Here is a 127,385-nt window from a genome sequence, read left to right as displayed (position 1 = left end):
GCTGGTTAAACTGCATGATCATTAGACAGGTGCAGCTTGTGCTGGGGGCAATAAAAGGCCACTAAAATGTGCTGTTTTGTCACACAACACAATGCCACAGATGTCTCAAGATTTGAGGCAGTGTGCAATTGGCATGCTGATTGCAGGAATGTCAAACAGAGCTGTTTCCAGATAATTTCATGTTAATTTCTCTACCACCAACATAATTTTAGAGAATTTGGCAGTACATCCAACTGGTCTCACAACCGCAGACCACGTGTAACCACACCAGCCCAGGATCTTCACACCCGGCTTCTTCACCTGCGGGATTGTTTGAGGGGGGGGGGGGGGGGGGGTACTTCTGTCTGTAATAAAGCCCTTTTATGGGGATATCTAATTCTGATTGGCTGGGCCTGGCTCCGCAGTGGGTGGGCTTATATCCTGCCCAATCATGTGAAATCCATAGATAAGGGCCTAATCAAAGTTGCTGTCGGCAGCAAATGAGACTTGAAAGAAGGCGTAATCGGTAACTAATTTGTAAATTATGTGACTGTGGCTCTGTATTCAATCCATCGTAATTTAACCATATTTGTCACGAGCGTGCGGAATCGAACCGGGAGTTAGCTGATAGGCGCGAGTCAACTTGGGAATGATAACACTGGACACTTCCTACAAAAACCTGCTGTAGCAAGTGTGTAAGTATAAACATTTTTGTTATGCCATAAAAACCCAGTTCGCTAGGTTTGTTAGCTATAAGTCTAAATGTTTCAGTTTTTACGACTGATAACGTTACTCGATTTATCGATTGTGAATCAATCAGGCGATGCAAATCAGTCAGTGCCCCTTGCTTCCACATGGAGGTATGCTAACTACATACATTTGCCCTCAGGTCACCTGCCAAAGATGAGTGATGTGAACTAGCCAATAGCCATAGTTAGTAAGCAACCCAGCAAGCAATGAGGAATCGGCCCAGAAGCGGCCCTCTTCCAGGGGGCCGGAACTGATTGAATCGGGCCGGAATCGGGCGTTGGACTCGGCCTGGAATCAAAATGAATGACTGCCCAGAATCGGCCCCAGAATTATGCATACAAATTATACCCATCCACCAACAACAACAAAATTATGTCGGAGGAAACACGTACAACTGGTGACCGTGTCAGCGTGCATGCGCCTGGCCCGCCACAGGAGTCACTACAGCGCAATGGGACAAGGACATCCCAGCCGGCCAAACCATCCCCTAACTCGGACGGCGCTGGGCCAATTGTGCGTCGACTCATGGGTCTCCCAGGCGCGGCCGGCACGAGTATCGAACTAGCATACTGTATGTAGCAACATGTAGTGTCTTAGACTGCTGCACCACTCGGGAGGCTCCATCCACAAAGTTTTTAATGCTTATCAATGCACAAAGTATCAAAATACTAAAATACAACTTAAACAAGACTCTTAAAGAATTTAATTTAAATGTTTATTGTATTTTTTGATCACAGAAACAATGAGAAAATATGGAAAAATTGAAATAACGAAGCGTTAACTATATAAAGCAGCCCATGTAATCATTTGCCAGAGAGTAGCCCCAATCAGCCTGAGATCCAAGTAATACTTTTGGGCCAGATAACTCTCAAGGGAATCGGTCCGAGCCCCAAGTAATACATTTGGGCCAGATAACTCTCAAGGGAATCGGTCCGAGCCCCAAGTAATACTTTTGGGCCAGATAACTCTCAAGGGAATCGGTCCGAGCCCCAAGTAATACATTTGGGCCAGATAACTCACACCGGAATCGGCCGAGCTCAATCCCCGCATCCTAGCCATAAGTAATACTGCCTAATGCCACATGACATCGGCCGAGTCTGACTCTCAGCCGAGTGCCCCGACTCTCACCCGGAATCGGCCCAGATCCACTGTGCTAGTTGGGAAGCTTATTATCCAATCTGCATTGCACAGTTATGTTGTGAAATGTACAAATTATCTATCCACTGTCCGACTCACACACACACACACACTCTCTCTCTCTCAAGTATGCAGTAGGGCTGTATGCCTGTGACAGAGAGTTGCACAGGTTGTTGAGGCTGCCTCTCACCAAGAAGAGTTGCTCAGTGACGTTGTCTAGGCTTTCTGTGATAAAGAAGAGGTGCTCCGTAAGGTTGTCTAGGCAGTTAATGGCAACCATTGCCCAGAAGTTGAGCAAACAGGGTAGCGACTCCGAGGCCATGGGTGTACCCAACCAAATCAAACATTGTCTTCAGATTTAAAACATCATGCTACATTGACCCATTGTTTTATGCCTCTGTTCTGTTTCAATGCATTGCTGTACCTTCACACCCAGAACATGGAGGTTTACAACCATCCTAACAATGCTACTCAGAATGACTGGGAGTCTAGCACAGGCCCCAGCCCCAGCTCAACCCAGCCCCAGAAACAGACTAGAGGCAAGGGCAAGAACAGAAAGGCTCCTGAATTTTAACAGTGACTGTCACGCCCTGACCATAGAGAGTCTTTTATTCTCTATTTTGGTTAGGTCGGGATGTGACTAAGGTGGGTGATCTAGTGTGTTTATATCTATGTTGGCCTGGTATGGTTCCCAATCAGAGGCAGCTGTTTATCATTGTCTCTGATTGGGGATCATATTTAGGCAGCCATTTCCCCACTGGCTTTTGTGGGATCTTGTTTTCGTGTTGATGCCTGTGAGCGCTACAGAACGTCACATTTCGTTACTCTTTATTTTTTTGTGAGTTTCATTTAATTAACATGTGGAACTCTACGTACGCTGCGCCTTGGTCCGTTAATTCATTAGACGATTGTGACAGTGACAACACCGCAAAGGATAAGGACTTTGTTCCAGAAAATAAAGACGGAGGAGGAAAGTGAGGATGAAGATACTCAAGACGACTTAGACTTGGAGCTGAGGCACGCCAACGAAAGACCTTAGATTCAACGCATTTCCTGAGGTCTTGTGAGTACAGTTTTTTTAGCAGTAGATTGTGATACATAGAATTGCAGACAGAGAGATATTGGGAAGGGGTTTTGCCTGTCTGTATGTAGGTAGCAGGCTCTCTGTGCTAGTGATGGCTGTTTAACAGTCTGATGGCCTTGAGATGGATGTTTTTGCGTCTCTTAGTCCCAGCTTGGATGCACCTGTACTGACCTCTTCTTATGGCTGTTAGTGTGGTGAATAGGCAGTGGCTCGGGTGATTGTTGCCCTTGATGATCTTTTTGGCCTTCCTGTGACATCGGGTGCTGTAGGTGTCCTGGAGGGCAGATAGTTTACCCCCGGTGATGTGTTGTGCAGACCGCACCACCCTCTGGAGAGCCCTACGGTTGTGGGCGGTGCAGTTGCCGTACCAGGCGGTGATACAGCCCGACAGGATGCTCTCAATTGTGCATCTGTAAAAGTTTGACGGTTGTAGGTGACAAGCCACATTTCTTCAGCCTCCAGTTTGTCCGTGATGTGTACGCTGAGGAACTTAAAACTTTCCACCTTCTCCACTCCACTGCTATCCCGTCGATGTGGATAGGAGGGTGCTCCCTCTGCTGTTTCCTAGAGTCCACAATCATCTCCTTTTTGTTTTGTTGAGTGAGAGGTTATTTTCCTGACACCACACTCCGAGAGCCCTCAGCTCCTCCCTGTAGGCTGTCTCATTGTTGGTAATCAAGCCTACTACTGTTGTCGTCTGCAAACTTGATGATTGAGTTGGAGGCGTGCATGGATGAACAGGGAGTACAGGAGAGGGCTGAGCACACACCCTTGTGGGGCCCCAGTGTTGAGGATCAGCAAAGTGTAGATGTTGTTTCCTACCTTCACCACTGGGGGCGGCCCATCAGGAAGTCCAGGACCCAATTGCACAGGGTGGGGTTGAAACCCAGGGCCTCAAGCTTAATGATGAGCTTGGAGGGTACTATGGTGTTGAATGCTGAGCTATAGTCAATGAACAGCATTCTTACATAGGTATTCCTCTTGTCCAGATGGGATAGGGCAGTGTGCAGTGTGATGGCGATTGCATCGTCTGTGGACCTATTGGAGCGGTAAGTAAATTGAAGTGGGTCTAGGGTGTGTCGTGTCTTGGACTATAATTAATGTGAAGACTGTTACATTATCAAATCAATTCTCTGTGTAATTATTACTTGATTAAACTAATCATGTAAACATTAATGAATTAACTAGGAAGTCAGGGCACCACGGGAAAATGTTGTTTAAAGTTACTATTTCCTGAATTGAACTCTATTCAGATAGTTTCATAGCTTATCGATTACAGTCACTTATTCATGTATTATTACCTCATCCATCATTTACTGAATGTCACAAACTTTTGGATATCTGCACGAACCCTAGCATAAATGATGAATCAGCGATATACCAATTGGATTAATTATTTATTAACTAACTAAATAATCACACAGAAGTACATATACGCACACAGGATAGGTTATACATTGGTTACTAACATGATACAATGAAAAGTCCCTAGTGGACTAAACCGATATGACGGCTTGTTACACCAAATGAAAAGGGAGGGGCAGGTAAGAAAGAGCGGGAGAAAAGACAAAGGACTCCACTATCGTACACACAGCTAATTACTATGCTCATGGAAATGCTAATACTTTGCACATGAACAGCTGCTCATTCGAAAATAATTACAATTTACATATTTACTTGTGTCTGTCTTTGCTGTCTCTCTGTTGAAAACACTCGATCCATCCGGGGAGTAATTCGACAGGAAGTCTCTGGTTTGTCCACCAGAGATCAAAGTCTTTCGTAGTTTCTGTCTGTTATAATGGATACGTCAGGCGTACCAATGGTTGTTCGATAGGGAAATGTTTTCTAGAATGGTTCTTTCAGAGTACCTTTCGGTTGTTCGATAGGGAAGTGTTCTCCTCTCGTCCTCGGTCGAGTTTAGTAAACTATTTCACATATATACAGCTGCAGACTGTGAATGTGTAGTCTTGTAGTTTTCTTAACCAACTCCGTGCTCTCTGGACTATAGAGTAGTAGCCATGTCAACATGGACTACCATCACTGCGTTTCCTTGACTAAATGTAAATTTTGTCATGAGTGCTATTGAAGCTATGCTATTTAAGCACTCAGGGAAAAAGGGGCGTTCCCTCCTTTTTTCGTAATGTCTGGGTTCATGTGGGCGTGGCCACTGACTTGGTTAAACCTTCATATGAAAAACAATTATCTAATTTAGAAGGCTAACATCACATTACATATCATATCAGTTCCCAACATTTGGGTGTGACCCTGATCACTGTGAAATATACACATTCAGAGATACAGTTATACTGTCCTTCATGGGATCCCAAAACACAACTGATCTGACATAATTGTTCTTTAAACCACTCAAGCTGTTTGGACGAGGGGAAATGTTGTTTCATTCCCAAATATGTTGGAGTTTGACGGGAGGACTTCCTTTGTTCCACAGAGGTTTCTTTCCCTCAGTATTGCATGACAAGGAAGAGTTTCTGTAAGGTATTTACGACCGTCATAAAATGGCCAACTTCACCCCTCTTCCCCTCTGTGGTGGAGAGAGGGTTCTGTAGAGCAGACCCACTGTAACCTGATCCTGGTGGAGGTGATATGATCCTTCACTAGTCTCTCAAAGCACTTCATGATGACAGAAGTGAGTGCTATGGGGCGACAGTCATTTAGTTCAGTTACCTTTACCTTCTTGGGTACAGGAACAATGGTGGCCATCTTGAAGCATGTCGGGACAGCAGACTGGGATAGAGAGATTGAAGACCAGCCAGCTGGTCTGCGCATGCTCTGAGGAGGCGGCCAGGGATGCCGTGTGGGCCGGCAGCCTTGCGAGGGTTACCCAAGTCTTACCCACGTTGGCCATGGAGAAGGAGAGCCCACAGTCCTTGGTAGTGGGCCGTGTCGGTGGCACTGTATTATCCTCAAAGCGGGCAAAGAAGGTGTTTAGTTTGTCTGGAAGCAAAATGTCGGTGTCCATGACGTGGCTGGTTTTCCTTTTGTAGTATATGATTGACTGTAGACCCTGCCACATACGTCTCGTGTCTGAGCCGTTGAAATGCAACTCCACATTGTGCTTGTTTGATTGCCTTGCGGAGGGAATAAGTATTCTGTTTGTATTCGGCCATATTCCCAGTCGCCTTTCCATGGTTAAATGCGGTGGTTCGTGCTTTCAGGTTTGCGCGAATGCCGCCATCTATCCACGGTTTCTGGTTAGGGTAGGTTTTCATAGTCACAGTGGGTACAACATCCTATACACTTCCTTATTAAATCACTCATCGAATCAGTATATACGTCAATATTATTCTCTGAGGCTACCCGGAACATTTCCCAGTCAGCGTGTTCAAATCCATCTTGAAGCGTGGATTCCGATTGGTCAGACTAGCATTGAATAGTCCTTAGCACGGGTACACCCTGTTTGAGGTTCTGCCTATAGGAAGGGAGGAGCAAAATGGAGTCGTGGTCAGATTTGCCAAAAGAGGTTGAGGGGGGCCTTGTATGCATCGCGGAAGTTGGAGTAACAGTGGTCCAGCGTATTTCCAGCGCGAGTACTACAATCGATATACTGATAGAATTTAGGTAGCTGATAGAATTTAGGTAGCCTTGTTCTCAAATTTGCTTTGATAAATTCTAGGTCAGGTGTAGAAAAGGACTTGAGTTCCTGTATGTTAGTTACACCATGAGTCGTTAATCATGAAACATACACCCCCGCCCTTTTTCTTCCCGGAGAGATGTTTATTCCTGTCGGGGAGATGCACTGAGAATCCAGGTAGCTTTACTGACTCTGACAGTATATCCTGAGAGAGCCATGTTTCTGTGAAACAGAGTATGTTACAATCCCTGATGTCTCTCTGGAAAACAACCCTTGCCCTAATTTCGTCGACCTTGTTATCTAGGGACTGGACATTAGCGAGTAATATACTCTGAAGCGGTGGGTGGTGTGCGCGCCTCCGAAGTCTGACCAGAAGACCGCTCTGTCTTCCTCTTCTCCGGCGGCATTGTTTTGGGTCGGCCTCTGGGATCAGTTCAAATGCCCTGGGTGGTGCGGACAAATGATCCGATTCGGGAAAGTCGTCTTCTTGGTCATGGTGCTGGTAAGTTGACGTCGCTTTGATATCCAAGTTTTTGCCAGCTGTATGTAATAACGCTTAAGATTTTCTGGGCTAATAATGTAAGAAATAATACATAGAAAAACTAAATACTGCAAAGTTTCCTAAGGACTAGAAGCGAGACAGCCCTCTCTGTTGGCACCATCTTATCAATGGCCAGTCTCTGTCACGCCCTGACCTTAGAGAACCTTTGTATGTCTCTAGTTGGTTTGGTCAGGGTGTGATTTGGGGTGGGCATTCTATGTTTTGTTTTCTGTTTCTTTATTTCTATGTTTTGGCTGGGTATGGTTCTCAATCAGGGACAGCTGTCTATCGTTGTCTCTGATTGGGAATCATACATAGGTAGCCCCTTTTTGTGGGTAGTTAACATTGTTTGTGCTTCATGGTTGTTTCTTTCGTTTGTTTTGTTGGCGACATTTTAAATAAAAAGGGAAATGTACGCTCACCACGCTGCACTTTGGTCTTCTTCCAGCATCGGCCGTGACACTCTGAGACAAATGACAAGCTAAATATGGACTTTTGGCTGACTTGTCTTTTTTCTCACTCATTCAAGTCAAACCTGATACCATGGTAAGGCTGCCAATGGACTGACCAACAACATGATGGGACCCATCTGGATGAGCACCAAAACCACCAAGAAGTTGTAAGTGGCTCACCTAAATATACACTGAGTGTACAAAACATTAGAAACATCTGCTCTTTCCATGACATAGACTGACCAGGTGAATCCTCCTGAAAGCTAGGATCCCTTATTGATGTCCGCTGTTAAATCCAACCAGTGTAGATGAAGGGGAGGAGACAGGTTAAAGAAGGATTGTTAAGCATTGAGATAATTGAGACATGGATTGTGTATGTGTGCCGTTCAGATGGGGAATTGGCAAGACAAAAAGTGTACGTGCTGTTGAAAGGGGTATGGTAGTAGGTGCTAGGCGCACCAGTTACTGTCAAGAACTGTAGTGCTGCTAGGTTTTTCATGCGCAACTGTTTCCCGTGTGTATCATGTAAGTTAAACTTGGGTATTCCTTTATGGGTAGTATGATGCCTAAGACAAATTTTTACTTGCAGTCATTAGTGGCCGTTGGAATCTGTTCCTTTTTCCTTCTATTTTTCAGAATACAACAGGTTATAATGAGAACTACATGAAAAATGTCTTGCATGTAATGGACTTTAAAAAAAGGACTGGTCTTGCGATATATTTAGGTTGTTTTCTCTTTGAATCCAATGAACTGAGCAGGCTGGGCTGACATGCTTATAGCCTTGCTATGACTTTCTAAATATCATCATGCATTTAGAAGATTGTGCTGTTATTATTTCTATTAATATGATCTATTATTGTTACTATTTATTTATTTTTGACAGTTTTCCATGTTATTTGGATTAGTTCTTGTAAGCACCCTCATAGATAATTATGTTATCATTTGACTGCCCATATTTCCCTCTGGCCAACGCCAATTGGCGGCCAAGGGTTTGCCTTAGGACGCAAAGGTGTGTGTCATGAGTCAGGGAGATGGTCTGATGGTCTTAGTGACAACAGACCTAGATATGGGAGGAAGTTTAGGACAATTGGAGGTGGAATATTAGGACAATTAGAGGTTTACAAAGTTGCAGCTACAGAATGCTTAACAGTGCAAATTATTATGGCACCACTATATGGACACTTAATCATCATGGTGCTTTGTAATGCTAAGTTTACAAACATTGGTTGTGGTAAGTGTAATTGAAACGTGGGTATCATTATGGTAAGTGGGGAAATACGTATAGCCAGTTATAATTGTAATGGCTTAGCAGATCATAAAAACATATACAGTTTTACACGGCTAAAAGATGAAGAATATAATATCTATTGTTTACAGGAAACTCATTCTACAAATATAGATACGGTTGGGTGGAAAAGGGACTGGGAGAAATACAGTTGAAGTCAGAAGTTTACATACACCTTAGCCAAATACATTTAAACTCAGTTTTTCACAATTCCTGACATTCGATCCTAGTAAAAATTCCCTGTCTTAGGTCAGTTAGGATCACCACTTTTATTTTAAGAATGTGAAATGTCAGAATAATAGCAGAGAACAATTTATTTCAGCTTGTATTTCTTTCATCACATTCCTAGGGGTTCAGAAGTTTACATACACTCAATTAGTATTTGGTAGCATTGCCTTTAAATTGTTTAACTTGGGTCAAATGTTTCGGGTAGCCTTCCACAAGTTTCCCACAATAACTTGGGTGAATTTTGGCCCATTCCTCCTGACAGAGCTGGTGTAGCTGAGTCAGGTTTGTAGGCCTCCTTGCTCGCACACGCTTTTTCAATTCTGCCCACAAATGTTCTATAGGATTGAGGTCAGGGCTTTGTGATGGCCACTCCAATACCTTGACTTTATTGTCCTTAAGCCATTTTGCCACAACCTTGGAAGTATGTTTGGTGTCATTTGTGGTGGCTTATTTCTGCATTACCAAATGAGGAGAGTTACAAACTTCACATACCAGTCAGAGTTATACTTAAACTACATCTTTAATAAGAGCTTTGCAATAGCATTTCACTTTCAATGATGCGCCATCTCTAATGAACCATTGAAAGTGACAACAGAAAAGTACAAAGATCTTTTATAGCCAAGATACACCCCTCTCAACCTACATGACGAACCACAGATCTTAGGAACCGTTCACAAAGAAATACTTTTACTTGAGAGAGGAGTATCCCATAGCCAGATAGCATTCGCTATAAATTATTGTTCAGTTTGGTCCCTAAGACGAGGTTCTAATCTCTTTCCTGGTACTTCATAGCACAAAACCATTACCTCATCCAATGGCATAACTCAATTGTCAACTCCAGATACACCCATCTCAAGTAAACCCCCTCTTGACCCCACTCCTGGACAAGCTCACTGAGGGGAGTGAGCCTCTAGGTCATACACTATCCCAGGATAAATGCAACATCAGAGAGGACATACAATGGTTCCAGACACTGCCATACACCTCCCCCCAATGCCAAAGGAGGGAGTGACTTGCGCACAGACATTGGAGACAAGTAATTGGTTCCCCCTTAATCACGCCATCCCTTCACATGGTTTAACAGATACATTCACATATGAAGACAATGTTCCATCCTGTCCTCCTCCCTTTCTGATATTCTGCATAGCACCGGGGATATGTGAAAGACAAGTCTGACCTCTCCCCTCTCTGGGCCCCAAGTGACTGAGCCCCAGCTGAGGGAAGAAATGCAACTGCCAACACTAGAGTTTCCACGACACATTGCCCATTTGGAAGACCCATTTGCGACCAAGCTTTAACTTCCCGAATGATGTCTTGAGATGTTGCTTCAATATATCCACATAATTTGATTTCCTCATGATGCCATCTATTTTGTGAAGTGCACCAGTCCCTCCTGCAGCAAGGCACCTCCACATGATGCTGCTACCCCCGTGCTTCACGGTTGGGATGGTGTTCTTCGGCTTGCAAGCCTCCCCTTTTTTCCTCCAAACATAACGATGGTCATTATGGCCAAACAGTTCTATTTTTGTTTCATCAGACCAGAGGACATTTATCCAAAAAGTACGATCTTTGTCCCCATGTGCAGTTGCAAACCGTAGTCAGTTTTTTTTATGGCTTCTCCCTTGCTGAGTGGCCTTTCAGGTTATGTCGATATAGAGACTCATTTTACTGTGGATATAGATACTTTTGTACCTATTTCCTCCAGCATCTTCACAAGGTCCTTTGCTGTAGTTCTGGGATTGATTTGCAGTTTTCGCACCAAGTATGTGCATCTCTAGGAGACAGAACGCGTCTCCTTCCTGAGCGGTATGACAGCTGCGTGTTCCCATGGTGTTTAGATCACAAAGATCATGGCTACATTAGAAGTAGTGAATATATGGAGGTTGAAAAACCCTGACCTAGTGAGATATACATGGAGGAGGCTTAATCAAGCTAGCCGTCTTGATTACTTCCTAGTATCGTTCTTGCTGGCATCAAAAAATTTAAAATGTATTAATAGGAGACCGAATGCGAGTGAACCACCATCTAATTGGCCTCCATTTAACTCTTACAGAATTTCCACATGGACAGGGATATTGGAAATGTAATCAAAGCCTATTGGATGACAATTTGTTCTTAATCTTAACTAAGCCAAAGAATTCAGAATTGACTTTTTTTTGCACAACATAGGTACAGCAGATCCCCTTATTGTATGGGACACTTTTAAATGTACTTTTAGAGGCCATTCAATACAATACTCAACATTACAACAAAAGCAGTTTAGGTAAAAAGAGATTAGACTAATAAATGAAATAGAGGAAGTAACAGCGCAGGTACATTGTAATGGAAACTTATTCAGGAACGAAGTGTAATGTATTACAAAAATAAAGCGAATTGGATGGAAAATGGTAAAATGCACAACATTTTACTTAAATCTTCAACATAGAAATTCTACCAAAAAGAATTTACAGAAACTCGTTACAAATGATGGAGTTATCCATGATTCACCAAATTTATATTTTGAAAGAGGAAGCAAAATATTTTAAGCATATGTTTTCTTTTCAGTCGCCATTTCCACTGAATGATGTTAACTGTAAGGATTTATTTCATAATAATAATGTAAAATTAACAAATGTACAGAAGGATCTGTATGAAGGCCAACTTACAGAAGAGGAACTTTTTGAGGCAATAAAATATTTTCAGTCTGGAAAAACACCAGGGCTTGACGGCATACCAGTAGAAGTATATCAGATCTTTTTTGATGTACTCAAAGATCCATTATTAGCATGGTTTAATTACTCTTATTCAAATGGTAGACTTTCAGGTACTCAACAAGAAGGTCTGATTTCATTACTACTAAAACAGAACCCAAGTGGTAAGTATAAAGATCCAGTCCATTTAAAAAAAAAACTGGAGGCATCTAACACTTAAATGTTGGGATGTAAAAATCCCTGCGAAATGCATAGCACATAGAATAAAAGGTTTTACCAGATATTGTTCATCCTGATCAGACAGGTTTTTTACATGGATGATATATTGGAGATAATATACGACAACTACTTGAAACAATTGAACATTATGAAACATCGAAGATACCAGGCCTGGTCTTCATAGCAGATTTTGAAAAGGCGTTTGATAAAGTAGGACTAGAATTTATATATAAATGCCTGGATAACTTTCATTTTGGTAAATCTCTTATACACTGGGTTAAAGTTATGTATAGCAACCCCAGATGTAAAATAGTAAATAATGGTTACTTCTCAGAAAGTATTGAGCTTTTAATAAGAGAAGTAAAACAAGGCTGTCTGTTGTCTCTATATCTGTTTATTATGGCCATTGAAATGCTAGCAATTAAAATTAGATCCAACAAGAACATCAAGTGGTTAGAAATCCAGGGGATAAAAACAAGTGTGAATGTATGCTGATGACTAGTCTGCGATCTGGATCCCTGCACAGTTTCATTGAATATCTTGATCACTTTTCTAGCCTCTCTGGATTACAACCTAATTATGACAAGTGTACCATATTACGTATTGGATAGTTAAAATATACAGTGTTTACACTACCTTGTAGTTTACCAATAAAATGGGTGGATGGTGAAGTAACATACTTGGTATTCACATCTCAAAAAATATAAATGAATTTACCACAATTTCAATAGAAAATTTGCAAAAATAGATACGACTCTGCAACCATGGAGAGGTAAATACTTGTCTATTTATGGAAAAATCCCATTGATTAACTCTTTGGTCCTTTCACAGTTTACTTACTTACTAACGACACTGCCTACTCCAAATTACTAATTTTTTAAATCATATGAGCAAAAAATATTTTATTTTGTATGCTAAGCCAGATACTTAAACGTGCCTATTTATATAATGGGGGCTAAAATAATTCCATATTAAAGCTTTAAACCTCTCACTAAAAGCTTCACTCATACATAAATTATACTTAAACCCAAAATGGTAGATTATTAAGAAAGGCTCATCCTTTGTTCAAAAATTGCCTTTTTGCCTTTATACAGATTACAACTTCTCATTACCAACTAATTGAAAATGAAATTTTGTTTAATGTATCGCTTTCTTCAACAAGCCATACAAAGCTGGTTACAATTTCAGTTTTATCCTCCAGAAAATATAGAACAAATGTTATGGATAAACTAAAATATACTGATTTTAATAAAAAAAATTCTCCATAGAAAATATATTTAAACATTGTATTATATTTATTACTGATATTATGAAGAGAAACTGAGGAGTTGTCACATGCAGCTATTGAAAATATATGGGAATATCTCCTCAATCCAAATTTACAACCAACTGATTGCTTCACTACCACAAAAATGGAGGAGGCAAGTGGAAAAGGAAGAAGGTAGGGAACTTGTTTGCCTGCCATATATTAAAGATAAAAATTGACTGAAAGGAACTGGCATAAATATAAAAATATACCAGTTTCATTTGAGGACAAAAATTGACAGCTGCGCCATACAGGTTGCAAAATAAATGGAAAGAGATTTTCAATGTACTGATTCCATGGCATATGGTTTATGAACTGGTACAAAAAACTACACTTGTAGATTTTTCTGAAGAGACAATCAATAGATTTATTCTGGTATTGCCCCTATGTAGCTTGTTTCCCGGTCACAGGTTCAGGAATGGTTAAAAAATCACAACATGCACTTAAAATGAACCTTACAAATAGCAGTGTTGGGCGATTTGGACAACCATAGTCAATAAATAATATAATAATACTCGTAGGAAAGGTTTATCTTTAGCTCACAATCTGTGGATACTATACAATTAGAAAGTTTCAAAAGGTATGTAAAACATCACAGCACAATATAAAAATATATGGCACATGGAAACCAAATGAGGTTGGTCTATGGTGATAGGTGGGATGGGCTGAGAGTGGCTGAGGGTTGGGATTAAAGAGTTTATGTTTAGTAATGTATTGTTATGTGACTGCTTTATATATGTGTATGCAAAATGCATATGCAAAATGTAAACTGAGCAAAAAAAGGACCCTGTCTTTCAAAGATAATTCGTAAATCCAAATAACTTCACAGATCTAAGGTTTAAACACTGTTTCCCATGCTTGTTCAATGAACCATAAACAATTAATGAACATGCACCTGGGGAACAGTTAAGGTCACAGTTATGAAAACTTAGGACACTAAAGAGGCCTTTCTACTGACTCTGAGAAACAACAAAAGAAAGATGCTCAGGGTCCCTGCTCATCTGCATGAACGTGCCTTAGGCATGCTGCAAGGAGGCATGAGGACTGCAGATGTAGCCAGGGCAATAAATTGCAATGTCCGTACTGTGAGACGCCTAAGACAGTGCTACAGGGAGACAGGATGGACAGTTGATCGTCCTCGCAGTGGCAGACCACGTGTAAAAACACCTGCACAGGATCGTTACATCCGAACATCACACCTGCGAGACAGGTACAGGATGGCAACAACTGCCCGAGTTACACCAGGAATGCACAATCCCTCCATCAGTGCTCAGACTGTCTGCAATAGGCTGAGAGAGGCTTGACTGAGGGCTTGTAGGCCTGTTGTAAGGCAGGTCCTCACCAGACAACACCGGGCAACAACATCGTCTATGGGCACAAACCCACTGTCGCTGGACCAGACAGGACTGGCAAAAAGTGCTCTTGGTCGGATTCGAGTTTACTGTCGACGGAATGAGCGTTACACCAAGGCCTGTACTCTGGAGCGGGATCGATTTGGAGGTGCAGGGTCCGTCATGGTCTGGGGTGGTGTCACAGCATCATCGGACTGATCTTGTTGTCATTGCAGGCAGTCTCAACGCTGTGCGTTAAAGGGAAGACATCCTCCTCCCTCATGTGGTACCCTTCCTGCAGGCTCATCCTGACATGACCCTCCAGCATGACAATGCCACCAGCCATACTGCTCGTTCTGTGCATGATTTCCTGCAAGACAGGAATGTCAGTGTTCTGCCATGGCCAGCGAAGAGCCCGGATCTCAATCCCATTGAGCACGTCTGGGACCTGTTGGATCGGAGGGTGAGGGCTAGGGCCATTCCCCCAAGAAATGTCCGGGAACTTGCAGGTGCCTTGGTGGAAGAGTGGGTTAACATCTCACAGCAAGAACTGGCAAATCTGGTGCAGTCCATGAGGAGATGCAGTACTTAATGCAGCTGGTGGCCACACCAGATACTGACTGTTAATTTTGATTTTGACCCCCCCCCCCCCTTTGTTCAGGGACACAGTCACATGTCTGTGGAACTTATTCAGTTTGTCTCAGTTGTTGAATCTTGTTATGTTCATACAAATATTTACACATGTTAAGTTTGCAGAAAATAAACGCAGTTGACAGTGAGAGGACGTTTCTTTTTTTGCTGAGTTTAAATGTAAAATGTGTATGTATATGTAGCAGAAAAGCTGTAAAACAAACAAATATATATTTTTCCTCCGAAGAGGGGTTAAAGAAAAAGAATGGTTCACCACCCAAAGGACATCCAGCCAACGTGACATAACTGTGGGAAGCATTGGAGTCAACATGGGCCAGCATCCCTGTGGAATGCTTTCGACACCTTGTAGAGTCCATGCCCTGACGAATTGAGGCTGTTCTGAGGGCAAAAGGGGGTGCAACTCAATATTAGGAATGTGATCCTAATGTTTCGTACACTCTGTGTACAAGTGGGTTATATTGCTTACTGCCAGTAGGGGGTGCTCAATGTATTTACATTATTCATATACTTTGGCAATGGTTTATAATCTAGATGACTGATAGGGGGCGCTGTGTTGAAGCCTCCGTGCCTCCATCTTGGCACTCTTTCACCGTTGTAAAAAATATTTTGAAACTTATAGAAATGCATTTATTAATGCCACAATTATTCGATTAGAAATATTAACACATACTTTAATATATTATGTGAGCTAAACATAAAAACACATTTTAAATCCTTTTAAAGTATCATTTTTAGAGATGGCTAATGATACTTCCCCACTTCAGCAACAAAATCTTAAATACATGTACTTTTGTCCTTGAAACATTGAATTGAAATACTGTATAATTCCATTCATTCCTATGGAGGACTGCTCCTACTGAGGAGTGCCAATATGGCTTCAAAGCCTCTCAATGGCCAATACATAGCAACAGCAATCCAGGGTTTATATACACTGCTCAAAAAAATAAAGGGAACACTAAAATAACACATCCTAGATCTGAATGAATGAAATATTCTTATTAAATAATTTTTTCTTTACATAGTTGAATGTGCTGACAACAAAATCACACAAAAATGATCAATGGAAATCAAATTTATCAACCCATGGAGGTCTGGATTTAGAGTCACACTCAAAATTAAAGTGGAAAACCACATTACAGGCTGGTCCAACTTTGATGTAATGTCCTTAAAACAAGTCAAAATGAGGCTCAGTAGTGTGTGTGGCCTCCACGTGCCTGTATGACCTCCCTACAACGCCTGGGCATGCTCCTGATGAGGTGGCGGATGGTCTCCTGAGGGATCTCCTCCCAGACCTGGACTAAAGCATCCGCCATCTCCTGGACAGTCTGTGATGCAACGTGGCGTTGATGGATGGAGCGAGACATGATGTCCCAGATGTGCTCAATTGGATTCAGGTCTGGGGAACGGGCGGGCCAGTCCATAGCATCAATGCCTTCCTCTTGCAGGAACTGCTGACACACTCCAGCCACATGAGGTCTAGCATTGTCTTGCATTAGGAGGATCCCAGGGCCAACCGCACCAGCATATGGTCTCACAAGGGGTCTGAGGATCTCATCTCGGTACCTAATGGCAGTCAGGCTACCTCTGGCGAGCACATGGAGGGCTGTGCGGCCCCCCAAAGAAATGCCACCCCACACCATGACTGACCCACCGCCAAACCGGTCATGCTGGAGGATGTTGCAGGCAGCAGAACGTTCTCCACGGCGTCTCCAGACTCTGTCACGTCTGTCACATGTGCTCAGTGTGAACCTGCTTTCATCTGTGAAGAGCACAAAGCGCCAGTGGCGAATTTGCCAATCTTGGTGTTCTCTGGCAAATGCCAAACGTCCTGCACGGTGTTGGGCTGTAAGCACAACCCCCACCTGTGGACGTCGGGCCCTCATACCACCCTCATGGAGTCTGTTTCTGACCGTTTGAGCAGACACATGCACATTTGTGGCCTGCTGGAGGTCATTTTGCAGGGCGGTGGCAGTGCTCCTCCTGCTCCTCCTTGCACAAAGGCGGAGGTAGCGGTCCTGCTGCTGGGTTGTTGCCCTCCTACGGCCTCCTCCACGTCTCCTGATGTACTGGCCTGTCTCCTGGTAGCGCCTCCATGCTCTGGACACTACGCTGACAGACACAGCAAACCTTCTTGCCACAGCTCGCATTGATGTGCCATCCTGGGTGAGCTGCACTACCTGAGCCACTTGTGTGGGTTGTAGACTCCGTCTCATGCTACCACTAGAGTGAAAGCACCGCCAGCATTCAAAAGTGACCAAAACATCAGCCAGGAAGCATAGGAACTGAGAAGTGGTCTGTGGTCACCACCTGCAGAACCACTCCTTTATTGGGGGTGTCTTGCTAATTGCCTATAATTTCCACCTGTTGTCTATTCCATTTGCACAACAGCATGTGAAATGTATTGTCAATCAGTGTTGCTTCCTAAGTGGACAGTTTGATTTCACAGAAGTGTGATTGACTTGGAGTTACATTGTGTTGTTTAAGTGTTCCCTTTATTTTTTTGAGCAGTGTACATACTTTGTATTTGGTCCTGGCTCTTTCTGACTGTCATTTGCAGCTGTGATGAACACCGCAATGAATGGGTCTTTGCCAAGTGGATATCTTCAGAGAAGGTTTGGCATTGCTTGTCGGACAGGTAGAAATATCAATACACATTTGATTATTACATTATACTTGATCTTCTGGAGAAAAAAAAGCTGAATCTAACTCCAACGAAATGTCAAGTAACCCAAGAATACATCTAATGTTATGTGTTTCCCCTCCCAGTGAGGCTGAGAAGTACCTGCCGCAGGAGATGGTGTCTACAGCCTTCACCTTCAGAGAGACTACTCCTCTGCACAGACTGAAGAGGTAGGTCCTGTGTAGCTCAATTTGTAATAGTGTGGTGCTAGCAACATCAAGGTCTTGGTGTATCTAACTGCTGTTTACTGTCCAGGTTTGAGTGCCTTCCCGCCCACCCTGAGCTCTGGGACATGCTGTTCTATATGGGAGTTCCGGTGTGGGCCATGGACTGGTGACCCACCCCCGGTAGCACCCCTGTCAGCCAGTATGCTGCCATCTACTGCTACAGAAACCTGGACTACCAGTAAAGGTTGAACTTACCCTGATTTGGGACAACTCCAGTACAACATCCGGTAGGAACCAGACAGGTAATAGGGGATCAGTGTAATATCATTATGTCTCTTTTTCGCTCCCAGTTCTCTTGAATTACTCTCTTTCTCCATCTGCCTCTACTATATTCTTGGTCTTTCTCTCCCTTTTCTCTGGGCTATTTCCCCCCCATCTCTCTGCCTCATCCCTATTCTCTCCCCAGTCCACTACAAAGTTGGCCTTGGTAATGCCCAGGATAAAGGCTTTGTGTGGAATGTGAAGTGGTGCCCAGGGAGCTGGGAGCTGCCCACAACTAACAGGAAGGTAGGAACAGAAGCACACAGAGATGCAGGGACATGTTACCCACATCATTAATACCTGTTTGGCACTGCATGATAGAGGCAGCTAAAGCCTCAACATGACTGTGAACGAACTACAAGACACTGAGCAAAAGATGAAACAATTCACTCTTTCCTCCCTCTCCGTCAGGCCGCTCACATGCCGAGACTGTGTCTCCTGGCTGCCTCCACGTCAGAAGGTCACATCATCATCTACAGCCTGCCTCAACCAACACACTGCAGGCCCGCATGAAACACCCGCTAAAGGTTAACATGCTCATTTATCACACGATAGAACCAAAGCAACTTACAATTAACACATATATTAGTCATTTGTGACAGAATATTTACATGTAACAGATATATTAGCCATATCATTATGCCTGACTCAAACCTTATACTCTGGTGTTGTAGTTGCAATGTTTTTGCTGCTCCAGAAGGGAGCAGTATTGTCATTCAACAGCCTGAGCTTGGTCATGCAAAAAAGCTGGAAGTCTTTTTAAAATCAGTTTTCATGCTGCTCATTGAAGTCGCAATTGTAAAAAATGTTAAAGTCAAATAAATCCATATTTGCTTCGTCTTTGTGTTTCATGTAAGGGCACATCAAAATCATGCTGTTGTTGTTGTTATTATTATTATCATTATTACATCATATAGACGGGTTAGCTGAGAACATTACAAAAACGATGTACACGCTTCAATGGGGCAGAAGGTCATGTGTTGTTGTGATTCTGGATGGCCAGATAGTTACCAATAATGTCAAACTGCCATGTGGGGAATCGTAAGTGGTTCGTTTCACTTAGTTTCATCTTGTTCTTGATACCATGCTTTGTTTTGAGGTATTTTGACTGCTGTCACGTCGATGCAAAAATTTGCTGGCTAGCTAATCAATAACTGTAATGATGTATTTGAGAGGCAACAAATGCTCATTGTGCAACTTTATGTTGTCAATAAACATTGGAGACAAAATATAGTTTACATGTCAATAATCTAAGCCAACCTGTCTGTTTTGCCCCATAGTTGCGCATGCATCGGTTTTGTTGCTAAACAACCAACCCATGTATGCCTTAAGCTATTTACTACCGGAATATTTGTATGATCCATATTCCATATCCTCTCCCTTGGGATCACATGATCTGTAACCAAGGGAATAGTCACTGGGCTTTCCCCCCACTGCATTGTTCTGCTGGTGCATGGACTCTCCACACCACGAACAGTGTATCCTCACGCATCTAACACTGGGTGTCTCTGTGTGTGTGATGCCACCGCTCTTTTCTACAGTCTACTACGCACTTATGAGACTCATCAGCCTCGGGGCGGTGTAATAAAGACTTCAGTCATTGGGTTGATGACATGTTTATCTGGTCCATCCATCATTTACACTACAAAATACTTGCTGCATCCCTCAGTTTTGGCGACTTAAAATCATTGTGCTTAAAATCATATTCTAATTAGACTATTCAAAACAACAAAAGAAAATGAACCATTTCAGCAGGAAACACTCACACTACATACACTGGGACACACACACACACACACTACATACACTGGGACACACACACACAAAGGGCGGGCTTGCTCCAGGAGACAAGAGCAGCACTGCAGAGAGAGTCTGATTCATGAACTTGAAGGTTATTTTGTCCAGACTCAGGATATTCTCTTTTTAGCCTTTTTCTCTCTAACATCAGTCGTTATTATCGATCCGCCTCAAAGGTTTTAGGTCTGTAGGATCACAGCTTTAGGTGTTTGTCAGCCTTATATAGACAGCTCAGAAAGCTGCAGTCATCTTTTGACCGTGAGTTTAGAATGCTCCCTTCAGTATATCAGGTTGGGGTAAACTTTTATGGTGCGCTTTTGAGCAGTTTGTGGATGCAGCATTGCGTTATTATTTTTTCACAGCCTAAAATTCCTGACTGTTCTTTTCCTCTTTTAGTGCCCTTTCTATCCAGTTAATAGTTTTCTGCTTCATTGTACACAGTTCCTTTCACAGCAGCCTCCCCCACGCCCAGGCTCAGAGCTGGGGGATGAAACGTTTACAGTACATGCCATGGTCAGTGCCCTGGGAGGTTACATTGAGGTTTTGGACTGTTGAGAGGGAACATTGGGCTCTGTCTAGCAATCCTTCATGTCCTGCCAAGACCTTGTCTGGGAGAGCCTAGCTGGGTCACTAAGCTGAACAATGACCCCCTCCCCTTTAGATTCACAGCGGTCAGGACAGCCACACCTGAGTGACGAGTGACATTTAGGGCCCCTGGTGCTGCCTGTATGGAGGGCCAGGTGTGAGGCTAAGAGAGAGACCGGGAGAGGGAATGTAGTGAATTTACTCTACATTGAGCTAGAGAGGGGAGAAATAGGTGCTTTTAACAGACTGATAGGAAACCTGCCACAGTGGCTGGATGAAATGCAAATGAGTTAATCAAAATCCCATTCTGTAATGCCATCGCTGTAATTTACTAATGATGTGAGCCAGCCGTGTCTCTGTGCAGAAGTGAGATGGTTAAGGGTTCAGATACGTGAGTGTGCTCTCCGTCTGCTAAACTGTTTTGGGCAGATAATTATAAATAGCTTATGGTGTGCGTGAGAGTACCTGTAAAAAAACCTGGTGGGTGAAAACAAAGAACCTGTCTCCTTCTCCTTCTTGCTCAATGGAGGTAATTTAGTTTCCATTAGACAAGGATCTATAATTGAAATGACAAAGAAGATGCATCGCTACGCAGTTATTAGTGTTGGAAGGCATACATTTCAGTCTAGTACCTGACACCTTTCTCCCCCAGACCTGTCACTCACAATGGCCTAAATCAGCCTATGGGGAAGGGAGGATGCTGGGATTGGGGAGGTGTGGTGTGGAGGGGGTCGATGGTGGGGGTGCGAGGACAGTGAGACGCGACGCTTTATCGACCTGTAGGGGGGTGGGTGTAGAGGTGGACTGCTCAATGTGGAGACCAATGGAGGACCTGAAATCTCCCAGAAATTAACACTACTCTGTCAGACACCCATCCAGGGCCGTATTCCTCCTGTTAGCTATGAAGTGTCATTAGCATTTCTGCAGTATTGTACATACAGTATCCATGTCCTTTTATCTATCTGACCCCATGCTGTTATTACAGATGGACAAGTAGGGCCATGTTTTCATAGTGATTGAACAGCCCTGGGCCCTGACTTTGCACATCCATATCACAGAGCGGTCAGACACGGCCTGGGATTCTGACGGCTAGCCGATTCCATCTTAAACGACAGACTGGCTTTGGAGAGGGACTGTGATTCCTCAGCTCCATGTCTCTCTCTCCCTGTCTCAGTGATATCTGACTGCACTGACTGCAGGGTGAATAAGAGTTGATTTAGATTGTGTGTGTGTTCGCATGCCACATAGCCAAGTTTGTTTAATTACAGTCAGTAATAAATCTGTGTTCATGTATTGAGTTATAATCTTCCCATCAATAATCATAAAGCGTTAATAAAGACTATTTATGTGTTTCCCAATAGGTGGAGCCAGCCCAGCACTGATGATCTGCCAGGTAGGCTAATATCTGTTCTCTCATCCTTACACAAAAGACTACAGCTGTATGGAAAGTTGAACTGTAATCTTCAACTCTCAGCAATTGTGAGAAAGAGAAAACACTGTCCAGCCACACGCACACAATGTTTTATTTGAATCTTATGATATGCTTGTCCTGCTGATGTGTACGCATCTCATTATTATTATCCTTCCATGTGTGTCTGTAGGTACATGGTGTGATCGCCCTGAAGAGGCTCCTTCAAGGCCAACCATGATGAAAAGAATAACCAGGTCCACTCCACGGACTGGCTGCCTGTTAAACCTCACAACATCCTGGCTGCTGGCTTCTATGATGGTACTCAACAACACCGCAGCCTTCCGTACATCTGTGGCTCATTGATTGATTGTTATTAATTTAATCAAGGATTGGTAGCGATTTGGTGGGGTTACATGTAGTCTAGAAGTACTAGTCTGATTCTGTTCAAACTAAATGTGGCACTCACTTGAGTAAACATTGGATTATGAGCCCCATTCTTATAGTCAGTGTGGTTGACAGACATGTCTGGGTTTTTGTGTACATTATACATTGTTCTAATCTTTCAGCTGTAGTACATGTCCTGTTGTCTTCACCCTGCAGGTACAGTGGCCCTGTGGGACCTGTCTAGTAAGTCTGTACTGCAGCGGGTCCGTGCTCCAGACCGCTCCTTTGCCCTCTACCCCTACCACTGCTTCGTCGCCCACGACAACGCCACCAGCTTCTGCCACGCATCCAGGTAAATGGCCAATCAGAACGAAGGACTCAAGGACCTGTCTCAAACCACTAGTTGAGGCTCGGAAAGTCAGCCTAGGATCACAACCAACTGAACTGCAGTTGTAGCAATAAGCCCATATGCGGTATGACTTACATTATCAGACTGAGACCCAGGGAGGGTCATTACTGCCTGCATCGGAGCAACCAACCAGCCATTGTCATTCTGAACATGAGCCTTGTTTTCATCTCCAACAATCCAATATGGCCGTGGACCGTAAAAAGCAGTGACCTTTCGACTGTGAGAGCCACGCTGCGCCTAGCAGCTGTCTGAGTCTGCTGTAGGGCAGACACACACCTTCACGCACACACTTCATACACACACACACAGTTCATGGTGATAGCTATGCAGTTGTAATAACCACTGTCTCTCACACTGTCTCTCAGCTAAAACACACTCCCATTTGCCTTATTGGAGGATGGAAGGGGAGCGGAGAGGTGAACAGATGGTGGTGGTGAGGAATGAAGAGAGGAATGAAGAGAGGACAATGTAATTTCACTCCATTGCACTCAGTGACGTCGTGACTCGTGTAAACCTGTCCACGTGTGAGTGTGGGGTAGGGAGGGGCACTCAGCTGTCACTCCGGCCCCACTACAGATGCTCGGTCGGGGCAGACTCTAGACTAGAGGGTACGTACTTAAGGCCAGGGGCCAGACCATCCTGGTCAAATAGTCTCACGAAGGCACTAGTAGTGGAAGCCGGCCTCTCTGGAAGTTTCACCCCGATCATGGGGAGATGAATGTCTCTGAGCTCTCTTTGATCGTAACCGTACAGTTTGTTCACTGTCACATCCCATGGACTATTGGGTTGGGACCAAACAATACCACTGAGTTTATTGGCTAGTGCTCAGTGCCTGTTTTTCTCTCTCATAGCATCTTTAATTAAACACTTATTTACCCCTGTAGTAAAGTCTAAAAGAACTGTAGCCTCCCGGGCCATGCATCTCCTGTGTAACAGAGCAGATAAATCTAATTAGCTAGAAGAGTTAGAAGGCTTGGTGATCCCCATCTCACTCCTCAGTCCGCTGCATACTGAACAACCACCAGCAGCTTAAAGCACCAGGGTTATGTGTGAGGATCATCTTTATTAGAAAGCTGTAAAGATATCAGGAGTCACGGGTTAGAGTATGACATTGATAGGCCATAACAGCAGGTTATTTTCCAGTCTATGGGCTGGTGTTGTCGAGGCACTTGGGGCCCCGCTCTGGGTTGTTTGGCAAGGGGCAGGCATCCATCTTATCTGTCTGGCTGGGTTTTAATTAGGGCCGGGAAGATACCAGTTTCACGATACTCATTAGTATCGTGGCAGGGAAACAAAACACAAAGTGGATTTAACTTCTTGAAGGAAAACAGCCCTAATGTTGGAAATATACATCATTATGTTGTCATCCAGAGTCACATGTATTTATTTTCCACAATATTTGAAACACAGCTGGTGTTTAAACAAGTATGATTTGCTTCGTGTTTTCATTTTTGCCATGGAAAAAAATATTGCGACAATGGTATCGTCCCGGCCCTAGTTTTAACGAGGGTCAATAAAGAGGTACTGTACAGGACACTGGGCAGGCAGACTGGAGCGGTCCACTCCCACCTTTTCATCCTCCTTCATTTCCCTCCATCTTCTCTCCACCTTTTCTACTCTCCATCAGCTCCCTCCTGTTCTATTACTTTTTCTTTCCTCTCCTCCCCTGTCCTCTCCTTATCCCCTCATCTCTTCTCCCCTCTCCTCTGCCCATCCCTCTCTAGAGACCTCATGGTGATGGTGGGGGATGATAGGAGGGTGAAGATGTGGGACCTGAGAAGGACCTGGGAGCCCTGACAGTCCTTCAAGCTGTTCTTCTCTACTGAGGCGGCCTGGCCCCTGCACTGACCTGGGGTCTCCATCTCACTGGAGAGTACCTAGTGTACTGGCCTGGGGTCTCCATTTCTCAGGAGAGTACCTAGGCTACTGGCCTGGGGGTCTCCATTTCTCAGGAGAGTACCTAGGCTACTGGCCTGGGGGTCTCCATTTCTCAGGAGAGTACCTAGGCTACTGACCTGGGGTCTCCATCTCTCTGGAGAGTACCTAGTCTACTGGCCTGTGGTCTCCATCTCTCTGGAGAGTACCTAGTCTACTGGCCTGTGGTCTCCATCTCTCTGGAGAGTACCTAGTCTACTGGCCTGTGGTCTCCATCTCTCTGGAGAGTACCTAGTCTACTGGCCTGTGGTCTCCATCTCTCTGGAGAGTACCTAGTCTACTGGCCTGGGGTCTCCATCTCTCCGGAGAGTACCTAGTCTACTGGCCTGTGGTCTCCATCTCTCTGGAGAGTACCTAGTCTACTGGCCTGGGGTCTCCATCTCTCTGGAAAGTACCTATGCTACTGGCCTGGGGTCTCCATCTCTCAGGAGAGTACCTACAGTGCCTTGCAAAAGTATTCACCCACCTTGGCATTTTTCCTATTTTGTTACATTACAACCTGTAATTTTAATCGATTTTTATTTGGATTTCATGTAATGGACATACACAAAATAGTCCAAATTGGTGAAGTGAAATGAAAAAAATTACTTGTTTCAAAAAATGCAAAAACAAAATATACAGAAAATTGGTGTGTGCATATGTATTCACCCCCTTTGCTATGAAGCCCCTAAATAAGATCTGGTGCACCAAATTACCTTCAGAAGTTACATAATTAGTTAAATAAAGTGCACCTGTGTGCAATCTGTGTCACATGATCTCAGTATATATACACCTGTTCTGAAAGGCCCCAGAGTCTGCAACACCACTAAGCAAGGGGCACCACCAAGCAAGTGGCACCATGAAGACGAAGGAGCTCTCCAAACAGGTCAGTGACAAAGTTGTGGAGAAGTACAGATCAGGGTTGGGTTATAAAGAAATATCTGAAACTTTGAACATCCCACGGAGTACCATTAAATCCATTATTAGAAAATGGAAAGAATATGGCACCACAACAAACCTGCCAAGAGAGGGCCGCTCACGGAGGTTCACCTTCCAGCAGAACAATGACCCAAAGCATACTGCTAAAGCAAAACTCGAGTGGTTTAAGGGGAAACATTTAAATGTCTTGGAATGGCCTAGTCAAAGCCCAGGCCTCAATCCAATTCAGAATCAGTGGTATGACTTAAAGATTGCTGTACACCAGCGGAACCCATCCGACTTGAAGGAGCTGGAGCAGTTTAGCCTTGAAGAATGGGCAAAAATCCCAGTGGCTAGATGTGCCATGCTTATAGAGACATACCCCAAGAGACTTGCAGCTGAAATTGCTGCAAAAGATGGCTCTACAAAGTATTGACTTTGGGGGGTGAATGGTTATGCACACTCAAGTTTTCAGTTTTATTTCTTGTTTGTTTCATCATCAAATATTTTGCATCTTCAAAGTGGTAGGCATGTTGTAAAACCTATTTTAATTCCAGGTTATAAGGCAACAAAATAGGGAAAATGCCAAAGGGTGAATACTTTCGCAAGCCACTGTATGTCACGTGAGTCCCTCTTTCCCCTCTGAATCTAGTAATACCTTACCTTTCCATTGTCGTCTCCTATCCTCCCTCTCTTTCCCCTTCCTTGTGTCTTTTGCTTGTCATCAATACCTTGTTGTTTTCTATTGTATTATATAGTGCTTTGTTCTTGGTCTGTTTTGTCAGGGGACATGACTCATTTCTCGTTTGGCCAACATGGACTCCATTACTTTGACTCAGGGTACCTGGGCTTCAAGCCACTCTTTCTGGTGCCATAGAAAGGGACCATGTGGGGAACTGGGGCAGAAATATACAACCTATTCCACTGTAGTCTCTACCCTTATACACTTCTGTAGATTGCTTATACCTGTTCAATCCTTTCAGATCTACTGACAGGATAGGGACTAGGGGTGCGTTCAGTTCGCTTGAACGTTTGCTACTTTGAGGAAGAGTTTGTACTGAACGATATGTTTCCCAAAAACGTTCTTGTACATTCTTGAAGAGACTGAGGTGCATTTGTCTCCCGTTTAGTGGGTGTTGCAAGGTGTAGCTTGAAGCAACGAGTGACGTATGTAAAGGGCAGTGGCCATGCTGATGGCGTTCCCCTACCCACAACCCAGCCCCTCCCCGTTTTTCAACTGGTCGTTCAGTACAGCACTGTTTTTGATAAATTGAACGTACCAGAATGTAAAAACTTACTGGACGCAGCCTAGGTGTTGAGTTCATATTGGGCTGCACACCATCTGTTGACCCAACCACCTTGTGTTGACTGGTCTACCTTGGTATTTCTGCAGAGCCTGTCTATATCTGACTGGCTAAACAGCTGTGACTGCAGACATGGTGGGAGTTTGATCATGATCCTACTACCCAACCTATTCAACAACCCTTGCTACCTCAAACAATTAATTGAGCGTAGATTTGTGTGGACCTTTTCCACCCCTGCCTCACACCACACACCAATATCTCCCAAAATACACTGACTTGCACAACAATGAATACAGTATGAATGCTAATCGAAATGGGTACATGTCAGTGGAGGCTCCTTAGCGGAAGGGGAGGACCATCCTCCTCAGTGAAATGCATAAAAATAAAAATTGTGAAACATTAAAGTGATCCTTTTTAGATAAAACTATACTAAATATATTCACATGTAATCAGATAATTGATTAAAACACACTGTTTTGCAATGAAGGTCTGCAGTAGCCTCAACAGCATTCTGTAAGGTAGTGTCCGTCCTCCACTGGGTACATTGACTTCAATACAAAACCTATGAGGCTCATGGTTCTCACCCCCTTCCATAGACTTACACAGAAATTATGACAACTTCCGGAGGACATCCTCCAAACTGTCAGAGCTCTTGCAGCATGAACTGACATGTTGTCCACCCAATCAAAGGATCAGAGAATGAATCTAGTACTGAAAGCATAATCTACAGCTAGTTAGCACTGCGGTGCATAAAATGTGGTGAGTATTTAACTCGGAGAGAGTGAGAGACGATAGTTGAACAGTTTTGAACAAACTTTTTTTTTTTTTTACTTAGCTAGTGAATGCAGCTAGCTAGTTTAGCCTACTCAAACACCCGGCTCAAACAAAGGGATGCTATGTTAGCTAGGTGGCTATGGCTATCCAACACTGGAACTCTTACAAGTTAAGCTTTTTGTTTCATTCATTTATTGCCATGGGAGCCCGCCGGTGTAACTGCTAAACTGCTTGCTTACAGATTACTCAAATTTTACTCTCTACCTGTGCAGCTACTTTGTAATCTTTCATTCATAGGCTAGGTTGTAGCAACCTCATGATGGGTATAGGGAAAATTTGAGTATCACGTAGTAGCCTAAACCTAGCAATGTTATATTGAGCTGGGTGAATGGCAAATGAATAACAGAAGTACTACCTCCACTAACACAACATTGACATGGTGGGACAGAGTTAGAACAGAGGGAGTAAGGGATGGGAAAGGGGGATACCTAGTCAGTTGTACAACTGAATGCCTTCAACTGAAATGTGTCTTCCGCATTTAACCCAACCCCTCTGAATCAGAAAGGTCCGGGGGGCTGTCTTAATTGACATCCACGTCTTCGGCTCCCGGGGAACAGTGGGGTAACTGCCTTGCTCAGGGGCTAAACGATAGATTTTTAACTTGTCAGCTCGGGGATTCTATCCAGCAATGCTCTAACCACTAGGCTATCTGCAGTGAATGAAAATACTTTCTATAGGGGGGAACACTCATCGCCTGTCTTAATCTCACTCTCACAGCTGCTTTGGATCTGCTATGGTGAGTGTGCATGCTTGTGTCTGTGGGGGGGGGGGGGGGGGGGGGGGGGGGGGGGGGGGGGGGGGGGGGGTACTCCACTCAATTACTTTTAGAGAGCAAAATTTGGAGAGCACTGAGATGAGATCAGTGAGTGACTGACTGAGGTAGAGTAGCAGTGAGCGGACAGTATTTTTGCCATGCTTATTGTTAACCTTTGACCCTCTCACTTTGTGATGTCTCAGCTGTCTGTCGCTTTTTTGCAGATATCTGCACACAACTGCCTAAACTCTGCATTGTAGGGAATTGGATGTGTGTTTTTATGTGTGTCAGGACCAGCCTGCAGTCCCTGAGCAACCGATGCCACACACCAATACATGCGCCCAGTGTGTTTGTATACGCAGCGTGGCTTGCTAGGCCGACAGATTTATTAGATTAGTCTCAGACACACCTGAATGAACTGGAGGGTCCAGGGAGCATCTGCAAACGCTCTCCCTGCTCACAATGGTGGTGTTGGTTTCCACGACAACTCAGCAGTGCACCCAGCAGTGGCCCCTAGTGACAGCAGACTCCCGTGTTAGTATTTTTAGTGTTGCACCCTTCATTCATTCATTTAAAAACCATCCTTCCCCTTTTCCCTCTCCAGCGCTCCTCTCTCTAGTGCTCCTCAATCTGTTACCCTGCCTTCCGCTCCACCGACCCTGTCACTGCCCCGCACACGCACACACTCACACACACACACCACTCATGAGTCTCCCAATGCAGCATAGCCAGGGGGCCATGGCCTTCTAAGCACAACCATTACCCACGACTCACCTGGCCAGGGCCCCCTTACCTCTGGTGTGTCACCTCACTGGGACGGTAAGGGATTAATTCCCTCTTTATTCCTACTAATTTAAAGTTCCTCTCACTCAACCCTTGAGAGAACTACCCTAGCCACAATCTGTCTCCCCTGCTGTCCAGTGTGGGAAACATGCTAGGGTAAGGTTCACTATTTCACAAAGTTCAGAGGTATAGGCCAGGAAAGATGAGGCGTATTCATGCTGAGAGAGAAGAAAATTCATCTTACTTTTAGTTTATGATACAGTAGTATATAATAGCTTTTTTTTATTTTGTGATGTTTTAGCTCGTAATCAGACTCGATTGAACTCTTTCTCTTCCAGCGGACGTTTAAGAATGTCCAGAACCGAGCTCCTTTTGAAACACATGCAGACTGCAGAGACCACATGGGGACTAAGCCTGGACCTGATGCCTTTGGCTTCACTAACCAAGGTGAGTCTAATACTGCCTAATATCACAAAACCGAAAGACTCTTCCATAGTAATGTTCTTCATTGCTGGAGCAGCCAGGCTGAAAGCTGTGTGAATGTGATCTATGTGACTCAGAAGACCATCAGAAGACCCCCCCCCCCCCCCCCCCCCCCCCCCCCCCCCCCCCCCCCCCCCCCTGGTCTGCATTAGGCTCAGCTGGGATATAGGGAGGAGAGGAGGAGATACTCTCAGATGGCCAGGCAACGATAAAGATAGACACAAAGTAATGAGCTGTAAAATGAGGAAAATGTCACCCCGAGCCTCAGTGGAGAGATGGGAGGGATGAGAGGACAATAGAGTGCTATAGTCATGATGCGTGGTGTCTGGGTCGTGACAGAGTGATGGAGATGGGCGGGGCTCTCCCAAGTGACACAGGGGAGGGGGTGGGGACGCTAGTCATCAAGGCACAGTCATATCTTCAACTAGCTCGTTGTACCACTGAGCCTTTTGTCTTAGTTTAAATACAGTAATTGTCATGTGTGCTCCCTCTCCGGCCTCTAGGTCACCAGGCTGCTCGTTATGGCGCACACCTGTCACCCTCGTTACGCTTGCATCAGCGCATAATGACACTCACCTGGACTCCATCACCTCCTTGATTACCTGCTCTATATATGTCACTCCCTTTGGTTCCTTCCCCAGGCGTCATTGCTTCTGTTTCAGTTTCCTGTCTGTACGTTGTTCGTGTTTCTTGTTTTGTATTATGTTTCATTTATTTAATGATTCACTACCTGAACTTGCTTCCCGACTCCCAGCGCACACGATACAATAATGTATGCCTAGTGCTATAACAGTAATAGCAACCCATAGATTGGTCATGGAGCCAGTCACTCTAGCTTAGTGTTTGATCTTGACCATGTAGGGAAGCAGAGACTGTGGATTAAGCAAATATTCTGATTGTAATCGATCGGCTGGATAAAGAGTTGCACTGGAGCGCAACACTGTCAGGATGTATTAGCCCTCTGGCTGAACTCTGACAGTCATGCCTTCAGAGACCATGCCTTCAGAGACCATGCCTTCAGAGACCATGCCTTCAGAGACCATGCCTTCAGAGACCATGCCTTCAGAGACCATGCCTTCAGAGACCATGCCTTCAGAGAGCACAGCTGGCAATTTGGTCGCATTAACGGGATAGACTCAATCTCTACTGTCTCAAGCACTACACTGTTCTTCATTGGTACTGTATAGAGAAGTTGGATTCAGCTGCGGGACAATTTTTTTTCTTGAGCTGATGGTCGGGGGCCAAAACAACATAATTACAAATAATTTGTAGACTGCATATTGACTGCAAGAAGCCCAAACATATATCATATTTGACTAAAACATAATAATTTACAACCTTGCTTACATTTGTATACGATCACGTGTCTCTCTTATGTGTGGGAATACTTGGGTACAGATTTCTTAAATTAAAATCACTTGAAGCTGATTTTCTGGTGTTACAGTATTTTATGTCCAACAATGATAATAAAAATAAAAAAATGTTTAACTTAGAGGGCCAAATAAAACCACCGCCAGTTGGGGAAGCCTGGTATAGAGGTTGACAGGTTAACCTTAATCCCTCATCTCTGTGTACATGTTAGATATGTTTTAGTGGGTGAGGGATATTTCTAGTTGTGGATGTGTGACTGTTGAATTGAGGACAATTTCTCCTTGAAAGGACAAATATAATATGGTCATTTTTATCCAGTTGACTTAGTCGCCGGAGTAAAACCTACAGGTCTGGTGTCGCAATCATACTACTGAGCCATCTCTTAATCAACATACTGTAAATCATCATCCCAGTGTGCGTTGACTGTTCTCACCCTGTTCTTCTCTGTTGATCAGTTTCAACCCCAACCTGTGTGCCCGGAGCTGGGTGTTGTCTGGGGGCCAGGCAGACCTGCTGAAAGACCACTGCCACAGGGCCTTGAACAGTTCCCACATTAACAAGATGGTGCAGGAGACCCAGGCCCAGTTCAGCACCATGTTCAGCCTGGAAGCCACAGACAGCCAGGGGGACGCCAGCACCGTCAGACACACAACAGAGAAGCTATAGGTTCCTGGAGGTCTGCTCCTTGTAACTCCCCCTCAGTACTGAAATGTGCTCCACTCTCCACTTCCTAAAGACTAATATTAGGGCTGCATTCTAATTTGGAATTCACACACGGAACATACATGTCAAAATAAGATTTGCATGGAAGTTTGAGTTACAGGAAGGGATATCAAGGTAGGATCCAGCCCCCAAGGAATGTGATTGGCTGCTTTGTTTGGAAAGTAAGACCACAATAATTTATAATAGTATATGCCATTTAGAAGATTATTTTATCCAAAGCGACTTAGTCATGCGTGCATGCATTTTACGTATGGGTGGTCCCGGGAATTGAACCCATTACCCTGACGTTATAAGCACCATGCTCTTCCAACTGAGCTACAGAGGACCACAATTGTTTTATTTTAACTTTTTTCGAGAAGGAAAAATAAATGCTATTTTACTAGAACTTGTAAATATGTTTTTTTTATTTGTATATGATACATTGTAAACTGAGGACTCACTTGAAGGTTCTTATAGAACCCATACACTGCGTCATTGCAACGCTATAGCACTTTAGTTTTTTTCTGGTCATTCATTCTCCTGATCTTCTGCCTTTCTTGCCACTTTTCCTTTTCTATCTCACACTTTCAGGTGCACCGTTTCTGTATATCAGGTATACACCATGTTTTATATTTGTCTCTGAGCCAATGAGTTTATACTTTGTCTGAGGGTTTGGCTGTCAATCTAATTTTATTTCAAAAATATTTTCTGTCCTTTCTAAATCTCGGAGCTCTTTTTCCTCCTATTCCCATTTTCCCTCTAGTGTAGTACCAGGGACCTAGGTCAAGGCCTCCGAGAGTTAGTGATTGTAATGAAAGTCTGTAGTTAAGCCTGTAGTTACCTTTGTAGTGAGTACCTGTAATGAACGCCTAATGTGTGTAATCATGGGCTATCTGCAGTGATCCTTCCCTGTCTGATTTGAATGTAGCCACTATTTGACTTCTACCCCATTTGAGAGTTGTTGATGGTGGGAAAGGGTCCAGGGAGGAATGGACTTTGAGGTAATAAAGCAGCAGAAAAAGACTATCAGCAGCACTGCCTTATATCAACCTGGACTCAGGGGTAGACGATTTCTACATTGGCCTCTTGACCCGATTTCCACTAGATAACACAGCCACAAAGTCAAAACAGCTTTCCCATTTTGACAACAAATGCTGCTCCGGCGGGAGAAATCAATAGGCGAATATCACAGCTGAACACAACACTGGAGAGTGAGTAATACTGTGAAACACTATCATTCCACTATTAATACAGATATATTATGGACATTTTCACAAATTGCAATGCATTTTTTGATATAATCATGTGTAGCACCTTTAAGTAACCTTCTGTCTAATGCAACCATACCTAACATATCCTACTAATTGAGCGTCTCAGGTTTACCTTTACTATGTTACGTCTAGCATATGAGACCAGCCTGCATGTATATGCTGCTGCATATCAGTGGTGAAGCATGATCTTTTCTCAGCAGATTGAATTGAAACTCAATGTTCTACTTTATGTCCATTATTCAGCACGGAAGACAAAAACATTGACACTGATCAACCAAATGGACATTGGTGATCGGGGTGAGAAATAGGGTTGGAAACATGTTTATTTCAACATTACAAAGAAATACTCTTATAAACAATGACAACACTGCCATGTGGTTTTCAAACAGCAAGGCTCAGTGCAACATCAGTTTCGTAGATGCACTTTCTCGACTTCACTTCCGTCTGCAGTCGGTTGCTTCAGTCTTACCACTCGAACAAGCCCAATGACATGCCTACTCTTAAAATGGCAGTTTCTACACTGTTGGATTACCTCATGGAGCAAACATTTATTTCATTTAGGGCTCTATTCAATCTGTAATCCTGAAGCGTTACAGATTCCGCGATAGAAATGTAAGGGTCTTTTTCGATTAATCCGAAGTAGCTTTTACCTTGAATGCAGTCTCCGCTAAAGCAGGAACATTGCCTTTAAATTTCAACCACACTGTGAAGCTGAACTTCCGCGATGCGGATTGAATAGAGACCTTAGTGACAGTTCCACCTGAAACTAGTGATGGGAGTTGAGAAGACAATGGTAACTTCCAAGTTGAGAATTAAGGAAGTATCACCCAAAACATTTTAGTTGAAAATTTGCTGCCGGTGCTTTACACTAGCTAAGGTGTAATGATAGTATGAAAGCATTCACATCAGTGGAGGCTCCTCAGAGGAGGACCATCCTCATTGAATTTAATATAACCCTAAATAGTGAAACATTAAAGTTATCCTTTTTAGATAAAATTATACTAAATATATTCACATCACCAAATAATTGATTAAAACATTGTTTTGCAATGAAGATCTACAGTAGCCACAGAAGCACTCTGTCGGGTAGCACCATGGTGTAGTTAGCCTCTGTCCTCCTCTGGGTACATTGACTTCAATACAAAAGAGGCTCATGGTTACTGGTTACAATACTAAGAGGCTCATTGTTCTCACTGTCTTCCATATATGTACACAGTAATTATAACTTCCATACGTCCTCCAACCTATCAGAGCTCTTTCAGCATGAACTGACATGTTGTCTAGTACTGAAAGCATAGGCTACAGCTAGCTAGTACTGTAGGGCGTAACATGTGGTGAGTTATTGACTCAAAGAGAGAGAGAAAGACAATAGTTGAACAAATTAATTCCTTCTGAATTTAAGGAGAAGCATGAGGGATAGAGCTAGCTATATTTGGTTGTATTATTATTTACTTTCACTTAGCTAACAAACACAGCTAGCTAGTTTAGTCTACTGAAACACCCAGCTCAAACAGAGAGGGATGCTATGTTAGCTAGCTGGCTATAGCTAGGTAAGCTTTTGGTTTTATTCATTTATTGCCACTGGGGCCTGCTAAACTGCTTTCTGACTGTACACTGTACTGCATGATTGTAGCGGGTTTACTAATGTGTTAGTTATAGTAGTTCTGGTTGACTATGACATGACAACGATGTGTAGCGGTTAGCGGTCATGATATGAAGTTTGGCTTGGAAAAGTTTTTTCGCCTGGTCACGGACAGCTGATGTGTTGTGCACTGAAGTCCACAAACGAAGAGGTGAGAGGAGGAGAGCACGTAGATCGTTGCAAGGAATTATATATACAATAAGCAAAGTGATCATGCTGCTTTTATGTGGCTACTATGAAAGTCAACTGTTTGCGTGTGATCAGGGGTGTATTCATTCCACCGACATGGTTAAAAAACATTTCTTAAACGGAAGCAAACGGGCATAAACATTGTCCAATAGATACTCTAATTTTCAACTGATGGACTAATGATTACACCCTAGAGAGGCTAGATGCAGGCCAGAGTGTTCAAGGCGGTATTGAATGTGTAACTGTCTGTCACCTTGATTAAATCAAATCAAATTGTATTTGTCACATGCGCCGAATACAACCGGTATATAGACCTTAAAGTGAAATGCTTATTTACAAGCCCTTAACCAACAATGAAACATAAGTGATAAGTAAAAAAATAGATAATTTTTTAAATTTTTATAAAAGTAACAAATAATTAAACAGCAGCAGTAAAATAACAATAGCGAGGCTATATTACAGGGGGTACCGGTACAGATTACTCAAAATTCCCTCGACCTGTGCACCTACTTTGTAAACCTTCATTCATAGGCTAGGTTTTAGCAACCTCATGATGGATATAGGGAAAATTTGAGAATTATGTAGTAACCTAAACCTATCGATGTTAAATTGAGCTGGGTGAATGTAATATGAATGACAGTCATCCAATATGCTATAATAGAACTAAGGCCATGCTCACAGTTTTTTTTTAATCAACCTCCCTCATCTTAAACGGCACCGAATGCCACTGAGTCACATATCACCATTACTACGGCCATGTTCGAGAGGATCAAAACCACAATGTATCATGAGTAAATTCTGACTTACTGATCTACAAATAATGAGTCGTTATTTATGATGCAAGGTGATTTGTAGATCAGTCAGTCGGCAGTCGCCTGCAGTCGCTTTGATGCTCTCGAACACGGCCAAAGTGTAGGTAGGTGAGGAAGTGATAGCCTACTCTGGGCTTGTTCGACATTGCAACCGACAGTGCAGGCGACTGACAATAACGACTCATTACTATTTGCAGATCAGTCAGTCAGTCACAATTTACCCATGATACATCACTGATTCGATGCTCTCAAACAAAGCCGTAGTAATGGTGACATGTGAATATTTCCTGCTGCTGCTCTGTACGGTAAACTACAGTAATCTCAGGATGTAATTACTTGTCCTGATTGTGACTGAAGATTTATGACTGCATTATCTGGAATCACACTAATGAAGAATATTATTGTCCTGTAAATTTTACAGCTCTGAAAATAATGAAATAATTCATAGCCACCAGTTATCTGCACACTTTTATTTAAGTTTTACAAAAATCTCACCAAACATAAATAAAATATCAAACAGCGACCAGTCGTTTTAATATAATTTCACCAAACATTTACACACAGGACTTCAGACTGATTTTATACTATAAATCAAATATATTTACACTTTTACACAAAATCGTACACAGGAAATACTGATATTTGGCATATTTGCAATTTTCATACAATACAAGACAGCATTCTGAAACATTACACTTAGTTGGTGAACAAATAATAACGTTATATTTTTTGAATTTGAGTAGACTTGCCTGGGTGAAAGATGCTTTGTAACCACTTTCTGGTCCAAAAGTAATACATTGGCAGTTGGTTCCTGTTGTTTTGACTGCGTCTTTACAGTTGGAGCTTTCTTTGTTCCATTTCCATATGGTTTACAAATGAAAATAAATATTTACATTTTATATTTTCCTTTTATCAAAAGTGATCAAAATAGATTTGCGGATAGTTCAGTGACATTTAGAAGCGTAATCCCTACCAAATAGTCATATGGGCAGTCGTATGAAGATATCCTTATTACACAATCTGAATGAAAAAACACTCATGCAAGTGTTCAGTGAAGAATGTGTGTCCATTTGTTAATTTTCAGTGCATGTTACAATATTGACACTTAGCTGCAGGCATCGAAGTACAACAAGAATGGCGAGTGCCTTTTATATTTCATAGTTTCAGCGTGTCACAGGTTGGACTTTTTTGTACATTTTCTGAAGAGATGCATCCTTACTTATTTGCTGGTTTGTTTTTATGAAGCTGACAGGTGTGCGCGCATGCATGTGGTGGGAGTGTATAGGTATGGAGTAGAAAGCTGACTGACTGACCCTCTTTGGAATGTAGGCAGTGTGGAGGCACTGGAACTATAAACAAAAACCCTGTGCAAAGCTCCATGGCATGTAGGCCTATGACAGCGTGGGAGTGGGTGAGGACTGTGTATGGGTACACTTTTTGAGAATGTGGATAGTTGAGAGTATAGAGGTCGGATTCGTTCATTTGACCTCTCTCTTGTGTCATCCCAAAACAGTGCAAGAAAATGTCCAGGCTATGATGTCAACGAAACTGCATAACTGGAGGGGTAATTTAACGACACGGTTTCAACACATTCCAATGTAGCCTACCTCCAGTGAGTTTCAAATGAGGAATATAGCACGGTCTGAGTATCAGCCAGTCTATTTGCTATATCTGCTCAGGGCATATCCTGGAGCGTAGATGAACACAGCCCACAATGCTAAAACTAAATCGACCAACTCCTTTTGTAAATTGGTCTGTCTTAAGGATTCCTCCTCTGAGTGAGATGAGTGAGCTTGTAGGATGCTTTCTCACACTGACATAATCAATTTTGTAATTTGAACCAAAACTCTTTTCCATTGTAAACAATATAAATGCTACCATTTGGCAGACACCCTCAACTGAAGCACAGATAAAGGCCTGGGAAAGACAGAAATCTCATTGGTTTCAGGGTTCTTACGTCAATATCAATGTACTACTCCAAAGAACTGAGACAAGCTATTACACTGTGCTGTTGCCCTAATGCACCATGCCAATGAGGGATTGCTAAAGCCAAATGGCTAAGTCTAAAAATGCATGACATCAGCACAGACTGGTGAAGTAATGGCATACAGTACTAGAAATATGTGCTGATACATTCAGAATATTTTCCTATTTAACATGTCTCCCTCCCTGAGATGCAGTTTCTTGGTATGAAAACCCATTTTCTGGAATATCAATAGCTCCTGAATGGATGGTATTTATATTGAAATATTTGGCATGATATGGTGCACATGCACACAGTATGTCCTGTAAGCCTGATGATGGATCAGAAAATGTTTTTTTGTTCTCATGGTGATGGTGCACAGTGTTTACATTCCTAGCTTACATTGACAATTACAGTGCCTTCAAAAAGTATTCACACCCCTTGACTTTTTCCAGATTTTGTTGTTACAGCCTGGATTTCAAATGGATGTCACGACTTCCGCCGAAGTTGGTGCCTCTCCTTGTTCGGGCGGCGTTCGGCGGTCGTCGTCACCGGCTTTCTAGCTGCCACTGATCCACGTTTCTTTTTCCATTTGTTATGTCTTGATTGTACACATCTGGTTCCCATTACGTTATTATTATTTCCCTATTTAACCCTCTGGTTCTCATTATGTTTTGTGCGTGATTGTTCTTTGTCTAGTGTTATCAGTCTTCTGGTGCGTTTTCCCTGTGTGGAATTTATGGTTGATTATTTTCTGAGTAAAGTACGTTATTTTACTCAGTTCTGTGTCCTGCGCCTGACTCCGTATTCACTTCGGCATACTGATACATGACAGAATCACGCAACACCAATGGAGTCAGCAGGTGCACCCAGTCCTCCGGTACCAGTAGAGGAACGAGTCCAGCAGCATGCAACGATGCTCCAACATCTCGGCACCATAATGGATCGCGTGCTGCTCACCATGGAGCAATTGGAGAGAGGGGGTTTGTCTACACCCCCATCAACTTCACCCCAACCAACACCACAACCCACACCGCTGTCCACCCCTCAGTCACCTGGACCCAGTGGGATTCGGCTTTCGCTCCCGAGCGCATATGATGGGATGGCTGCCGGGTGCCAGGGGTTCCTGCTTCAGTTGGAGCTCTACCTGGCGACCGTCCACCCGGCGTGTCCGCCCTCATCTCCTGTCTGTCGGGGAAAGCGCTTGAGTGGGCCAACGCTGAATGGGGAAATATAGACGCAGCGTTGGTCCGCTATGAGGATTTCACCCGCCGCTTCCGGGCGGTCTTCGATCATCCACCGGAGGGGAGAGCGGCGGGGGAACGCTTGTTCCATCTCAGACAGGGGATGAGGAGCGCACAGGAATTCGCACTGGACTTCAGGACCCTGGCTGCCAGCGCGGGATGGAATGAGAGGGCCCTGATTGACCATTACCGATGTAGTCTACGTGAATACGTTCGTTGGGAGCTGGCCTGCAGGGACACCACCCTTACCCTCGACCAGCTGGTGGATTTATCCATCCATAACCTGTTGGCCACCCGCGGACGTCCGGATCGGGGTCCGTCCATTCCATCTCCCAGCACCTCCGATCCTACACCTATGGAGCTCGGAGGTGCTGCTCTAAAGGTGACCGGAGGAGGGGCTGTTTCCTGCACTACCTGTGGCCGCAGAGGACACACTGCTGGTCGGTGCTGGAGAGGTTCCCCAGGAAGTAGAGACGGCAGGCAGGGCACTGGTGGATCATCCCAGGTGAGTAGGCACCCAACTCACCCAGAGCTTCCTGTTGCGCACATGTATCTATCTATAGAATTTCCTGATTTTTCCCCGCATAAGGCGCTATTAGATTCAGGCGCAGCTGGGAACTTTATTGACCGTTCGTTTGCTCGTAGATTAGGGAACCCTATTGTTCCTGTTGATGTGCCCTTCCCTGTACATTCCTTAGTCGTCCTTTAGGGTCGGGTCTAATTAGGGAGGTCACAGCTCCACTATGTATGATAAGGCAGGAGGGAGGGCTCCTGTGCTTCTGATCGATTCTCCTGCGATTCCTGTGGTGTTGGGGTTTCCCTGGTTGGCCCATCATGACCCCACTATTTCGTGGCAACAGAGGGCTCTCAAGGGATGGTCACGTCAGTGTTCAGGGAGGTGTATAGGTGTTTCCTTAGGTGCAACTACGGTGGAGAGTCCAAACCAGGTCTCCACCATGCACATCCCCCCCCCTGAATATGCCGATTTGGCTCTCGCCTTCTGTAAAAAGGCGACACAACTACCACCCAATCGACGGGGGGATTGTGCGATAAATCTCCTGGTAGACGCAGCACTTCCCAGGAATCGCGTGTATCCTCTGTCACAGGAGGAGACAGCAGCTATGGAAACATATGTCACCGAATCTCTGGGACAGGGATACATTCGGCCTTCCACTTCACCTGCCTCCTCGAGTTTCTTTTTTGTGAAGAAGGATGGAGGTTTACGCCCATGCATTGACTAAAGAAGTTTAAATCAGATCACGGTGAAGTATAGTTACCCTCTGCCTCTCATAGCCAGTGTGACCGAGTCATTGCATGGGGCGCGCTTCTTCACCAAATTGGATCTCAGGAGTGCTTACAACCTGGTACGTATCCGGGAGGGGGATGAGTGGAAGACGGCATTTAGTACCACCTCTGGACACTGAGTACCTCGTCATGTCGTACGGGTTGATGAATGCTACATCCGTCTTCCAATCCTTTGTAGACGAGATTTTCAGGGACCTGCACGGGCAGGGTGTAGTGGTGTATATAGATGACATTCTAATATACTCCACTACATGCGCCGAGCATGTGTCTCTGGTGTGCAAGGTGCTTGGTCGACTGTTGGAGCATGACCTTTACGTTAAGGCTGAGAAATGTCTGTTCTTCCAACAGTCCGTTTCCTGCGTGGAATTTATGGTTGATTATTTTCTGAGTAAAGTACATTATTTTACTCAGTTCTGTGTCCTGCGCCTGACTCCGTACTCACCTCGGCATACTGATACATGACAATGGATTAAATTAAGATTTTGTTACTGGCCTACACAATACCCCATGTCAAAGTGGAATTATTATGTTTTTTGAATTTTTTACAAATACATAAATAATTTGGCACAAGTTGCATGGACTCACTATGTGCAATAGGTGTTTAACATTATTTTTTAATGACTCCCTCATCTCTTTCCCACACATACAGATAATTGTAAGGCCCCTCAGTCAATCAGTGAATTTTAAACACAGATTCAACCACAAAGACCAGGTAGGTTTTCCAATGCCAAAAAAAGACAGACATCCCTTTGAGCATGGTGAAGTCATTAATTACACTTTGGATGGTGTATCAATACACCGAGTCACTACAAAGATACAGGCGTCCTTCCTAACTCACTTGCCGGAGAGGAAGGAATTCTCAGGGATTTCACCATGAGGCGAATGGTGACTTAAAACAGTTTTAGATAGGAGAAACTGAGGATGGATCAACAACATTGTAGTAACTCCACAATACTAACCTAATTCACAGAGAGAAAAGGAAGCCTGTACAAAATAAAAAATATTTCCAAACATGCATTCTGTTCGCAACAAGGCATTAAAGTAATACTGCAAAGAAATGTGGCAAAGCAATTACTAACTTTTTGTCCTGAATACAAGGTGTTACGTTTGGGGCAAATCCAATACAACACATTACTGAGCACCACTCTACATATTTTCAAGCATAGTGGTGGCTATGGGTATGCTTGTAATCGTTAGGGACTGGGGGGGTTTTCAGAATAAAACGTAATGGAGCTAAATACAGGCAAAATCCTAGAACCCTGGTTCAGTCTGCTTTTCACCCGACACTGGGAGATAAATTCACCTTTCAACAGGACAAAACCCTAAAACACAAGGCCAAATCTACACCGGAGTTGCTTACCAAGAAGACACTGAATGTTCCTGAGTGGCCAAGTTAGATTTAAGTCAAAACTACGACAAGCCTTAAATGGTTGGGTAGCAATGATAAACAACCATTTTGACAGAGCTTGGAATAAATGGACAAATGTTGCACAATCCAGGTCTGCTGTAATCTTTGTCAAAGGTGCTTCTACAAAGTATTGACTCAGTGGTGTGAATACTTATGTAAATGAGATTTCTGTATTTAATTTAATACATTTGCAACAATTTCTAAAAACATGTTTTCACTTTGTCATTATGGGGTATTGTGTAAATGGGAGAGATATTTATTCCATATTGAATTCAGAATGTGACAACAATGTGGAATAATTCAAGGGGTATGAATACTTTCTGAAGGCACTGTATGCTTTTGTATGTATACAGTACCCACTTCCTTTCAAAATGACAGCTCTCTCCTGTCGCCATGGTAGTTGTGAGTCTGTTAGTCACAGGAGGTTGGTGGCACCTTAATTGGGGAGGACGGGCTCATGTTAATGGCTAGAGCGGAATAAGTGGACTGGTATCAAATACATCAAACATGGTTTCCATGTGTTTGATGCCATGCCATTTGCTCCGTTCCAGACATTATTATGAGCCGTCCTCTCCTCAGCAGCCTCCACTGCTGTTAGTCCATGGGATCCTGGCAGTGTGTGCAGTAGGCCATGTCATCAGAGTAGGGCTCCACCTGGATGGTGGTTCTGTAGAAACCAAACTTGGTTTGGAGGATCTCTGTAGCCTCCTTAAGGACACTCTGGGGATCGGCATTCTCCTCTGGGAAACAACAATGGCCATAACAGATGTCAACAATCGTGCTTTTTGGGCTGTAATGTCTAATAGTTTAGTTGCTTGTGTCAACTGGTTTCTGTTGGCCACTACTGGCAACGTGTGAATCAACATGGTTGATTGTGCACGCACAATCTAAATGAAGTGATGTCATGTGTCAGACTAAGGGAGGCTGGATCTCACCGATGGCCACATGGACGGAGACCAGGGTCTGTCCCGCGGTCAAGGCCCACAGGCGCAGGTTGTGCATAGCCTTCACCATCTTCAGAGACAGCAACACCTCCTTCACTGAGTTGAACTCTATTCCCTTAGGAGCCCCTGTAGAATGAGAATGAGAATGAGAGGGTTAGCCCATTAATAGTTCAGTCAAAAAAGCTAATGGAACTCGAGGCAATGCTTTATTGTGCATTTTTTTTATAAATAAATGAAATTACAAACTGAGAAATGTCTGGATAAACTATTTTATTGTTCGAATTCACCTTGGCTCACTTCAGAGCAGGAGAAACAGAAAAGGCTGTCGAGTTGAGTTTACCTTCCATGAGTATCCTGAAAACATCCCTGAGTATGGTGATGGTGGTCCCAAGGACAAACACAGAGAAGAGGAAGGTACAAATGGGATCTGCTACTTTGTATTCAGGCTGCAACAGGAGGTCCACAGGAGAGAGAATGACACAAGCAGAAGACAGTGGCATCAGAGGATGATGGGGTGCTGCTCTACTGATGCCATAACACATTAGGCCACTTAGATCACAGGGAGGGTTTCTAACAGAAGAGCAACAACTTGCAGGGTGATGACACATTAACCCCTTCCTACTGAGTGAGTGACATCAATAGCACAACAGTTGTATCTCTCCCAATGGTATATTGTTAGAAGTCAATTTATGACATTTTCAGTGAAAATGAATATGTTGCACTGTAAATAAATATAGTATGGGCCTCCCAAGTGCTGCAGTGCTACCTGTGCCACTACAGACCCTGGTTCGAGTCCAGGCTCTGTCGCAGCCGGCCTCGACAGAGAGACGGCGCACAATTGGCCCAGCATCGTCTGGGTTAGGGGAGGGTTTGGCCGGCAAGGATGTTCTTGTCCCATCACATACTAGCGATTCCTGTGCAGGACGGGCGCAATGCACGCTGACACGGTTGCCAGGTGTACGGCGTTTCCGCCGACACATTGGTGCGGCTGGCTTCCGGGTTAAGCGGGCGTTGTGTCAAGAAGCAGTGCGGCTTGGCTGGATTGTGTTTCGGAGGACGCACAGCTCTCGACCTTCGCCTATCCCGAGTCCGTACGGGAGTTGCAGCGATGGGACAATTGGATACCATGAAAACGGGGAGTAAAACGGGTCAATTGTTTTATGTTATACTGTAAAATAAATACAGTATAACATGAGCCATAATGTAAATGTGTACTGTAAGGTGTAAACACTAGTATTTGTTACTGACCCTGTAGAAGATGACGATGGCAGCCATTAGGACCCCAACACTCTGTAAGAGATCTCCCAACACGTGAATGAAGGCTGCTCTCACACTGGTGTTGCCATGGCCATGACCCAGCAGGGCGTGGGAGTGGCCGTGACCCACATGGGAGTAGCTGTGACCCAAAGGGCTCTGCCCGTTCTCGTCTATTTGCTGGTAGCCTGAGCTCTGGGCATGGAAGGTGGTGGAGTGGTGGAGGATGTACGCCATGCTAAAGGAGGAAGGGAATAGAGGATGATGCATGTCCATAGTCTAAAGTTCCTTTATCTTTATCCTTCAGTTTATGTGCTGATAAAGAAATAAGAAAACGTTAAAAAAGACAACATAGCTGAATGGCTGACCCCAGCTAAGGTATTTACTTCACTATGTGTATTTTGTTCCCCAATCAAGTGCAGATGATTATAACTAAGCTATAAGCCGTGATAATGAACCACTCACACGATGTTTACTAAGACGGCACAACCGGAGGTGATGAGCATCGCTTGACTGTTGATCTCAAAGTCGTTCTTGACTATCCTCTCAATGGCCAGGTAAACCAGCACCCCAGTCACTATCCAGATTGACATCACTGACACCAGCGCTCCTAGGATCTCTGTGGGGGTTGGAGACAGTGACAATCAGTACCACGCATCTGTTGACCCATGGAAAGGTCCTTTTAGAGAATTGAGACCCTGGCTATTACTATTCAGCTATGACAACATTCACCATGTGTTCTGGTGGCTAAATGGGAAAGTATCTTCAAAGATGTTTTAAGCTGGTACGTCATGGGCCTAACCTGAGCGGTGCCATCCAAAGGTCATGGTTTTGGTGGGTGGTCTAGAGGAGATCCACAGGGAGAACAGGCTGACCATCATGCTGCCAAAGTCAGTCAGGAGGTGAGCTGCATCTGTCATAATAGCCAAACTGTGGGCCAGGTAGCCACCTGTAGATACAGACACAATGGAGAGGTCTCAGAGAGACATAATATTCATGTTTTCGTCAGGCTTTGACCCCTGGTATCATATAAACACATAAAATGTGTAGAATTGCAGGAAAATAGCTTTAAAACGGCAAAACAAATCTCATCCCCATAAAACGTGTAGAATTGGGCACATTTTTTGTTGTTGTCCGTCAACAAGAGGGGTGTGAACAGTTTAGGGTCACATGGGTTACGAGGTGGGGGTTTATTACTACGCCGATAAATGACAATATCTAGCCGGACCTTTGCCACCTAGGAAAAGCGTAACCGGACCTTCTCAAATAGTACTTGAATACCCCTGTTTTAGATGCTATTGATGATGGAGTCTCATGAATTTAAAGTCAAGGCTGTGTTTAAAAAGAAACTCAGACCAAGTTTTGTTTCCCATTACAGCTAAATAAAAATGTACTGATAACATAATGCAAAAACTACAACGCTTGAATGGATCTGAGTCATCAGCTAAACTCTGAAATTGCCTCTTGAAATTAAATTGAGTAGTACTGTACATTAGACAGCATGGTTTCAGTCACTTTCATTCCAAATGTCAAGGGAAAGAATTGTAGAAATAATTCGGAGTTTCAGTTTCTCCCACAGTAATAGTCGCTGACTAGGAGATATCAAACGTTGAATATCTTTTTACAACAGTCACAGTGTGAAGAAAGTGGATGACTCCAAGCCCCGGCAGGAAGTCTAGACATTAAATATAAAATATACAATGTCACCGTCATGCTTTCATCACTTTTACCTCCTCTTCATTGTGCTTTGGGCTGACAGGACATTTGTCTTTTTTCCAGGGGAGGATTTCAACATGAAAGGCTGGACGCATTTCAAGTAGCCTCAAACATCATTACAGAGAACTGACCATGGTGCTACTGTGACTCAGGTGGCCTTAAACCCAGTTTTCACTAGCAGTGACCGCCACAACTTCACCTTGACTTCAAAGTTTAAGGAACCTACTCATAGTTTGTATAGATTACAGTTCATAGTTTTTCCTATATGTGACCAGAAATTAAAAAACATTACTCTGATCTCAGTAGTCAATAGCTTCTAATAATGGGCCATAGTTTTTTCTGGTTAGGAAAAGCTCCTGGCCCTAGGTATGAAAGAGCATTTTACACTGAGGAATATTATCACCCAGCCTTACCTATGATCTCTCCGATCATGAAGATGAGGCACACAATGGAGGCGATGTACAGCTTCTTCTTAGCCAGCAGCGTGTCATGGTTCTCCTCACTCACTGCTTTGTTATCGTGGCAATGGGCTCCAACAGGCTGCTTCAGCTCAATGGCACCAGCCACATCTCCGTTCTCAAATGGGAAGTTGGGATAGTCTTCTTTGGAGTCTGAAAAGGAACTGGGATGGGAAAGGAAATGACAACGTCATTTATAAAACATACATACAGTAGGTCTGCCCTGTCTTATGATCTTCTTTTCATAAAAGATGATACTGCATAACAACCTGAAGTATATAGAATGGACTTGGATGTTTTCATATGTATGGATTGTACAAATACACATGGTTTTGTTAGGTTGATGTTCAGCCCCTGTCTGCTTGTATCATCTGAGAATGTAGCGCACCCACATCACACACAGAGATCTGATTACATCTCAATCAGCAAATCACTCTCAATTCAATAAATGCTTTATTGGCATGAATGGGTGGTTGCCACTGTTGCCAAAGCAATGTATATCAAGTATTACATAAATGAACAATATGTTTGAGTATCTGTAATAATATATATATATATATATATATATACACTGCTCAAAAAAATAAAGGGAACACTTAAACAACACAATGTAACTCCAAGTCAATCACACTTCTGTGAAATCAAACTGTCCACTTAGGAAGCAACACTGATTGACAATAAGTTTCACATGCTGTTGCGCAAATGGAATAGACAAAAGGTGGAAATTATAGGCAATTAGCAAGACACCCCCAATAAAGGAGTGGTTCTGCAGGTGGTGACCACAGACCACTTCTCAGTTCCTATGCTTCCTGGCTGATGTTTTGGTCACTTTTGAATGCTGGCGGTGCTTTCACTCTAGTGGTAGCATGAGACGGAGTCTACAACCCACACAAGTGGCTCAGGTAGTGCAGCTCATCCAGGATGGCACATCATTGCGAGCTGTGGCAAGAAGGTTTGCTGTGTCTGTCAGCGTAGTGTCCAGAGCATGGAGGCGCTACCAGGAGACAGGCCAGTACATCAGGAGACGTGGAGGAGGCCGTAGGAGGGCAACAACCCAGCAGCAGGACCGCTACCTCCGCCTTTGTGCAAGGAGGAGCACTGCCAGAGCCCTGCAAAATGACCTCCAGCAGGCCACAAATGTGCATGTGTCTGCTCAAACGGTCAGAAACAGACTCCATGAGGGTGGTATGAGGGCCCAACGTCCACAGGTGGGGGTTGTGCTTACAGCCCAACACCGTGCAGGACGTTCGGCATTTGCCAGAGAACACCAAGATTGGCAAATTCGCCACTGGCGCCCTGTGCTCTTCACAGATGAAAGCAGGTTCACACTGAGCACGTGACAGACGTGACAGAGTCTGTAGACGCCGTGGAGTACGTTCTGCTGCCTGCAACATCCTCCAGCATGACCGGTTTGGCGGTGGGTCAGTCATGGTGTGGGGTGGCATTTCTTTGGGGGGCCGCACAGCCCTCCATGTGCTCGCCAGAGGTAGCCTGACTGCCATTAGGTACCGAGATGAGATCCTCAGACCCCTTGTGAGACCATATGCTGGTGCGGTTGGCCCTGGGTTCCTCCTAATGCAAGACAATGCTAGACCTCATGTGGCTGGAGTGTGTCAGCAGTTCCTGCAAGAGGAAGGCATTGATGCTATGGACTGGCCCGCCCGTTCCCCAGACCTGAATCCAATTGAGCACATCTGGGACATCATGTCTCGCTCCATCCACCAACGCCACGTTGCACCACAGTCTGTCCAGCAGTTGGCGGATGCTTTAGTCCAGGTCTGGGAGGAGATCCCTCAGGAGACCATCCGCCACCTCATCAGGAGCATGCCCAGGCGTTGTAGGGAGGTCATACAGGCACGTGGAGGCCACACACACTACTGAGCCTCATTTTGACTTGTTTTAAGGACATTACATCAAAGCTGGATCAGCCTGTAGTGTGGTTTTCCACTTTAATTTTGAGTGTGACTCCAAATCCAGACCTCAATGGGTTGATAAATTTGATTTCCATTGATAATTTGTGTGTGATTTTGTTGTCAGCACATTCAACTATGTAAAGAAAAAAGTATTTAATAAGAATATTTCATTCATTCAGATCTAGGATGTGTTATTTTAGTGTTCCCTTTATTTTTTTGAGCAGTGTATATATATATATATATATATATATATAAACAAAAATAATTATACATGGAAAATAATACACAAAAAAGAAAACAAATCGCAACTATTCTCTCTCCATGTGCAATGAGGATGATGAGACTAAATGAGGTGGAAAAACTCAATTTTGGCTTCCAGGAGATAACCCAGCTCTGGGCCCCGACTCCATCAGTCCAGCGCCCAGGGACACGCAGGCTAAAAGGAGCCGGCCGAGTGGAAAACAGCTTCTGTTTAATCACACCATGGGGACATGAGAACAAATACACCCCCTCACATCCTAACCCAACGCATGGAGGCTATTCAAATGTCCGCCTGTCATACATATGTGGCAATGGCTGGAGCGGAATAAGTTGAATGGTATCAAACACATGGTTTGATGCCACTCCATTCCAGTCATTATATTGCGCCGTCCTCCCCTCAGCAGCCTCCACTGGTTCATCAAAAATCTAAGATGGATAATTGACAACGCCGCAACATAGGCTCATTACAGTTTTACATAGGGTTGTCTTACCCACAGTAAATATTTTACATCTTGTCCAATCTGGATGAATTCTAGAGGATAGATTTAGAATCAAACATGAATGCAAATTAGTTCAATGTTCTACAATGGTTCTGCAGCAGTGTCTTGTACACTATTGGTCTCTCTTCTCCCTCCCAAACTAACTCTCGCACTGCATTAAGTTATTTCCTTCAACTGTCTTGCTACTGTATATTTAAAACGAAAAATACAATATTTTTTTAAACATGTAAAGATACACGTATAATGTATTTGGTGTAGACTATGATTGAGCAAATGTATTTCCAGGTTTCTGTGCTCAAGACAAGCAGACTAAAGAGCCTGAGGAGAGACTCGGCGTATTCACACAACCTCAACTTTTTCCACATTCTGTTGTGTTACAGCCTGCATTTACTCCACAATACTAACCTAAATTACAGAGTGAAAAGGAAGTCTATACAGAATATAAATATTCCAAAACATGCATCCTGTTTGCAATAAGGTACTAAAGTAATAATGCAAAAAACGTGGCAAAGAAATACAATTTTGTCTTGAATATAAAGCATTATGTTTGGGGCAAATTCAACACATTAATAAGTACTGTCGTGTCTTTGGCTATGCCAGATTAATTGCTATGACATGCTATTCTATAAAATAATTTCTCCGTAATTAATATTACCTGATTGAACTAATCAGGTAAATGTAATTAACTAGAGAGGGACACCACGAAATAATATTTATAGAGCTGTTATCTTCCGAATAAACTCTTAAAGATTTAGTAATATTTGACATCCATAGCAGTCACATTAATCGTCATTTTATTCAGTCTCATCTGAAAGTGGTAAATCCTTGGTTATCTGCAAGAATCCTGGCTAACAAGTTGAATCAGCAATACAAAATTGGGTTTAATTATTTATTTACTAAATACCTAACTAATCATACAGAAACACACATACACAATTAAATCATAACTTGATTACAAAGTGCCGTCATAAAGAAAAACGTCCCTAGCGGGCGTAATAGATATGACAGCTTGTTACACAAAGGGAAGGGGCTGAGTTTTAGTGAAAGAGCGGGAGACTGGAACAGGGCCGAAGCTGTGCTATCGTAAATACAGTATCTTATGCATTCTAAATTACCGCCCATTTGAAAAGGAAAATGCAATAAATATTTACTCTGCACTGCGCTTCAGTAGGTTGGTGGTAGATGGAAGGCCGTCTTGCCAAACCGAGTCCTCTGAAGAATGTCTCCGGTGGTCACTGGATACGTTGGAGTAGCGTCGATGTGTAGTAGACGGGATACTCTGACTGTCCTTCCTAACCTGCGTTTGTAGCAGCTGTTGCTAACTCAACGGCTAGGAGGTATCACTTCTGTAGTGAATACGAGTTCAAAGTTCATACCATTGACAACCAAAGTCCATGCTGATGTTGGCTTAGTTCTGTAGTTATTATCTGAACCATTCTGACATCGGATCGTCATCCTAAATGTACCCGGAACAGGAAGTTATATTTTTGTCAATGGCTTTTATAGTGGAGGGAGAGGGGTGTGTCTGAAAAGTTTATAACCCATGTCTCTTCACAGGGGCGGGCCCCTAGTTGAGCAGAAGCCCAAATTTATGAAAATCCAAATCTCTCATTTGGAAGCTAAAATTACATTTAATCTCTTCACAAATAATTTCATATTCAAACATTTGAATTAAACAACAATTCCATGTGAATCCGATACCTCTGACGTTTAGACTTTCCACAGTAGAGTTTATGTCATTCTATCATTGATGAGAACGTGTCAGAGGGCAACCGAACTGACATAATATACCTTAAGTACCACCACATATGTTCAGTTGGTCGGATTACCAGAATATAGTTCATTTCCCCCCAACTTCTGATGTTCCCAGAATCTCTATGTTAACCAAGGGGTTTTCTTATGTCACATCAGTTATAGTAGGGAGAGGGAAAAGGGGGGAAAGAGGTATTTATGACTGTCATAAATCTACCCCTAGGCCAACGTCATGACAGTACCACTCTTCATATTTTCAGGCATGGTGGTGGTTGCATCATGATATGGATATGCTAGTCATCGGGAAGGACTAGGGAATTTTTTTAGGATAAAAAGAAACGGAATAGAGCAAAGCACAGGCAAAATACTAGATGAAAACCTGGTTCAGTCTGCTTTCCATCTGACACAGAGACAAATTCACATTTCAGCAGGACAATAACCTAAAACACAAGGCCAAATATACACTGGAGTTGCTTACCAAAACGACATAATGTTCCTGAGTGGCCTGCTTAAAGTTGACTTAAATTGGCATGAAAATCTATGGCAGCACTTGATAATGGCTGTCTAGCAATGATCAAAAACCAACTCGACAGAGCTTGAAGAGTAACATTTAAAAAAATAAAAAATGTAAAAAGGCAAATATTGTACAATCCAGGTGTGCAAAGCTCTTCGAGAAAGTCAAGGGGTGTGAATACTTTCTGAAGGCATTGTATGGTTTTAAACACCGGAAAATCACATGACTGCACTAGGCCTTTAAGAAATACATTTGAAAAGACAGCCTGAAGACACTTAGTTTTTATTTGTTTAGGCCTGCTGTTTAAATGATTAGTCAGCAAACGATTAATTAGCTGGAAAATGAAATTCTGTTTGATTTGCTCATCCTGTAGAGCCATTGGCACTGTAGATACGTTGGCATAGGCCTATCACATGCCATGTTGGATCATTTAGGGACATTTGGGGAAATGTAATAAATGATGGTGCTGTGTTGTTCAAAGGGCTGGTCAAAATATGATGAATCCACTGAAGTCGGATGAACTACTGTTTGTGGCCCATTTTACTATCATCTTCAATAATAGAGACGGGCGGGAGCGGGGAATCTTGAGGTAATTTGGTACAAAAGATCTTGACAGCAATCTGAAATGTGACGCCAGAGCACTATTACCTTGGTGCCTTTTATTGAGTGGGACGTCTGGAAATAGGTCTGTCATAAGGCCAATAGCCATTAATGTTCGAAAGACTGACGAGACCCCAAATTCAAGCATGATTAATCAAAGAGTTTCCGATTTTCAGACACAAGGGAACTGGCCTGCTCAGTCTGTCAACAGAACCTGACACTGATGCTGGACAGCAGCCAGTAGACCTGCACTACTGTCCGCAATTAAGATCTTAGAAGCTCTGCAGTTGCATCCAAATTGTAGCCTATAACATTTTCTCTCCTAATTCAATTCTTAAATCTGTCATTTCATCTTTATTCCATCCATTTAAAAAGATCCAATGCAGATGTTTTTATCTCAATATTAAATCATTTCTGGGTAACAATTGGGCTAAGTACCTTGCTTTCAATTAAAATGGTCAAAAATAATCAAAAATAGCTTCTTAGCAAAAAGCTATTTCTCAAGCAAGAATTTTGCTAGGACTGTCTGGGAGTGGTCTGAGTGGGGAGGGGAAAACTTTGAATTAGCTGTTATTGGCAGAGTGGTTTGGAACTCACTTTCTTATTGGTCTATTAACTCATTTACCGCCTGATGATGTCACCAGGCAGGCCAAGACTCCATTCCACCAAAACAGACAGAAATTGGTGTTTTTTCCCCAACAGCTCTTACACTAAAAGGGCATTATGATAACTTTCACAGTATTATTCTAACCTCAGTGGAAATATACACTACATGACAAAAAGTATATGTGGACACCTGCTCGTCGAACATCTCATTCCAAAATCATGGGCATTAATATGGAGTTGGTCCCCCCTTCGCTGTGACAACAGCCTCCACTCTTCTGGGAAGGCTTTCCACTAGTTGTTGGAACATTGCTAAGGAAACTTGCTTCCATTCAGTCACAAGAGCATTAGTGAAGCCGGGCAATGATGTTTGGCGATTAGGCCTGGCTCGCAGTCGGCATTCCAATTCATCCCTAAGGTGTTCGACGGGGTTGAGGTCAGGGCTCTGTGCAGGCCAGTCAAGTTCTTCCACACAGATCTCGACAAACCATTTCTGTATGGACCTCGCTTTGTGCACCGGGGCATCATCATTCTGAATCAGGAAAGTGCCTTCCCCAAGCTGTTGCCACAAAGTTGGAGGCACAGAATCATCTAGAATGGCATTGTATGCTGTAGCGTTAAGATCTCCCTTCACTGGAACTATTCCTTCTCCACCAAACATTACAGTTGACACTATGCATTGAGGCAGGTAGCGTTCTCCTGGCATCTGCCAAACCCAGATCCGCCATCGAACTGCCAGATGGTGAAGCATGATTCATCACTCCAGAGAACGCGTTTCCACTACTCCAGAGTCCAATTACGGCGAGCTTTACACCACTCCAGCCGACAATTGGCATTGTGCATAGTGATCTTAAGCTTGTGTGCAGCTGCTCGGCCATGGAAACCCATTTTATGAAGCTCCCGACGTACAGTTCTTGTGCTGGCATTGCTTCCAGAGGCAGTTTTGAACTCGGTAGTGAGTGTTGCAACCGAGAACAGACGTGTTACATGCTTCAGCACTCGGTGGTCCCATTCTGTGAGTTTGTGTGGCCTACCACTTCACGGCTGAGCCGTTGTTGCTCCTAGATGTTTCCACTTCACAATAACAGCACTTACAGTTGACCGTGGCAGCTCTAGGAGGGCAGAAATTGTACAAACTGACTTGTAGGAAAGGTGGCATCCTATGACGGTACCACATTGAAAGTCTCTGAGCTCTTCAGTAAGGCCATTCTACTGTTAATGTTTGTCTATGGAGATTGCATGGCAGGGTGCTCGATTTTATACAACTGTCAGCAACGGCGTGGCTGAAATAGCCAAATCTACTAATTTGAAGAGGTGTCCACATACTTTTGTCTATATAGTGTTTATAAAACACAGGGAATTCATGTTTTTGACTGCACTGGGCCTTTAAAACCACAGGCTATATTAACTCCAAAATGGTAATCTTGTTTTCAAGAATACATGCACAGCTTGCAGCAAAGATTTCTCAGGCATGGGTGACTGACTGTAAAGACCATCCTGATTTGCTGATCTGAAGACACAGGGACACTGCAACACCCTCATCCCCACACACTGTGTGCACACTTAAATAAACATGCCATAAACATTCCCCATTTCACGCTGCAATACTTCCAGGTTTGGTGTTACCTGCTGCAACATCAGTCTCGCTCTCATAATTATTGTCCCAGACTTGGAATGCGTGGGGCTGTCAACCAACCTATTTAATTTCTTCTTCTGTTTTACAATATCAAAGCTCAGATTGTATCAAAATCCTATTGTCATTGTTGAATGCACACTGCTCTCACTGGCACCGTTTACATAATAGGACCCAATTGGCCTATCTGTACATTTTTTATCGCTTTGGTTTAGTAAGGATAAGCAGAATGGCAAATAGCGTTAAAAAATAACTATATTGTGTTGGTGTTTATGGAGGGTCAAAATCCGTGACAGAGTTATCAAAAGGTCATGAACAGTCAAAATCATATTTTTCATTCAATTGGATGATATTTCGATGAAACCAGATCAAAGTATGATGACCAAAGTATAAACAATGACTGTTGCTTTTACACTGATAAAGTTTGATCATAAAGTTACTGGTCCCCTCCCCCATGTCAAACACTTGGATTCAGAATTATTATGGGGATAGGCTGACATCATAACTTTCATTTTAATAAACCAATTCTATTAGGATATTCTTTTACCTAATTTAAATAAGTACCTACTTGTAACCAACATTGTATAATGTGTTTGCAGAGGGGAGGAGTATAGCTAGATCGCTACACTACTGGTGCCAAAACTTGACTGTAGGGTGTCAACAAATAAAAATTTGCGCCATTCATCTATGGCAAAGATACTTATGTTTCTGGTGTTATCTAGTTACTGGCTAGCTAGGTCTTCAGCCAGCATGGAACAAAAGGAGTTATCATGTCAACACATCCTTCAGTGCTGCTGTGAAGTGTATCACAAGAGGCAAACAGGAGATAAAAATAATTGACATCGATGGAATTTCAATGTTGTTTGAGTTGCATTGATCATCACCAAATTAGCTTGAGATGATTTTACTGCAACCCTGCTCACTATATCCAAGTTTCTTGACATTGGCATTTCAAAGAGTTGTCAGTCAAGGCGAGCTCATGAATATAAGCTCCCCGCCCACTTAGCCTGGTAAATTAGACGTGGGAGAAAAAGTTTTTTTTTTTTTTATGTGAGCATTTCTACCACAAAAAAAATATTATGGGAATCAGAATAACTGTTCGGGATCTTTAACTAAAAATCTAATAGCATTTTCGGGTCATTTCATTTGATTAAAGACATTAAAACCGTTCTTAGGCTCTATACAAATGTCTGTATACATAAAACACACATCTCATATAGTACGTGTTTCCTGATGCTAATATATACAATTAGATTACCAATTATTAAATTTTTTTGTGGGGAAATTATATGGTGGGGTTGACTAAGCAAATCATACTGCAATTTAAATACAAAGGACACATATGTGAGTTCACTTAAACCCAACACAAGGCAAATACATAAATACATAGAAAATATCGTGGGGCATTTCCTATATGCCAATTAATGCCATTAACTAAACACACTTTTGGCTTTCTACTGGGCACAGACATCAGTTCAACGTCTAGTTTTGATTTACATTTGGTTCAGTTGTCAACTAAGGTGAAATCAACAAAACATGTCACCATTTCATTGGTTTTAGGTTGCAAACTGGGTGGAAAAAACAAACAAATCCCTTACATTAATGACTTTTTGCAATTCCAAACAGTTTTCCACGTTGATTCAACGTCATCATACATTTTATTATTTTTTATCTGTTGAAATGACGTGGAAACAATGTTTATTTAACTAGTTTTTACCGAGTGGGTTATGACATTTCCTTGGATAGCCAGGTCTCGCCAGCACTCTGAATCCAGTGTAGGCCCAATTCCCATATGATGATCCACACGTACTTCCCTAAGGATAAGCTATTAGCTATTCATATTTCAATACATTCCCAAAATCAATAAAACATCAAGGATTCTATAGTTTATTTGTTGCAATATAAGTTTATTATTTTTATTCACGTCAATAACCAAAAAAACGAGCATTTGTCAAATGTTTTTTCATTATTATTTATTTAGCCTTTAACTAGTAAAGTCAGTTAAGGACAAATTATTATTTAGAGTCTTTAAACACGACTGCTGTCCATGGTGCTGAAATCAAATCATCTTCATTCAACCTTTTGTGTTTTTGCGGTTATAATTGCTATACCATTGGGAATAAAGTATTAAACTCAATAGGCTACTAAAATAGACTAATAGTTTTCGTTTAGGTTAGACTGTATTTAGCATTTTTTACACAAATAGGTAGACCTAATAATCTATTTAGCTTTGTTATTTTTTTATAAACATAACTTTTTCCCCCTACGCGCATTTTAAATAGATAACTATGTCAAGGATTCTCTTAAAAATCTATAGGCAGCACATTGTAATTTTACAAAAAATATAGCTCACTAAATAAAATTGCCTACAATTTTGTATCTGAACATTTTAAAAGTGACGGATAACAATCTGCAAACCCCCAGTAAAAACAAAATCACTTTTTTTATTTTTTACTATTACTTAAAATGTAGTTGATAGAATTGCTAAGGTCTCAGGGTGTTTCGCCATTCTCCCATCAGATCTCGTAATGAGAGATGATGGGTTTTTACCAGTGATCATGGAACTTCCCTCGGGGCCATCCGTCAAATACTGTCCAAAACGAAGCCAAGCATGGAAATAATTTGTTCATTCAAACAAAACATTTCACACACTGCCTGCTTATTGGCAGCACCCGGACAGGTTAAGATTAAGAATAGACTCAGCGTGAATAAAGCTAAATTAGGCCACTACCGTTCTATAACACTGGATCCTTGGAAATTATAGGCTACAAATGTGAATGTCTTCTATGTGCAGCGTGAGCTATCCCGGCATGGGATGTGTAGCCTACTTCATGGTAACATGCATTTTCGTTGCATTACCGCATGTTTTCAAGAAACAGGACTATCAGTTTGGTTTTGGTTGCCTATGTCTCCAACAATTATAATAAGCTATACTAACTACAGTTTAAAACAATCACAGCACAAGATAAATAGTGTACACCTACAGTACTGCCCTGCACCTTAGCCTAAATAGTTTGAGTTTAATAAACCCTTAAAATTACTGCATAAAAAAAATGGACCGGTCTACTGTATGTCTGTATAATTGTACAAATTATAAATATATTCTCCCTCTTCGTAGGCTAATGCGCAAACTAAAATATCAGAATATGGCATGTGGAATGAACCAAATATCATAACATCTACATTATTTTGGCTTCATATGAGATAATCACAGCTCAAACATGAAGGAAAAACAATGTCATTACCTTTTCCGTGAATACATTTTGGCATTCATCTCGTGCACGAGGTGAGATTTCTCGGAATTTCTTCCTGAATTCACAGTGGTATCCATGGTCGTGTCTCGTCACCCGTTGTATCTAACAAATTACGCAGAATCTGAAGATTTGGCGTTTCACGGCGATCAGTCCCGACTGTATTTTAAATGGCACTGAGAAAAGTCGTCCAAGCCATTCCAACTGTGCTAATAAAACGAATTAAATCCTTCATTGCAATAAGTATCACCAGTTGCAAATATCGGACCCGACAAAAACTAGTAGCCTACTCTCAATTCCACTGCTGCAGTAGCCTATAGCCCAAGTTGTAAAATTGGCTGTGAATGTGCAGGCGTTTGCTTTGGTGCAGCTACAGGTCACAGTTGACTGGAAACAGCCAAGCCCTTAAAAGGTATCGACAGCGTTTGTGTCGACGTCAAAAAAGTGCAAGATATTTCGACTAGTTGAACGCCTATGCCATCCTCCTCTCCATCATAGACTATGCTTTTAGTTTTTGTTGTCATATGCTACCTAGCTACCTAGCTAAAATGCTTGCTAGCCTAACTTCCTCGCATGGGCAACAATTCACCAGCTAAATTAGCTACCTAGTTAACGTGAGCCTAAAAGGGCAAGTCTACATCTAGAACTTCATTCATCTCAGGCCAGTGGCAAAAAATGAATTTATGGTTAGATCAGAATCGCTGCCATAATCACTTTGTTACTTTTGGATTACTTTGCCCTTAAAAGGGATTATAAGAAGACACAAATTATCCATTAAACGCATTTGGTGTGTGTCATCATAGAGGTCTCTGATTTGTGGTCAGACTTGCAGGTGGAACAAATTCAAACTTGTGCCTTTTTTCAATACTGAATTGAATGTCAGAGAAAACAGAAAGATGACAATGTGTTTTTTCTCAAACCTTCTTTCTGAATTTAAAAGTAATCCAAAAAGTAATCTCTAGTTGTTTTTAAGTACCTGTAATCTGATTACAATAGTTTTGCTGGTAACGTAACTGATTACAGTTAGTTTGTTTTTGTAATCAGATTACATGCAGTTACTCCCCAACCCTGATTATTGTTGTTCTGCTGAACTCTGACAATGGCTTGGCGTTTATAGTGTTGCAGGTATTTCCAATTTGTACTGGATAAGATTCAGCTTTGGATAAATCTAAGCTTGACAAAATGCATTTTTCAAATATTACATTAGATCCTATACATTACCTAAATGAAACAATTAATATTGTATGATCATGCCCATTCACACAAAACGCTTATAAATTGTTTTAGAATTATATATTGTGAGCTGTGACATGTATCCATGGTTGCCAAGGGAAGCCAGGCTTCCCCAAATATTTGACTAATAAAAAGATCTCTCGCTTGTGTTTTCGTAATATTCAATTAATTCGCAAGTGGCTGAATCTCACCAGAGAAATCATCTGAGCGAGGGACACGTGCCCCTGTGTCTCAGTATGTGTAGCCCATGTATCTGGTGCTGTCTGGACCAAAATAGTATGACATGTTGCGGTCGTAACATTTGGTTGATTGATGCCTGCAAGCATTTGGCCTCCATTGATAAAACAATTATAAAATAATTAGCCAATCAGCGTTCAGCTGAGCTCAACTGTGGGTTGTCCTGGTGCAGCAAAACACAGCCCAAGGGAGGCCAGTTTGGATTTGGCTTCACACCAATCAAATCACATCCTAAGCAAAACCTAATTTTCATTTCTGGTCTGCTTGTGTTGAAGTCCTGCAATAGCTTGCTTTCTAAAATCGGCCCTTTCCTAAGCCATGGATGGAGATGGGGATTTGGACTTGTGGTCTTGACTTAATTCTCTTTACAGGCAAATGATTATGGCAGCGATTCTGATCTAACCATAAATTCATTTTTTGCCACTGGCCTGAGATGAATGAAGTTCTAGATGTAGACTTGCCCTTTTAGGCTCACGTTAACTAGGTAGCTAACTTAGCTGGTGAATTGTTGCCCATGCGAGGAAGTTAGGCTAGCAAGCATTTTAGCTAGGTAGCATATGACAACAAAAACTAAAAGCATAGTCTATGATGGAGAGGAGGATGGCATAGGCGTTCAACTAGTCTAATACAAGTAGGGTGAGTCAAAAAACATGGTTTTGCCTGCATGCACACACACAGAGAGAAATCAGTACCATAAACCGCAACATGATATTCAGCAACATTGATTGGACTAAATTGTTTTTGGTATATTTAAGTTTTTTTCTGTGTGTTAAACTAAGCATATATAGCCTTGTTGATTTGAAGATGTTTCAATTTTTAAGTTAAAATGGTGCTGAAATAACTGGCAGTGCTCCAGTTGTCTTTGTGCTGACTTGTGGTAACTCCGTGGTTCTAAATCAGTAGTTGTCGAAAACATTAACTTGCTTGACCATGTTTGTTAGATGCAATATTTGCTTTGCGGACTTTACCAGACAGATGTTGCTCTCCGGTTTTGTGATGAAAAAAATGTGTTGTTGAGTTTATTCCCGCCACTGTGTGACTGTTGTCTTTTTGTTGTCACGGCCTTATTGTATATCATGCTGGCAAATGAACTAATGGGTTATAGATCAAAGAGCAAACAATGCAATTATCACAACAAGTTTTAACATGGATTTTTTACTAACCTGGCTTGGCTTCCTCTGTGATTTTACCCATGCACTGCTACTGCTTGTGGGGTATGGCAGAAGTCTAACGATGCACTGCTGCTCTACGAGTGGTCAGGATCACGAGTAGATGTGCGAATGTTTTTAAGAGCCATGAAGGCTCTGGGAAACACTGCGGTTACTAAAGATGCATCGTAAGATGGTTCTAACAATGATCTTAACGCTACGAAGGCTCTGGGTAACTAGGCCCAGATCTCATTGGATTTATAAATCTAAGCATCGGTTTAGAACTTCTCACCACCAAATATGGGGGGAAATGGGAGAAGCTGGAGCTAGGTGAAACTGGGCACATTCTGCTAATTTTGAAACATTTGATCTCAATACAGTTTTCTGTTCCCAAAACTACAATCTGTTACGAACAGATTGGACTAAGTTTTGTAGACGTGCATTAAATGGCATTGTTTAGAAGGAGTGCAAGGGCGAATTTAGGGGTTCCCTAACGGAAATCTGCATATACATGCTAGAAATCGCCAATGGGATCTCGCTAGCTCGTTCTGCCCGCTGTCATTGGCTCCCATTGGAAACCGCAGCTATGCTTCATTTGCTCCCATTGGAAACCACAGCTATGCTTCATTTGCTCCCATTGGAAACAGCAGCTATGCTTCATTTGCACCCATTGGAAACAGCAGCTATGCTTCATTTGCTCCCATTGGAAACAGCAGCTGTGCTTCATTTGCTCCCATTGGAAACCGCAGCTGTGCTTCATTTGCTCCCGTTGGAAACCGCAGCTGTGCTTCATTTGCTCCCATTGGAAACCGCAGCTGTGCTTCATTTGCTCCCATTGGAAACAGCAGCTATGCTTCATTTGCTCCCATTGGAAACAGCAGCTGTGCTTCATTTGCTCCCATTGGAAACCGCAGCTGTGCTTCATTTGCTCCCATTGGAAACCGCAGCTGTGCTTCATTTGCTCCCATTGGAAACCGCAGCTGTGCTTCATTTGCTCCCGTTGGAAACCGCAGCTGTGCTTCATTTGCTCCCATTGGAAACCGCAGCTATGCTTCATTTGCTCCCATTGGAAACCACAGCTATGCTTCATTTGCTCCCATTGGAAACCGCAGCTGTGCTTCATTTGCTCCCGTTGGAAACCGCAGCTGTGCTTCATTTGCTCCCATTGGAAACCGCAGCTGTGCTTCATTTGCTCCCATTGGAAACAGCAGCTGTGCTTCATTTGCTCCCGTTGGAAACCGCAGCTGTGCTTCATTTGCTCCCATTGGAAACCACAGCTATGCTTCATTTGCTCCCATTGGAAACCGCAGCTGTGCTTCATTTGCTCCCGTTGGAAACCGCAGCTGTGCTTCATTTGCTCCCATTGGAAACCGCAGCTATGCTTCATTTGCTCCCATTGGAAACCACAGCTATGCTTCATTTGCTCCCATTGGAAACCGCAGCTGTGCTTCATTTGCTCCCGTGGGAAACCGCAGCTGTGCTTCATTTGCTCCCATTGGAAACAGCAGCTGTGCTTCATTTGCTCCCATTGGAAACAGCAGCTATGCTTCATTTGCTCCCATTGGAAACAGCAGCTGTGCTTCATTTGCTCCCATTGGAAACAGCAGCTGTGCTTCATTTGCTCCCATTGGAAACAGCAGCTGTGCTTCATTTGCTCCCATTGGAAACAGCAGCTATGCTTCATTTGCTCCCATTGGAAACAGCAGCTGTGCTTCATTTGCTCCCATTAGAAACAGCAGCTATGCTTCATTTGCTCCCATTGGAAACAGCAGCTATGCTTCATTTGCTCCCATTGGAAACAGCAGCTGTGCTTCATTTGCTCCCATTGGAAACAGCAGCTATGCTTCATTTGCTCCCATTAGAAACAGCAGCTGTGCTTCATTTGCTCCCATTGGAAACAGCAGCTGTGCTTCATTTGCTCCCATTGGAAACAGCAGCTGTGCTTCATTTGCTCCCATTGGAAACAGCAGCTGTGCTTCATTTGCTCCCATTGGAAACAGCATTGGTGGTGTATCTTGGGTTAGTTACTGTATACATATATTTTTTTTGCTGCTGGCCATGTTCTCATAGACGCCATAATGGGACAGATCCAATGACGTGAGGTCTATCTAATGCTTTTTCCCTTAACAACAAATCAATACAGAGAGTATATGAGGTCTATCTAATGCTGCGTTTACATCGTATGAGGTAGACGGCTAATCGAATGTCATTGTTTTCAATGAAAGCATGACAGTAAATGCTGTTGAGGCTGGCAGTGAATGCCTTCAGCTGCAACTGTAGACGGGACTCCAATATTTCAACTTTTGCGTCTGCTGTAGTGTTGTTTTCTACTGGATGCACTGTTTGTTTACTGAAATTACCATAGCAACGCATACCTTCGTGCTGGCTTACTTTTGATGTCACAATCTTGGTTTCTTGTCCCACTAACTATGCGGACTTTCTTTGAAATAAGTACATTTATGTAAGCCTGTACTCAATATCCCAGCTTGAATGTTGGACGCCAGATAAGTAGGTTGCCAAGTTATGTTGAATGTAGTAAATTAATTAGCTGGCCACATTTAGCTAGCGAATGCACCATCACAAACTCGTGGCAGTGACTGGGTGCAGTGATTCAGATGCCTAGTTAGCATTGTAGCAGAGCAGCAACAATATGAACGTCCAGGTGTTAAGTTCAATAGTTGGTTTCATCTCTTCGTCGTCTCTCCTACACTAAGTGAACTTATCAAGTGAAAATGTGTACCTGAGGCTTTGAATGACCAAATTTGCTTTCACTTGTCCTATCATGTCTTCTTCAGGTCAGGACAAAGGAAGAGGAAAAGTAGGTAAGGAAACCACTTAGACATGATACAGCCCAGCTGTTGTCACACATTTCTATTTTCTACACTATTTGACCAAATGATGACATCCTTATTCATGCAAGTGCCTGCCCAATGCCCCCAGGCAGCAGTGTGATTTCCTGGAGAGGGTGGTCAAGTTTTCATCCTTCTCCCTCACCCCAACAGACAGTGAAACTAGTGTGTTTCAGTCAACACAGTTTCAGATTATTGATGTACATGTTTTTACTTAGACAACTCCTTTATAAACAACACTATCACAGCTTATTGTGAAATACACACATTACTTATTTGCAATTTGTGACAGGCAAGTCCACAAGTCCACTTTTTCGTGTGTATTACACGATTTGTCACAATGCATTTTGTGTGTATTACACAATTTTCTTAACTAATTCGTGTAGATTACACAAATTCCAATTTGTTGTGGCTAACGTTAGCTAGGCTAGGAGTTAAGATTAGGGGTTAGGTTAGGTCCACGGGTTAAGTTTAGGGTTAGTTAACATGCTAGCTAAGTAGTTAAAGGATTACGTTTAGGAGTTAGGTTAGGGGAAGGGTTATCTAATATGCAAAGTAGCTAAGAAGTAGTAAGTATACTTAGAAAAAATATATCCATACACACAAAAAGCTTATTTCACTCAAATTTTGTTCACAGATTTGTTTACATTCCTGTTAGCGAGCATTTCTCCTTTGTCAAGATAATCCATCCACCTGACAGGTGTGGCATGATCATTACACTGGTGCACTTTGTGCTGGGGACACAACACAATGCAACAGATTTTTGTTTTGAGGGAGCGTGCAATTGTCATGCTGACTGCAGGAATGTCCACCAGAACTGTTGCCAGAGAATTTAATGTTAATTTCTCAACCATAAGCCGCCTCCAACTTAATTTTAGATAATTTGGCAGTACGTCCAACTGGCCTCACAACCGCAGACCAGTTGTAAACACGGCAGCTATGGACATCCACATCCTGCTTCTTCAACTGCGGGATCGTCTGAGACCAGCCACCTAGACAGCTGATGAAACTGAGGAGTAAAGCCCTTTTGTGGGGGAAAAAAACATGTTTTGATTGGCTGGGCCTGACTCCCAAGTGGGTGGTCCTATGCCCTCCCTGGCCATGGCTGCACCCCTGCCCAGTCATGTGAAATCCATAGATTAGGGCCTAATTAATTTATTTCAGTTGACTGATTTCCTTTATATGAACTGTAACTAAGTAAAATAGTTACATGTTGTGTTTTATATTTTTGTCCAGTATAGTTGCAAAGTAGCTAATTAACGAAAAATGCTAAAGTTATCCGTGATGAGATTCAAACACACAACCTTTGTGTTGCTAGACTTTTGCGTTGTACATACACTACTTGACCAAAAGTATGTGGACACCTGCTCCTTGAACATCTCATTCCAAAATCATGGACATTAATATGGAGTTGGTCCCCCCCCTTTGCTGCTATAACAGCCTCCACTCTTCTGGGAAGGCTTTCCAGTAGATGTTGCAACATTACTGCAGGGACTTGCTTCCATTCAGTCACAAGAGCATTAGTGATGTTGGGCGATAAGGCCTGGTTGCAGTCGGCATTCCAATTCATCCCATAGGTGTTCGATGGGGTTGAGGTCAGGGCTATGTGCAGGTCAGTCAAGTTCTTCTACACAGATCTTGACAAACCATTTCTGTAGGTACCTTGCTTTGTGCACGGGGCGTTGTCATGCTGAAACAAGAAAGGGCCTTCCCCAAACTGTTGCCACAAAGTTGGAAGCACAGAATTGTCTAAAATGTAATTGTATGCTGTACTGTTAACATTTCCCTTCACTGGAACTAAGGGGCCTAGCCTGAACCATGAAAAACAACCCCAGACCATTATTCCTCCTCCACCAACCTTTACAGTTGGCACTAGGCATTCGGGCCAGTAGCGTTGTGCTGGTATCCACCAAACCAATATTCGTCCGTCGGACTGACAGATTGTGAAACGTGATTCATCACTCCAGAGAACACGTTTCCGCTGCTCCAGTCCAATGGCGGCAAGCTTTACACCACTCTAGCCGACGCTTGGCATTGGGCGTGGTGATCTTAAGCTCGTGTGCGGCTGCTCGGCCATGGAAATCCATTTCATGAAGCTCCAGACGAACAGTTATTGTGCTGCCGTTGCTTCCAGAGGCAGTTTTGAACTCGGTGGTGAATGTGGCAACCGAGGACAGACAATTTTTACACCCTTCAGCACTCGGCGGTCCCACTTGTTGGAAAGGTGACATCATATGACGATGCCACTTTGAAAGTCACTGAGCTCTTCAGTACGGCCATTCTACTGCCAATGTTTGTCTATGGCGATTGCATGGCGGCGTGCTCAATTTTATACACCTGTCAGCAACGGGTGTGGCTGACATCGCTGAATCCACTAATTATAAAGGGTGTTCGCATACTTTTGGCCATATAGTGTAACTGTGGACAACTACTGATGAGGGCTTCTGAAATGTATGAACATTCTTCTCTCCACAGGCCATAGGGCCTAGGCGTTGTAATCAAATTGTCCAGATCTTCATGGGCAGGTGTGCGCTCAAATGCCATCTCTAATGCTAGATATGGATATGATGGCTTTTGTGAGTGGATGTTTGAAATGATTCGCCTCACAGATAAATCATAGCTGTAATACAATCCTCTTCAATGTGGAATCTCTACAATAATAAAAGGGTATCTAGTGAAGAGGGCTAAATTATTATGTTGAGGCTGAATTTGAGAGAAACTAACCTTTTTGTCCCTTGTGTTGTTTTCGTACCCCAGTGGCAGTGGAGATGATTCTCTGGACAGTCTTCGTAACCACCGCTGCTGCCTTCTGACACCCTCGCTCTCTCCACGGAAACTGACCACCAGCCAGAGCAAGACTGAGCCACCTCTACTAAGGACCAACAAAAGGACCATCTACACTGCAGGACGGCCCCCATGGTACAATGTCACTGGGACCACCTTCAAGGAGGCTTTCGTCATTGGTAAGCAAGCTGACATTGTAATGAGTCATTACCTGTAAACTTGGGGTAGAAGCTGTTCAGGGTCATGTTGGTTCCAGGCTGTTGGTACCACTTGCTGTGCAGTAGCAGAGAGAACAGTTTATGACTTGGGTAGCTGGAGTCTTTGACAATATTTAGGGCTTTCCTTTGACACCGCCTGGTATAGAGGTCCTCGATGGCAGGGAGCTCGGCTCCAGTGATGTACTGGGCCGTAACCATTACCCTCTGTAGCGCCTTGCGATCGGATGCCAAGCAGTTGCCATACCAAGCAGTGATGCAGCCAGTCAAGATGCTCTCAATGGTGCAGCTGTAGAACCTTTTGAGGATCTGGGGGCACATGCCAAATCTTTTCTGCCTCCTCAGGGGTGAGGCATTGTCAAGCCTTCACTACTGCCTCTTGACCACACTGCCACTCGTTGTCGGTGATCTGGCCTACCACCGTTGAGTTGTCGGAAAACTTAATGATGGTGTTGGAGTTGTCTGCAACCACGCAGTTGTGGGTGAACAGGGAGTACAGGAGGAGACTAAGCACGCACCCTTGAGGGGCCCCGTGTTAAGGGTAAGCTTGGCGGATGTGTTGTTGCCTACCCTTACCACCTGGGGGCGTCCCGTCAGGAAGTCCAGGATCCAGTTGCAGAGGGAGGTGTTCAGTCTAGGTCCTTAGCTTAGTGATGCGCTTGGAGGCACTATGGTGTTGAATGCTGAGCTGTAGTGAATGAACAGCATTCTCACGTAGGTGTTCCTTTTGTCCAAATGGGAAAGAGCAGTGTGGAGTGCAATAGCGATTGCGTCAACTGTGGATCTGTTGGGGCGGTATGCAAATTGGAGTGGGTCCAGGGTGTCTGGGATGATGGTGTTGATGTGCGCCATGACCAGCCTTTCAAAGCTTTTCATGGCTACAGATGTGAGTGCTACGGGGCCTTAGTCATTAAGATGGTTTACCTATGGTGTTCTTGGGCACAGGGACTACAGTCTGGGTCAGGGAGAGGTTGAAAATGTCAGTGAAGACCCTTGCCAGCTGGTCAGCGCATGCTCTGAGTACGCATTGTGGTAATCCATCTGGCCGTGTGGCCTTGTGAATGTTAACCTGTTGAAAGGTCTTACTCACATCGGCTACAGAGAGCGTGATCACACAGTCATCTGAAACTACTGGTGCTCTCACTCATGGTTCAGTGTTGCTTGCCTCAAAGCAAGCGTAGAAGGCATATAGAGTTCATCTAGTAGGCTTGCGTCACTGGGCAGCTCGCGCTTGGGTTTCCCTTTGTAAACCATGATAGTTTGCAATTAAGCTGGGCGATATATCGAATGAATTTGATTAATTTCAATGTGTTTTTACGCAATATTCCAAATGCATGTATTGCAGAATCAATTTTTTGTTGTATTTTTCATTTTTGAGCATTTATGTCCGCTTGTTCTCATGTTGTCTATTTGGTCTTGTCTCATTTGCACTCTTTGTACTGTGCACCTTCCCATTTACACCAGAGATCTGTATATAATGACGAGATGCTAATGTCTCCTCCCTAACAATGGGAGTTGTTGTCCCAAAGGCGGGATTGCAAGCTTAGGTTCAAAATAAGTGCATAGAAACGCATTGGGATTATTTTGGACAGAGTTTGGTGAGATTGAAACCTCTCGCTTCGCCTCTTTCTCACAAGCCCCTCCCCCTACCATTCACAACAACAAAGATGAGAGATCACTTCTTCCTCTCTGTCAAACGGTTTCAACTCGCTATTTGCATTTGAGGTTTGGTCTTAGAGAATCGGTTAAATGGACATAAACACATTATTTTACTGAAATAGAGATGTTAACCTTTTGAACCATACCATGTTTATGTTTCAACTCTTCAAATTTCAAGCAGAGCAGACACTACTAAAACAGATGTACCAATGACCATTCATTCTAGCCTTAAGCTCACTGTATGTGTTGCTTGTAATCCATGGCTTCTGGTTGGGATATGTGCGTACGGTCACTTCCGCATTGAGCGACTCACTGGTACTTCCCGTTTGAGTTTTTCTTTGTAAGCAGGAATCAGGAGGATAGAGTTATGCAGTGGTGGAAAAAGTACCCAATTGTCATACTTGAGTAAAAGTAAAGATGCTTTAATAGAAAATGACTCAAGTAAAAGTCACCCAGTAAAATACTACTTGAGTAAAATTCTAAAAGTATGTGGTTTTAAATAAACTTAAGTACCAAAAGTAAATGTAATCGCTTAAATATACTTAAGTATCAAAGTACATGTATAAATATGGTGCCTTTTTTTTTTTCTTTTTTTTTTTACAGATATCCAGGAGCACACTCCAACACTCAGACATCATTTACAAACTAAGCATGTGTTTAGTGAGTCTGCCAGATCAGAGGCAGGGATGACCAGGGATGTTCTCTTGATAAGTATGTGAATTAGACCACATGAACCTGCCCTGCTAAGCATTCAAAATGTAACAAGTACTTTTGGGTGTCAGGGAAAATGTATGGAGTAAAAAGTAAATTTTATTTTCTTTAGGAATATAGTGAAGTAAAAGTTGTCCAATATAAATAGTAAAGTACAGATACCCCCAAAAATTACTTATGTAGTACTTTAAAGTATTTTTACTTAAGTACTTTACACCACTGGAGTTATGGTCAGATTTGCCAAATGGAGGGCGAGCTTTATATGCGTCTCTTCGTGTGGAGTTATGGTGATCTCAAGTTTTTTTTGCCTCTAGTTGCACAGGTGACATTCTGGTAGAAATTAGATAAAATGGATTTCAGTTTTTTTACTGGATTAAAATCACTGACCACTAAGAGCACCGCCACTGGATGAACATTTTCTTGTTTGCTTATGGCCCTATACAGCTCTTAGTGCCAGCATCTGTTTGTGGTGGTAAATAGACTGCTTTGAAAAATATAGATAAACTCTCTTGGTAAATAGTATGGTTTACAGCTTATCATGTGGTATTCTAACTCGGGCGAACAGAACCTCGAGACGTCCTTAATATTAGAGATCGCGCACCAGCTGTTGTTAAGGAAGAAGTAAACACCACCCCCCTTGAGCTTACCCTACGCTGCCGTTCTGTCCTAGAAAAAACTGCTAGAATATTATCCATGTCCTTGTTTAGCCAAGTTTCCGAAAAACATAGGATATTACAGTTCTTCAGCCTCTAGGTCGCCGTGTCTTTCTCTTCCGAGTGTCTGGGATTAGGGCCTGGTCAGGGTTGAGCAATGTGTCCTTTGCTGCCGACTCGTTGAAGTAGAAATCTTCATCCAAATCGAGGTTAGTGATCACTGTTCTGATGTCCAGAAGCTCTTTTCGGTCATAGGAAACGATGGTGGAAACGTGTAAAAACCTAAGTTAAGACGAGCGCTAAAAAAATGCTATACATTCCATCGCCATTCTTCTGAAGATGCCCTGGTCGACGATTCCCGTTAAAAAAAACACCCTGCTGGTCTGCTCTGGCCAGCACTCTGCTAATGACGGAAATAGTAGGAAGTCCACTGGGGTGGAATAATCAACCTGCCTCAGAGGTCAAAGAGGGCACATAAAAGGAGTTTGACATTTTCTCTGGTTAATCATTTCAGACAGATGTAATGCAATTTACGGGATAGGTTGCTTCATGGTCTATCAGTCAGTCTGATGGCTGGGTTTCATTGTGACAACATAGCTAAATTCGAAGTGAAATCCATTTTATGTTGACTATTTTGAAAAACAGCTTATCCAGGCAGTTTTCAGTTCCATTTTGTTATCTTGAATATTCTTTCTGTGCAAGTTTGTAGCCTAACTCAGCAGTTTTGAACTTCACCCTGTGTTATCTGAATCATTGCACCTCTCTGGTTTATGTATTCACTACTTAATAGGGGTTCCACTGCCTGTGCAGCAGCAGACACTACAACCACTGCATCCTGTTTTTCACAACCACTGCATCCTGTTTTTCACAACCACTGCATCCTGTTTTTCACAACCACTGCAACCTGTGTTTCACAACCACTGCATCCTGTTTTTCACAACCACTGCATCCTGTGTTTCACAACCACTGCATCCTGTGTTTCACAACCACTGCATCCTGTTTTTCACAACCACTGCATCCTGTGTTTCACAACCACTGCATCCTGTGTTTCACAACCACTGCATCCTGTTTTTCACAACCACTGCATCCTGTGTTTCACAACCACTGCATCCTGTGTTTCACAACCACTGCATCCTGTGTTTCACAACCACTGCATCCTGTTTTTCACAACCACTGCATCCTGTGTTTCACAACCACTGCATGTATTGTTGTTTTCACTCCCGCGGTTGTTTTTTTAGATTCATAGTGTGCGTTTGTCGGGAGCCCCGCCTTAACCCTGTTTCTTCCTGCAGGCCCTGTGTGGAGGAAGTGCCTCTGGGAAAACTACGGTGGCCAATAAGATAATTGAGGCTCTGGATGTTCCCTGGGTGGTCCTCCTCTCCAGGACTCTTTCTATAAGGTAAACCACAGGACTCTTTCTATAAGGTAAACCACAGGACTCTTTCTATAAGGTAAACTTAGTTTTCTAGAATCTTTCTACTAAAAGAGTATCATGTAAATGCTATGAGGACACCAAGGTAAACTATAAGAAGATATGCTTAGCCCCAGGACTTTATCCTTGGTAAGATCCTGCCTTTATTTATAAGGAAGGCTCTAAGGTAAACTCGCCAAACTAGTCCCCTGTGATTTAGTATAGGAGTAGCACAGAACTATCAATACCCTCTGCAGCAGAGATGGGCAACTACCGGCCGGCCCGGTCTCAACTTACTTTTGAGAGTTAGAATACACAAGGTGCCATTTTTAAATGTGGTTGTGCATCCTCAGTTTTTCTCTTATGTCAGTCACTGACAGTCACTCAATTAGCCCATGTCAGCTAACATTTTTTAGATTGGTAAGTTAGTCTAGCCAGATATCTAAACTTCTAATTTCACTTAGGGCCTTCAAAATGCTAGGCCCTGCAATGTATTGATGTGGGTACGCAGACTCGCGAGCCACTGCGGCCCCTCATGAGAAGTTCCGATTTTTTTTTTGTGACCCCCATCAAAGTTGCCCATCCCTGCTCTAGAGGCATGCTCATCCTACCCAGGCAGACCCACTAAACTCAATAGCATTCTGAGACTGCTGCTTGCATTGTTTCCCTGTTGTTAAAGAAAGCTTAACAGAACCTGGTTGTGGTGTGTTTACCCTGCTCTGTCCTCTACCCTCCAAACGGGCTTCCATTTTAATCCTGATTTGAGCTTTTTAATTGCATAAACCTCTAACTGAATAATTAATATCAATTTACTGTAGCGGCCATGTTCTCATTTGAGGTGACAAGGGAATGGCTTTAACAACTCATACTTTGTTGCCCCAATAGGCTCCGTAGCACCCGCCCTACCTGCTTGTGTATCTTACAATAGCATGGATAGATATACTCAATATTGTATTAGCTCCATCTTGCCCTTTGTTAAGCTAAATGGAATGTTTGCCAAATTGTACCTATCCAATCCTCTCAGATCTAGACAATTACCTACCTGGGGTTCAGGGGAAGGGCCCAGGTTAGTTTGAGATTGGGCAAGATTGTTATTGAATTCCTGAGTCTTGACTTTGTTTTCTGCCCCCAGGTTTTGACCAAAGATGAGAAGGAGCTGGCAGCTAAGAACGATTATAACTTTGACCACCCAGAAGCCTTTGACTTTGAACTGTTGGTGACTGTTCTGAGGAAGCTGAAGGAGGGCAAGAGCATCAAAGTACCCGTCTACGACTTCACTTCTCACTGCCGCCGCAAGGAAGGATCAGGAAGACGCGTTACCAATGATAATCTTTTGTCTCAGCAATCTTCATGAAAAAATAAACTGCTTGTTTGAATTTAAAACATCTCTATATATTGACTATCACAAAGATTATTTCGTTACAGTAATTCCATTCGGTGCTTAATGTATGGCTGTCCATGACAAAAATAAAATCTTGATCGATCTAGAGTCGTCTGTTCTTTCGACCAATCGATAGGTGGACATTTAAAAACGTGTATTTTTCCCTATATAGACACCCGTTGCTACTGAGCTTGTCTGATGCTTTAAGCACACTGTGTTTGAATAATGAAGACACAAATGATTTAGCCTAACCAGAAGAAAAAAAAATTGTTCCTGACCCACTTCCTCACGCTGCTGCTGGCCTTCGCAGATTCTGCTGCTACACCAAGGGTCCAGGGGCAACCTTTTCCATTTGTAGTGCCAATTTATCTTACCATTTCAACTGATCTGCGTGCCAGTTATGATTTTAAATGCACATTTTCATGGAACAGTTGCATTTAATTTATAATAGTCTTTGAATCTCAAAATCATTGTGGTTAATCAAAATTCTAAAAGTAACTTCTATTGGCATTGCCAACTATGTAAAAATAGTCTACTTAAAGCCAAGAAATAAAAACATTACAGCCTTAAGGTAGAAAATATCTGGATTTAAAAACAGATATCCTATAAATTACATTGGCTACGCATGGCCTGTTTGCAAGGAACTTCAAATATTTGATAAACTATCTTGGGTCCGGGCTGAAACTCGCACTAGCAAACTTACAACATTGTATAAAATATTCTGGGCCCTCAGTTTCCCGCGGTGAAATAACACATATGGAATCATGTAGTAACCAAACAAGTGACAGCTTTGCACACTCTTGGCATTCTCTCAACCAGCTTCACCTGGAAAGCTTTTCCAAAAGTCTTGAAGGAGTTCCCACATATGCTGAGCTCTTGTTGGCTGCTTTTCCTTCACTCTGCGGTCCGACTCATCCCAAACATCTCAATTTGGTTGAGGTCGGGAGGCCAGGTCATCTGATGCAGCACTCATCACTCTCCTTCTTGGTAAAATAGCCCTTACACAGCCTGGAGGTGTGTTGGGTCATTGTCCTGTTAAAAGACAAATGATAGTCCCACTAAGCGCAAACCAGATAGGATGGCGTATCGCTGCAGAATGCCGTGGTAGCTATTCCAGTTAAGTGTGCCTTGAATTCTAAATAAATCAGTGTCACCAGCAACTAACTCCACACCATAACACCACCTCCTCCATGCTTTACGGTGGGAAATACACATGTGGAGATCATCCGTTCAACCACACCGCGTCTCACAAAGACACGGCAGTTGGAACCAAAAATCCTCCATTTGGACTCCAGACCAAAGGACATATTTCCACCTGTCTAATGTCCATTGCTCGTGTTTCTTGGCCCAAGTAAGTCTCTTCTTATTATTGGTGTCCTTGATTCCATATGTTTTTTCATAGGTTTGATGTCTTTACTATTATTCTACAATGTAGAAAATAGTACAAATACAATAAAACCGTTGAATGAGTAGGTTTGTCCAAACTTTTGAATGGTACTGTGTGTGTATGTGTGTGTGTGTGTATATATATATATATATATATATACACACACAGTTGAAGTCAGAAGTTTACATACACTTAGGTTGGAGTCATTAAATCTCGTTTTTCAACCACTCCACAAATTTCTTGTTAACAAACTATAGTTTTGGCAAGTCGGTTAGGACATCTACTTTGTGCATGACACAAGTAATTTTTCCAACAATTGTTTACAGACAGATTATTTCACTTATAATTCACTGTATCACAATTCCAGTGGGCCAGAAGTTGACATACACTAAGTTGACTGTGCCTTTAAACAGCTTGGAAAATTCCAGAAAATGATGTCATGGCTATAGAAGCTTCTGATAGGTTAATTAACATAATTTGAGTCAATTGGAGTTAGGCCTTGAAATACATCCACAGATACATCTTGAAACTCAGTGCCTCTTTGCTTGACATCATGGGAAAATCAAAAGAAATAAGCCAAGACCTCAGAAAAATGGATTGTAGACCTCCACAAGTCTGGTTCATCCTTGGGAGCAATTTCCAAACGCCTGAAGGTACCACGTTCATCTGTACAAACAATAGTACCCAAGTATAAACACCATGGGACCACGCAGCCGTCTTACCGCTCAGGAAGGAGACGTCTTCTGTCTCCTAGAGATGAACGTACTTTGGTGCGAAAAGTGCAAATCAATCCCAGAACAACAGCACAGGACCTTGTGAAGATGCTGGAGGAAACAGGTACAAAAGTATCTATATCCACAGTAAAACGAGTCCTATGTCGACATAAATTGAAAGGCCGCTCAGCAAGGAAGAAGCCACTGCTCCAAAACTGCCATAAAAAAGCCAGACTACAGTTTGCAACTGCACATGGGGACAAAAGATCGTGCTTTTTGGAGAAATGTCCTCTGGTCTGATGAAACAACAATAGAACTGTTTGGCCATAATGACCATTGTTATGTTTGAAGGAAAAGGGGGGAGGCTTGCAAGCCGAAGAACACCATCCCAAACGTGAAGCATGGGGGTGGCAGCATCATGTTGTGGGGGTGCTTTGCTGCAGGAGGGACTGGCACACTTCACAAAATAGATGGCATCATGAGGTAGGAAAATTATGTGGAAATATTGAAGCAACATCTCAGACATCAGTCAGGAAGTTAAAGCTTGGTCGCAAATGGTTCTTCCAAATGGACAATGACCCCAAGCATACATCCAAAGTTGTGGCAAAATGGCTTAAGGACAACAAAGTCAAGGTATTGGAGTGGCCATCACAAAGCCCTGACCTCAATCCTATAGAAAATGTGTGGGCAGAACTGAAAAAGCGTGTGCGAGTAAAGAGGCTTACAAACATGACACAGGTAAACCAGCTCTGTCAGGAGGAATGGGCCAGAATTCACCCAACTTATTGTGGGAAGCTTGTGGAAGGCTACCAGAAAGGTTTGACCCAAGTTAAACAATTTAAAGGCAATGCTACCAAATACTAATTGAGTGTATGTAAACTTCTAACCCACTGAGAATGTGATGAAAGAAATAAAAGCTGAAATAAATCATTCTCTCTACTATTATTCTGACATTTCACATTCTTAAAATAAAGTGGTGATCCTAACTGACCTAAGACAGGGAATTTTTGCTAGGAATAAATGGCAGGAATTGTGAAAAACCGAGTTTAAATGTATTTGGCTAAGGTGTATGTAAACTTCCGACTTCAACTGTGTGTGTGTGTATAGATAGATATATCTTCTTTTTTTTGACTGACCAAAAAAATCTTGATCGACCAAACAATCGACCAGTCGACTAAATAAGGTCAACCCTAGTTTAATGGTTGCTTTCATGTCCTCAAGACGCAATACAATTTCATGACTGAAAGAAGCACAGCTATCCAGAGAAACAATGAGATTACTTGTAACTCAAAACTTGTTTTATGAAGGGAGTGTTAATGTAATTAAGCCATAGAACCCTAGGGAAGCACGAGTCTGTACATATAGCCAGCATTTGTGATGGACTTTATAACACATTATCAATGAAGAATAACTATTTTGCCTGACTACTAGGGAACTTAGAGGTCACTTTGCTCCCTCCCTCTGAGCTGCTGCCTCTATTATTTTAAAGCCATTTTAAATCACCACGGGGTAGTAATGTGGTAAATTAATGAAACCATGAATGCTTTTTCTCTGTGTGAGATCCACTCCCCTCTTTCTGATCAGTACGAGTTATCCTGGTCATTCACTGCAGCTCTGTAATGGGGTCGTGACACTCCAAAGCTCTGATCACGTCTGATCCTAACAATCTGGCCTGCACTGTTCTGCTCAGCCACTTCTGGCATTACTTCCAATGATTTAAAAAAATCACATTTCCCATTATCGGAGCTGCAGTGGGAGGTAATTACAGCAAACAAACTGGGGTGGCAGGTAGCCTAGTGGTTAGAGCGTTGGGCTAGTAACTGAAAGGTTGCTGGATCAATCCCCGAGCTGACGTGGTAAAAATGTCATTCTACCCCTGAACAAGGCAGTTAACCTGCTGTTCCTTGGTAGGCCGTCATTGTAAATAAGAATTTGTTCTTAACTGACTTACCTAGTTGTTAAATAAAGGTTACATTTAAAAATATATATATATTTTTGAAAAACGGCTTCAATTAGGGCCGTAAATCAGAGAGGGATAAGCCGGAGAAATCTGGGGTAGAGAGCAAGGGAGGAGAGGGTATAGGCCAGAGGAACAGAGGGAAGAGGGGAGATTTGGAGCGTCTCTTAACCATTTGGTTTAACTGTAAACATGGAGACAGGACTGCAGAGGGGTGCTGCCAGGCGCTGTTTCCTTTGGACTTCGCCAACCCACCTGTCTCCCTCTGCCAGCCACACGCCCACGCTCTTACCTGGCACACCTGGTGGGCACATCCTTCATAATGCTTGAGAAACCTGGTCCAGGCCCTGTTCTGCCATATGCTGTCTGCCTAATTATGTACAGTCAGTGTACACCATCTGCTTTGTGTGGTAATAATCTCTCTTTATGGTGTTTGCTCTTTTTTGCAGAAAACTGTGTATGGTGCCAATGTTGTCATATTTGAAGGGATTCTGGCGTTTCCCAACAAGGAACTTTTGAAGGTAAGGTTGTTTATCCCTTTGAATAAAGTTAAAGTCTGAGATTTTGGCAATTAAGTCCTTTTTCTACTAATGCTAGCTGTTCTTATAGCTATACTTTTAGTCATTGCGCTAACACTAGTTAGCGATGGCTCGCGAAACTACCTTCAACTTCCTTCAAACTGCACGCAGGCACATAAAAAATGGTGTGTTCATCTGACTCTGGGTAAGTGTCACGCCCTGACCGTAGATTGCTTTGTATGTTTCTATTTTTAGTTTGGTCAGGGTGTGATGTGGGTGGGTATTCTATGTTGTAGGTCTAGGTTTTCTATTTCTATGTGTTTGGCCTGGTATGGTTCTCAATCAGAGGCAGCTGTCTATCGTTGTCTCTGATTGAGAGCCATACTTAGGTAGCCTGTTTTCCCACTTTTGTTTGTGGGTGGTTATTTTCTGGTTAGTGTTTGTTGCACCTGTCAGAACTGTTTGTTGGTCGTTTTGTTGTTTTTGTTCGTGTATTCATCTTGATTAAAAGTATTATGGATACGTACCACGCTGCACTTTGGTCCTCCTCTCCTTCTCCCGACGACAATCGTTACAGAACCACCCACCAACAAAGGACCAAGCAGCGTGGGAAAATGGACTCCTGGACATGGGAGGAAATTTTGGAAGGCAAAGGACCATGGGCACAGCCGGGAGAGTATCGCCGTCCGAAAAAGGAGCTGGAGGCAGCAAAAGCGGAGCGGCGACGCTATGAGGAGTTGGCTCGAGGAGAAGTGCACGAGAGGCAGCCCCAGAATTTTTTGGGGGAGGTGGCACACGGGGAGATTGGCGGAGTCAGGTAGGAGACCTGAGCTAACTCCCCGTGCTTACCGTGGCGAGCGTCGTACTGGTCAGGCACCGTGCTATGCGGTGGAGCGCACGGTGTCTCCAGTACGTGTTCATAGCCCGGTGCGCTACGTCGCAGCTCCTCGCATCTGCCGGGCTAGAGTGGGCATCGAGCCAGGAGGGATGATGCCGGCTCAGCGCATCTGGTCTCCAGTGCGTCTCCTCGGCCCGGGTTATCCTTAGCCAGCTTGGCGCACTGTGTCTCCAGTGCGTCTGCACAGTCCAGTGCGTCCTGTGCCTGCGCCCCGCAGGTGCAGGGCCAAAGTCACCATACAGCCAGGACGGGTTGTGCAGGCTTTTTTCTCGAGACCTCCAGTGCGCCTCCACGGCCCAGTGTATCCGGTGCCTCGGCCAAGGACAAGGCCTCCTGCATGTCTCCCCAGCCTGGTGAGTCCTGTGCCTGTGCTAAGCTCTAACCCTCCTGCATGTCTCCCCAGCCTGGTGAGTCATGTGCCTTCTCCCAGAGCCAGGCCTCCTGTGTGTCTCTCCACTCCAGTGATGATCCATGGCAAGAAGCCTCCAGTGATGATCCATGGCAAGAAGCCTCCAGTGATGATCCATGGCAAGAAGCCTCCAGTGATGATCCATGGCACGAAGCCTCCAGTGATGATCCATGGCACGAAGCCTCCAGTGATGATCCATGGCACGAAGCCTCCAGTGATGATCCATGGCACGAAGCCTCCAGTGATGATCCATGGCACGAAGCCTCCAGTAATGATCCATGGCACGAAGCCTCCAGTGATGATCCATGGCACGAAGCCTCCAGTGAGGATCCATGGCACGAGGCCTCCAGTGAGGATCCATGGCACGAGGCCTCCAGAGCCTCCCGCCTGTCCGGCGCTGCCAGAGCCTCCCGCCTGTCCGGCGCTGCCAGAGCCTCCCGCCTGTTCGGCGCTGCCAGAGCTTCCCGCCTGTCCGGCGCTGCCAGAGTTTCCCGCCTATTCAGGGTCCGTTGTAAGGGTCCCCAGTCTGGGGTCGGCGGCGTAATAAGATGAGAAGTTCCCTTTTCTTTTCTACTTTAATTCCTTGCTCCTCCCTGGTCTCCAGTCACCCTGCTCTCCCTCTCACCCCACCCAGCAGACCTGAGTTAATCACTCTGCAGAGACGCAAGTCAGGCTGATTAACCAAATAATAAAATCAAATGTTATTTGTCAGATGCTTCGTAAACAACAGGTGTAGACTAACAGTGAAATGCTTACTTATGGGTCCTTTTCCAACAATGCAGAGTTAAAAATAAAAAAATATGTAAATAGTGACATGAGGAATAAATATAGTTAATAATAAAAAATATAAAAAATAAATGGCTATATACAGGGAGTACCGCGTCGATATGCAGGGGGGTTCGAGGTAATTGATGTAGCTATACACATATAGGTAAGATGACTAGGCAACAAGATAGATAATTGACCTGAGCAGTAGCAGCAGCGTATGTGGTGAGTGTGAAAGTGTGCGTGTGTGGAGTCAGTGTGCATGTAGTGGAAAAAGTATCCAGTTGTCATACTTAAGTATATTTAAAACCAAATACTTTTAGACATTTACTCAAGTAGTATTTTACTGGGTGACTTTAACTTAATAGAAAATGTCTCAAGTAAAAGTGATCTTTACTTTTATTTTACTCAAGTATCAAGTAAATTAAATTGCTAAAATTACTTTATCAAACGTAAAATATGAATCATTTCAAATTCCTTATATTAAGCAAAGCAGACAGGACCATTTTCTTGTTTTTTTTTATTCGCAGATAGCCAGTGGCACACTCAAACTCAGACATAATTTATAAACGAAGCTTGTGTGTTTAGTGAGTCTGCCAGATCAGAGGCAGTAGGGATGACCAGGGATGTTCTCTTGATAAGTGTGTGAATTGAAAAATGTTACTGTCCTGCTAAGCATTCAAAATGTAACGAGTACTTTTGGGTGTCAGGGAAAATGTATGGAGTAAAAAGTACATAATTTTCTTAAGGAATGTAGTGAAGTAAAAATTGTCCAAAATACAAATTGTAAAGTACAGATACCCCCAAAAACTACATAAGTAGTACTTTAAAGTATTTTTACTTAATTACTTTACACCATTTTGTAAGTGTGTGTGGGTGGAGTCCAGTGTGCGTGTGTGCTTTGAGTCAGTGCAAGAGAGTTAGTTTAGTCCGGGTAGCCATTTGATTAGTTATTTAGCAGCCTTGTTTTGCAGTCTTATGGCTTGGGGGTAGAAGCTGTTCAGGGTCCTGTTGGATCCAGGCTTGGTGCACTGGTTCCGCTTGCTGTGCGGTAGCAGAGAGAACGGTCTATGGCTTGGGTGGCTGCATTTTTTTGGGCCTTCCTCTGACAACACCTGGAACATATGTCTCGGATGGCATGGAGCTCTGCCCCAGTGACGTACTGGGCCGTACTCACCACCAATGTTCTCTCAAATTATTTCCGGCACTGAGCAAATTTCAGTCTGCTGAGCGCAAACATGAACTTTGAAAATTCTATGCAACTTCCGATGCACGTTTACTGTGAACTCTGAGGCTGTACCCGCTTTAAGTTAGTTTTAACAGTGGTCAAGTAGGCTACTGTGGCTATTTGATCAATGTAGGTCTACCAGAGTGGCCAACCATCAAAAACAATGGAGAAAATGCATCCCATAACATTTTAACATGGAAATAGCTGTTCTCTCATTCAGCCTACAATAGTAGCCAATGTGTGGTGTTCAATGTAGGCCTACATTCCATGAGACGTTTGAAAAAAACATGCAGGGCTTAACATTATCCTGTTCCACGTGTCCTTCAAACAAGGAAGTGACTGAAAATGTTGTCTGATGCAAGAAACAACTTTACAACAAAAAATATATATATATATTCCCATACCGTTATTACAGAGAATCAGACAAATCATGCAACCCTCAGCCTATTAGCTACTTAGCTTATTCAAGCCTTCCCCGTTAAGAAAATTAAAAAAGCTCTGACTCATTTTTCAAAAGGTGGCTAGAAATGCACACATTTTGTGCTCTTTTAGGAAGCAATCACTCCCCCATTGGTGACTACAAATGATCTATAACTGGGATAATAACTCACTAACTACCAAAAGATATGAACAAATGTGCCCACGTGGCTACATGCAGCTCTCGCTTTGATCTCAAAACAAGCACATTTACTCTCATGCTGTAAACACAGTCCAGTTCAAAGGGAATCGCACAGATCCATATATGGCAATGGTTGATTTGCGTATAGGCCTACTGCAGCTCTGATTGGTTATGGTGCACCGGTCTGTGTAGAGTACGGGCCTGAGTCGTGCCTGTCAATGCATTAGAATCCTACTCCGATGCGTTCTGCCTATAACAAAATCTCTTGCATAGTTAGTTTTGCATACTAATAAGTCTTGCATAGTTTGTTTTGTTTCGGTTTGTTGCATTGAATGTGGTTAATATTGCATTGATTCGATCACAATTCCAACAGTAAAGGGAAACGTTGATAGTGTTATCTAATGTTGAAAACTCTAGAAAGTTGAGAAGTTCAATCTCTTGCTTCTCTACAAAAGCTGATATTTCTTCTGCGTGGCAGTCCTGCGGCAGTGCCCTCTTCACATCTGTGTGGGTGTATGGACCATGTTAATTCCTTAGTGATGTGGACACAGAGGAACTTAAGGCTCTCGACCCGCTCCACTACAGCCCCATCGAAGTGGATGGGGGCATGCTCACTCCTCCATTTCCTGTAGTCCACAATCAGATTCTTTGTCTTGCTGATGTTGAGGGAGAGGTTGTTTTCCTGGCACCACACTTCAGGTCTCTGACCTCCCTATACGCTGCCTTGTCATCGGTGATCAGTCCTACTGCCATTGTGTCATCAGCAAACTTGATGATGATGTTGGAGTCGTGCGCAGCCACGCAAATGTAGGTGAACAGGGAGTACAGGAGGGGACTAAGCACACAACCCTGAGGGGCACCCATGTCGGTCAGCGTGGGGGATGTGTTGTTGCCTACCCTCACCACCTGGCCGCGGCCCGTCGAACTTCAGGATTCAGTTGCGGAGGGAGGTGTTCAGTCCCAGGGTCCTGAGTTTGGTGTTGACCACTGAGTTGTCGTCAGTGAACTGTGGATCTGTTGGGGCGGTATGCAAATTGCAGTGGGTTCAGTGTGTCTGGGATGATGGTGTTGTGAGCCATAACCAGCCTTTCAAAGCATTTCATGGCTATAGATGTGAGTGCTATGGGGCGATAGTCATTTAGGCAGGTCAGCCCTTGCTCTGAGTAGGCGTCCTGGTATTCTGTCTGGCTCCCTGGCCTTGCCAATGTTAACCTGTTTAAAGGTCTTACTCACATCGGCTACGGAGAGCGAGATCACACTGTCGTCATGGACAGCTGGTGCTCTCATGCATGTTCAGGGTTGTTTGCCTCGAAGCGAGCATGTCTGTTAGGGTCGCGTCGCTGGGCAGCTCGCGGCGGTGTTTCCCTTTGTAATCCGTGATAGTTTGTAAGCCCTGCCACACCCGTTGAGCGTCAGAGCTGGCGTAGTAAGATTCGATCTTAGACCTTTATTGATACTTTGCCTGTTTGATGGCTTGTCTGAGGTCATAGCTGGATTTCTTATAAGTGTTTGGATTAATGTCCCGCTCCTTGAAAACGGCAGTTCTAGCTTTTAGCTCAGTGCAGATGTTGCCTATAATCCATGCCTTCTGGTTGGGGTATGTAAAGTGCCTTTAAGTATTCACAACCCTTGACTTTTTCCACATTTTGTTGTTACTGCCTGAATTTAAAATTGATTCATTTGAGATTTTGTGTCATTGGCATACACATTATACCCCATAATGTGAAAGTGGAATTATTTACATTTTTTAAATATATTTTTAATAAAAAATGAAATGCTGAAATGTCTTGAGTCAATGAGTATTCAACCCATTGTGATGGCAAGCCTAAATACATTCAGGAGAGTAAATTAGCTTAACAAGACGCCTATTCAATTGTCTTGTATTTATGGATCTGTATGCACTTCATACGCCTTCCACTAGATGTCAACAGGCAGTAGAACGTGGAATGAAGTGTCTAGCCTTCTGTGGGACCGGATGGGAGTCGTTGGAGTGAGAGGTCGTTGGAGTCGTTGGAGTGAGAGTATTTGGCTACGCACTTAGGGCTTGTCATATCTTTGTCTGCAATGCGTTAGGTAGACACGAAGAAATGCTCCGTCTGGGACGTTATTGGATATATATGTGAAAAACATCCTAAAGATGGATTCTCAACTGAGTTTGACCAGTTTATTCGACTTTTATTATCACTTTTTGAATTTTTCGTTCATGCGTAAAATCTTCATGGACACGTGAGCTACACCATGCTAACCAAAGTTGTTAATTCGATAGAAGAAATGGACATTCTAAAACAAAACAACGATTTATTGTGGAACTAGGATTCCTGGCACTGCATTCTGATGAAAGTTCATCAAAGGTAAGGGAATATTTATGATGTTATTTCGTATTTTTGGGGACTCTTTGGACTCCAACATGGCGGAGAATGGCTGAGCGCTGTCTCAGATTATTGCATGCTGTGCTTTTTACTAAAGTTATTTTTTTAAATCTAACACAGTGGTTGCATTAAGAACCAGTGTATCTTTAATTATATGTGCAACATGTATTTTTCAGCAAAGTTTATGATGAGTTTTTCTGTTAGATTACGTGGCTGTCTAAAATTTCTCCGGACATTTTGGTGCCATTTGTGACCATGGCGGCAATGTAAAACCACGATTTGTAGCTATAAATATAAAGCTATAAATATGCACATTTTCGAACAAAACATAAATGTATTGTATAACATGATGTCATAAGACTGTCATCTGATGAAGTTGTTCAAAGGTTAGTGATTCATTTTATCTCTATTTGTGGGTTTTGTGAAAGCTATCTTTGCGGTGAAAAAATGGCGTTGTGTGTTGGGCTATTGTGGTGAGCTAACATAAATATATGTTGTGTTTTCGCTGTAAAACATTTAAAAAATCGGACACGTTGGCTGGATTCACAAGATGTTTATCTTTCATTTGCTGTATTGGACTTGTGATTTCATGAAATTATATGATATCCCTGTGGCGCTAGGCTAGGCTATGCGCCGGGATGGGTGGTCCGTTTAACAGACACACACCCTTCCTCCCTTTGTCTTGCCCGAGTCTGCTGCCATGTCCTCGTTCAGCCACGACTCTGAGAAACATAGGATATCACAGTTTTTCAGGTCCCGTTGATAGGATAGTCTCGAACGGAGTTCATCCAGTTTGTTTTCCAGTGACTACACGTTCGCCAATAGAACAGAGGGCAATGGCGGTCTATTTGCTCACCGACCTAGTCTCGTCAGGGTGCCGGCTCGCTTGCCCCTCTTTCGCCGCTGCTTCCTCTTTTGAGTCCTGGGGATTAAGACCTGGTTCAGAGTAAGCAGAACGTCCAGGGCTGCTGACTCGTTTAAGTAGTCATTTCCATCCAAATTGAGCTTAGTGATCGCTTTTCTGATGTCCAGAAGCTGTTTCCGGTCATAAGAAATGATGGCGGAGACATTATGTACAAAACAAGTTAAGATCAGCATCATCATCGATTTAATGGAGAGCCGCTGCCATCCTCAAGCAGATTCAAGGAAATAGGAGGGATTCTCTCTCTGTATTCACTGTTCTACCTTTCTCCTGCTCACTGCTCTCTGCCTGGGCCTGCTTGGGTTGCAGGCTGGGGCTGGCCCTGAGTGACTGGGCTGGGGACTGGCTGATAGAAATGGAGGAGCTCTGGGTAGGGTGACGTGTGGGGCTGTGTGTCTTGTTGGGGAACCATTCCTGCAGCAGGCTTGGCTAAAGTTACACTTGCTAACACAAAGCCCAGTTCTCTTCAAGGAAGAAATGCATGAAAAATGTCCCTTAAGATTAAAACAAAGCAATGTGTAAACTAATACTAGTACTCTTTTAGTACAATTGATGGCAGTTCTTCAGGCAGCCTTTGTCAGCTATGATTATCTTGGTCCTCTTTATTTCAACAGATCAGCAACTTTTCACAAAGACTACATTGGCTCATCTAAATCCATGAAGTAGAGTCTAGACTTGTAGCCTGCCTAGGACTCTCCTTCCCTTCATTATATCTAGAGGTTATGTTTGGCCAGTGTGTAAGTGAATGGACTAGACTGTGTTTTTTTGATGGTGCTGTTGATGGGTCCCTTAGTTCTCTTCGGTCCGCCAGTGCTGTGTGTACAGAAATCCACACAAATTAACCTCTGAGCACATGGGTTTGCATTGGCAAAGCACTTCTGTTCCTGGTGATTTATCAGTTCAGCCATTGTAGAGTGAGGTTGGGCTACGCTTGGCAAGGATGATAAGCCAAACAATGCAGATAATTGGATGTACTTTCATTTACATGTTTTCTGTAGAAGTGTTGTTGTTTTTCTTTTAAGATGTATGACTTTAAATCACTGTAATTGTGGCTCACTTAGTACTAAACATTTCTAATCAACCGGGTTATTTACTTTCCTATAAATTGGTTCCCTCTCAACCCTTTGCCATGACTCCAACAGGCCTTACCCTGCTGGCTGAGCCAAGCGTCCGGTCCGTTCTGGCTCGACAATGAGCAGCCATCTTTAATGCTGTAAAATGTTCCTAAACTGCCCTGCTCATTTCCCCAAATGACAGAGGTCCCTGAGAGAGATGCTGAGCCTCAGCCCAGAGAGATGGAGAGGCCAGGTTGATCTACTGCCAAGCCCCTTCTCCCTGTCCTATCATGGCCCGTCATGTGGAGAAGCTGGAGCCCTTCTCCTCATACCCTCCTATACATTGACAGCTCTACTGGCGTGGTGCTTTGGGCTCGCCCAGTTGGTCAGGAAGCAGATTTACTGCCCAATGACTGACCGTCTCATTGGCTGTCTGAGTTATGCTCCAACACTCAATGGCCAAAGAGTCATCAATAGCTCGTTTTTGGGTTGTTGCCTCTTTTAGCGTCTCCATCGCCTACAGTGGTGCTGCTGGACCATTACTCCTCCTAACTTTTGTTTTGCTGAGGTTAGAGCTTTGAGCACTGCATTTAGTTACCCCTGACTAGCTGATGATGGCTGTTTCAATTGATGTGTGTTCAGGAAAAGAGCATTAAAGACCCAATAGGCTATCTTTACAGTAGATCCCATTTAACTTCTTTCGACCCTGGGACATTGATTTCACAACCATCATGTATGTGGGGTGCCCCACCCCCACCCCTGAAGGAATTTAGTTTTTACCCAGCAGCCTGCCATGAAATTATATATTGGGTAAACACTGCCCTATGAATTGATTATATACTGTACATGACCTCTCTTAACTCTCTCTTTCTCTCCGTCTCGTTCTCCCCCAGCTGCTGGACATGAAAGTGTTTGTGGACACAGACTCAGACATCCGTTTGCTCAGGCGTCTGAAGAGGGACATATCGGAGCGCGGCCGTGACATCAGCGGAGTCATCAAGCAGTACAACAAGTTTGTCAAGCCTAGCTTTGAGCAGTACATCGAGCCCACTGTACAGGTGGCTGATATTGTGGTCCCCAGGGGTGAGTGGTTTGTAGATAGCTACTACCACAGTAGTTTCTTTAGATTCAATTCAGAATAATACAAGTATTGTACAAATACTTCTGAAAACTATAGCGATTCTGCTATAAAAGAGCAATGTGTGTATGTATTGGCCATTTCAGGGGGTGAGAACTTTGTTGCCTTGGATCTGATTGTTCAGCATGTTCACAGTCAGCTTGAAAAGGTATGTGTGTATGTGTGAATCTCCAATACCTCTTCCCATAGACCCTAACGTGAAAGCATGGAGGAGTCCCTCCTATCTCTGTACATGTTGTCATCTCTCTGGCTCACACCATGCCCAGAGTTTGTGCATGCCAGCCTGACATGACCCCTATCCCATGGTTCATGACTAGGACAAGGAGTTTTTCCTGACGACCTTCCCTATCAAGATAAACTATTGGTGCTACCCATGACCTCTGAACCCTGTCCTATCCCTCAACATGGGTGCATCATTTCTGGATTAATGAAATGATTGATGATGAGTCTCATTCTCTAGGAGTGCTCAAGACTACGTCCTATTGTACTATGTCCTACTAGGTCCTATTGAAACCAGCCGACTCAAACTCAGTTGTCTTGTATATGCACTTCAATCTGGTATTTCAATCTGGTATCCAAAAGTAACCCTGAATTCTCAGAGGCTAGTCTCCAAGTAGAAGTTGACCCAACCAGTTGCCCATTCCACTTCTGCCCTCTAGTGGTCAGGATTCACCAACACACGTTATGAATTTGTCATGTAGATTGTCTGTCTGGTATCAGGCTGAACTAAACTCAACGCTTTCTCTTCACCAAGGGCCTCCTAACGAGTGGATTTATAACCGAGGGGCTATTCCTCATACTTTACATGCGTGCGTGTCAAGGGCATCCCATTTATCTGTCAGCGCCATGACCCATATGCTCCGACTTCCATGACAGACTGACCAAGTGAATCCAGGTGAAAGCTATGATCCCTTATTGATGTCAAATCAATAAGTTAGATCAGTGTAGATGAAGGAGACAGGTTAAAGAAGGATTTTTAAGCCTTCAGACAATTGTGACATGGATTGTGTAAGTGGGCCATTCAGAGGGTGAATGCCTTTGAACGGGGTATGGTAGTAAGTGCCAGGTGCACCGGTTTTAGTGTACCAAGAACTACAACGTTGCTGGGTTTTTCACGCTGAACAGTTTCCCTGTGTATCAAGAATGTCCACCTCCCAAAAGACATCCAGCCAGCTTGACAAACCTGTGGGAAGCATTGGAGTCAACATCCCTATGGAACGCTTTTGACACCTTGTAGAGTCCATGCCCCAATGAATTGAGGCTGTTCTGTAGGCCAAAGGGGGTGCAACTCAATATTTTTGGTTACTGTACCACCAACTGAATTTTTCTCTGCCCAGAGTACCTCCTTGTGCATTTTACCAGTAGGCCTATGGTCTCGGGAGTCCTCTCTTTTACCCACCCGTCGGCGTGTGGGTAAAAGAGCAAGATATCAAGAGACAGCATGTGCTAAAGAGAAAGCAAAAAGTGTGTGTGCACGTGCCTGCGTTTGTGAGGATTTGTGGATTATGGGATCTCTGTAATAAAATACCATTGTGTCTGGTATGGATCAAGTAATGAATGATGTCCAGTGGAGAGAGACGGCGGCCGCTCGTCCTCCATACATCACTGTGAGTGTCTGATGATGATGAGGACAGGGTCTGTTGTAGCCTAATGAACCAGAACACCCTCCACTAAGAGACATCATATAGCAAGACTGCTGATCCCACTATAGTACTTCTCTTCAGGAAAGCCCCAGGTTTGGGGGGCATTCTGTATGACATGTACTGGATGTTAGGTAGGAACCATTTTGGTTTCCGACTATAAAACAAGTAAAGCAAATATGATGCCCCTATATGGGATTTTCATATGGAAAAGGAGCTGAAAACCGTATTGCAAAAAAAATGTATTGCCCAGATAATGTACATTTCAAATTAAATTCACTCGGCTGTTCACTGGGCCTTGCTGTGAGATCAGCGCACCAGAACGTAACCTGATCTGATGCATGATTATACCTTCATGTAGAGAGAGCTACCGGTTCATTTGAAATGATGGAAATACAAGCTGCATTACATGGAAATGGGAAACCAGTAAAGGTACCCAGAGCTTATCAGATGAAACGCTGTCTGTCTGTGTGATTCATGGAAAAATGGAGGGGAATGTAATATCATTGCATGTCATCAACGGGAAGGATGTTTGTGTTGATTTAAAAGGGTGGTGGGGACTGGGGACATTTGGCTTTGTTTGGAAGGTTGGAATGGCTTGTCTCATTTCATTTCATGAGTTATGTTTTGTTTTTATTTCTTTCCTCCCTGTGTCTGTGTGTGTGTGTGTGTGTGTGTGTAATGAAATACTTGCTAAACCCTGGCCGAATGCACTCTAACCATCTCAGCGTGAAATCACAGAGGTATGACTGCCACGCCCCCCACCCCATCTATCTACCCCCCCCCCCCCCCCCCCTTCCTTGTGGTACCTGTCTTTTATTCTGTTTCCTGTCAGCTCAGAGAGCACATCAAAGAAAAAAGATGTGCCCAGTCTGAAGGATTACTGACTTAGACCAAACAACTTATCGTACCAAATATTGTTGACATGATCAATTAATGAAAATGCCAAGAGAAATGTTTGTGTAAACTAAATGAAAGGCTGTCCATCTCCTTTCTTCCACACTGTCAGTCATGAAAACTATCGCTAACTCCATGAGGATGACATCTGTATGGTTCCACTGAGCTCTGGTTAAATTGGAAGATGTCATGGATTGATCACTTTGCGGTAGCTGCAAGTAGATGTAATGAATTCCTTGTTATCGAAAGATCAGAAGCTAACATCTAACATCACATTAACCAAGGACCGAGTATAACATCACATTAACCAAGGACCGAGTATAACCTTGAGTTATTCCTCCATGTTTATCAGGTGACCTCACACTAAGGCCATTGAAAATATTTTCAAACAACTCCTCCCAGTCAGACTTGTAACCATTGAAATGTCGTCTGGTCCTGAAGCCGCCCCCTTGCTGAACAGGGGCCCTAACCCCCCCCCTAGCCCCCCCACCCAGGGCCCCTTCTCAGCCAACCACCTCCCTGCCCTATCAGCTTCTCCACAGAGATCATAGGGCATCTACTCTGTCCTGCTGCCGTCTAATTGTTGTATTTTCTTTCTTCTCTTTGTCATCTCTCTTGTTCTCGCAAAATGAATATTTGTCACCTTCTGCAGAGGAAACTCCGCTGGGATATGTGAGGATAAACTCTTGCGTCTTCATCTCTTTGGGGGGGGGGGGGGGGGGGGGGGGATCCTCTCCACCTCATTTCCATGTATTTAATGATCTGTTAACATTTCATCCAGAACCAAAGCCAAACCTTTGTTTGCTGTCATTGCTGTTTTCCCAAGATATCGTTTTTCATATATCTCTTAACCAACTGCTTGATTCTTTTTCTTTCTGATTTGTACACTCTTAACTGGCCTGTATTTTGGTGCCAGATACATAAATCGAAAAAATACAGTACTAAAGTATTTAGAGGGAGTTCTTGTATTGGCAACAACATTGCAGAACATATAGCAAAGTGCTCAATTGCTTTATGGCATTTCTATTTCTAAATAGAACCACTGTTTAGTACTGTACAACGCAAGTTATTTTCTAGATTCTAAATGGTCCTAGTGTTCCATTGTCTGCCAGTAAAGCACCATATACTCCAGACTGTCCCAGAGAAGCCTGTTCAAGCATTGCTGTTGCCAGGATCTGCGCACAAATACCCCTCTCCTCACTTTGCCTGGCTGTGCAGCCGTGAGCTCCAAACATGTTCACGAGGAGGAAAATAAAATATCCCAGTGGTATCTTACTTTTGTCTCCCTGGCTTGACTGCTGTCTCTGTGTGTTGTTGTAGTACTATGAACTCCCCAGCAGAGGGCAGTGGTCTGACTGTCTCTGTGTTGTGTAGGTCTGCTCTGGCCTTGGCCCACCAGGGACAGCCCCTACCCAAGACCCTCAGCGTTACGGAGGGCACCCCACAGGTCCACGGCATGCACACCATCATCAGGTAAGACCATAGAGGTTTGGAAGAGCGCTGGGGCCCGGTTTCTCACCCTGTCAACACTGTTTCTGCACTGCCACGAGTTTATAATGAATATACACCCAGTGGCCAGGTTATTAGGTTCTCAAATGTTTTGCTCCATCAGACAGTGAGTCACATGGCTGTGGCTTGCTATATATAGCAGGCAAACAGGCATTGAGGCATTGTTACTGTTCTGAACGTTAGAATGGGCAAAACGAGTGACCTAAGCAACTTTGAGCGTGGTATGATCATCAGTGCCAGGCACGCCGGTTCCAGTATCTCAGAAATGTCCGGCCTCCTGGGCTTTTCACGCACAATAGGGTCTATGATTTAAAGAGAATGGTGCGACAAACAAAAAACATGCAGTCCAGTGGGTGAAAACTGCTTGTTAATGAGAGGTCAAATGAGAATGGCAAGAATCGTGCACGCTAAAACTGGCAAATAACAACTGTGGTTTGCAGAACGGCAACTCGGAATTCACAACTCGTCGGTCCTTGTTGCGGATGGGATATTGCAGCAGACGACCAAACGTTTCCACTCCTATCAACTAAAAACAAGAAGAAGCGGCTCCAGTGGGCACGCGATCACCAACACTGGACAATTGAGTAGTGGAAAAAGATCACCTGGTCCGACGAATCCCGGTTCCTGTTGCGTCTTGCTGAAAGCGGAGTCAGGATTTGACGTTAACAGCATGAGTCCATGGCCCCATCCTGCCTGGTGTCAACGGTACAGGCTGCTGGTCTAATGGTGTGGGGGATGTTTTCCTGGCTCACGGTAGGTCCCTTGATATCAATTGAGATACGTTTGTACGCTACACCTTGTAGAAGCAACGCCCCAAAGAATTCAGGTTGTTCTGGAGGCAAAGTTGGGTCCGACCCCATACTAGATGGGTCTACCTAATTAACTGGCCACTGAGTGTACATGCTCACACCCTCACTCCAAGGCAAATGCATGGCCAATTCTATATCGCCCCCTGTGCACAACCATACACTAATATTGGTCTCTACTCTCTTCTTTTCCTCTCATCCTCTCTAGCCTGTGCAAGTGGAGACTCCCCAAGGTTCCATCTATGAAGGGAAGAGACTCAGTGGTAAAAGGGTAAGGCTCTATGCTGATACCTCTCCACTTTCACACAGGGTTTTGGGCCCTAAACTGCAATAAAGTATCAATGTACTCCCTGATACTACATTACAGCAAAATTGTCACAATCATACTGCTTGCTAATTGTCATTCTTGGCCAGAGATTTTGCAGTGGTTAAACTAGTGTTTTCTCTCTCCAGTCCTTGTCTTCATCACCATTGAATCTGCTTTGTTAACGTGTGTTTTTACTAGACGCCTGCATTGAAAATGTCTTGTCACAAAATGTGTGGCAGTGTGAATGGGCCAGAGAAAATCATTAATTTCACTCAAGTTATGGGAATGTGTTTGCGTGGCTCTCAGGGGGAGCAGCTCTGTTAGACAGCAGGGTTATTATGACTATATTACTCTTCTGCAGATGTCTATCTCCTACCATCAGGTTCTGTAACATTGAACTCTCACCATGCTGATCCTTCAGGCTGCTCAATGGACGTTTACTTGCAAACTAAACTGTGAGGGAGTGTAAAGCCTGGAATGCAATTTAATTGTGTGTGTGTGTAGATCACAGGCGTGGCCATACTGAGAGCAGGGGAGACCATGGAGCAGGCTCTGATGGTTGTGTGTAAAGACATTCGCCTGGGGAAGATCCTCATCCAGACCAACCATGACACTGGAGAGCCAGAGGTAGCACACAAATAAATCAGTCCTGTAGTTCACCAAGGCTTCTGTGTGTTTTGTGTGGCCCTCTGTCTGTGTTGCAAGGCTTCACGCACACCCAGACATTAACCTTTCAACTCTGAGACCCTAAAGCAGGAGTGTATGGTTGTATCGGTCATCTGTTTTGTCTGTGGCTTCATTCAAGGCTAGGTGTCAGTCTCATGGCTAACTAGCCTCATTGACCTCAGGTTCACTTCCTCATCAGGGTCACAGACTATCCATATCTATGAGATAATACTGTATGATGTCAGTCTTCACGCTTTGGTCGTTTCTTCTTCAGCTGTACTGGTTTCGTTCACAACAGATGCTCAAATCGTGACATTTTAAGTTAATAAAATCCACAAATGAAGACCTTGTATAAAATGTTATTTGACCACTGCTGTCCTATGTTCCCTGTCCAGCTCCACTACCTGCGTCTGCCTAAGGACATCAGTGAGGACTATGTCATCTTGATGGACAGCACTGTGTCCACTGGGGCTGCTGCTCTAATGGCCGTCCGAGTGCTGCTGGTCAGTTCTACTTTATTCTTTCTCATTCTACTCCTCTGGTCTAGTCGAATATTCTCGTGTTAGTCTGGTGTAGACTGGACGACCACAGCAGCAGGATATGGAGGAGAGATTGGGATGCTTGTTTGCTGTCATGAAACACTGTTTTAGTTCAGTAAGTTTGAGGCTCTGTCTCATTGTGATAAGGCTGCAGAGCTAAAAGGTACAGCCCTTGTGCTTTAGCCTTCTCCCCCTTGTGAAATGGAAACATCTGGGGTCAATAATTGCCGTCCACTATGGTGGCCAAAGTCCATGGTTCTGTTTGCCCTCAGAGAGCAAACTTCACCTCCAGGTCAATCCAATACTTTTCTCCCATGACAATCTCTGCAAAAGATATTCATGGTTGTGTGTGTTTGTCACTAGAAGCATTGGTTGTAGTATGCATGTTATATTTGACAATAAGGTGCAGAAGACATCAGACTAACCCCATTAAGGAGCACGTTTTGACAGGTAGTGGGAACTGGGAAGAACTTGAGATCTCTCCAAGTCTGGCTATGGTTGCCACCCATGTGTATGTCTGACACCCTGTAGGACCATGAAGTCCAGGAGGATAAGATCTTCCTGCTGTCTCTACTGATGGCAGAGATGGGCGTCCACTCTGTGGCCTATGCCTTCCCCAAGGTCCGCATCATCACCACCGCCGTCGACAAGAATGTCAACGACGAGTTCCACATAATCCCTGGCATTGGTGGGTGTCTCTCTCTCACTCTCACACACACACAAATATCCACATTTTCCTTCATAACTGTGGCCTCATGCTAATCCAGTGAGTAAGCTGTTTGACTGATCTTAAGTGATATGACATTGTGTGATGACCTAATCACAAATTGAAAACATCCAGATTGTCAGATGTAGCTGGTTCCACAGCTCTGTTGTGAATCAACCCAGACTCCAACCCACGTGTTCCATCAGCAGGGGCACTGATCACACACCCCTCATTGTCACTAGTCCAAGTCAACACGACTGACTCTCCTCTCTCTTCAACCAGGTAATTTCGGGGATCGTTATTTTGGGACGGACGCTCCCTCGGACTGGTATGAGAGTGATGAAGGGATGGATTACTGAACTGTTTTGGAAGAGGAGGGAGGGGCGGTCAGCACACGAGCACATGCATGCCCTTGACCAGCTCCTAAGAGCTCTGGACCCCCCCTCAGCACCCCTCTACTGCCCATCATCTTGGGCACCGCCCTGTGCCAACTCCTCCCCTCTGAGTGAGGTGAAAGGTCATGAGGTGGAAATGTGATATTAGCTTAGCTAGTGACACCCAGAGCCATGTATTTTTAGAGCTGGGCCATTATGTTGTTTTTTTTTGGTGATATCCAATTGGTAGCTAAGACCTTGTCTCATCGCTGCAACTCCCCAATGGGCGGGAGAGGCGAAAGTCGAGACATGCGTCCTCCGAAACATGACCCGCCGAGTTACGCTGCCTCTTAACACACTGCTCGCTTAACCCGGAAGTCAGCCACACCAATGTCGGAGGGAACACTGCTTGCAGGCGCCCAGACACAAGGAGTTTTTATGGAAAGGAAAGCTCCCCGGCAAAACCCTCCCCTAACCCGGATGGCACCTGCCATGACCGGGAGCCCCATAGGATCGAACCCCAGGCTGTAGTGGCGCATCAGCACTGTGAAGCAGTGCCTTAGACAACTTTGTCACTCGGGAGGCCCAACACTACAGCATTCTATAGCAGCCATGTTAGTTAACATTACATGAGGAATATGTAAGGAATAATCGAGGGGCTATGCATTCTATGGAAAATAATAAACGGCCTGGAAAGTGTGTTCCAAGAACGGCGTGGAAGGTGTGTTCCAAGAACGGCGTGGAAGGTGTGTTCCAAGAACGGCGTGGAAGGTGTGTTCCAAGAACGGCGTGGAAGGTGTGTTCCAAGAACGGCGTGGAAGGTGTGTTCCAAGAACGGCGTGGAAGGTGTGTTCCAAGTGGCACTAACCTTCCATGGAGTTGCATTATTTTACAGTGAACGCATAGAGCCCCAAATTGATTGTCCCTTTTATACCATGGCTATAATTTAACACATTTGCCACTAGAAATGTGCATTTGCAGATAGAAATATGTTTATCCACTTAAGTAGCTAGCAAGTTTACTAGATAGCTACAGTAGTTGCATTGGTAACCAAACCAACAGACTTGCTAGTTTAGCTAACCAAACCATCAATGCTAGCTTGCTATTATGAAAATCAAATTCAACAATACCAATAATGTTTTCAACTTGACTTTTTCTTTCAAAAGCAGCTCAAACATAGAACATGTAAGAATGAACTATAGCCATTGAATTATACCGTGCGTTACAGGGAAATAATGCACACTCTAGAATGACCTTCAAGCCAATCAGAAACAAGTATTCAACAGTGCCATGGTATAAAATGTCTAGAATGAGCATTATGAAGCATTTACATGACACTTTCCAATTACATATGTAAATAATGCTATGTAACCGAATGTCTGAAATTAGAACAATATTCAACATTCTAAAATTTGGCCCAACTCTCTATATACATGGCTCTGGTGATACCTATAAGCCCATACACATCTATTCACTGATAAGAATACTTGATTTGTGATTATGCTTGTTTTACGCAGCAGGACCTGTGAAGTAGGAGAAAGAGTCGCGAGAAATGAAAAGCCTCTTGGGTTAAAGGATGACTATTTTTTGGGTCCTTTTGATGTTTACCTATTGAGGGGACCCTTAGTCATTGAGTGGACCCATAGAAATAGTTCAGATGACAAATGACACCACACTATGACATCAGGGAAGGAGAGAGAAAACCGTATGTATCTGTTAGTGCCATATCTTAACTGTGCTTCAATAACATGAAGATTAATATTATATGGTGATGGCTGTTGTTACTTATAGGGGAGACTTTGTCTTATAGCTGAGAGGAGCATGTTAATGGTCTGAGGGTACAATGTACCAGGTAGGTAGTGAACATATAAGGTAGTATAGCTATTGGGTAGCTTTAAGCTCAATATAGCCTAAGTATTAGTTAACAGACCGCTTCTATGGACATTCTGTGACAAAGGTCTTAGCCAATTGTTCACCAAAAACGTACTACTTTGCTTAATTGTGGTTTAAGATGATTGACTTGAATTGGGGGAAAGTATTTATTATTTGAGGCCATTTTGGTTTTAAAAGCCCAGTTTAGTCAACAACTTGATTTTCCTGTGTTTACATTTCCACACTATGAGGTTGGAATAGTACTGTGAAATTGAAAATTATGACAATGCACTTTCAGTGTAAGAGCTGTTTGAAAAGACCCCCCCTGAACATTCACCCTGTTTTAGTGGGATGGAATTTTGGTATGTGAAAAATTGCCAGTATATTAGTTATATTAGACCAATAAGAGAGTGGTCCAAACCTAGTTTTCAGTTTTTCCATCTACACTCGGACCACTTCCAGACGGTCCTAGCAACATTATTGCTTGAGAAATGGCTCTTTGCTATAAGAAGCTATTTTTGCTTATTTTTTACCATTTTGATTTAAAACAATCACATTACCCAGAAATTATTTAATATTGAGATAAAAGCAGCTGCATTTGACCTTTAAAGATTTTATTAGATTTCCCCTCATTTATATAGCATAGGTTGTAGTTGATGCAGAAAAATATTTTTACTTTGCATCCATTTCTCTGGGTAATATACTTGAATAATAGTATTATTTAATGTTTTCTCATTTAAATTGATACCCCTGCTTGGTTCACAAAGGCAGTATAATAGAGAGAATTTACCACAGGATGCTTTATCTTGGATGTAACTGCTTTATCTTGGATGTAACCATCATGAATCATCTTTTTATGGCCTGACCAGCTCTTGGCAATTTACATTTATTATGTTTTCTGGCCTTCATAGTTACAATATTGCAAGACAGAACCTTGAGGATTCAATGGCTATATCAGCGTTAAAATATAGTATCTTAAAAATGAGGTTCCAAAATATGGTGCCTCAGGCATTTTTTGCCTAATCAATGACATAATGCAATGCATATGGGTAGCTTAGACATTTGGATAGTAAAGGTACAGTGTAACCTATTTGTCCAGATAGAAAAAATAGGGAGACCGGCTGTATCACCATGTGTCAGACAGTGCTTCTGTATAGGACTTCTAATGCAGCTTTCGCTACAGTAGATGCCTATTCAGTTACCTCACCTGCATTTCTGGTTTGTGTGGCTTGAACTAGAGGTCGACCGATTATGATTTTTCAACGCCGATACCGATACCAATTATTGGATGACCAATAAAGCCGGTACCGATTTAATCGGCCGATTTCTTTTAATTTTTTTTTATTTGTAATAATGACAATTACAACAATACTAAATTAACACTTATTTTAACTTAATATAATACATCAATAAAATCAATTTAGCCTCAAGTAAATAATGAAACATGTTCAATTTGGTTTAAATAATGCAAAAACAAAGTGTTGGAGAATAAAGTAAAAGTGCAATATGTGCTATGTAAGAAAGCTAACGTTTCAGTTCCTTGCTCAGAACATGAGAACATATGAAAGCTGGTGGTTCCTTTTAACATGAGTCTTCAATATTCCCAGGTAAGAAGTTTTAGGTTGTAGTTATTATAGGGATTATAGGACTATTTCCCTCTATACCATTTGTATTTCATTAACCTTTGACTATTGGATGTTCTTATAGGCACTTTAGTATTGCAAGTGTAACAGTATAGCTTCCGTCCCTCTCCTCGCTCCTCCCTGGGCTCGAACCAGCAACACAATGACAACAGCCACCATCGAAGCAGCGTTACCCATGCAGGGCAAGGGGAACAACTACTAGAAGGCTCAGAGCGAGTAACGTTTGAAACGCTATTAGAGCGCGCTAACTAGCTAGCCATTTCACTTCGGTTACACCAGCCTCATCTCGGGAGTTGATATAGGCTTGAAGTCATAAACAGCGCAATGCTTGACGCACAACGAAGAGCTGCTGGCAAAACGCACGACAGTGCTGTTTGAATGAATGTTTACGCGCCTGCTTCTGCCTACCACCGCTCAGTCAGATACTTAGATACTTGTATACTCAGTCAGATTATATGCAAAGCAGGACACGCTAGATAATATCTAGTAATATCATCAACCATGTGTAGTTAACTAGTGGTTATGATTGATTGTCTTTTATAAGATAAGTTTAATGCTAGCTAGAAACTTACCTTGGCTTAATGCATTCGTGTAACATAACACTCCTTGTGGAGTGCAACTAGAGAGAGGCAGGTCGTTATTGCGTTGGACTAGTGAACTGTAAGGTTGCAAGATTGGATCCCCTGAGCGGACAAGGTGAAAATCTGTCGTTCTGCCCCTGAACAAGGCAGTTAACCCACCGTTCCTAGGCCGTCATTGAAAATAAGAATGTGTTCTTAACTGACTTGCCTAGTTAAATAAAGGTATAAAAAAATCGGCGCCCAAAAATACCGATTTCCGATTGTTATGAAAACTTGAAATGGTTTGTCCGATTAATCGGTCGACCTCTAGCTTGAACTGTTGATGGGTCTTTGGTTACTTTATCTGCTTGCTTGGTTAAATTTTTATGCTAAACAATTTGCCACGAATCTTGTTTCTTTTTTTTGTTGTCTTTTGTTGATTTTAAAATAGGAAAAAGCATCATGTATGAACAGACCTTGATTGAAAAAGAAAGACAATTAGTTTCCTGTTTTAAGTGTGTTAACTTAAGTGGTGTAAAGTACTTAAGTAAAAATACTTCATTAAAGTACTACTTAAGTAGTTTTTTGGGGTATCTGTACTTTACTTTACTATTTATATTTTTGACAACTTTATCTTCACTACATTCGTAAAGAAAATAATGTACTTTTTACTCCATACATTTTCTCTGACACCCAAAAGTACTCGTTAAATTTTGAATGCTTAGCAGGACAGGAAAATGGTTCAATTCACTCACTTATCAAGAGAACATCCCTGGTCATCCCTACTGCCTCTGATTTGCGTTTTTGTATTATGTGTATGTACAGTGGGGAGAACAAGTATTTGATACACTGCCGATTTTGCAGGTTTTCCTACTTACAAAGCATGTAGAGGTCTGTAATTTTTATCATAGGTACACTTCAACTGTGAGAGACGGAATCTAAAACAAAAATCAAGAAAATCACATTGTATGATTTTTAAGTAATTAATTTGCATTTTATTGCATGACATAAGTATTTGATCACCTACCAACCAGTAAGAATTCCATCTCTCATAGACCTGTTAGTTTTTCTTTAAGAAGCCTTCCTGTTCTCCACTCATTACCTGTATTAACTGCACCTGTTTGAAATTGTTACCTGTATAAAAGACACCTGTCCACACACTCAATCAAACAGACTCCAACCTCTCCACAATGGCCAAGACCAGAGAGCTGTGTAAGGACATCAGGGATAAAATTGTAGACCTGCACAAGGCTGGGATGGGCTACAGGACAATAGGCAAGCAGCTTGGTGAGAAGGCAACAACTGTTGGCGCAATTATTAGAAAATGGAAGAAGTTCAAGATGACGGTCAATCACCCTCGGTCTGGGGCTCCATGCAAGATCTCACCTCGTGGGGCATCAATGATCATGAGGAAGGTGAGGGATCAGCCCAGAACTACACGGCAGGACCTGGTCAATGACTTGAAGAGAGCTGGGACCACAGTCTCAAAGAAAACCATTAGTAACACACTACGCCGTCATGGATTAAGATCCTGCAGCGCACGCAAGGTCCCCCTGCTCAAGCCAGCGCATGTCCAGGCCCATCTGAAGTTTGCCAATGACCATCTGGATGATCCAGAGGAGGAATGGGAGAAGGTCATGTGGTCTGATGAGACAAAAATAGAGCTTTTTGGTCTAAACTCCACTCGCCGTGTTTGGAGGAAGAAGAAGGATGAGTACAACCCCAAGAACACCATCCCAACCGTGAAGCATGGAGGTGGAAACATCATTCTTTGGGGATGCTTTTCTGCAAAGGGGACAGGACGACTGCACTGTATTGAGGGGAGGATGGATGGGGCCATGTATCGCGAGATCTTGGCCAACAACCTCCTTCCCTCAGTAAGAGCATTGAAGATGGGTCATGGCTGGGTCTTCCAGCATGACAACAACCCGAAACACACAGCCAGGGCAACTAAGGAGTGGCTCCGTAAGAAGCATCTCAAGGTCCTGGAGTGGCCTAGCCAGTCTCCAGACCTGAACCCAATAGATAATCTTTGGAGGGAGCTGAAAGTCCGTATTGCCCAGCGACTGCCCCGAAACCTGAAGGATCTGGAGAAGGTCTGTATGGAGGAGTGGGTCAAAATCCCTGCTGCAGTGTGTGCAAACCTGGTCAAGAACTACAGGAAACGTACGATCTCTGTAATTGCAAACACAGGTTTCTGTACCAAATATTAAGTTCTGCTTTTCTGATGTATCAAATACTTTTGTCATGCAATAAAATGCAAATTAATTACTTAAAAATCATACAATGTGATTTTCTGGATTTTTTTTTTAGATTCCGTCTCTCACAGTTGAAGTGTACCTATGATAAAAATTACAGACCTCTACATGCTTTGTAAGTAGGAAAACCTGCAAAATCGGCAGTGTATCAAATACTTGTTCTCCCCACTGTATGTGTATATATATATATATATATGGGGTTTACAATTGGTTCAGTAATGTTAGGGTTGCATGACAAAGGTTCTCATTGGTGACAGAACTTCAGCTACTGATGTTGCAAGGCTAGGATGGGATGCTTTCTTCTGGTTGACTAGCAACCAGGGTTTTTATGTTGAATAAAGAAAAGATATACTCACTATTAGGATTACATTAAGTACGGTACATATGACATCAAATCAAATGTATTTATATAGCCCTTCGTACATCAGCTGATATCTCAAAGTGCTGTACAGAAACCAAGCCTAAAACCCCAAACAGCAAGCAATGCAGGTGTAGAAGCACGGTGGCTAGGAAAAACTCCCTAGAAAGGCCAAAACCTAGGAAGAAACCTAGAGAGGAACCAGGCTATGAGGGGTGGCCAGTCCTCTTCTGGTTGTGCCGGGTGGAGATTATAACAGAACAAGGCCAAGATGTTCAAATGTTCATAAATGACCAGCATGGTCAAATAATAATAATCACAGTAGTTGTCGAGGGTGCAGCAAGTCAGCACCTCAGGAGTAAATGTCAGTTGGCTTTTCATAGCCGATCATTAAGAGTATCTCTACCGCTCCTGCGGTCTCTAGAGAGTTGAAAACAGCAGGTCTGGGACAGGTAGCACATCCGGTGAACAGGTCAGGGTTCCATAGCCGCAGGCAGAACAGTTAACTGAAGCAGCAGCACGGCCAGGTGGACTGGGGACAGCAAGGAGTCATCATGCCAGGTAGTCCTGAGGCATGGTCCTAGGGCTATATATACGACATGCTGACAATTTAATTTTACACTTCATATTGATATTGCTAGCAGCTTGCTTTCTCAGGTAATGGGGAACGTTACGTGGGCCCGTGTCATTCGACGGCATGGTCTGCGGAGTAAACTAGTTACGTTGTCCATTATGGCAACAGTTACTTTTGTGTTATAATAAACAAAAGTTGTCTTTTTGTGACCTCAATAAACGATTACCGATATCACCCAACCATTGAGGTTGACTATTTTTTAAAGTAATATTGTGAAGTCATAATGTCTTGTATTAAATCTAAAGTTATATAATAAACAACCAATGTCGACACTCAATAATCGGGATGCCAAGGCATATGATTCTGGTTATAAGCAGTTCTGACAAGTTTGTCTGTGTTCCTGCAGAGCAGCGTTAGGGTCAATTGCAATTTTTATTTGAAATTCCAATTCATATATTGAATTCACTTGTGAAGTGGAGACTTTACATTAAATTGAATTCGAATTTCAACAATCTTCAAGTTATTGAATTGGAATTAGACAGTATAGCTAGACTGTCTAAACAGTGGCATGGTCAGCCTGAAAGCCTGAGGGAATTGAATTTGAATTGAAATTTGTGGAATTGTTGGGGATAATATTGAATTATTCGAACATACCTAACATTGGAATAGAGAGGAATTTAATTATCTGAATTCAAAGACTGACCTGGAATTTAATTTGAATGAAATGGAATTTACAGGGAGAGGGAATTGATTTAGGATGGAATTTGTGGCATTAACTCCAACCCTGCTGCAGAAAGCGGAGAATGGTGGGCCTGTGGAGATCCTACCAGGCTCTGATGACCAGGCATCCATGGACTGTCCAGATAATCACAGCCAGTAAGATAACACCAATGATGTATATAAACCCTGGATTGCTGATGTTATGTTTTGGTCAATGAGAGGCTTTGAAGCCACTGGTCGGCCATATTGGCACTCCTCAGAACAACAGTCCTTCATAGGAATGAATGGAATTATACAGTATTTCATTTAAATGTTTCAAGATCAAAATGTATTTAAGTATTTTTGTTGTAGTGGGGAGAGTAACATAACTTTCTAAAAATTACACTTTAAGGAAATATTTATATATATATATATATGTGTGTGTGTGTTTCGCTTGCTTAATATATATTAAAAGTATGCATTAAGCTGTCTGTAATAGAATAAACGTTGCAAAAACAAATAGTATTAGTAAATGCATTTCTGTAGCTTCCAAAATATTTTTACACTGGTGGTGGAGTGGCAAGATGGAGACGCGGTGGCTTCAAAACTGACTCATCTAGTGTGTGTATATATAAATAATTTTAAAATACCCACTACACTAGGCTACACTACAGTAACTACTCTATGTCCATTATGCTCCTCTACAGCAAAGCCCCTGGCAAGAGTCCCAGAAATTCCCTCAAAAAGAGAGGGAGACGGAGACAATTTACCCCAGCATTTTCTCTGAGGCTTTCACCTGATCAGCTTAAACTTTTACAGGTCAAATCAATCAGACTTTTTCTGTCCAAATGTTTACAAATGCAACCCCGTATTCCGTGGCTCACGGATGAGAGCTGCAGTCTGAATGGGGTTGTTCAATTTGTGCTGTACCTTAAAATGGAACCCTATCTGTGTTTTGTAAATATTTGACATATTTCCTGTTGATTCAGTGACAGTGTTGCTTGTGGTGGCAAACATGTTTGTTTATGACACGTACCCTTATGAAAAAAGATTGCAGTCAGAGTGCAGTATAACTATAGTTAGAGAATAGTTATACTGCAGTATGCTCTAAATAATAATTTAGCAGTAATTTAGCTGTGTAACTGCAGTTAGAGAACAATATAACTGCAGTTATTCTGCATTTACTGTGTCTCTTACTGCAGTTTCAAAACAGCATTTTTTTTGCAAGGGTAGCATTCATCAGAAGAGGAAGCACTGACTACTCAGGGTATCCAGGTAAATATTACTTAATTGATCTTCTGCTGAAGTTTTTCTTTTCATAAAGGTGTGGAAATTTCCATGGCGACATAGGCAAACCATAATGTTGTCCTTTTATGCAGTTTTATTATGTAGGTTACTCTTGTAGAATAGAGGCGTTTTCCCTATGATGCTGATGTGACTCATTAACCAACATGTACATGCCCACACGGTCTGTTTTGTCCATTAACCAACACAAGATGGCAATGAAGAAGTATTTTCGCTACACGGTCTTTACTACCCTCACTAGCTGACAGGTCATTAAGGCGATAAATATGTCAGGGTTAGGTGCCAGCTTTGTTTTGATAGCCAATTAAATCCAATCAATATTTGGTCAGATATTTCACCCTGATATGAATATTTGTCTGACTCAGTCCTCTCTATAACCTGTAGTTCAGGGGTAGCTAGTGCTGAGAAGTTAACGGATTTTCTATTTTATTATTATTTTTAAACTTCTTTGACTGTTCAATTATTTGAATTCCATTTTGTTCGTTTTTTTCTGTGAGCTCAATCTGCACATTGCACAGTTTCTCAAGCGATAAATCAGATCCTACCTGAACTGTGTGATGTAGTAGGGATTTGTAGTTTCCAACAGGACAATATTCTACATTGTTTAGCGCATAATTAACTACAATAACCACAATCCATTGCGCATCTACTTGTCCGGTCTGTTTCTTTTACGCCTGCTGTAGAGAATGTGCGATTGTGAGGGGATAGCAGCTGTTGCTTTGGGAGGTAGCTCTACCTGAAAATACATGATCGAAGTGATGGATAGTTGGTATTCAGCAGTCAAAAGTATGCCTTATTTACTTTGAAGAACTACAAAATAGGGATTTTGTCAGACAGCATAGGCAGCAGCTCTATAGAGATGAGATGATGACTTGGAATTAAATAATAAAGTTATCAAATAAAACAAATGTAATATACACAACAACTGAAATATTTTATTAAAGTAATGTGAATAAATTATGGTTAATAATTGATAAGCAGTAATGGACTGTCACTACCATCATGGGAATTTTATTTGTAGTATTTTTTATTATATACGAACCGAAACCGAACCCACCTCTAAAAGCACTAATCCCTCAACACTAGGGGTAGCCGAAGTCTATATTGTCATTGACCATGTGAAAGGCTTTGATATGTTCCCACAGGCAATTACCTGGGTGTTTCTCCTCTCAGAAGCAAAGCTCTGTCTGTGTGACCAATAACAATGCAAAGAGGAAACGTCAACTGGGTTGTGTAACCTTTACTTAACTAGGCAAGTCAGTTAAGAACAAATTCTTATTTACAATGACGGCCTAAACCGGCCAAACCCGGACGATGCTGGGCCAATTGTGTGCCGCCCTATGGGGTGTGGGTTAAAGGGTTGCAGGCAGTTTAGACATTTATGTAATCAAGATATCTGACTTGAGTGACTCATTATCTTTGTTTTCAATGGGAACAGAGATGGGAGCCACTGGTGTTTTTATGTACTGTAATGCAAAGGAGACATTCAGAAGACGGAGAGGGCAGCAGATAAGGATATAACGAGTGTGTGTGAATGTGTGTGTGTTCAAGCACACCTAAACTTTACTGACCTCTGTTTGGCTTAGCTCCAGGTCTGCTTACCTAGCCTGTATGATACATGGAATTCAGTACCTGGCATCAGTCAGTCAATGGAAGGATGGATGAATTAACAAATAACAAACAAACAACTGAATGAGAAAAGGGAGATATCAGGACACCAGTGAGCCACGGTAGCAGTAGCTGATTCCCAAAGTCAAGTTGTGAGTATGAATCTTAAGAAGTACTCCTCTTCCCCTCCTACGTGGGTGAGATAGGTCAGGCTGGGCTGGCTTCATCAGCTAAATACCTCTGAGGGCTCAGTGGGTCCACTCCCTCCCCAGTGGAACAACCATCAGGCCCCAGGGGGAACGCCTGCCAACTCTTCCCCGGATCACTTCACTTAGCCTGGGCCACGTCAATCACCATCTACCCCATTAGCCTCCAGAGGCCCTGGCTCTCCGCCAAGCTAGCTGGTGCTGACATCAGCACTCTCACTTAGGCAGGGGAGAAGAAGCTTGTTACCACCTCTTGACTAGCTACCATGCCTTGCCTCAGTGGGCATCAGATGGATGCTAGATCTAGATAGGGTATTAAAGTTTGGAGGAAATATGTTTTTTGTTTTTTTTCACCTTCCTGTGTGTTTTATCACTGAACACATACTGTAGGACCTTACAAAAGAGAAATGGTAAATGTAAGTGTCGACCTAGGGGCTGGCTGTGTTTAAGGATGAGCTCATATACTGTAGCTAAGCCCCGGGTTTCTCAAGATTTATGCTTGGTTTGTTCTGTTCTTAAAGGGACAGTTATTAGAAATAAAGGTTTACAATTTATTTATTTTTATTTAACCTTTATTTAACTAGGCATGTCAGTTAAGAACAAATTCTTATTTATAATGACAGTCTACCAAAAGGCAAAAGGCCTCCTGCGGGGACAGGGGCTGGGGAAAAAATATATATACACTACCGTTCATAAGTTTGGGGTTACTTAGAATGGCGACTCCGGCGACTCCGTGATGCTGGCTTTCTAGGCAGAGTTGCAAAGAAAAATACATATCTCAGACTGGCCAATAAGAAGAAAAGATTAAGATGGGCAAAAGAACACAGACACTGGACAGAGGATCTCTGCCTAGAAGGCCAGCATCCCGGAGTCGCCTCTTCACTGTTGACGTTGAGAATGGTGTTTTGCGGGTACTATTTAATGAAGCTGCCAGTTAAGGACTTGTGAGGCGTCTGTTTCTCAAACTAGACACTCTAATGTACTTGTCCTCTTGCTCAGTTGCGCCACGGGGCTTCCCACTCCTCTTTCTATTCTGGTTAGAGCCAGTTTGTGCTGTTCTGTGAAGGGAGTAGTACACAGCATTGTACAACATCTTCAGTTTCTTGGCAATTTTTCGCATGGAATAGCTTTAATTTCTCAGAACAAGAATAGACTGACGAGTTTCAGAAGAAAGTTATTTATTTCTGGCCATTTTGAGCCTGTAATCGAACCCACAAATGCTGATGCTCTAGATCCTCAACTAGTCTAAAGAAGCCAGTTTTATTGTTTTTTTTAATCAGAACAACAGTTTTCAGCTGTGCTAACATAATTGCAAAAGGGTTTTCTAATGATCAATCAGCCTTTTAAAATGATAAACTTGGATTAGCTAACACAACGTGCCATTGGAACACAGGAGTGATGGTTGCAGATAATGTGCCTCTGTACGCCTATGTAGATATTCCATAAAAAATCTGCTGTTTCCAGCTACAATAGTCATTTACAACATTAACAATTTCTACACTGTATTTCTGATCAATTTTATGTTATTTTAAAGGACAAAACATTTGCTTTTCTTTCAGTAACAAGGACATTTCAAAGTAACCCCAAACTTTTGAACGGTAGTGTATATAGGGCAAAACACACACCACGACAAGAGACACCACAACACTACATAAAGAGAGACCTAAGACAACAACATAGCATGGAAGCAACACATGGCAACACAACATGGTAGCAACACAACATGGCAGCAACACAACATGGTACCAGCACAAAACATGGTACAAACATTATTGGGCACAGAAAACAGCACAAAGGGCAAGAAGGTAGAGACAACTATACATCACACAAAGCAACCACAACTGTCAGTTTGAGTGTCCATGATTGAGTCCTGGAATTGTCATGAATCCCGCTTCCTGAGTCTGTTTTTGCCTGTGTTCTGTTCTGGAGTGTTTTTTCCGGTGTCCTGGAACGCACCCTGTCTGGTTGCCGGGCGACGTAGCTGGTTGGGAGATCTCTGATTTACCGCACCTGTTTCCAATCCGCTATCTGCACACCTGGTCCTGATCATCACCCCTCCACTTCATAAGCACTGACCTGACATCCATTCCCTGCCGGATCGTTAGCCATGAACAGTATGTCGTGCCAGCGTATCAGCCTCCATTTTGATAGAGTTTGTTTTGTTGTTTTGTACGTCTTGTTTGCCTTGAACTTACCTCCGTTCTCTCTGTCTACAGTCATTCCCCCGGAACACTCATTCCATCCCTACCTGGTCGTCGGTGGCTTCTGTTACTCCCTTGGATCTGCCAATTCAATCCCATCAACTCAACTCCGCTGCCCGCTCCGCTACCTGGATCTTTCTATCTCTACACTTAAACTTGTAAATAAATACTCACCTTCGTCTTACTCTCCTTGTCCTGGTCTGCTTCTGGGTTCTACGTTAGAAAACCGTGACAGAACGATCCGGCCAGGAATGAACCCAGCGGACCTGGAATCCGTTCGCCATGCCATTACCCATCAGGAGAAGATATTGGGACAACACAGCACGGCGCTACAGGAGATAGCGATTTCAGTCCGGAATTTCTCTGCTAGCTTGACGAGTATCCAGGATCAGCTCAGTTTGCCGACGGATCCTCCACCACCTGTTTCACCCCTCTCACCTGCCGCTTCTGGAGCGGTTTCCTTCCGTGAGCCCAAGGTACCGACGCCTGATAAGTACGAAGGGGATTTGGGAAGATGCCGTTCATTTCTTATGCAGTGTGGTTTAGTGTTTGATCTGCAGCCCCACTCTTACGCCACAGACAAGGCTAGGATAGCTTTTGTTATTGAACTGCTGCGTGGTAGAGCTTTGGAATGGGCTTCAGCTGTTTGGGAACAACAGGACACCTGCATGGCGTCATACCAGGAGTTCACGGCAGAGATGAGAAAGCTTTTTGACCATCCAGTCCGAGGTAAGGACGCAGCTAAGCGTTTGTTCTCTCTTCGCCAAGGAGCTCGCTACGTGGCAGACTTTGTGATTGAGTTCCGGACATTGGCTGTGGAGAGTGGGTGGAATGAGGAGGCACTACAAGCGGCTTTTTACCAGGGGTTGTCGGAGCAACTCAAGGATGAGCTGATCTCCTATCTGGAGCCTTGTGACCTGGACAGTTTGGTCGCATTAGCTATTAGGGTGGATAACAGAGTTCGAGAGAGAAGGAGGGAGAAGCAGTGGGTCCCGTCCAATCAATCAGCTACTCGGTTACCATTCGGGTCAGGAGGTGGACCAGAAGGTGTTAATCATGTTTCCCCACACGGGATTAGTGGAGGAGTCCTGCCGCCAGATCCTGAACCTATGCAAGTGGGGCGGCACGGGTTAACTAAGGACGAGCGCCAACGTAGACATGAGACCAACAGCTGCCTCTACTGTGGTAGCTCGGAACATTACATCTCCGTTTGTCCTCAGCGCCCGTTAAACTGCTCGGCTCGTTAAGTTTGGGAGGTTTGTTAGCGAGCCAGTTTCAACCTCTCAAGAGCCCTGTCAGACCTCATTTTCCTGCTACCCTCATAAATAAGAATCAGAGTTTAGCGATTAACGCTTTCATCGATTCAGGTGCCGATGACAGCTTCATTGATGCCGACTTAGTGGAACAGCTGGGGCTTTCCAAGGAGCAATTACCGGAAGCCATTGAAGCAACCACTCTGAACGGCAGTAGTCTGGCACGGATTACTATGAGGACTGAACCGGTTAAGATGTTGTTGTCGGGGAATCATTCAGAGGTTATTTCTTTTTTCATTTTGCCTTCCCCCCATGTTCCTCTGGTTCTTGGATATCCCTGGCTAAGAGAACACAATCCCTCGTTCGATTGGGTGACTGGAAAGGTAACTAGTTGGAGCATTGAGTGCCATGCTAACTGCCTCAGGACTGCCTGTTCTCAGGCTGTCCCCAGTCGGCTCAGTGAGTCTGCTCCTCCTGATTTGTCCCTGGTTCCTGAAATATATCACGAGTTGGGTGAGGTGTTCAGTAACAGAAGGCTCAGTCACTTCCTCCCCACCGACCTTATGATTGTGCGATTAATCTGTTCCCTGGCGCTGCCTTTCCCAAGGGACGGTTATACAGTATCTCTCGACCTGAGCGGGAAGCCCTGGAGACCTACATAAAGGAGTCTCTGGCTGCAGGTCTCATTCGTCCCTCGTCATCACCCCTGGGAGCTGGATTTTTTTTTGTGAGTAAGGAGGATGGCTCTCTTCGACCGTGTATTGATTATCGGGGGTTGAATGATATTACGGTCAAGAACAAGTACCCCTTGCCCTTGATGAGCTCCGCTTTCGACTCTTTACAGGGTGCTACTGTGTTTACGAAGCTTGATCTACGCAATGCGTATCATCTGGTTCGGATCAAGGAGGGGGACGAGTGGTTGACTGGGTTCAATACACCTATGGGACATTTCGAGTATCAGGTGATGCCGTTTGGACTTTCCAACGCTCCAGCAGTGTTCCAAAGTTTGGTGAATGACGTGCTGAGGGATATGATCGGTCTGTTTGTGTTCGTTTACCTGGATGACATCCTTATTTTCTCCAAGGAGCTTTCCAGCCACATCCAGCATGTTAAGCAGGTCCTGCAGCGGTTATTGGAGAACCGCCTGTTCGTGAAGGCTGAAAAGTGTGATTTTCACGCCCACACTACGTCCTTCCTCGGGTACATCATCTCCAGGGGAGAGATCAAGATGGACCAAGAGAAGGTTCGGGCGGTTCGGGATTGGGCCCAGCCCGGTACGAGATTGCAGCTCCAGAGATTCCTGGGGTTTGCGAACTTCTATCGGAGGTTTATCTGTGATTACAGCCGGGTGGCCGTCCCTTTAACTGCCCTGACGTCTTGCACCAGAGATTTCTGTTGGACTCCTGAGGCAGACCGAGCATTTCTGAACTTGAAGAGCCGATTCACCAACGCCCCGATTCTCTCTCAACCTGACACTTCCCGTCAGTTTGTTGTTGAGGTGGACGCGTCTGATGTGGGGGTGGGCGCCATCCTGTCCCAGCGTAGCTCCACTGACGGTAAACTCCATCCCTGCGCCTTCTACTCTTGTCGTCTTTCACCAGCTGAGAGAAACTACGATGTGGGTAACCGGGAGCTTCTCGCTGTGAAGCTTGCCTTGGAGGAGTGGCGTCACTGGTTGGAGGGAGCGGAGCAACCGTTTGTGGTCTGGACTGACCACAAGAATCTGGCTTACGTGCAATCGGCTAAACGTCTCAACTCCCGTCAGGCCAGGTGGGCTTTGTTTTTTGGACGTTTCAATTTTTCCCTGACGTTCCGACCTGGGTCGAAGAACGGCAAGGCGGACGCCTTGTCCCGGATGTTCTCCAAGACGGAGGAGAGTGGGGCCAAGACTGAGACGATTCTTCCCCAGAACCTTGTCGTGGGAGCCGTTACATGGAGGATTGAGGAGGATGTGATGGCGGCCCTTCGGACGCAGCCCGGCCCCGGTAACGGTCCACCCGGTCGGTTGTTCGTGCCTGAGTCGGTCCGTTCTGATGTCCTTCAGTGGTCCCACGCCAGCAAGATAGCTTGTCACCCTGGCGTTGCCCGGACTATGGCGCTACTGCGCAGACGTTTTTGGTGGCCTGCCATGGGAGAAGATACCCGGAGGTTTGTTGCCGCTTGTCCTGTTTGTGCGCAGAATAAGAGTACCAATCGGCCCAGCTCTGGGCTTCTTCACCCCCTACCTATTCCCCGGCGACCTTGGTCGCATCTGGCCCTGGACTTTGTCACGGGGTTGCCCTCTTCTGGTGGGAACACGGTCATTCTGACCATTGTGGACAGATTCAGCAAGTTCGCTCACTTTGTCCCCATCTCCAAGCTTCCATCTGCCACTGAGACGTCCGAGATCCTTGTTAGGGAGGTTTTCAGGGTCCACGGATTGCCCAGTGACATTGTTTCTGACCGTGGTCCTCAGTTTACCTCTGCTGTCTGGAGATCCTTCTGTTTGGCCATTGGAGCTACAGTCAGTCTCACATCGGGTTTTCACCCCCAATCTAATGGTCAGGCGGAGAGAGCCAACCAGAAGATGGAGTCCACGCTCCGTTCATCGGAGGGGGGGTACTGTCACGAATCCCGCTTCCTGAGTCTGTTTTTGCCTGTGTTCTGTCCTGGAGTGTTTTTTCCGGTGTCCTGGAACGCACCCTGTCTGGTTGCCGGGCGACGTAGCTGGTTGGGAGATCTCTGATTTACCGCACCTGTTTCCAATCCGCTATCTGCACACCTGGCCCTGATCATCACCCCTCCATAAGCACTGACCTGACATCCATTCCCTGCCGGATCGTTAGCCATGAACAGTATGTCGTGCCAGCGTATCAGCCTCCATTTTGATAGAGTTTGTTTTGTTTTGTACGTCTTGCTTGCCTTGAACTTACCTCCGTTCTCTCTGTCTACAGTCATTCCCCCGGAACACTCATTCCATCCCTACCTGGTCGTCGGTGGCTTCTGTTACTCCCTTGGATCTGCCAACTCAACTCCGCTGCCCGCTCCGCTACCTGGATCTTTCTATCTCTACACTTAAACTTGTAAATAAATACTCACCTTCGTCTTACTCTCCTTGTCCTGGTCTGCTTCTGGGTTCTACGTTAGAAAACCGTGACAGGAATGAAGAGATGGAGATAAAACTGTCCAGTTTGAGTGTTTTTTGCAGCTCATTCCAGTCGCTAGCTGCAACAAACTGAAAAGAGGAGCAACCCAGGAATGTGTGTGCTTTGGGAACCTTTAACAGAATGTGCCTCGCAGAACGGGTGTTGTATGTGGAGGATGAGGGCTGCAGTAGGTATCTGAGATAGGGGGGAGTGAGGCCAAGGAGGGTTTTATAAATAAGCATCAACCAGTGGGTCTTGTGACGAGTATACAGAGATGACCAGTTTACAGAGGAGTACAGAGTGCAGTAATGTGTCCTATAAGGAGCATTGGTGGCAAATCTGATGGCTGAATGGTAAAGAACATCTAGCCGCCGAGAGCACCCTTACCTGGCGATCAATAAATTACGTCTCCGTAATCTAGCATGGGTAGGATGGTCATCTGAATCAGGGTTAGTTTGGCAGCTGGGGTGAAAGAGGAGTGATTATAATAGAGGAAACCACATCTATATTTAACCTTAGCCTGCAGCTTTGATATGTAAAGAGAGAAGGACAGTGTACCATCTAACCATACTCCCAAGTACTTGTATGAGGTGACTACCTCAAGCTCTAAACCCTCAGAGGTAGTAATCACACCAGTGGGGAGGGGCGTTCTTCTTACCAAACCATTTTACCTTTGTTTTGGAGGTGTTCAGAACAAGGTTAAGGGCAGAGAAAGCTTGCTAGACACTAAAAAAGTTTGTTATAGAGAGTAAACGATTGTATCATCTGCATATAAATGGATGAGAGAGCTTCCTACTGCCTGAGCTATGTTGTTGATGTAAATTGAGAAGAGCGTGGGGCCTAGGATCGAGTCCTGGGGTACTCCATGGTGATAGGCAGTGGCTGAGACAGCAGATGTTCTGACTTTATAGACTGCACTCTTTGAGAGAGGTAGTTAGCAAACCAGGCCAAAGACCCCTCAGACAGCAATACTCCTTAGCCGGCCCACAAGAATGGAATGGTCCACCATATCAAAAGCTTTGGCCAAGTCAATAAAATAGAAATAGGCCTATAACAGTTAGGAAAAGCTTGATCTCCCCCTTTAAATAAAGGACGAACCATGGCTGCCTTCCAAGCAATGGGAACCTCCCCAGAAAGGAGAGACAGGTTAAAAAGGTCGGAGATAGACTTGGCGATGATAGGGGTAGCAACCTTAAAGAAGAAAGGGTCTAAATCATCTGACCCAGATGTTTTTTGGGGGTAAAGTTTAAGGAGCTCCTTTAGCACCTCGGACTCAGTGACCGCCTGCAGGGAGAAACTTTGTAGCGGGGCAGGGGGAAAAGATGGACGAGCATCGGGGCTAGTCACATTAGAAGGGGTGGGAGATGGATACAATGAAAGACAGACACCACTCAGATAGATATAGGTTCATCTGACTTTTAAGTAGTTTGTGTGTGTGTGTGTGTGCTTGCCTTATGTCTCATAATACTGTTAAAGGTTAGTTGTAGAGGCTCCAGTAAAAGCACATGAAAGGTTCAACTCTCTTCCCAGATGTTTTTGCCGGACCGAACTGCCTTTATTAGTTCTACCCTGACATTTTAAGAAAAGGTTAGATCACTGAAAATGGGCTCCTCTGCCTGTCAAAGCAATATTATTAAGGTCCAATGTCCTTTTTAAAACATTATTTGGGTGTGGGAGGTAGAGTCTGCCCTGTCAGGTCTGAGTTGACTTCAATGGAAGTTCCCTCCTCAGTGTGCCACGCAGGAGCACCATAACACCTCACCCTCCTGTATTTGGACCTGGAGGTCCGTAGGCTGGGGCTCCACCATGGCCTCATTCCAAACCAATCTAGCCCGATTTCACAACTCCCTCCATGCAGATCTGAGTGCATAGGGTCCACCGGGTTTTCTCTATGGTTTGATAGGGTGGGGTTTGGAATCAGGCCAAGCTTTTCTCTAATGAGTGTGTCCCCTGTCCATCTATTTACCACTGAAGTTGTGTCCATTTGTCTCTCTGTCCCTCCCCAGTGTGTGTCCCTCCATTCATTTTCTCCCAAAAGAGGTGAGGGCCATCTGCCCAAGGCCAGTCAGGTCCACACCACCCAGAACAAATCGTTTGAATTAAACCAGAGCCGTTCTCTCTCTTCACACCTTAGCCCCCGCCACGCAGCATCATATTATCACTATGACCAGCCAGGCTAAAAACAGAAGCACCCTAATTCTGTAGCTCTGCCATCATTTGTTGGGTGAGCTGTCAGTGTCTCAGCCATGGTCTCCACTCTGTCATGCATCTCTATCACATAGCCTGGTCATCCTCCATCTCTACCACATAGCCTGGTCATCCTGCATCTCTACCACCAAGCCTGGTCGTCCTGCATCTCTACCAGCTAGCAGGGTCGTCCTGCATCTCTACCAGCTAGCAGGGTCGTCCTGCATCTCTACCACCTAGCAGGGTCGTCCTGCATCTCTACCAGCTAGCAGGGTCGTCCTGCATCTCTATCAGCTAGCAGGGTCGTCCTGCATCTCTACCAGCTAGCAGGGTCGTCCTGCATCTCTATCAGCTAGCAGGGTCGTCCTGCATCTCTACCAGCTAGCAGGGTCGTCCTGCATCTCTACCACCTAGCAGGGTCGTCCTGCATCTCTACCACCTACAGGGTCACCCCGCATCTTGAACAGAATGCTAACACCTTGACTGGTCACGTCACTCTGACCTTCACACAGGCCATTCCCTGGACCAGCAGAGGGGTGAGGGAAAGCAGAGAGGCAGAGGGGACAAGACTAGTGGGAGTATCTGTTTTAGAGTTTGGAGATCCCTAGAGACAGTGATCCGTGATCTAAGCTCCCATCTCTCCCTCTCTGTAGGGAACAAGAATTACTCTCTCTCTCTCCATGGTGTCTCTCATCAGAATCTCTGCCCCATTGTTCACAGAGAGGGCTTCTCAGCTCTCTTCTTCTTGACAGGTAGCAGCAGTCTACCACACACTCACACACTCTCTCTCTCTTACACACACACACTCTCTCACACTCACACACACACACACACTGCTCTCCCTCCTTTATCTTGGACTGCCAAAAGTTGTTTACAAGAATCCCCAATTTCCTTTGACATGAGCCACCATGAAACCCACCTTTTCCCCAGGTGCGTAGCCTCTCTCTCTAGTGGTGTATCTGAATGACTGTTCATTAACGGCTGTGTGATAAATGGCATTTATCTGACTCCAGACCTGCTGGTGAGAGTGTCACAGAGAGGAATGCTTTGATCCTGAAATGGGCTTGTGTTTATATCTAACGAGATGCTGACTTACTTTTGTTCACGCAGAGAGAACTCGTTTGAGTTGCTTTGTCCCTTTTCATGATGTCAACAAAGGCAGAACATATTGATCTCTGCCTGTATTGTTTGTTGTACAGAGAATTGATGGAAATGTTTTTCCGCTCAGAAGTTTTCTAGCCAGCAACATTATGGAGAGAGAGTCATCGTTTTCAGCTTAATTTAGAACAAGTTTGGAGTCACCGTTTTCACAACTCTTTGTCAAAAATGGAAACACACCCCACAAAGAAACCACACTATTTAGCCTGGAAACACTTTCAGCTGTTGCCTGTATAATTTACATGTCAATGGGTTTCTCTTCATCATCAATCAATCTCGCTCAGTCATATTCATCAATGCATCTCCTAAATCAGATGTTTGCATCCTCTGCTGTAGATTTCCCATACAAGTCGATCTCCGCAGAGACACGTGAGGCTGTTTTTAGATTACGCACATATAAATAATGCATGTGTATGTTTGTCCCCCCTCCTGTCTGGGGTTGAGGCGAGGTGATCGATGCCCCCAGGCACAGCCTCTGGGCAGCGGAAGGAAAGGGAACCCGTGACATTTCCAACACATTGGTGGAGACTGCTCCGTCAACCAGATTGGCACTCCCTGTGTGTGTTAACAGGAGGGCACGCACACACACCGTACACACACATACACACAGGACACTGTGATGTCCCACTGAGGCCTTTCTGGCAATGAAATCAGTTTCCATCAGTCGCTGTGGGAGGTGTCCATAGACTACTCTCTCTTGTGCGCGCTCTCTCTCTCACTAATTGATAAATGACACTGTACTCTTGAAGCCTTTCACTCTCTCTACCAGCTCTCTCCCTCCCTTCCCTCTCTCTCTCTGCTCCCCCCTTCTCTCTCTTTCTAGTGAGGAGGTATTTACAGAGCATAGAGCTACTGAATGGTTTGACTGTGTGACCGGGGCATGCACACTTCCAGTCAGTCAGTGTGTCAGTCATCCTTACCTGTGGCAGTAAGGTCTCCAAAGACAATGACCTACAGTACTGTACCAGTGTGTTTTAGGATGACTCGGTCAGAACTTTGGGGATGAGTCCAGAGGAGAAAGGTTCAGTGTCTTGTTTTATTACTTGCTACTCTAAATCATGATAATCAGCCCTTGCTAAATCACCTCAATGGATTTGGAGTGATTATACATTTTTAAGATACACATCAGTTAAGTCACACATCTCTTGTGTTGTGAATGTGTACGCTAATTGGATCTGAGTGCTTTTATAGAATGCATCTATATTAGTGGCTGTATTGGTTACATTGGCTTAGTGCCTCTATCTAATGATATTAGCATATTGGTGACAACTAGGGTTGCAAAAAGCCTGTAACTTTTCCAAACATCCCAGGTTTTCCAGAATTCCTGGTTGGAGGATGCCTCTTTTTCCCGCTTATTCCCCTGATTTCAGGAATGTTAAAACCAGGATTTCTGAGAAACTTGGGACTTTTGAGTAAGTTGCTGGAATTTGTAACCTTATTGACAAATCATTCAAACCGTAAAACACTTGTTCAAATGAATCTACACAGTGTCACAAAGATATCAGTAATACAATGTACTACAACTGTGTAACATCTTAGCAAGGAGTGGACATGTGTAGAATAGAACAAATGCCCAGTCAACCATTCCTCTGCTACAGTGTAACTACAGTCTAACTAACCAGTTTATGTAGTTTTTATGAATAGTATATTTTCATTTATGATATTTACAGTTGAAGTTGGAAGTTTACATACACTTAGGTTGGAGTCATTAAAACTCATTTTTCAACCACTCCACAAATTTCTTGTTAACAAACTATAGTTTTGGCAAGTCGGTGAGGACATCTACTTTGTGCATGACACAAGTAATTTTTCCAACAATTGTTTAGAGACAGATTATTTCTCTTATAATTCACTGTAAAATCAAAAGAAATCAGACAAGACCTCAGAAAAAATGTTAGACCTCCACAAGTCTGGTTCATCCTTGAGAGCAATTTCCAAATGCCTGAAGGTACCACGTTCATCTGTACAAACAATAGTACGCAAGTATAAACACCATGGGACCACGCAGCCGTCATACCGCTCAGGAAGGAGACGCATTCTGTCTCCTAGAAATGAACGTACTTTGTTGCGAAAAGTGCAAATCAATCCCAGAACAACAACAAAGGACCTTGTGAAGATGCTGGAGGAAACAGGTACAAAAGTATCTATATTCACAGTAAAACGAGTCCTATATCGACATAACCTGAAAGGCCGCTCAGCAAGGAAGAAGCCACTGCTCCAAAACCGCCATAAAAAAAAGCCAGACTACGGTTTGCAACTGCACATGGTGACAAAGATCATACTTTTTGGAGAAATGTCCTCTGGTCTGATGAAACAAAAATATAACTGTTTGGCCGTAATGACCATCATTATGTTTGGAAGAAAAAGGGGGGGCTTGCAAGCCGAAGAACACCATTACAAACGTGAAGCACGGGGGTGGCAGCATTATGTTGTGGGGGTTCTTTGCTGCAGGAGGGACTGGTGCACTTCACAAAATAGATGGCACCATGAGATAGGAAAATTATGTGGATATATTGAAGCAACATCTCAAGACATCAGTCAGGAAGTTAAAGCTTGGTCGCAAATGGGTCTTCCAAATGGACAATGACCCCAAGCATACTTCCAAATTTGTGGCAAAATGGCTTAAGGACAACAAAGTCAAGGTATTTGAGTAGGCATCACAAAGCCCTGACCTCAATCCTATAGAAAATTTGTGGGCAGAACTGAAAAAGCATGTGCGAACAAGGAGCCCTACAAACCCGACTCAGTTACACCAGCTCTGTCAGGAGGAATGGGCCAAAAGGCTACTAAATACTATTTGAATCTATGTAAACTTCTGACCCACTGGGAATGTGATGAAAGAAATAAAAGCTGAAATAAATTGTTCTCTCTAGTATTATTCTGACATTTCACATTCTTAAAATAAAGTGATGATCCTAACTGACCTAAGACAGGGCATTTTTACTAGGATTAAATGACAGGAATTGTGAAAAACTGAGTGTAAATGTATTTGGCCAAGGTGTATGTAAACTTCCGACTTCAACTGTATGTATGTCTTACACCCATAGAGATGTATTATAGAATATTGTGTTCTAATTATATTACTATGGGACCCCCATTAAAACAATTATAACAAGACAAGTGGTGTATGGTGAGTGATTCTTTTTAGGTACATTATGTATGATAATCATCAGTAGTGACATCTGATGTTATCAGTAAAGCAGACGCAGGTGTACAGGGGATTAATGGTGAATGGGGGTTGATGTCTTTGAATGGTCTTCTACTGCTTTTTCTGTCGTTGGCACTGTTGCAGGTTGGCATGTGTCTAAGTACGTTCCCGCTGTGCGCTGGCACAGAGCGGCAGATGACCGCATTCCAATGATCTTCCTGTTACTCTCTCTTTCTCCACCCCTTCTCTCTCACTTCCTCTAACCTCTCCCTCCCTCTTTACTCTTCCTCTCTCTCCTCCGGGCACGCTGGTTGGGGTGGGTGATGTCATCTCCCAGCAGGTGCTTGAGAGGCGGGGTCTAGCCAATCACAACGTGACACGGACAGCCAAGATGATGAGCATCGGATTCTTCTTCGTCGTGAGTCCTCCTTCCTCGCTCTTCCTGTCTTTTATCTCACTGTCTCACCTCAAATGACTGGTTAGAGTCAGTGTATCCGTCTTTACCACACATGCACATTGGATTGCTCTCTCACACAAGGGAGAGGTTTGTAGGGAGGGTTCATGTGCTGTCACAAACACTCCATCGGCCAGCTGTTAAAGGGAAACAGCTCTGCGACTGTGCGTCAATAGCAGCCACAAGTAGGTATGAGTAGGTCTCTGAAGGAGTGAGAGAACAGCTGGGCAGCGTGGGCTGGCCACCCAAGGCCAGGCCACAGCACCAAGGCTCCTGGACATGCCACACACAGATGTTCCCTCTGACACACTCCTTCTCACAGACTCTGTGAGATGCCTTTGGCAGTGGCACTCTACAGAGAGCTGAGAAACTATGTTGTCGTGACTCACCACAGTGTGCGCATGTGTGTGTGTTTATGTGGCCATCAGCCCAGTCATGGACCACCCTCTGTGTGACATCACTGGACAGAGAAGGGAGAGTGAGTGCAGAGCGTCACCTAGAAATATAATGTTTTTGTTACATAGGCAAAGATTATTTATAATTGTGATCTTCTTATCTTCATTCATTGAATATTCTATTGTTTTTGTTCAGTGCCACTGAGAGACCAACACTGTCTACACAGTTATGTAAAAGTAAAGCTCTAACACAAGATGACTTACAGATCTGAAAGAGGTGCTGTGGTTGACTATGTTTTCTCACATATTTGTTTCTAGAATGTTCCAAAAGTAATACAATTTTTCATGATTATTTCCTGCTGTTACCCAATCAGTTTTTTTAAAGATGAATCTGTGTGAAGGATCCTGATGGTCCTGTTTTCAACCCCAGGGCCCTGTATTAGGTGGATGGTACATGATTCTGGACAAGCTGGTCACTTGGGGGACCAAAAGTGCCTCCATTAATAAAATGCTTGTCACTAAGATGAGAGGGGCATCTGGGTGGCTGCATTTAATATGTTAATTTTCAATAAAAAACTAAAACAACTTCAGTACCACCAGCCATTTGACATGAATAGATAAATGAACATGGTTTATATTACTTTAGATACATTCTCTAATGGGCTGGTCATTATCCCTTGCATGACTCCTTTACTTACAAACCAAATAACAACAAACATTCTAAATATGAATGGACCACAGGTGAAGGTGCCCTCAGAAGTGCCTGTCACTGTGGTACCAGCCAGAGCTGAGTGACTAGGTGTAACACACATCAGAGAAATCTATTTCTGCCTGTTCCCACGTTTACCCCTGGAGGGTGAAGCCCCCCTCAGCGCGTGTCAACTAATCCTTGCATTGACAGGTGTGGATACAAGGCCTGCTTGTATAATACGCCGCTAACATGATTTGGGGTCTGTGAATGCACAGGAAGAGAGAGGACAATGAGAGGCGAGCGCAGCATGGCCCTCTCCTGGAGGGGGGATTAGTGTACACTCTGAAGGATGCATGCTCTCCTTCCACAGCATTGCTATTTTCACACATAACTTCCACAAAACAGGGATTCCAGGGCTAAATTTAGATCTTAAAGACCCATTTCTGTGTCAATGTCCTGTCAATGTTACCATATATAACACATTGTGGAGGGAGGGGGAGTTGATGCTGGTGGTCCCTGTCTAAATTAAGTTAATTAGTAGTTGTATGTCAGGTGGTGAAATTGGCCAAAGCTTTACCTGGGGAGTCCTAACCACAGTGATGAATCTCCCTTTATTACAGTCACTGAGCTGTAAAGCTGGTTCATGTTAAGAAACAGGATCTTCCCAGACTTAGATGATTTTCAGTGATCTGAAAGAAGGGTAAGATTAGCACAGTTGGTACGAGCAGCCCCTGTCTGTATAAAGCAAATGAAATCATGTCCAAAGTTCCTTTCCGTGTCAATCAATGTCTGAGTTGTCAACGTCTATCTAATCCTCCTTTTTTCCTCTGAACATTTGTGTCAATCGTCCCAGTTGGTTAGTGTGATGAAACTTTCATAGAGGCTTTTTATGGCTGCCCACATTGGTCTGTAAACAACAATAGCAGGTCCTCCATGGCATTAGCTGGCAGGGTTTTACGAGCACTTCAAAGAAATGAAAAGGAATTTCTCCCTCTCTGAATTATACAACAGCTCATTGTGGGGTCCTCAAGTTCGCTGTGATAGGTTATACAATTAAGACATTGGGCTCCCGAGTGGCGCAGCGGTCTAAGGCACTGCATCTCAGGGCTAGAGGCGTCACTACAGACCCTGGTTAGATTCCAGGCTGTATCACAACCAGCCGTGATTGGGAGTCCCGTAGGGCGGCACACAATTGGCCCGGCGTCGTTAGGGTTTGGCCGGGGTAGGTCGTCATTGTAAATAAGAATTCGTTCTGAACTGACTTGCCTAGTTAAATAAAGGTAAAACAAATAATAAAAATAAATAAATAACTGCTGCCTCAGTGACCATAATGTTGGTGATTTGATCAATGTTGCATCAAATATCAATAAAAATCTACAGGGTGAGGGTCCGGGTTTTAGTAACGCCACAGCAACAGGTAAATTGCCATTTTTACTTCTGTAAATGATATGTATTATGACACCATTTGGCTTTTATGTACAACCCTGTAGAGGTAACAACAAGCTACAGGTGCTCTACTTTCAGGGCCCAACCCGACTCATCATAATCACCGCAATTATCCAATTTTCTTTTGAAACCTTTTAATAGTGGCCAGTGTACATCATTATACAGTATGTATGCCCCATGCCCATGCAAAAGTAAGCTTACATTAAAAGCCACTGACCGTTTTTCCCACAAATTTTTCAGACACGTCCACATTTATATCAACATGTATATTCACACACAAAGACAGATACATGTTCTTGTCATGTATCAACAGGTGGAATTTGCTCCGTGTTTCCTGGGTACCTTACTGGGGATCTCTAGAACTTTGAATGGACTGACTGTGGAGGAGAACGTTGCCATGCTCAAGAGGGTAAGGCTCATCTCAGCATGACTTTACCCCACAGTTGTCAATTAAACTTACAGTACATTAAACCTCAAAGAATAATATAATAAAAAAACATACAGTACCAGTCAAAAGTTGACACCTACTCATTCCAGGGTTTTTCTTTATTTTTACAATTTTCTACATTGTAGAATAATAGTGAAGACATCAAAACTATGAAATAACACATATGGAATCATGTTGTAACCAAAAAAGTGTTAAACAAATGAAAATATGTTTTATATTTGAGATTCTTCAAAGTAGCCAACCCTTGCCTTGATGACAGATTTGCACACTCTTGGCATTCTCGCAACCAGCTTCATGAGGTATGAACTGGAATGCATTAAAATTAACAGGTGTGCCTTATTAAAAGTACATTTGTGGAATTTCTTTCCTCCTTAATGTGTTTGAGCCAATCAGTTGTGTTGGGGCTCCCGAGTGGTGCAGCGGTCTAAGGCACTGCATCTCAGTGCTAGAGGTGTCCCGTGATTGGGAATCCCATAGGGTGGCGCACAATTGGCCCAACGTCGTCCAGGTTAGGGTTTGGCCGGGGTAGGCAGTCATTGTAAATAATAATCTGTTCTTAACTGACTTGCCTAGTTAAATAAAGGTTAAATAAAATTAAAGGTAAGGGTGGTATACAGAAGATAGCCCTATTTGGTAAAAGACAACGTTCATATTATGGCAAGAAGAGCTCAAATAAGCAAAAATAAATTACAGTCCATCATTACTTTAAGACATGAAGGTCAGTCAATCCGGAAAATGTCAATCCATTTCTTCAAGTGCAGTCGCAAAAACCATCAAGCATTATGATGAAACTGGCTCTCATGAGGACTGCCACAGGAAAGGAAGACCCAGAGTTACCTCTGCTACAGAGGATAAGTTCATTAGAGTTACCAGCCTCAGAAATTGCAGCCCAAATAAATGCTTCACAGTGTTCAAGTAACAGACACATCTCAACATCAACTGTTCAGAGGAGACTGTGTGAATCAGGCCTTCATGTTCGAATTGCTGCAAAGAAACCACTACTAAAGGACACCAATAAGAAGAAGATACTTGCTCGGGCCAAGAAACACGAGCAATGGACATTAGACCGGTGGAAATCTGTCCTTTGGTCTGATGAGTCCAAATTGTAGATTTTTGGTTCCAACCGCCGTGTCTTTTTAAGATGCAGAGTAGGTGAACGGATGATCGCCATATGTGTGGTTCCCACCGTGAAGCGTGAAGGAGGAGGTGTGATGGTGTGGGGGGGCTTAGCTGGTGACACTGTCTGTGATTTGTTTAGAATTCAAGGCACACCCAACCAGCATGGCTACCACAGCATTCTGCAGTGATACGCCATCCTATCTGGTTTGGGCATAGTGGGACTATCATTTGTTTTTCAGCAGGACAATAACCCAACACACCTCCAGGCTGTGTAAGGGCTATTTGACAAAGAAGGAGAGTGATGGAGTGCTGCATCAGATGACCTGGCCTCCACAATCACCTGACCTCAAGGCAACTGAGATGGTTTGGGATGAGTCGGACTGCAGAGTGAAGGAAAAGCAGCCAACAAGTGCTCAGCATATGTGGGAACTCATTCAAGACTGTTGGAAAAGAATTACAGGTGAAGCTGGTTGAGAGAATGCCAAGAGAATGCAAAGCTGTCATCAAGGCAAAGGGTGGCTACTTTGAAGAATCGTAGTACTTTATTGGTTACTACATGATTCCATATGCGTTATTTCATAGTTCTACAATGTAGAAAATAGTCAAAATAAAGAAAAACCCTTGAATGAGTAGGTGTGTCCAAACTTTGACTGGTACTGTATATTAAGCATGAGTCACAAATCCAGATATTATAGAAATGTACACATGCTGATTTTTGTCATCTTTAAAAATCAACATGTTGTCTTAAAAGATAAGTGTTTAGCGTTGGCCTTGTAGCCAGTGCCTCCTGTAGTACCCTCTGTAGTACCCTCTGTAGTACCCCCTGTAGTACCTCCTGTAGTACATCCTGTAGTACATCCTGTAGGACCTCCTATAGTACCCCCTGTAGTACCCTCTGTAGTACCTCCTGTAGTACCTCCTGTAGTACCCTCCATAGTACCCCCTATAGTAGCTTCTATAGTACCTCCTGTAGTACCCTCTGTAGTACCTGTAGGACCCCCTGTAGTTCCTTCTGTAGGACCCCTGTAGTACCCCCTGTAGGACCCCCTGTAGGTCCTTTTGTAAGACCCCTGTAAGACCCCTGTAGTACCCCCTGTAGTACCTCCTGTAGGACCCCTTGTATCACCTCCTGTAGGACCCCCTGTAGGACCCAAACAGAGCTGAGGCGTCCTGTGGAACTCCTTTCCTCTCCTCCTCTGTGTTCTCCAGGAAGCTAACAGAGTGACCCCCATCTCTGACACAGTTTAATTAGAAGCTATTTCCTCCCATGGAGGGAAGGAGGGTTGAAATAGCGGCGGGTGACTCATGTCTTAGATAAGGGATGTGTGTGTGTAACAGGGGTGTTCGTCCACCGCTCCCTTCCTCTTGCTCGGCGGACCATAAATTATTTATGCAAGGAAGGCACTTGAGCTAAAATGAGGCCGAAAGGGCAGTCACCGAAATGTCAGAAGAGACAGAAAACAAATGGCAAATGTGCTCATTAGGCAAGACTGTGATGTAAAATATATGTGAGGTGAAAGACAATAACATGACCACACCTCCCTCATCTAAAGCCAGGTGGAACGTGGTCTGGTGCCACAGACCGACGTTACTAGTTTGAATGGACATTAGTGACACGTGAGAATGTTGGCAGACACATGCAGCATCATCCTCAGTCCTCAGCCCTGCTCTTCATTAGCTAGTGGCAGTCCGCTCGCGTGTCAATCACAACACAAGCCCAGCTATGTCTTCCCTTCGCCTCATTTTATATTGTGGGTCAAGCTTTCCCCCCGAGACCACTTGGTTATTCATGTGTCTCATTATAACAATCGCTCTGATGCTACAGTGCCTCCCTCCTTTATGAGAGGATGAATGAGATAGAGACGTGGGGGTCGGAGACGTCCATTTCGAGAGCTGCCATTCTCCTACACATTCCCTCATTGGTCAGTCACTTCACTCAACGCTGCCGAATGCTGACACTGAAGGTCAAGTGCACACTACCTATTGGGAAAACAAAGATTAGTGCTAATGACGTGTCTGCCTAATAGCGTTTTCATTACGCAACAGTTTGATGCCGTTATGACATTCTAAAGCTCAGTGTGTCATAATTAAGGGAGAAGATGGTGAGCGCTGGGCAAACTGTTGCATGACCACAGGACTGCAGCCTCGTGAGCTCAAATAAGTTGGTTGTCTCTTCAGCCCTAGACCACGAACGAAAGACGTTGCTCTCCAAAGGAGGACGGATTTTGGTGACGTCATCGTGTGTCTCTAACGTTGTATCCCTGCAGTGTTTTAACCCCAGGTGGCCAACGCCTGTTTGCTAGAAATTAGAAACTGTTACGCCCCAGAAAATCAACAAAGACAGACAACATTTCTGGGAACATTGGCTTATTTTATACATCCAGTCTTGCCCAATAAAGACATTATTACAAAAAAAAGAATGAAATCCAGCCAATCTTGTTGCCTGTTGACCTTTAGTGAGATGGGCCAGGCTAAGTGAGGGTGCAGGCAGTTCCAGATGTCTGGTTGTTTTATATGCCATGTGATGTAGCAGGACAGGGCACTGTCCCACAGTTATTAAATTGAGACTATGGTGTTGAGCTGGTTTTGAGTGTTACCTGTCACTGTCTGTGACTGACTCAGAGGGGGGCCCAACGCATACTGTAACCTCTCATAGCCTGAGTGACAGCCCCTACCCACCTGGTCAGGGTCAGAGGTCAACACAGGTGTGAACTGGAGGTAGACACCCCTGTGAGGGAGGGTTAGTGTCAAAATATAGATGTTTCTACCAGAAATTCACCATCGTTCCAACATAAAGATCTCTATGTCTCTTATTCTCTGCAGGACTACATGGATGCTTTGATCTCAAATTACTACCTAAGTTCTCCATGTGGAAAGCTTCACATACTTACGGTATGAACCACTCTATGCTTCATCAATGTGTTCCGCTCTTTTTCAGCTATGGCCTCCAGTCGAGATTGCCAACTTCTATTTCATCCCACTGCACCACAGGTAAGGCACAGGGATGGTTAGTGACGTCAATGTTATCCTTATGGATTTTCAGTGTAATGTCAATTTATACTCAGAAATATTGATTTATTCATTCAGCTGTGATGCCTGAATGGAACTCTGATGTTAGTACGGAATTATTGTCTTGAAGATTGGCTGTGGTCCAGATTGTAGCTGTTTCCTGGAATTCCTCCTTGTCTTGGAAAGCCAATAATGGATGTTTCAGGTCCCGCCCTACCTCACACATATAGGACTATCAATAAGACTTTTACACTCACAAATCATGTCATAAACTGAATTCAGAAAGCTGTGAATCAATCCCACACTAAGATAGTGGTCAGGAACAAATGGTTAACAAACTCTGAAATACTGCATAGTGGATGATTTTTGTGAAAGTTTGTCACACCTACAGTGCATTTGGAAAGTATTCAGATCCCTTTACTTTTTCCACATTTTGTTACGTTACAGCCTTATTCTAAAATTGATTAAATAAATACAAATTCTCATCAATCCTCACACAATACCTACCTAATCATGACAAAGGGGAAACAGGATTTTAGAAATGTTTGCAAATGTATTAAAAATAAAAACAGAAATATCTTACAGTATATACATAAGTATTCAGACCCTTTTCTATGAGACTCGAAATTGAGCTCAGGTGCATCCTGTTGCCATTGATCATCCTTGAGATGTTTCTTCAACTTCATTGGAGTCCACCTGTGGTAAATTCAATTGATTGGACATGATTTGGAAAGGCACACACCTGTCTATATAATGTCCCACAGTTGACAGTGCATGTCAGAGCAAAGACCAAGCCATGAGGTCAAAAGAATTGTCCGTGGAGCTCCGAGACAGGATTGTGTCGAGGCACAGATCTGGGGAAGGGTACCAAAACATTTCTGCAGCATTGAATGTCCACAAGAACACAGTGGCCTCCATCATTCTTAAATGGAAGAAGTTTGGAACCACCAAGACTCTTCCCAGAGCTGGCCGCCAGGCCAAATTGAGCAATCGGGTGAGAAGGGCCTTAGTCAGGCCGGTGACCAAGAACCCGATGGTCACTCTGACAGAGCTCTAGAGTTCCTCTGTGGAGATGGGAGAACATTCCAGAAGGACAACCATCTCTGCAGCACTGCACCAATCAGTCCTTTATGGTAGAGTGGCCAGATGGAAGCCACTCCTCAGTAAAAGGCACATGACAGCCAGCTTGAAGTTTGCCAAAAGGCACCTAAAGGACTCCCAGACCATGAGAAACAAGATTCTCTGGTCTGATGAAACCAAGCTTTAACTATTTCCCCATCCAACCTGACAGAGCTTGAGAGAATCTGCAGATAAGAATGGGAGAAACTCCCCAAATACAGGTGTGCCAAGCTTGTAGCGTCATACCCAAGAAGACTCAAGGCTGTAATCGCTGCCAAAGGTGCTTCAACACAGTACTGAGTTACGGGTCTGAGTACTTAAGTAAATGTGATATATATATAATTTTTTTTTATAAATTAGCAAAAATTTCTAAAACCCTGTTTTTGCGTTGTCATTATGGGGTATTGTGTGTAGATTGATGAGGAGGGAAAAACAATTTTTATCAATTTTAGATTAAGGATGTAATATAACAAAATGTGGAAAAAGTCAAGGTGTCACACCCTGATCAGTTTCACCTGTTCCTGTGATTGTTTCCACCCCCTCCAGGTGTCGCTTATTTTCCCCAGTATATTTATCCCTGTTTTTCCTGTCTAGCTGTGCCAATTCGTCTTGTATGTTAGTCAAGTCAACCAGTGTGTTTTTCCCGTACTCCTTTTGCTATTCTCTTTTTGATAGTCCTCCTGGTTTTGACCCCTGCCTGACTCTGGACTACTTTCCCGCCTGCCTGATCATCATGCCTGCCCTGACCTTTATTCTGCCTGCCCTTCGGTACCTTTTGGACTCTGAACTGGTTTTGACCCTTTTGTCTGTCCACGACCATTCTCTTGCCTTACCCTATTGGATTAATAAATATTGTAAGACTCCAACCATCTGTCTCCTGTGTCTGCATCTGGGTCTCGCCTTGTGTCACAAGGGGTCTGAATAGTTTCCGAATGCACTGTATATGTTAGTATTAATACATTAAAAAGTTGATAGTCAGTCAGAGTGGAGTTGACACATGCATACAATGACTTACTCTGCTGTTAAACAGTACTCATCCAGATAATATTGAGATGTCTGGATGTGTTCTCATTTCAAATGATGACATTACCAGTAATATACTTTTATGTTATTATTTTGTATTACGCTTAAGTTGTATAAACTATACTTTTAAACTGTACATGGAATTTCAATATTAAAGACATATTTGCCTGTTCTTTTACATCTAACTTCTGTTTCAAAGATGACGTCATGGGTGGCTTTGCTCCAACTTTGCACCGTTGTTGTTTGGGATAGTTGGGAAATGCTGCTTTGTCTGTCAACAAAATTCTGTCTGCAAACTTCTCCCAACCAAAAAAAGTGTGTTAGAGAATTGTTTGAACCAAACAAACAAATCCATTAGCCTATTTCTGTAAAGAGGAATATTTTCTTCAACAAACTATGTATCGACTACATGGCCTTTGTTTTTCAATGCATAGTCATTATATTCAGTCAGGTGTGAAAGTAGATTTAATTTCTTACCGGTACTGGACACCCAAATGTGCGCAATTTTTTTTGTAATGCTACAAAATTACA

At 43.5% G+C, this 127,385-nt stretch overlaps 2 protein-coding genes and 2 pseudogenes across 2 annotated transcripts; 3 read left to right on the top strand and 1 right to left on the bottom strand.

Moving 5' to 3' along the window:
- The first annotated feature begins 12,718 nt into the window (after positions 1 to 12,718).
- On the top strand, positions 12,719 to 32,023 carry LOC120023986 (annotated as a pseudogene).
- A 10,464-nt stretch (positions 32,024 to 42,487) lies between these two features.
- LOC120024622 (zinc transporter 2-like) lies at positions 42,488 to 46,398 on the bottom strand. Its single transcript, XM_038968921.1, has 7 exons — positions 46,221 to 46,398; positions 44,894 to 45,040; positions 44,557 to 44,710; positions 44,086 to 44,329; positions 43,178 to 43,283; positions 42,829 to 42,963; positions 42,488 to 42,633 (listed from the first exon to the last, which is right to left on the bottom strand). The coding sequence occupies exons 1-7, from the start codon at positions 46,237 to 46,239 to the stop codon at positions 42,488 to 42,490; spliced, it is 951 nt and encodes a 316-aa protein (XP_038824849.1). The 5' UTR covers positions 46,240 to 46,398.
- A 13,659-nt stretch (positions 46,399 to 60,057) lies between these two features.
- Positions 60,058 to 92,980, top strand: LOC120023985 (annotated as a pseudogene).
- Positions 92,981 to 101,063: 8,083 nt separating this feature from the next.
- Positions 101,064 to 124,942, top strand: LOC120023984 (protein Mpv17-like). The gene is made up of 7 exons (XM_038968077.1): positions 101,064 to 101,133; positions 117,450 to 117,568; positions 118,430 to 118,513; positions 120,450 to 120,545; positions 124,527 to 124,559; positions 124,642 to 124,694; positions 124,843 to 124,942. The coding sequence occupies exons 1-7, from the start codon at positions 101,064 to 101,066 to the stop codon at positions 124,940 to 124,942; spliced, it is 555 nt and encodes a 184-aa protein (XP_038824005.1).
- The last annotated feature ends 2,443 nt before the right edge of the window (positions 124,943 to 127,385 follow it).

The sequence above is a fragment of the Salvelinus namaycush genome, chromosome 29, assembly GCF_016432855.1.
Source record: "Salvelinus namaycush isolate Seneca chromosome 29, SaNama_1.0, whole genome shotgun sequence".
NCBI lineage: Eukaryota > Metazoa > Chordata > Actinopteri > Salmoniformes > Salmonidae > Salvelinus > Salvelinus namaycush.
This window is presented reverse-complemented; position numbering and strand designations above follow the sequence as displayed.

Excerpts from the sequence above, each read along its gene's own strand:
- LOC120024622 (XM_038968921.1), bottom strand. Across the intron at positions 42,964-43,177 it reads TTTCAGGATACTCATGGAAG|GGGCTCCTAAGGGAATAGAG; the intron begins GTAAACTCAACT and ends CTCATTCTACAG. Across the intron at positions 42,634-42,828 it reads CTCCGTCCATGTGGCCATCG|AGGAGAATGCCGATCCCCAG; the intron begins GTGAGATCCAGC and ends GTTGTTTCCCAG.
- LOC120023984 (XM_038968077.1), top strand. The coding sequence starts at position 101,064 with ATGGTGGGCCTGTGGAGATCCTACCAGGCTCTGATGACCAGGCATCCA. Across the intron at positions 101,134-117,449 it reads GACTGTCCAGATAATCACAG|CGGGCACGCTGGTTGGGGTG; the intron begins CCAGTAAGATAA and ends CTCTCTCTCCTC. Across the intron at positions 124,695-124,842 it reads TTCATCCCACTGCACCACAG|ATTGGCTGTGGTCCAGATTG; the intron begins GTAAGGCACAGG and ends ATTGTCTTGAAG.